Source organism: Sabethes cyaneus, chromosome 3, assembly GCF_943734655.1.
Source record: "Sabethes cyaneus chromosome 3, idSabCyanKW18_F2, whole genome shotgun sequence".
Lineage (NCBI taxonomy): Eukaryota > Metazoa > Arthropoda > Insecta > Diptera > Culicidae > Sabethes > Sabethes cyaneus.
Window position 1 is genome coordinate 190219501 of NC_071355.1, and position 122256 is coordinate 190341756.

The 122256-nt window shown below is 39.8% G+C and overlaps 6 protein-coding genes across 6 annotated transcripts; 5 read left to right on the forward strand and 1 right to left on the reverse strand.

Annotated features, from left to right (window-relative positions):
- The first annotated feature begins 1362 nt into the window (after positions 1 to 1362).
- LOC128742713 (probable cytosolic Fe-S cluster assembly factor CPIJ010948) lies at positions 1363 to 3334 on the forward strand. The gene is made up of 6 exons (XM_053839154.1): positions 1363 to 1494; positions 1564 to 1659; positions 1716 to 1983; positions 2047 to 2254; positions 2440 to 2624; positions 2681 to 3334. Exons 1-6 carry the CDS (start codon positions 1432 to 1434, stop codon positions 3295 to 3297), a joined length of 1437 nt encoding a protein of 478 aa, XP_053695129.1. The 5' UTR covers positions 1363 to 1431; the 3' UTR covers positions 3298 to 3334.
- An 8939-nt stretch (positions 3335 to 12273) lies between these two features.
- Positions 12274 to 29472, forward strand: LOC128744168 (probable chitinase 10). The gene is made up of 10 exons (XM_053840979.1): positions 12274 to 12348; positions 21541 to 21588; positions 21658 to 21866; positions 21921 to 22450; positions 22506 to 25516; positions 25584 to 25769; positions 25933 to 26212; positions 26276 to 27282; positions 27354 to 27970; positions 28044 to 29472. Exons 2-10 carry the CDS (start codon positions 21562 to 21564, stop codon positions 29470 to 29472), a joined length of 7296 nt encoding a protein of 2431 aa, XP_053696954.1. The 5' UTR covers positions 12274 to 12348; positions 21541 to 21561.
- Positions 29473 to 32175: 2703 nt separating this feature from the next.
- On the forward strand, positions 32176 to 95507 carry LOC128744169 (transmembrane protein 65). The gene is made up of 6 exons (XM_053840980.1): positions 32176 to 32925; positions 36068 to 36196; positions 61284 to 61325; positions 83755 to 83822; positions 92792 to 92995; positions 93081 to 95507. Exons 1-6 carry the CDS (start codon positions 32496 to 32498, stop codon positions 93201 to 93203), a joined length of 996 nt encoding a protein of 331 aa, XP_053696955.1. The 5' UTR covers positions 32176 to 32495; the 3' UTR covers positions 93204 to 95507.
- Positions 95508 to 102569: 7062 nt separating this feature from the next.
- On the forward strand, positions 102570 to 105949 carry LOC128740520 (uncharacterized). Its single transcript, XM_053836064.1, has 5 exons — positions 102570 to 102638; positions 102698 to 102862; positions 102923 to 103165; positions 105379 to 105543; positions 105617 to 105949. The coding sequence occupies exons 1-5, from the start codon at positions 102570 to 102572 to the stop codon at positions 105947 to 105949; spliced, it is 975 nt and encodes a 324-aa protein (XP_053692039.1).
- Positions 105950 to 106445: 496 nt separating this feature from the next.
- Positions 106446 to 107324, reverse strand: LOC128743148 (ATP-dependent Clp protease proteolytic subunit, mitochondrial). Its single transcript, XM_053839672.1, has 2 exons — positions 107210 to 107324; positions 106446 to 107151 (listed from the first exon to the last, which is right to left on the reverse strand). The coding sequence occupies exons 1-2, from the start codon at positions 107249 to 107251 to the stop codon at positions 106513 to 106515; spliced, it is 681 nt and encodes a 226-aa protein (XP_053695647.1). The 5' UTR covers positions 107252 to 107324; the 3' UTR covers positions 106446 to 106512.
- Positions 107325 to 110152: 2828 nt separating this feature from the next.
- On the forward strand, positions 110153 to 112648 carry LOC128742651 (protein CNPPD1). Its single transcript, XM_053839076.1, has 4 exons — positions 110153 to 110365; positions 110464 to 110754; positions 111379 to 111501; positions 111563 to 112648. Exons 1-4 carry the CDS (start codon positions 110321 to 110323, stop codon positions 112388 to 112390), a joined length of 1287 nt encoding a protein of 428 aa, XP_053695051.1. The 5' UTR covers positions 110153 to 110320; the 3' UTR covers positions 112391 to 112648.
- Positions 112649 to 122256: the final 9608 nt, after the last annotated feature.

Sequence of the window (122256 nt, forward strand, 5' to 3'; positions counted from 1 at the left end):
GATTTTTTGACATTAGCTGGGGCCCTCGCTGAGACTGTTTGCACTTTGCAGTAGGAATAATATCAAAAACATGAAATATCAAACTCCCGGATCCTCTCCTCCACTCTTCGCTCCCCTCTCAGTCCTACATAAACGATCCGCAGATAATGTCATTCTCGTTAGTGACGAAACCACAAATTACTTCATACAATTTGTTTCGTAATTTAATATAATGGGACATTGTTAAATGTTACAGTTCAGTCCATCGCTTAAGCTGTATGTTCAGCTATCGCTGGAGACGGTTGAATGACGGCTGTTCAAAAACGAAAATGATGAAGAATCTTAATACTTTAGACGCAGGTTTGATTGCGGACTATCGACTATCGCCATGAAAGTAAATAGTATTTGGGACATTGTAATTTGTTCATAATTTAAAAGTTTCTTCAATATGATACTATTGGTGCAACTAATTTTGCATTTCGTGTCATCAGTTTAGAATAATTTGTTAAAGAAAGCTATTTATTTAAACATTCAATTTTATTAACCTTTTGCGGCAGAGGCGTACTAATCTTAATGATTATGTTGACGTTGTAGTCTACTGGATACCTAAACTAAACCTAATAATTGTTATGTATATTCACATTTTAATTATTTTAGAATTGAGAACATATGTTTAGAAACCTATTGGATGTAACATGTAATGAAACCGCAGGTATGATTCGGGAAGATACTGCAAACTTCAAAATCAAAATACAATATATTTACATAACGCATTTGTTACATTTGTCTGATTTGCGGTGTCCGGTCTCCGGTGTCTGTCAGACTACCACCTCCAGCCGCAGAACGTTAAAGAAAACATTCAAAACCCGCATCCAAGTTCGCAATGCACACGCGACTTTTCGTTATCCTGTATTATTCGTATTAGGTATTGTTTTCAGTGTATTTATATTACTGATGGCTCTGCAGTGGTGAATTCAAGTGTCATTTTCATTTTCGTGATGGTGGTGAGCTTTCTAAACCACCGGACTAGGGATGAACGATATACTTAAAAGAGGGTCGATAATTTCGTATCGTTCCTACTTTTAAGTGACGATTATAATTTGGTTTCACAATATATGTCTTTTTATCGAATATTAAAGCATTTTAAACGATTTTCACTCATAGAAACACTCATATAGACACAATATAGACATCCGTTCGTTGGAGGAAACAATGATATTGTTAATTCAAATATTAATATCGAAAAGTATTATTGCTATGAATGTACATCCCTATCGTGCAGTCACAAAATTTTGGTTTGTTTATTTTGTTTTGCGATTGCGTCTTCGACGGCGAAGCAAAAGTAATCAGTAATTACAAAGAAAGACGTGTGTAGTGAGGAGTGTTTATCATTAGTCATTTCACTGTATCTAGTAGATCTACAATAATTTACGTGATTATTTCAACCGAACCATGTCACGCTTTAGCGGAGCACTTCAACTTACGGATTTGGATGATTTTATAACACCATCTCAGGTATGTATTAAATTTTAATTATGGTGATATACCCAGTGTTACAAGTCAATGCATAATATTTACCCACAGGAATGTATCAAACCTGTTGAAATAAAGACAAATAAAACCAAAACGGGATCAAAAATTACCATCCAGGAAGATGGGTCGTACATGCAGGCCACGAGTGTAAGTAAAAGTTGCTTATCAATTTCAATAAAACTGACTTAGTATCTATCATCTAGAGTGGTTTCCAAAAGCTAGAAAAGGTTGAAATAACCTTGGCTGATTGCCTCGCGTGTTCTGGCTGTATCACATCAGCGGAAGGAGTTCTGGTTACACAGCAAAGCCAGGAAGAGTTGTTGAGAGTGATGAACGAAAATAATTTAGCAAAATTAGAGAATCGCTTAGAAGCTGTCAAGTTTATAGTATTCACTATTGCGCAACAGCCAATTCTATCTCTCGCTAAGAGATATAATCTTTCACCTGAGGAAACGTTGGAACGCATTGCAGGTAGCTACTGATATACAAGAGCCTTATCAAAGTAATATAATTTGGACACTGGGCTTCTTTCAGGATACTTCAGAAGACTAGGAGCAGATATGATCGTAGATACTAAAATAGCGGACGACTTGGCACTGATAGAAAGCCGAAATGAGTTTATTGAACGTTATAATACAAACAGACAAACGTTACCGATGCTGGCGTCGGCTTGTCCCGGGTGGGTATGTTACGCAGAGAAAACGCATGGTAACTTCATTCTGCCGTACATAGCAAGTACAAGGTGAGTAAAGTATTTACGAAATAGTTTTCATATAGACACATTTTGTTAATATTAAACAATGAATGTTTGGTTCGTTGGTAAATTCATGGTTTTAAAAAATGGTTTTCGCTGCAAGATTTTGAAATTTTATAATAGTGCGTAAGCATTACGCACATTACTCAAGAAGCGGATTTAATAAATTTCAGATCGCCACAACAAATCATGGGAGTCCTCATTAAAAAGTACCTTGCCCGATTGTTAGGTATTGGCAGCGATCGCATCTATCACGTGACTGTCATGCCATGCTATGACAAGAAATTGGAGGCATCGCGTGAGGATTTTTTCTCAGAAGTTGATAACTGTCGTGATGTTGATTGTGTTATTACCTCGAGTAGGTTTGTTTTCTTTTACAATTTTGGTCAAATAACTATGTTTTCTTCCATTTAGTTGAAATCGAACAAATGTTGGATAACTCTGGTATTCCTGCGCTTGAAATAGTCGAGAAACAACCTGTGGATTGGCCTTGGCCAACGGGACGGCCTCCCGCATTTGTTTGGGCTCACGAAAGTTCTGGATCCGGTGGGTACTGTGAATACATCTTTAAATATGCCGCGCGGAAACTATTCAATATCGCTATCGATAAAGTGGAATTTAAAAGTCTGCGCAACAGTGATTTACGCGAGGCAGTTCTCGAGCATGACGGGGAGGTGGTGCTCAGGTTTGCCATCGCTAACGGATTCCGAAATATTCAAAACATTGTGCAAAAAATGAAACGTGGTAAATGCAATTATCATTATATTGAAATAATGGCCTGTCCATCGGGTTGTCTGAATGGCGGAGCTCAGATTCGTCCCGTTCATGGAGAGACGCAGCGTGAGCTAACAGCCGACTTAGAGGCTATGTACAGAATGTTACCACAGTCGAATCCGGAAACCGAAACGATTGAAATGGTATACACAACCTTTCTGGACAATTCGGGAGACAACAATAAACGGAAGGAGTTTCTTCACACCAGTTATCATGCTATAGAGAAACTAAACACGGCGCTGAATATTAAGTGGTAAATCTGTGGTAATTTTTTAGCGTTTACATATTTTATTACACGTTGATTTTGATGAATGCATCAAAAAATTCTTAGGACATTGAACCAAAATGTTTGAAGATTCCGTTTTGTGCAATATTGTGCAAAAGATACTGTTGAGTTGTTAGACATCATCCAGCTCGTTTATGTTTCCAGTACATTTTGTATCAAGTGATTTACAGAATACGTTCCAGTCTTGCCAAGAAGTTTTTGACTTAGATTTACTTCTTTTGGTAACATATTGGGGTGCAATTTTAAAATGAAAAATTGGGATGTGTGACGAAAAATGATCAACTTGTGAACGTTCATAACTCAAGATTCAAAAAAGGTTCATAAGCCTTATAACTAAAGAATCCCAGATTTCATTCAAGATTAAAGAAAATTTTACAAGAAGGTAGTAGTGTTCATTAGTAGTAGGAAAGGACAGAATGTCGTTGTCGTTTCTGGCAGATGAAGATGCGAACGAACGTATTTAGTGGACGAAGACATCTCAACGCGGCATTTGCGAGCAGCAGAGAAAAGGTTCTCTTCCATGTTGAGGGTTGAGGGGCTTAATGCTTTTGTGATTACTATCTAGGCTTCCGACATACAGAACAGGTGCTCTGGTCCAGTCTGACTAATTTTATCAATTGATCCGATGTCAGATTTGAATGGATTCTGATTCGGCGTCAGGATTTTACTTTCATAATAAATAAATTAGTAAACAAATTAAAACACCCAACGTTCAACAGAAAAAATTTGGGGGATGGAAATCGCAGGTAGTGGCTATTCAAAATTGGAAGTCGAATGTACAAACTACAATTTCTTCAAATTCTCTCACAAGAACTGTCGCAAAGGAGATGAAGTTGAATGTTGATGACTGTAGAATGATTGAGTATTGGTGTGAATTCTTGATTTTGTTCTGTGTTAATACTACTCTGTCTCCTGCGGATTCAGTGGTCCTTGAGACAAATAGGGCTCGCTTTCTATTAAGGCGCCGAGAGTTTTCAGTAGAGGTTTTCGGTGGTGTCAATTTCATATATGACATAACAAATACTTATCAAATGTTTAGGACGGTCTGGGGAAAGCTAAACTCCTCTATCATTTCTTTCAGCTCATCACTTTATCCATTATCATTAACAACAGCGGAAAAAATAAAGCGGTTCTTTGAATATTTGTTGTTGTTGTTGTTGTTATTAGTTTATTAGGGCTTTTTAAACGCAAGGCGTACATTCGAACCCTATTGATTATCTGTTTGATAGGCAAACTGAGAAAATGCCATCATGCATGTATTGTAGTGTGAATGCAATTGAAATAGGTATGTATGTATGTATGTATGGGGGTTCCCCATTGTATGCAAGTAGAATTACCTACTGCGGAATCGAATTTATCTACCCAGCAACTTTTATGTCAATGCTGTTCGTGAAGGACCAAAAGGGGTTGGGTGGATATGTAAGCAATGTCGCTTACATGATTCCACACGGGAATATAAGGCACAAACTTATCTTGCGTGATGATTTGGGTGCTAGAAGGGCGCGTCAGAATCCTGTCCGACCTTATATGACTTGGGCAGGTTACCACATTCCTCATCCTGATGCTCCCTCCCATATACTATAATGATGGTATAGCAATGTAATAAAATATGTGTTATATGAATATACAGTATATGAAGATTACTAAATATAGCAACAATAATCTTTCCATTAAGATGAAATACAAAAATAGAACAATCTCATCAGCAGTCCTTCGAATAGAGTTGCATCATTGAAGTTTTCCATGCTTCCATTATAATGGAATAATTATTAATTTAATAATTATAATTTAATAATTATTAATTTAGTTTTTTTCTCTGGTACCCACAAGCATTAATTAAACTATTTTCGGCCTGTTAGTGACCAGGTGCGTAATGAGCTAAAACCAAACAAATAATTAAAATGACTAATAAAAAAATTGAAATAAAATTAAATTAAAATAAATAAAATGACTAATATTAAGCCCACCTAGTAACAAGGTTGTGTGGCTCATTCATCACCCAAACCGGCAATTTTGAGATCAGGCAACCAGGAACCACCCAGCATCACACCTCCTAGCTTGGCTACTCAATTGAGCATTACCGGGTGAGGCTAGGTGGAGGCGCTAGGTAGGGGCTTGGGATGGCTGGAGGTATGTTGGACGCTTCCTCATTTACCTTCCCCATTTCATACACATGAAATTGAAATAGGAAATACATTACCAGATACAGCATGACCGGGCATAACCGGTATGAAGAAGTTGTTTAACGTTAATAGACATTTATATAATACAGCCCATGGTATTCTTACGTTAACCTTGCGGTCGTATTTCGGCTACAATCAAGAGTTAATCAAGAGTTATTTTTGAGCGTCTTAGTAAAATCTTCTGATTTATTCGTATTGTGCAATTCGTTACTCAGCAGACAATCCGATAGATGCAGACCACGAACCCCCTGGGTGCCTGATAAGGATGCTCGAACAACGGGAGTTAGAGATGATTGGAGGATGGCAGCCATGGAATTTTTATTCATTTGACAATACCGTCTCAGTCACGCAAAATTTGACAAAGTTCTATATGGGACATTTGTAGAACTAGATTGATCTACAATGCTGAATAAAGTTTTGCTGTATCTTTTGTATTTATACAATGCTACAATGATGGTAGCTAATTAATAACTAAGTGAGCTGGAGTTTTTGGAGCGTCTTAGTAGAATACGAAACCTGAAAGTTAAATAAAAAGAAAACTTATCCAATTTAATTTTACTAGGTATGTATATTTTATTCTTGACAGATACGTATTTCGTCTACGACTTGCAAGCTTCCTCGGTGTCTGGTTCGAAAACAGACATTGAGGAAGCCTGCAAGTCGTAGGCGAAATACGTATCTATCAAGAATAATATATACATAGTAGAAATAAATTGGATAAGTTTTCTTTTTATTTAATTTCCAGGGAACTAAGTGAGCGTTCACTGAGCTACTAATGAGCTTCAGTGGCTCTTTCATGGTCTGGGGTGGTTTTAGTTTCGATGGACTTGAAGATCTGATAAAAATCGATGGAAAAATAGATCGAAAGAACTACCAACGCTTGCTTCAGTGCCACATCATCAAATCTGGTTTTCGCTTGCTCGGCAAAAGATTTCAACAGGATAATGACTCAAGACATACGTCCAAACTGTGCAAAAACTATGTTTTATCGAAATAATCCCAATAAGTGCTAATGGAATAGTCACCGCAATCACAGTATTTAAACCCCATCAAACTTCTATGAGACGAATTAGACTGAGTAGAGTGACTATATACAGAGTGGCGACAATGTCAAAATTGGAATGATAATTATCTGTCAGTGTCATTCCAATCGAGCAGACGACCTATCCAATGCGTATGCAGGAAAGAGAAAGAAAACCTTTGGAAAAACTGCATTGCATACATTTGGGATGACTTGTCGCCACTCTGTATATAGTCACTCTAAGACTGAGAAGTTCGCCAAATGCATATTACAGGTGAAAAAACCTCGTGGGAGTGCCTAAATCGCGCTTGGAACGCTGTTCAATCGGAAACGCTACAAAAACTAGTTCGTAGAATGCCCCGAATCTGCACAGCAATCGTTGACGAGCATTACTTTAACGAAAAAATTAAATTAGGTTTTTTCTTTTTGTGCCAAATAACAAAAACAATTTATGTCTTTCGTTCAAATTAAAAATTTATACCGTAAACGCTTCTAATTCTGCGCACCGCATATTTCACTTAAAAATCATAGCATTGTCAAATGAATAGCTCTCACGTATTTTTCCAGATGTGTTATTTAAGACACAAATTTGCAGAAATTTAGAAGTTTTGACTGAATCGTGAGTTGCGCAGTACTAGGTGCGTTAACGGTATTTTGAATTTATCAAAAGTGATAGAATAAGGGCGTTTACTACACAAAAAGATTTGCAATTGAACAAATACGCATTATTTCAAGTGGATCCAAACTTTTGCATAGTAATGTATTTAACGGACAGTTGAAATATGTTCCGAAGACGTGACCATTTGTAACTTAAATGATAAATGTGTTGTTACAACAAAGGTTCGTTCTACTATTAATTTGATTCAATCAGGTTTTATCTTGAATAGAGGGTAAAAATTGAATTTAAGTGTTTGATGACATACCCCAAACTATGTGAGTCAATGTATGTACAGCTGGTCGTAGTTTCTGGAACCGTGACTAATTGGTGAACTTTATCGTATGTTTGAGTTCAGACAGATTTGTCTGAAATCGTCCTGTGCATTTCAAATAATATAAATCTGTCTTAAAATCAGAGCAGATTAGAAAAAAGAATGCACTGCGGTGTGGGTTGAAAGCAGAATGTATCCCATCTTCTTCCGCGCATTGACCTCATGTTTATGATCGCAATATCAAATTTCGTTTCTGAATCTCATTAGCATTAATCGGTCAATAGTACGATGATTCATAGGGTAACGACTTATATTGTCAGTTTAAGCAAGTTTTATTATAAGTCCAAATTTTAATCCGCCATCTAAAAAAGAGCATAACCTTGCATAATGGAAAAATGGAAGAAAACAATGTGCAGTTACTCTACCCTCACTCTGTGGTATACGAATTTGCAGAGGAAATATAACGGAATATTGCTCCTGCCGAGAGTTTTATTAATGTCCCTGTTCCCAGACGCTGATGCTAACTTTCCAAAAATGTATTTTTTTGTTCTCTGCTATTCAGACACTTATCAACTCATCAATATGTATATATACTTGCAAAAGTGTGCTGTTTCCGCGGTCACATGATTGTACAGTTGCGGACGTAAAAAGGCACCATGGTTGAGTTTTGCGTTTACAACCAAAAAAGCCTTGGGCTTGAAAATGCTTTCTTAATCGACAGACTTCACAGTCGGCTATTAGAGTACAGCACAGTTACGGGGCTACAGTTACGGGGCTACAGTTACGGGGCTACGAATATACGTTATATACGGGGGAGGGTCTCGTAACTCACAAACTTTGTGGTTTTTCGTTTAATTGATCATACATTCGAATAGAGCATACAAATATCAACTATATAACATAAGAAATTACATGTTTACTCCAAAAATAAAAACATGCGAGATTTTAGAATTTCGGAATTAGGGGTTCGTTATGAGTCAGGTAACACAGTAGTGCAACAATCCTACTGACTAGCGAGCAGCACCGCCAAACCGAGATTCGAACATGCGACGACTGGCTTGTTAGACAAGCATCGTACCTCGAAACCAACTAAGCGGTCACAACTATTTGCGTTTACAACCATTTGATTTGAATTTTCCTAGAAAAATCCTGACAAACATTGACATTTTCAGTGGAAAAGTTTAATGTAATGCACGTTAACACTGTGTGAGATCTTTCAACAGGGGCGCCAAAAATCAGAAAATGGCGTCGAACAGCTCGTTTGTGAAAAAATTCTACACGAGTATATAGAAAATAAGAATCTATCACATCGTGCTATCGGAAAATAGTAGGGAGTCGAGCCGAGTTCTGCGGCTCTTCGTCTCATAAAACGGATCGAAGGAGAACATCTGACTGCCGATCGTAAGCCAAGATCCGTAGAAAAAAGTCGTCAGTGTTCCAAAATAACGATAGCGAAGTACAAAAAACTTTGCAAAATATTTTAAACTTTGCCAGTAAATTTTAAATTACGCTAAATCACATTAATTTTCTTCCATGTTTCTTTCTGATAGTTGTTGGTTCCCTAGAAATCATTTCCGTTGGCCTCATCTGTATGCGATTCTATCTATAAACATAGACGGTGGTGTTTTGTTCGCCTCCCCTTCAAACAATGTACGATCATATTTCCTATGGAACCATAAACATCGTCACTATCGTACCAAACAATCTATCCATTAACTCTAACTTGCTTATTCGGCAAAATAAGTCATTCAACGACATTAGGTAACTTTTTGCAAACGGGCTGATTATTTTGAATTTCAAAATGGCATTCGATATCTATTTTTAGTTCTACCATTATCAATCAGTTCGTAAACTTAGACTAATTTTGAATCCCAAGCAAGATTAAATAGTTAACTAGTCTTTGTATATTTACAAAAACGTATGAGATTTTGTAATGCCACATGGTTAAACCATGATGGAAAAATAATAAAAGGTATAGAGTAGATGCTCCAGTAGAAAAATTGAAATAGGGTATGTTGCTGTTTCGTCGTAATTGCCTATTCCCGTCCTATCCAACACAAATTATTAAAAATAGCAGCATTTTTATGACACACAATGCAAAACTAGTTATTCCCTAATATTTTAGTTTGTTGTAAACTAAACATTGTAAACATTGTTGTGATTTTTAGTTCGGACGATGAAAAATTTTGATGGACGGATTTTAAAACGGTACGACAAATTTAAGAAATAAAGTCAGTTGCGTAATTTCAATACTTTTTCTTCTTCAGCAGCATAGCGCCGGGGTGGCTCGTGCTATTTCAAGCACTCGTCTCCATTCAACTCGGTCTTGGGCCACTCGTCGCCAATTTCCTAGTCGTCTCAGAAGTCGCAAATCGCTTTCGACCTGGTCGAGCCATCGTGCACGTTGGGCCCCCTGTTCCTGGTGCCGGTGGGGTTGTTGAAGAGGACTATTTTCGTCACACTGTCGTCCGGCATCCTTACGACGTGTCCGGCCCGCCGTAGCCTGCTAACTTTCGCTAGATGTACGATGGGAGTCTCCCCAAGCAGTGCCTGTAGCTCGTGATTCATACGCCTCCGCCACTCTCCGCTTTCAGTTTGTACTCCGCCAAATATCGTCCGCAGCACTTTCCGCTCAAACACGGCAAGGGCGCGTATGTCCTCCGTAAGCAGCGTCACGGCTTCAAGTCCATAAAGAACTACCGGTCTAATAATGGTTTTGTACATTGTTAGCTTCGTGCGGCGGCGTATGCTTCCTGATCGTAGCGTTTTACGAAGGGCAATGTAGGCCCGATTTCCCGCTTGGATGCGCCGCTGGATCTCCTTACTAGTGTTGTTGTCCGCGGTCACCAGCGATCCCAAATACACGAGCTCCTCTACCACTTCTAGTTCGTCGCCGTCAACGGTTACCGTCCGTGGGAGGCGCGCATTTGTTTCCTTTGAGCCTCTTCCTTTCATGTATTTGGTCTTCGACGCATTTATTTTTAGCCCAATTCTCCTAGACTCCGCTTTCAGTCTGGCGTAGATTGCCTCCGCCGTCGCAAAGTTCCTGGCAATGATATCGAAGTCATCTGCAAAGCCTAGAAGTTGGCTACTCTTGGTAAAAGTCGATCGAAGCGTAATTTCAATAATATGCTTTAATAATCGCTTTTCAGTGATTTCAAAGTTCACGGATCGGAAAGTAAATGTGTTTTAATCAAATCAGCACAAGAGCTTTTGGAGTATTCATTAAATCCATTCAACAAATGATGAAAATTAGAACGGCTTTATTTACTACGACGGGAATTAGAAATAAACCCTATTTTATTATTTTTGCAGATTTTGGTACAACTTTGATAAGTATCAAACTACCAGTACTAGTATCACTTGATAAGTATCAAACTTGTACCAAAATTTGCAAAAAATAATGGAATATTTCGATTTTCCACCACAACACAACTACTGGAGCATCTACTCTACCAATAAAACATAGTCTTAAATTACAATTGGTAGTGAACACCTAAAAAAAGAAAAAGCTTTTTCTAAAATAAATTCCACCATTTTCTTTTCTTTGATTTCAGGTTTCGTATTCTACTAAGACGCACCAAAAACTTCAGTCAATCAAGGTAGTGAACAATTAAACCGGTTAATAAAACTCGTCGAAACCAGCTTTGGAAAAGTCTCGGAAAATTAGCAAATTCGAGTATAAAAATTTAGCCGACAATCAATTCGATTCATTTCAAAATTGAAATGTGTGGGAATGGAAATAATGTGGCTTTAGTTGAAATTTTACTAAAATAAATTAGAAGAAAAAGCTCGAATTGGTGCATATTTTCTGCCCGCCACTGTACATCGAAATACTTTCTCGAGGGGTGCACAGCATTTTTGGCCAAGACCCACAGGAGACGCAAGAGACTTTTTATAAGGTACAAATGAAGCACCAGCAGCAAACTGGTCGACTTGTGTGTCGTGCCGTAAAGATTAGACTTTGTGGGTGAATAAATCCTGTTTAAAGCCAATAATTGAAGATCAAGGGCGAACAACACACCTTTTCCTGTTTTTTTTTGTTTCAGATCAGACTCTGTTCGAAAGTCGCGTCGGAGTGGATCTAACGATTGCAAACGGTTGTTTACCTTTGGATACTTTTTTTCAGGAATTGGGATGACAGTCAAAGTATGAACATGTGACCGAGAATCATATTGGTTTCACAGTTATTGAAAGTTATTGCCTCATGGATAGTCGCACCCTGCAATTGAAGGACTACACAGGAAGCAACAGATATCCTCGTACTATGTCACTGCAGGAGAACGTGAGTTAGTTTGTAATGAGGCACTTTTCTGCGAGTGTACTTCCAAGATGATGGTCTCAACCCAACGCACATCGTATATGCATATGGTATGATATAGACCTGATAAACCTTTTCCGATTAGTGAACGTGCTCAACACAGCTGTGGTGTCATCAATCAAGGCAGGGCAAGTAATAGGTAGGTATCGCATTGAATCAAATAAAACAAACATCCTTCATTCTAGACGACACCCTACATTTCGGTTCATGGAGAGAAATATTTTACCCCTGGAACATGGATCAATCCGAAGATTATTATTTCCAAAAGTGTGTTCCGATAAAAAAAAATGGTCCGTTTGTCACAGAACGAGTTTAGTCTCCCAACCTGGTCACCCTGCACACCCGTACGATGTCCGGCGCGGTTGTGGTCTGGAGCATCGGGTATAAAAAGCGTGTGTCTGGAATAAAGGAGAATTAGTCTTTCGCTGTTCGCCGTGGTAATCGTCTTTCATCGTCGGTGTTGTTTGTGTTAATATCGTCTTTTACTCTCATGCAATCAGAAGAAATTGCGGGTTGTGACTTGTGAAGGCCAATGAACGTCATCTTTGGATTAAAGTGATATAAACATGTTAGTATCTTGTGGTCGGAAATGGGCGAGAACGTTATTGATGATATTAATAAAATGTGATTGAACCGAAGGAAGAAGGTTGTACTGCGGTCAGGTGGATATCATATGAAACGTGTGTTGGATTGTACGTGTACCTAATTTTCTGTTCCAAATTTGAAAACCTATAGTTTTACGTAGAAATTAGCATTCAGATGGCATAGATATTATTATAATTAACTGGGTTCGACTGCAGTACTACCTACCTTGTGACCGCGAAAGTTTTGTTTGCAATACAAAGTAAAATCACGTGCTTCACTGACAGAGGTGCGCGGGAAACGTAGAAAAAGTGTCGCTAACAGCATATAAATGATGCACCTTAAGTATGTGCCTTGAGGAGAATTTATGTGTGATTAGTTATTGTACTTGAACGGAAAAATACAGCGGAAGTTATTGTGTTTTATCGATCGTCGCAACTCTGAAATTTTAAGTGTAAAGAATTATATTACTTACATGAAATATACCGTTAGGCTTTTGCGGAAAGTGTGCCAATTTGTGACTATGTTTCGTTTGTTGGTGACAGAATCATTGATTTGTTGATACCGAAGGCGGCACGATACGCTACTGAGTTAAGATAATACCGTTATAAACCGCGGGTGACACAGTTTTTTGAGCCACTACTCGCGGTACTGAGTTGAAGAATAAGAATAGCTCTAGCGAAAATAACACGAGACGAGGGCTTTCCAGAGAAAAGGAAGACATCGAGAAATGGGTGTGAGATTATAAATGTAAATTAAAATATTTCTGTCGTCTTGTTTCGCGAACTCGTCCGTCCTCTCGACAACAACGAGGCGATCGACTGCACGGGGATAAAAACAGGTTCCCAGTCTGCGAATGCTGCGAATAAATAACAAAGTGCGTTGACATCGAATGTGAAGCTACGTGCGAATATCGCAGTCAACATGTTCCAGGTTCAAGTGATAAATTGCTTAAAAATGAGTATTTTGTGACATGGTACAATAAGTTTTACAAAAAGTGTAATTTACCGTCGTACCGGATATTTTTGTAACCTATGATCAGACTGGGTAACCGAACAGAACGGTTTTCTCATTTACACCTAGACCACTTAGACATAACATAGATCCTATCCTAAATAAAGTCTTGGTTGTCGCCTCTGAACAGGCTAAAGGGCCAAACAGAATGCTGCATCAACGCGTCCGTCAGCGTTATTCTACAGTTTTTACATGGGTTTACTGTCAAATTGACGCTGAAAGATGCGTTGACGCAGAATTCTGTTTGGCACTTAACTCTCCCATTCCATGGACTTTCAGTAACAGGACAATTGGGTGGTTAGCCGCTGATTATATTTTAAATTTAACCCTAATTTTGGACTTCCCCACGCCACGAAACGCCACGAAACGACACAAGAAAATAAGAAACTTTTTTATCGAGTATGTAAAAATTATGTGCAGAACAGTTGATTTCAACATAGGGAAGTAAACTTACAGTCCTTAGTTACCTCCTTTTCAAAAGGTACCCAAGAATTGTCTGTATATGATAAACGAAGTGAAGTGACCGCATCCGTACGATGAACTACCGCTGGAATCTGGAAACTTGATCTTAGGCCACTCGTCGCAAATTTCTCAGGCATCTTGGAAGTTACAAATCGCTTTTGACCTAGTCGAACAATCTCTCACGTTGGGCCCCTATGTTCCTGGTACTCGGTGCCAAATATCTTGCTGGTATTCGCTCATGGTTCCTGTTGTCTGGAATACTTATGGACTGTCCGGATCACAACAACGCGCGAGGCCCTGTTCAGAATAAGCAGCGAAGCTTTTTTGTATGCCACAAGGGCATTGGGATTGGGTTAAAAGGCCACTGTGACAATCGTTTGCGACAGGCTCCGATTGCTCTATCACAGTTTATGGACTGCTCATACCCATTGAGCTAGATGGAGTTGAGCTAGACAGTTTAAATCTTATTCCCTAATTCGGAACAATATGGTTAATAAAATCAATGACCTTTTGGGATTCGAGCTCTAGCAAAGAAACTTCCAAAGAAGTTAAGCCTAGAAGAAGCAAGAGCTTCTAATTGCAGAGCAGATTCGCTGAACTTTCAAGTCCAGAGTTAAAAATGCGGCAGATTTCGGTATCATCCGATATTCTTTAAATGATAAAGAGCGAGGCAGTATCCAGTTAGGAATCCCGTGATTGTGCGTAGTTTACCACGAGTTGAGTAGTTTTCTAGACACTGTGGGATTTGGGTAGGTAAACTGTTTAACTGTTTAGTTTACAACCCTTTATTTGATTCCAACAGGATGCTTTCTTAACAGTTTTTTGATGAGTTTGACTTCATTGCTGAAGCTAAGCCTGCATCAATCAGTATAGGGGAAGTAATAGTATGTTTTCTTCACTCAGTGGATGATATAACGGCTGTTTTTATGGGGTTTATATTAAGCCCGTCTTGTAAACACCTTAGCATGGTGGTGTTTGAGCTCCTAGTAAACAACTTAATAGTACTGCGTTCAACTTCCTCTGATGATAAGTTCTAAGCAATAGTCTCATAACCTAGCTGCGATATTTTGTGAAGAAGTGTGTTGGGCACAAGTGTCCAAAGCATGGGGGAGAGAACTCCTTGTGGACATCCTTTTTCCCGACCGCCCTATTTCTTCCAATGATGCTGTGCTCCCTCTACTCGAAAGCATTACCTGAATCTAGCTCATTGTAGTGTACTCGATTCCGTTTTGACAGAGAGCCGTAATAATTAAAACGAAGATTATAATCGAAAGCTGCTTCTATATCAAGGTGCCGTCTCCTGATATATAAAGGATTTCTCAATTAACAGCACTACATAGTGCAGTGAGGTTTCCGCAGATTGGCCGAGAGCTCTTTAAAAACTTGTGGATATAGTTATCTGTGATTCTATCCATCAACCTAAGGAGCGTTGATATCAGCCTTATTGGTCTGAAAGCCTTACGATTACGACAGTTTATCCGGAAAACCGTGTTTGTGCATTATCTGCATATAAATAGCTGGTCTCGATCGACTGTATCGTATGCTGCTTTGAAATCAATAAAGATGCCATACGGGGCACGTTGTACTTTCGACGTTTCTGCAAGATCTGTCGGATGGTCAAAATTTGACCGATATTTGTGCGAGCCCGCTTGCTTCCTCCCTATGAAACCTTGTGCTATTGGTGACAGTCAGCGTCACAGGATCTGGGAGAGTACCTTGTAGGCGGCCTTTACCGTCGTTATGACCTATAGTTGCAGCAGTCGAGCCAAACAACATTTTTATACATGAGACAAACCACTCCTTCCATCCATTCCTCCAGTAGCTTCTCCTCCTCACAAATCTTGGAAATAATCCAGTATAGAGCCGTTGCCAACGTTTCTCGGCCACCGGTATAACGCTGGCCCGGTAGGCGATTCTTAACCGCAGCTTTATTGGTCTTCAGCAACCTGATTTCTCGTTTGAATTCTTGGAGATCAGGTGCCGGGACGTTACTATCTTCCATGGGCACTCCGAGGTTCATTTCCATTCCGCCCTGTTCTGCAATTTCGTCATTGCCATCAAAGAACTCCCAAGAAACATTTTTGTTGTATAGTAGCTTATGAAACGCTCATTCAATTGATGTTAGCTATACAAAAGTAGAATTAGCTATTCTTAAACAAAAATGTTTATTGGGCTGCTTTCACCTGTCGACCACCTGGCGGTCGTTTGTGATTATATTCCCTTCCTCGTCCCTAAAGCTTTGGACTTAAATGTCTTTCTAAAACTTGACTCTTCATTATCGACAAGCTTCGCAGCCGCCTGCTAGAATACAGGACAATTGTGGGGCTAGTGCAATGATCCTACCCAAGCAATCAGAAGTTCGAATATTACTTGACACGCGAACTCGAAAGTTCACAATTAGTTCAAATTCAGTTCCGTGAAACTTTCTTGCTGATTAGTAGTGTATATCAAGTATACGTGGAACTAAATGCTTTAAGAAGTGATGTGAGTACTTCATAGATACGTCAAAGCTATTAGGATGCTACATGAAGTTCTGAAGTAACTAATGTGTATCACACAAAGGGTTGGTGATAAGGTAACTAAAATACGTCTGTATCCTTCGAAGTGTAACAAGAGATAAACTTTATTAATATCGTTACATAATGATTAACCCGTTGGTAACTCATTTAATCGATCGCGTTTCGTACCCGAACCTAACAGTGTCGTTAAAAGGTATTTGGACACGACAGTCCTCCATCCTTTAAGCTGTTTGATTGTAGACAAATTTATTCATTTTTTCCTGAATTTATAAAATATTTTTTTATCAAATAAAAACTCGAGACCTAATCATTATCAATAGGCGAAAACCTTAAAATTCCTTCGAAATGTATATGCTAATGATATTTAATATAATATACAAATTACCGTGCATTTTTATGATAATTCTAACAGGTAAGGAATCATTATCAATTAGAGAATTCGAAAGTATGTACTTCATACTAATAAAATAATACGATGGTATATGTCTAAACTAGTAAATCATTATTATGCCGGTATTTACGTCGACGATCTATTTGAACTGGGACCATTTTGCAGTCGTTTCCTCCTCAAGCGCTCGGACCTTCTAATGCCTTAATTCCAGCGGTAATCGTCATGCATTCCAGATCATCCTCAGAGTCACTTGTCTGGGCTCGGTCAGTACGCTTAAAGTTTGAACTCGTTGACGGAGATTCCACAGAATCGTCCAAGAACCGAACCGACTGCCGTCATCGCTGCAGCTTAAAACAATTCTTACGTACATGTCCACGCATCTTACAAAAACTGCATAGCACGTTTCCATTCCGCCAACTCTGTCTGGATGATGAACGACTACGATTCCGTTGTGGATACGGGTATTCATCACGTTGCCATCTGTCAGGAAAATTGTCCCTTTTATCTCCTCTATATTCTCGTGATCTATGCTGGAACTGATCTCGCCGACTACGTTCTCCTAATCTATCAATTGCACTAACTCTTTCGGTTGGTTGATCCAATAGCAGAGATCTCTTTGCCAATTGTTCTCTTGCAATTAAAACGCGCTCAGTTTCTTGCAAACTGGGTTCATCTTCTTCCATTAACCTGTCTCGTGACTTTTTGTCACACGTTCCAAATACTAAACGATCTCTAACTAACATGTCCTTCAGTTCGCCAAAACCACAGTTTTCTGCAAGCAATTTTACATCCAAGATGAAATCCTCAGCATTTTCATCTTTTCGCTGACTCCGTTCGTAGAACATTGCTTTCCGAATCATCATTCCGTCCGTTTTATCGAATCTCGTTTTTAGTCGTAGAATAATATCATTGTACTGCAGTGTATCTAAGTTGGTTCCCGGATAAAGTTTTTTTAACTCAGCGAATACAGCTGCACCACTAACCGTTATAAAAAGCGATTTGCGATTGGCAACTGGGACGTTATTATAGTTGAATACATACTGTAAACGCTCTGCGTAATCGCTGAAAGACGTTCCTGGCACGTACGGTTCAACCGATCCAATGAAAGTAGTCATACTGTTGAGTATTAACTATTTTTTCCAAAACGAGTCAATTTTTCCTACGTTCTTCGTGTTTGAACTAGCGCGCTCAAAGGGTATCCTGCAGCGGCTCAGAAACCTATCAGAAACACACGTGTCCAACGATTTACAGTTTCAATCCTTAGCAAACCAATCGGCTTAGCGAAATAGCACACTTTAAAACAAAATCTAAACCACTATTAAAAAGAACTTGACTTAATCTTTACTTCGCGGGTTCTTAAAATTCTCGTCGCCACTAATGTGTATCACACAAAGGGTTGGTGATAAGGTAACTAAAATACGTCTGTATCCTTCGAAGTGTAACAAGAGATAAACTTTATTAATATCGTTACATAATGATTAACCCGATGGTAACTCATTTAATCGATCGCGTTTCGTACCCGAACCTAACAGTGTCGTTAAAAGGTATTTGGACACGACAGTAGCTTTATAGTTGCTAACAAGTTCTGCGTGCTGCGATTTGTTTACATTTCTTATTATCAAACCAACCAAATTTAATCCCCGCACAGTTCTAATTAAAAATATAAATTAGAATGGAGTGCTCTTCATTATTGTGTTGTGTTGTGTAGCATATGCTGTCGGTATCTCACTACTAGTTAATTACCTGGCTCCAAACTTTATGTTCTATAATTAACTCGCGCTGCATAAAGCTGCTGCAAGTTCTAAAACGAACTTTCATTTAAGAACAAGTCATTGGCAAAATTCACATCGCTTGTATACGACAAAGGTGACGCGGTGGATCGGGATAGGTTTACAACGCGGAACACCTGGGTTCAAACCCAACAGCAGGCAAATGCAACGAATATAGAAGTTAGGTAAAAGTATAAAAATAGAACATACAAGTACTGCTAAATTTTAGTTTTTTCTTAGTTTTTGACAGTTTATTTCGAAGCTGCTTAGCGTTCTATGCAGCGAACCCAAGACAGCTTGAACGTTCGGTTAATTACTTAAAGGTGACGCTGCTTAGCAAGTTATAGATTAATATACATAAAGCTGTTTAACTTGGTTACTTGGGTACTGACTCTATCTAGCCGAGATTCGAACGTACGACGACTGGCTTGTCAAACCAACATTGTACCTCAAAGCTAACTAATGAGCAGTTATCCCTTGTCCCTACACATGTCAAATTTCGGTGTATAGCCCTTACGGGTTTGGCTCACCTTCTCGTAAAGCTTTAGCTCGGAATAGTTGTTCTAATATCTCATGATCTCTGTCCTTTTGGCGTTTTTTATTGCTCAGGATCGTAGTCAACTGAAAATTTTTCCAAGCAATTTTTTTCTCGTCACCGCATGTTGGCATTCCCCATCAAACTAATCTTTTTGTATACTTTGGGGCTCTTCACATCTCCGATGACCGAGCGTATTCTGCCCCTACCGTCTTCGAGGTTTAAAGCATCTAACTTCTCGAAAGTAGGCAGTGCCTCGTTCAGTATTCGCGCGAAGTTCTGAACAGATTACGGGTTATCTAGCTGCCTTATATTTAGCCGAGGATGATGGGTTTGACGTGTCTGGTATACGGTTGACAGTTATGAGCGCACATATACTGCTATTAGGTGAAGGTCAGAGTCAATATCGGCACCACGCGGAGCCCCGTATGGAATGTATATTTGTGATGTTGGACAAGAACCTCCTATCTATAAAAACGTGTTCAAGCTGGTTCATTGTACGTAGGTCAGGTGATCTCCAGGGGGCTTTGTGGATATCTTTGCGCGAGGAAAAGATACTTTGGATCACTAGGCTTCGGGAAGCTGCGAAGTTTATACAACGTTGGCCGTTATCGTTCATATCGGTGTGCAGGTTATGGGGTCCTATCATTGGTCTATATGGGGTCCTATCACCGGTTTGATGTTCCGTGGCGAGCAGCTGTCGTGCATTGCCTTCAGCGTCACATAGAACACTTCCTTCTGATCGTCGGGTCGTAGCTTTGTGCGGATAGTGCATGTTGATGATGCTGCAATTGAAGAAACGGCCCCTTATCCTCACTAGATACATTCTCTTGTTGTTCGCCTTCCAATCGCGCGATCCTGCATTCTGCCGAATACTACAAAACCCGTTCCCAGTTCATATTGGTAGTGCCACCGCTCGGAAAAAACTGGGTCTGGGCGGATCTTCCAAACCTTCTCTCCTTTGCAACAGATTTCCTGCTGATCTACAATGTCGAGTTTAAGCAGCACCTGGTCGTCATCTGCGAAATTTAGGTTGCCTTACTAGGGCCACGCTACCGAGTCTCGTGATGAGGCTACCAACTTAGGCGCAAAGACAACACAGTAATACATATCCATCTTTGATTTTATTGATGTCATCAAATTATCTATAATCCATAGTTAACAAGTACATGCTAAATTGATCCCGGTTAACTTAAAAAATGGAAATCAGTCACACCGGGTTTTGTTACATACCATTTTAAAATCTATTTATCGCGTCAAATAAACAAGGTCAAATAAAAAAACGAATAATTATTATTAATAATGAGTATATAATTAATGATTATAATTTCCACTTTAATGCACACGCGCATTCCAGTGGGTCTATGATTTTCCATTTAACAAACGTCTCCAGTAAATCAACAAGGGATAAAGTCTATCATAATATCTACTTTCATTACACTAAAAGTAATCTAGAACAAAACAAGTGCACCATTGGACGGACGTTAGAAAGTTTTGATCAAAGGCACGATCGTGTTTTTTCTTGTTCCTGAAATCATGTGTCATCGACAGAACAGCACACGGCGCACAAAACAAGCCCGAAGAAGTATGAATGAATTCGCAGGGAGGTGTGTCTGTTTTCGTTTGCTGTTTTTTTTCTCCCGTAGATGACTAAACATAGCGGTATCGGTTGTGGTGCTCTCGTCAGGAGAGCTGCCTTCTTCTATTCCCAGGTTGGTAACATGTTGCTTATGTGTATCGCGCATTCAACGCAAACGACTGCAAAGATCAAGCACGTGCTTTTTAAAACTGGTTTTGTGCATACCACCTTTTCCCTTCGACCCATCGCCGGTTGAGCGGCGTCTCCGGTCCGGTGTTGATTTCACGGTCAATAAGTAGATTATCATCTAGACGCGATCATAGCGGTAGATGTGGATGGAAGATGAAAACAAGGAAAGCGCAGTTAACCCTCTATGGTCTTGCGCGATTTTCAGTTCGCATTTCATTTTCGTGTTATTATTTATTCATTATTTCAATAAAAGAATTACATTTATTATAACAGATATTTTTTGTTAATTACGCATTAATTTGGTATTGCGTATTTTATATTACATTTTTGGAAAATATCAAAGAAGGTTAGTTCGATCATCGGGGGGTATGCTGTCCTTACTCACTATCGCTTCGTTTCGGTAACCCTAGGAACCTGGTAGATTGATTGCACGACCGACTCGAACGTCGATCACAACGGCGGTTTAGAGCTACCACGGTGATGCGTCTTCGCCGCATGATTCTTATTTGTACTTTAAATTAATAATAATAGTTATCATTATGGGAGCAATTTTAGTTGCTTTTAGTACTCTTAATGTAAAGAAGAAATTTTAGGCTGCCTAAGTACAACCAATACTTTGAAATGATTCTTATATTCAAATAGCTACCTAGGAATATTAGAGTGCAGTTACTGCCAACTTATTTAACTTTGAATCATCCTCTATTTGTTTTTTTTTTTCAGTTCCGATGAACTTCACACAAGATGACTAAGTGGAAATACTCCAAACTGGTAAGTGCTTTGTTCTTTACTTTCACTACCGTTTGCCGCTCACGTACAACGCATAAATATTCTTTGCAGACCACGTTTGTCCTTGTGGTTCTCTGGACAACGGTGGGCATCGATGCATACAGAAATGTACAACCGGATGTCGGAACATTCCAACGAGACAGTGTGGAAGCAATTCCAGTACGAGCGTTAGAAAAAACAGCGGCCTACACCGAGGAAGAAGTTTTCGGAACCAAGTCGCTACCTTTGAGGAGTGCCGTTGAAAGTACCCCTGCGGAATTGTAAATTTTTGTTTAATTGATCACAAACTGAAAATTAATTATTTTGTTTTCAAGAGTTGACGAACACCTACCGCTCAGAGATGCTGTGGAGTTTCGCATTCTGGACCCAATGCAATTGAACGATGCAGTTGAGGACATCGTCAGCGATGTGAAGTCATTATTCACACAGCAAAATCAAGAATTGAATTCCGGTGAAATAACTAGCTTCAAAGCTCCACCCGATTCAATCCCTCATAATAGATATGGAGCGTTTTCATTCCCCACCCAGTATGACACTAAAAATCCTCAACCATTTCGATTCGGTTCTCCGTACCAACAGTTGATAGATGCAAGTTCCTTGGACAAATTACCCGTAGTAGAGTATAATCAGGCTCCGGCAATTTCGCGCCTCAAGGTGGCTCCAGAGGATCAAAAAGTGGTATGCCACATGACCAATTGGGCTTACTACAGGAAAGATAAAGCACAATTTGTACCGGAGCATATCGACAATCAGCTCTGTACGCACATTGTGTATGCCTTTGCAACACTAGATCCAGAAAGTTTGCTTATGAGGGAATTTGACCCCTGGGCGGATATCGATAATGGTGAGTAATATGATTCTAACTTCGATCATGTTTAAATTCAATTTTCCTTTTTCAGATATGTATCGGCGTGCTGTTCGTGCCGGTGGGTCGGATGTTCCCGTACTGTTGGGTATTGGCGGATGGACCGATTCGGTTGGTGATAAGTATACTTCAATGGTTGGTTCTTCTCAGAGACGCAAAACCTTCATTCAAAATGCAATAATTTTCCTTAAAACTTATGGATTTTCCGGGTTGCATTTTGATTGGAACTATCCAGTTTGTTGGCAGAGTGATTGTTCTAAGGGACCGTCCAGTGATAAACCGAATCTTACTAAGTTTATGATGGAATTGCAAAAGGAACTGTCGCGTGAAGGACTACTAGTAAGCATGAGCGTATCCGGCTATAAAGAAGTTATTACGGAGGCCTATGAGATTGCTAAACTATCCAATTATGTAGAGTTCATAACTGTCATGTCTTATGACTATCATGGATCATGGGAAACACAGACTGGCCATGTTAGTCCTCTATACGGAAACTCTGGAGATAAATATCCTCAGTATAACGTCGACTACACAATGCAGCTATTAGCCAAAATGGGTGCACAGAAAGATAAATTACTTATGGGAGTTCCATTGTATGGCCAGAGCTTCACCTTAACGCGAAGTAGGGATCGGAATGAAATAGCCGGATTCGGAACGCCTTCATCAGGTCCGGGTAATGCTGGTGAAGATACCAAACAGCCAGGTATGCTAGCATATTTCGAAATATGTCAAAGAGTTCGGAAACAGAAATGGCAGGTTGGTAGAGATTCTGAAAAGAAAGTCGGGCCTTACGCTACGTATAAGGATCAATGGGTCGGATACGATGATCCAGTCTCTGTAGCTACCAAAGCAAATTACGTGATGAAAGGTGGATACGGAGGCATTTCGGTTTGGACGATAGATCTTGACGATTTCCAAAATCTTTGTTGTGAAGAGAGATACCCTGTGCTAAGTGCCATCAACCGAGTGTTTGGTAGACTTAGAACTCCACAACCGACAGTGGGCGATTGTACACGGCCACCAACACCAGTAACTCCTCCGCCAGCTGAACTAACAACTGGCGTTGATAGCGGAGGTGCTCCAACAACATCGGCCACTACATGGCCGTCATGGCAAGAACCAACTACTACTAAACGAAGTACTACCACTACTCAAACTACTACCACCACCACGACTACTACCACCTCTACCACTGAAAGACCGACCACAACAACTCGCCGAACGACTACACAGAGACCAACGACACCAACAACCACGAGAAGAACTACTACTACGACAACTACCACCTTTGTTCCTCCGACTTCGACGGTTGGAACAACTATTCCAGCTCCAGGATTGGTTCAACCTGATTTATCCGAGGGAGAACCGTGTGAACCACACCAGTACAAAGCGCATCCGCACAGCTGCAATTCATACTATCGTTGTGTTTATGGAGAACTACGCCAGCAGTATTGCGCCGGAGGTCTTCACTGGAATGAGGCAGCCATGTTGTGTGACTGGCCAGCATCGGCAAAATGTACTAGAGATACGACTGCCGCGTCACCACCAGAAGTCACAACGACTACTCGAGCCCCAACAACTACTCGACCTCCAACAACTACGCGAGCCCCAACAACTACCAGAGCTCCTACAACTACTCGAGCCCCAACCACAACAACTCGCCGTAGAGCAACCCGGCCTACGACAACCGCAACTAGGTGGACAACAATGCGACCGCAAGCAACTTCTACGCCTCCCACGAAAAAGCCATCTTTTACTACTCAACCAACGAAAAAACCAACCACAAAGAAGCCTTTGCAAAAGCCTACCGAGAAATGTATCAATGGCGAATATTATCCGCACAAAAGTTGCGATAGTTTTTACATTTGTGTTAATGAGAAAAAGATAGCGCAACAATGTGGTCCCGGTTTGTTCTGGAATCAGGATGACAAGAGCTGCGATTGGGAAGAAAATGTTAATTGCGTTAGTCGTTCGCAATACTACAAACTGCTTGCAATGTTTACCAAATCTGCAGCACTCAAAGTGCTCTCTGAGAATGATCCATGCGATGATAATGCATTTGTACCTTATCCAGGAGACTGCACGCAATACCTGATATGCAATTGGGGACGGCTTGAACCGGCAAGTTGCGCTGAGGGCCTGCATTGGAACCAAGAACGGATGATTTGTGATTGGCCCATAAATGCTAAATGTAATGAAAATCCAACTGGTCAGAGTACCGAGAATAGCTCAGAGGAAGAAGGGGAAAGTCTACAGGAAATCGATCAAGAGATCATCCGGCCGTCTAAGAAGCCAACCACCACAAAGACTACTACCACTACTACAACCACTACGACGACTACGACCGAGATGCCCATACTGAAGCCATTCTCCGGTCACTACAAAATGGTTTGTTACTTCACCAATTGGGCTTGGTATCGCAAGGGATACGGCAGGTATACTCCGGATCACATAAGAACCGATTTGTGTACGCATATAGTGTATGGATTTGCGGTTTTGAATTATTCAGGGTTAACTATCAAAACGCATGACTCTTGGGCTGATATTGATAACAAGTTCTACACTAGGGTTGTTGCAGCCAAAGAGAAAGGTGTGAAGGTAACACTGGCTATCGGTGGGTGGAACGACTCAGCTGGGGACAAATACAGTCGCCTAGTGCGGAGTGCAGATGCACGAGCCAAGTTCATCGAACACGTCATAGCCTTCCTGGAGAAGTACGGTTTCGAAGGCTTAGATCTTGACTGGGAGTATCCCGTTTGCTGGCAGGTGGACTGCAAAAAGGGGTTTGCCGACGAAAAGGAGGGCTTCGCAAGTCTGGTGCGCGAACTTTCCGAAGCATTCAAACCAAGAGGATTGTTACTGTCGGCCGCTGTGTCCCCCAGTAAGACCGTCATTGATGCTGGCTATGACGTACCGAAGCTGGCAAAATACTTCGACTGGATTGCTGTTATGACCTACGATTTCCACGGTCAGTGGGACAAGAAAACCGGACATGTTGCCCCTCTGTACTACCATCCGCAGGATGAAATCGATTTCTTCAATTCGGTAAAGTTGTTTATAATAATTTCATACTAAGGGCACAGTGATTAACTTATGCGTTTTTTTGCAACAGAACTTTTCCATTAACTATTGGATTCAAAAGGGAGCACCCCCGAGAAAGTTAGTAATGGGAATGCCTCTCTATGGGCAATCTTTTGCCTTGGCTGATACGAAGAACAATGGCTTGAATTCGAAGGCTCCTGGCCCTGGACAAGCTGGAGAATTTACGCGAGCAGCAGGTTTCCTGGCCTACTATGAGGTATAAAAGTTGTGAATAGAGTACGAAATTTTTAATAGACAAGACAAGTTATAATAAGAAATTACTAATATTTTAGGAGTGAATTTATTATTGTTTGCTTCTTCGCTGGTTTTTTCGCGAATTATCAAATCAAAACATTCTAATTTCTTTTATTTTCATCCAGATATGCGATCGCATTCAAAACAAAGAATGGACGGTGGTGCAAGACGACTTGAAACGAATGGGACCGTATGCTTTCAAGGGCAATCAATGGGTGTCGTTCGACGATAAGGAATCTTTACTCCGAAAGGTAAGCTTCATTCGTGCAATGGATCTTGGCGGCGGTATGATCTGGGCGTTGGATCTGGACGATTTCAAAAATCGTTGTGGACAAGGACACCACCCATTGTTGACTGCCATTCGCGAGGGGCTTCGCGATCCTCCGAGCAACCATGAAGCGATGCGTATGTACTTCTAATTCTTTCAAATGCAAGTTCATTATACAGGTTTTTCTTCCTTTATATCAGCACCTATCGTGACCGAACCAGTCACTCCGGAAGAAACACATGAAACGGCAAATCCAAATAGTATACAGATCAGTAGCAGCTCGGGCCACGATCACCACCACGGATCAACAAACTCGGTGGATCAGGATGAGAATGCAATTGAGCTTGATTATGACTACAAAGTTGTATGCTACTTTACCAACTGGGCCTGGTACCGTCAGGGTAATGGAAAGTTTGTCCCGGAAGATATTGACCCAGAGTTGTGTACACATATCGTGTATGGCTTCGCCGTATTGGATCGTGAGAACCTTGTTATCAAACCGCACGATTCCTGGGCCGATATTGACAATCGATTCTATGAACGAGTCGTAGCATGGAAAAAGAAAGGCAAGAAGGTAACAGTGGCTATCGGAGGGTGGAATGATTCGGCTGGAGATAAATACAGTCGGTTGGTACGGAATCCTACTGCGAGGAAGAAATTCATTACCAATGTTATGGCGTTCATAGAGAAATACGGATTCGATGGCTTAGATCTAGATTGGGAATATCCTGTTTGCTGGCAAGTTGATTGCACGAAAGGTTTTCCGGAAGAAAAGGAGGACTTTGCCAGTTTGGTAATGGAGCTCTCCGCAATGTTCAAGTCTAAGGGATTGCTTCTCTCTTCTGCTGTATCGCCTAGTAAAAAAGTCATCGACGCAGGTTACCAGGTGGCCACACTTTCTGAGTACATGGACTGGGTAGCGGTAATGGCCTATGATTATCATGGTCAGTGGGATAAACAAACTGGACATGTTGCACCAATGTACGAACATCCTGACGATTTCGACAAAACATTTAATGCAAATTTTACCATTCACTACTGGATACAACAAGGAGCGGATCCTCGCAAACTAGTAATGGGAATGCCTATGTATGGGCAGTCGTTTTCTCTGGCTGATAAAAAGGATCACGGGCTCAACGCAAAGACTTATGGAGGAGGAGAAGCTGGACCGTACACCAGAGCTAGAGGATTCCTTGCATACTACGAGGTAAGTAGGAGATTGTGATCTTCAAGATTATGTGACATTGAACAAATTCTTTGTAATTTATTTTTTAACAGATTTGTGCTAATATTATTGACAAGAAGTGGACAGTAGTACGCGATCGCAAAGGTCGGATGGGTCCATACGCCTACAAAGGCGATCAGTGGGTGTCGTTCGATGACCAATTCATGATTCGTCATAAAAGTGAATACGTTAAAGCTATGGGTCTTGGCGGTGCGATGATATGGGCTCTTGATCTCGACGATTTCCGAAATACTTGTAATTGTGAAGAATATACTTTACTGCGAACAATTAATAGAGTGCTACGAAATTATCCTGGACCTGGTCCTAGATGTATTCTCGATTCAGAATCGCGGCCGTCGCATGATACTGCGAAACCAACTACCACCACTAGAACTACTACCACTAGAACGACCACTACTACCAGGAAACCTACGACAACAACTACGCAACGCACAACTTCCACGACTACTTCGAGAAGACCCACAAGTACTTCGAGGCGAAAAACTTCACCAAAACCAATTTCCACAACCACTGAGTCTTCCGATTACGATGAAGAACAGAACGAAGTTAGTGACCCTCAGACGTGTACAGCCGATCGACTCTTCGTACCACACGAAAGCGACTGCCAGAAATACTATATTTGCCAGTATGGAAAACTATATGAACAAACGTAAGTGAAATATGAACTAAATTTGTTTATTTCGAATTATCATGAAATTAAAAAAAAATCCTTTTCATTTTAGTTGCCCTGGTGGACTTTACTGGAGTGGCGATTTTTGCGATTGGCCACAGAACACCAAGTGTCAAAGTAAGCAACCCGAATCAGCTCCCACCACGAAAAAACCCAGCTATACGACTACGCAGCGATCTACTTCTACAACAAGAGCACCTACAAGACGAACGACGACAACGACCATGGCACCAAAACGAACGACACCGAGAACAAGTACAGTCTGGTGGTCTCCAGAAACGACAACCACTAAACGACCCACTAGACCCCCGACGGAATCAGAACTAACCGGTAGGAATGACTACAAAGTAGTGTGTTACTTTACGAACTGGGCCTGGTATCGACAAGGAGATGGAAAGTACACACCGGATGACATCGATGATAATCTGTGTACTCACATTGTTTACGGGTTCGCTGTTTTAGATCGGGAAAGCTTGACTATCAAGACGCATGACTCATGGGCTGATATTGATAATCGGTTCTATGAACGGGTGGTTGAGCATAAGCGTAATGGACTAAAGGTAACGCTTGCTCTAGGTGGATGGAATGACTCTCTCGGTGATAAATACAGTAAGCTTGTTCGAAATCCATCGGCCCGGGCGAGGTTCGTGAAACAGGCGGTTGAATTTATAGAAAAGTATGATTTCGACGGACTTGATTTGGACTGGGAATATCCAGTCTGCTGGCAGGTTGATTGTAAGAAAGGATTTGCGGATGAGAAGGAAGGATTTGCGGATTTGGTAAAGGAACTGGCAGTTGAGTTTAGGCCAAGGAAGTGGCTTCTCTCGGCAGCTGTATCACCCAGTAAAATGGTTATCGACGCAGGTTATGACGTTCCTGTTTTGGCAGAATATTTTGATTGGATTGCCGTAATGACATATGATTTCCATGGAAACTGGGATAAACAGACCGGTCATGTTGCGCCATTGTACTACTATCCGGGCGATACTAACGAATATTTCAATGCGAACTATACCATCAACTATTGGATTGAGAACGGGGCTCCGCCGGGGAAATTGGTTATGGGCATGCCGTTATATGGCCAATCATTTTCATTAGCGGATACTTCTCGAAACGGTTTGAACGAAAAATCGTACGGTCCAGGTGAAGCTGGCCAATTCACTCGTGCCGGTGGATTCCTCGCATATTACGAAATCTGCGATAAGGTTAACCGAGATGGATGGACTGTGCAACGGGATGAAAAAGGAAGAATTGGCCCGTATGCCTATCGTGGAAGTCAATGGGTCTCCTACGATGATGTAGAGGAGATCCGAAGAAAGACTCAATATCTGAAACGTATGAATCTCGGCGGTGGAATGATTTGGGCCTTGGATTTGGACGACTTTAGAGGTCGCTGTGGGTGCGGCAGACATCCGTTGCTTAGGACCATGAACCAAGAACTGGGTCGAATTACTACTAAACGCCCGGAAAATTGTACCTAAGTTGACGCTACGTTTTTGGTTCGTCTAGGGAAAGAGATACCATTCTAATGATACGAAAAGAACTGATTTGAATAAAATAATGAAATATTTTATCTCGTTTTTCTTATTAATATTTCAAATGCTCCTTATTTCCAAAGAGATGAATTACGCAGAGGTTTCGTGAACTGGAGGTAATAGCTAAACAAAAGTGTTAGATTTCTGGTATTTTTCTGAAATCTTCTAGAATGCGAGTCAGCTCACAAATGTAATTAGGGCACGGGAGGGTATTTTCAGCCCATTAAACGATTGCATCTATTTTTCGGTCTATGGTCTAGATCTAGTGGAAGAACAGGTGGTTTTGACGTTCTTTCAATAAAAAAAGCAGATTACTTACAGTCGTGAGAAAATAGTTTATAACATATTAAAATTGTATGTTGCCAAAGTATTTTTATTGGTGGAAGAAAAGGCAAATAGGTTGAATTTAGAAGCATGCTGGAAATACCCTCCCGGACCCTATAATTATATTCAACTTGTAATTATCCTACAATAATGTCACGTGAATTTTCCGCGATAGCTAAACAGAAAACCAAATTGACCATATCTGCAGTCGAAAGTGTAGGAGTCTTTTTGATGTATGCAATAAGCGCAGCGCCGATATTGTATCCGACTATCAGTGCGACCAGTATGGTTTAATCTATTGTGATATCGCCCTGGTGTTTGTTGTATAATCCGCACTGCATTCATTTTGGCTATAATCGCTATTGAGTGTACGATATGCTTATTGAATTTTATGCGTGCTTGTGTGTAATTGAGTACCCTTCCTTCAATGCTTTTTTTCTACTTTATCCACCTCGTTCCACCATGACAGCGCCAGGCCAGGCCATATCGGGATAACATAGAATTCAGCACGAAGGAAGGGTGTGGTGAGGGGCCTGAGAATAAACCCATGCTAAAGTCACTATGCCATCGAATGGCCTGATTCCACTTAAGATTCGAACCCATGACAATTCGCTTGTCAAAGCAGACTCGGTAGCCTTGAGGCTACAGAGCCCTCTATCACCTTATTATGGCTGAGATACGTTTACCAACGTAGGTGTCCAACGATGGGAGGAGAAAGTTGGATTCCGTTACGATTTTCGCCAATTGGAGAATCCTGAGGCGAAATGGGCTTTTGGTGAACAAGTTGAATTCCGAGCTTTGGACCTGCCGCACGGTGGAACTGTCAAATGGTAATGGATAGGCATCAAGAAAGAACGCTTTCATCACGACGAACATCTGATGAAATTCCCTGCAAAGTGTGCAGCGGGCGAAGAAAGTGGATTTCGGATTTCACTTGGAGGAAGTTCGACAAGCGGAGAGAAGCGAAAGTCGGCATTAAGCGAGCGTGAACCAGAGCGACTAAGACAGCTGGCCGTCAAAAATACACCGAACTGGGCTGTTAAGCGAACTTGTACGCAGGACAAAAGAGCTTAGACTAACTCTCTAGCCGAATATATAGGAAACTGCAAATTTCCGGTGGCCCTTAAAAAAGGAGACCCAACTGAATGCGGTAACAGGTTTGGCATCACATTGCTCTTTATTACTCTGGAAGATAATTTGCAGATCGAGCAGTAACTCAACGCTATTTTCCGACGGCAGCCAACTGGATTCCGAACTAGTCAATCATGTGTAGACCATATCACAACACTCCGCATCATATTAGAACCAGATCAATGGATTCCAGGACTCTCTTATGCTGAGGTTCATTAATATTGAAAAAAGCATTTGACCAACCCAACCACGGAAACATCTGGGGTGCATTTAGTCGTATAGGTTAATCCCATATAAGCGGAACAGAGGAACGAGCTGCTCGAGCGATAGATGCTGACACCTGATACCTAGATAGGATCGAACACTATACGTCGAACTAAAATCGCAACGATACGACTACTTTCGCAGGCCAACAACGAGAAAAATCGTACTATTTCTCTCCGCTTCGTGTCGAAAACGTCCTACCTTTCTGGATGTCAGCCAAGAAGAAGGAACCCAGGGGCTTGCGATGGGTGCCATGTTTTTGTTGCCAACATCTCAGCACATCTCGACAAAGGTTGGCAGCAAATCTACCTGTCAGACGGGCGCTATTTCTTGCATTTTTTGAAATAGCGCCCTTCGTTAAGTGGACTGTCAAACACCGTTCGTTAAGATACGGATAGCACCCCGCTGAAGGAACCGGATTAAAATAATGATCAAATTAATAGCCAACACTACCAATTTTCAACGTACTTATTTCCGTGCACAAGCATTTAGTATGGCTAGTTCTCGCTAGGGAGACTTTGAAAACAGCTTCTGACAGTTGAGTGGCTGCGTGCTGCTCGTTTTGGAAATGTCAAGGATAGTGTTGCCAATATCCCAGTTTTTTAAATTGTACTCAATCACTTATCATCCTTATCATTTTTCAAATGCTGGGAAATTTGCCAGAGTTTTTCGAAATTCCGTTTCCATTACTCTGCGAAAACATCGTCACGATAAATTTTGATCACTTTACAACCAAGGTGACCAATAGCTATTTAGTTTTTCACCAAAAACGCCTGTTTACTATTTTTAATGGTAATTTAAAGAATGGAAAATTTATTGGCAATGCTGGACGTGCTGGTCGTAGAGCAAAACAAAAAATTAGCGAAAACAAGGCCAGATCTGCCAGTTCCATCAAAACAAAGTCCGATACTTGGGTGGAAAATCCGAGAGGAAAATTCAAGTTTTCTGTTAGTAGCGTTCTTGTTCTCGCAGCGCGGAGTCGATTCTCTTCGTTGTCGTGGAGTGTGAGTGTTACGTACGACGTCAGGTGCGTTATCAGAAGAGCCTGCCGTGTGCTGTGATAAGGAAAAGCTGGATCGGTGCGTCACTGTGGCTCGAGAGCTGTGAACGGACGGAGAGTAGCAGCAGTAGCAGGTGCAAAAACAAGCGTTCTGTTGCTTAAAGAGTGGTGCAATTGTTCCGAAAAACTGTGCCTCTGCTAGTGGCGAAAAAATTCGAGTGATTTGTGTACAGGATAAAGAAATAATCGAATGAAAATGAGTGCGAATGTGTCGTCATTGTCGCGAGTATCTGCATTCGTGTTCCAACAGTGTACTCGAAATACTTCTGGGGCTGCAGTACCGATTGCAGCTGCAGCCACAAAGTGTGAACAGCAGCTAAAAGAGTCAGTTTTCTGTAATTCGTCACCTCCGAGAAGGAATAGTCACACAGTGGCATGCAGAAGTGCCAGCAGAACCACTTGTAGGAGTAAGCTTAGTCTCAAACCGAACAGCATCAGCTTGAGCAGGATGTTTCTGCCCTTATCCATGGCAAGTAGGCGACCTTACACGCAGGCAGCATCCACATTAACAAGGGAGCAACTGCACGACCTGGTGTACCGCCTCAACGAAGATGAAAGGGAATTGCTGATGAATACGCTAAAGCAATTCGAATCGAACAAGCAGAAAGCCCAATTTGAAGGTGAAATGGCTACTCATACCCTCTGCTCTGTCGCATACTATATGTCCGCCCTCTAAAAGTGCTACTCTAAGAGCTCTCGTATAAGTTAATTTCTAGTGTTACTCTTTGTCACATGTTTGTAGTAATTTGGGTTAAACTGCGATGTTTTAGAGTTTGATATGACGGCTACGTTTAGTATTGCGTGGAATGGGATAGAAAAAAACGAATAGCATAACTTTTTTGGAACCATTTGCTAAGCATAATTTGTTGTTTGATGTTTTTTTTTCTCGCGACGATTATAATGCAAAGCAATTTATAGGCGTATTGCGTTCTCTGCAGACAAACAAATAATCGTGAGTAGAAGGTCAATTTTTTGTCTTGACTTTGCAGCTACTTATTCTGGTTTAATCCGGATACTTCGACTATATTTTACCCCGCGTTTCCTAGTGCTTTAATCGTAACCAGCAAATTCTGGTGTAATCCAGAGTCATTACTTCTTCACAGTACCTGGTCTGCTTTTTTTTTATTTATTTTATGATAACTGGAAAGTAGGGCTTATAAAGAGGATTACGGTTTGTTTGCTTTATTCCACGCGTGATGCGGATAATTAGCTTCAAATTTTATGATATACTGTAATGCTGAAAAACCTTGCTGAAAAGATACACAATACGCGGGGGCCAAACTTGAAATCATTTTTCTTTTTGTCGTGATTTTGCCTCATGTGAACCGCTTTCATCGACAGCATAATCATTCCAAGCTAGCAGCACTGGGTTTCACCCACTAGGGAGGAAAATGCGCGGGCAATACAGAAAGGTTAACCATACGTGTAGTTGTATGAGCGAAATTATCGGATTGTTGCTATAAATAGCTGTTTGCTGTACGTTTTGTGAATTACTTTATTCGCCTTTTAGAACTGAAATATCATGGTCGCCCGAACACTTTGTTTATAAACTATTTTGGCCTTGGCAAAAGCAACCAATTTCTCAGGGCGAATACAAATTTCACTGAGTATTATTAATCCTGTGTGATTTTTGGAAAACAAGCCGGCATAAATCTGAAACATCGTAGCCTAAGTTTGCCCCTTCTCCTAAGTTTGCCCCAATCGCCACCCGCCAGATACACTTACCTAGTCACCCTGCTTATAAATGCCTCAGTAACAAATTGTTGTATTTCAGAAAACATCCAACCAATACTGAATACCTCAATATGTTGTGTATCTATGCGTTATCTCTTTGCAACCGCAAACAATAAATCTCCTCCATGTCGCATTGTAGCTTTTGCACGTTTCGCTATCTCTATCAAATGTACTACGCTATCTACAGCATCAGCCCACTCAATGTCAGTCAGTCAATGGGCTTATACTGAGTAATCGTTGTAGTCTGGCACATACCTAATTGTAGCCTTATCGTCGAATCTATTATGCCATTGCTATGTCTCCTGTAGTAAAAGCTACTTTACATCCAGCTACAATGACATCCTCGTATCCATGTCATGAGTACTGCTTTCACCCGGAAGCTAGCATATGTTTTGCAAGGAAGTAAATTTCGGTCGGCGAAAAACGTAATCTCTCCTCTGCGGTTAGGCTATCTTCGTTAATTAATCACCTCTCCTAATAGCAATCATTCTTGATTACCTTTATCCCAAGAAATGTATCTAATTACGTAGCTCATTTTGTGCTACATCTTGGCAGGATATTCCTGCTGCCGCCGTCGGTAGACAGTGGAAAAAGCAACGAATTTCCGTAACACTGTTGGTGTACAGGGGAGGCGCATTTCGCACAGAAAAGAACATGGTGGTGGTGCCTTGATTAGTGATTTATTTATTCATAAACTTGTTGCGCGTTTTATATTCGTTCGTTTAGGCGATGATTTTACAGGACAGGAATGGAAATTTGGATAGGTTTTCAGCAGGCTTAACTTGAAATGAGTTTAAAGTTAGTCTCGCTCCGATTAATCCTACGCGATGTATTACTCAGCAATGCATTTCTGTGGTACCTTGGTTTAAAGAGATGTCAGAAATATACAAGCTTATAATCTTATTAGTTAATTATAATAGTTTCTGCATATAAATATGTTCTGCCAGAATTTTACTCGGTTCGTCTATTCCTCACACTTACAGAAACGGAATGTAGGTAAAGCTTTTACAACTGGTACACTAAATGGCACACCAATGCTTGCTGAATATTCATGATTTCTTTTGGTTCTTGGTTTACAAGACATCTGTAACGTTTCCCATAGACGCTATATAAGGCACCACAGCGATTAATTATCATCTCAAGAGACTAGTTGCGAGCAAGATAGAGAAAGCAAGTAAAAACTTTTTAACGAAATGTTGTAGGTAGTCATGTTGTAGGTACATATGTGCAATGACGAGCACGCTTTAAATTTGAGAACCGACGTCATAATTTTTACTAGTCAGGTTAGTTCAAAGTTGGTGTTTGTTCGTTCAGAACAGAATGCTTCTGAAAGTAGTAAAAAGGACACAAAGAGGTTTTAGCGAATGTGATTTTCGTTTAACCTTTGCCATCTTGATTTGTTCTATCCTGCTTCAACGAGCACAGAATCAGCAAAAAGAAAATGAATGCTCCCTCCGCAATCGGGAGCAGAACAAAATGAAACAAATCTCTAGCAGATGCTGCTGTTATGCCGGAAGTCGGATACCTAGATTAATAAATGCTAGCATTTTGCTTCAAAAGATTAAACCAACCCGGGGAACAATATCTAGATTCCCTGTATTCTGCTGTAAGTCACTGGAATGATAAAGAAAAAATATTGGCCGTTGGCCACAAATAAATAATCGGAAATTGCATCTCTAATGGAAATACGTTGCTTTGCTGTCTACTGCTATGCTGGAAGCCAAACAGCATACATTATTGATTGACTCGCATGTCGATTTTATGAGCGTTCTTCATTTGTCTATTTTAGCGTTGTTTTGAGGGTTTTCAATAGCTTAGAGGAAACACGAATTAATTAGATGTCAATATCCGTATCACATCGTCATCACTTTCAAGATGTCTTCCACCCAAAATATGTACAATAGAATGTAGTTAATATGTTTTATGGAGAAAACTTTCTAATATCTCGTTGTTTGCACGCATGGATGGCACATTCTTTCATCAAATCGTATCTCTATGTATCGACGACCGTCTTGACGTACTACACAGGACAGCTGGCAGCAACGGCTTGGCGAAGTAGGTTCGGTCGGCCAGCGAAACTGAAACCGGCTCTAGGGGACGTAGATCCTACCGGTTCCTACTGTGCGGTACCGGAAGATTGGCTGCAGAAAAAGTTTGGTACGGAATGTTGCTTTATTTTTCTCGTTTCTAACATTGTAACGTTGGCTAATTCGGTATGCATAATTCCCATAGTCGCGCGTGTAGCCATCCGGTCCTAACTAACACAAAACTTTGGTTTGGTGCTCATTATAATTGAATATCATAGCTTGTTGTGTGACATTAATATAGAATTACTATTTTATTAACATTAGCATGGTCAAAAAGTAGGTAATAAATCAATATTATTCTGCCATTTCGCCTAACGGTGTGATTTCCGGCTACTGCATTGTTTTCTGTAGTTAAGAATATAAAAAAGATCCACTATTTAAGATAGGTTACTAAGAAAATATTTTTACATTTAAAGGCTCCTACATAAGCGAAGAAATAAAGTCCGGATTACCGATTTTTGTGGAAACTATATTTTCTACGAAAATTTAAAAACTATAATTTTTTACTCAAAAATGTACGGCTGAGAATAAGTCAAACGAAAAATTGGTTAAACTATTATCTATTTTAATTTACTAAATCCGAATTTTTGTATGTTAAAAGACCTAAATAATCTTCTTTTGTTCAAAAAACGGTATGATTCTAGAAGTTTTCGTTAAGTTTTTCGCAAATAATTAAAAAAATTAGATTTTATCAAGCTCTTTTCCTTTTATTCAATTTTTACGCTCATATCTTAAACTTACTTCGAGTCCGCACGGATCCTCCCAAACCACTAATTTTCAGAAAATCGATATTTGCAATCAAACAGTAACTAGTTGTTTATTGCCCACAATTCATTACATTTAGAACTTAACGCTTTGAAGTTAAACAACTTAGAAATAAAAGTGAAACCTGTGGCGCACATGATTGTTAACTTGTTCAAATTGGTTCAATTTCATGGTTTCATCAATTTCATCATTTCATTATCTAAGCTTATACTAAAGTCTGGCATTATTCGAATAACGGCGAATTTTTTTAATGACAGTGCTGCTTTAATGCCCTTCTCGTTATATAACTTTCCATTTCCCTTCATGTCTTGTCACGCCTTTGAGATACTATAAAACACCTTCGTTCTTTTTACCATTCCCTACGTACCTATATTGAAAACCTAAAACTAAACTGACAGGCAGGAGCTATATTTCATCAAAAATTTGAACGAGCGATAGCAGTCAGTACCGCCTTGTATAGCTGTATAGTAAAATTTGCGCAAAACTTTTCTGCAGTTTACAAAAGAAGAACACTGATAATAAAGCATTTACAAGCTGCAGACATTTTGGAAGTGGCAGAAAATGTCACCCGTGACCAGAAAACTTATTCCCGCCATATGTTGGTCGTCCGCAACAGTGAAAAGTTCAACTTTTCCCTCGTTGCCTGTGTTATTATGGTATTAACTGGGCAAGAAAATATAATAAACTCTTCAATCTTTGTGTGATCCTCAAAAGGACCGATTGTTTGAATATCATAACTCTAGCTTGCAATAAATTTGCCGCACCTAACGTAATTCTCTTTTCGGTCAATTGGAGTACCGATAACCGCAAACCAGGCACCGCTTGTTGCAACGGACCAGCCGGAAAGCCTCAGCAGCTATGCGATCGACGAAGCCGTTCGTGTATGGTCATGCGTCACGATGAAATACCAGTCTGGGTGGCCTACTGCAAGTGACGTGGCATAATTCTGGTCGTTTTGTTGTCGCGAGCAGCATATTTCCTGCCAATTCCAGAACTTCAGCAGCTAGATATTCCGTCACGGTAGCAAGACGAGTGCTCCAGCTCCAACACGCTTAGCATACTTTCCTTTCCTCAGCAGCCGATGAACACGACCAACTGACGATGATATGCACCGTTAGGTAAACAATGTTTTAAATACAACCTTTAAAATTATGCCACGGATGTGACTCGAAAGCGGCCTGTCCGATGTGTCGCAAGTTAGCTGCTTGCCGATGTGTCACCAACGAAAGCCGCTGACCGACTGACTATGCGCAGGAAAAGGCATAGCGGCCAAAACCATATCGTTCACTGGCGGATGAGTCGATGGATTCTTCGGTTTGTTGGCGTCTCGCTTGGTGAATTTGGATGTCTTCGTTGCCTTATCCGGGCAAGCATCAACAGCCGAAGCTCAACAATTTTCGATCGGACTCCATAGGGCGTAAATTAAATACAATCATAAGGAAGCTTAGCTCATATCGTACATATTTCTGTCATCCGCGCTAGGGAAGCACTGGCGTGGGAACGCAAAAAATAAAAATAATTCAATTTTTCAATGACGCGCATTAAAAATCAACAGTTTTCTATATTTTCCAAATCGATTTTCCGATCAATTGGTGTAAATATCTTGGAAATCTATTGAAAATTGACTGAATTATAAGCCGATGCGTGAAAACGCATTTCCTCTTTGATGACGTCATTTCCAACAACCAATCACGAAGCGAGAATTCTGATAAAACATAGGTTCATTATTCTCAATTTTGTGGACCAATTCTTAGAATCTTCTCCATGTGGGCCAATTCTTAGAAGATTTTCCAATCGATTGGTGTAAGAATATTGAAAATCGATCGGGAAACCACTAAGCCACTTTTCGAGAAAGATTTTTTGGAATTACCCCCTATACCAGCTACCTTCCTGAAAGACGTAGTCCTACGTCAAAACAGATGCCAGCACGCCGTTGGTCTACTCGCGATAAACGCATCACCGATAGAGTGCATCACCGGATGATGATCGTAAAACTGCAGCTGTAGCCTCGCGTTGGTTTTTCGTGGTTCTATTTTGGATAAGCCATAAAGAGCAATAGTTTATTTAGGATAACTATTGCTCGCCTATGGTCCTTCATCTTCCTGCGGTCGAGGCGGCATAGATGGAAAATCTGCAGCGATAAGTTGATTTCGCCTTTGGAGTTTATCTCGTGCATGCTTAATGCATTTTTCCTGGGAAACGTTCATTCAAAACGAACCTTCATCCAAATGGTAGGCGATAAGAAAATAGCAGGGATGAGTGGCTTTGTACGAAAACCACTGTGGCAGACAATGCACGAGTACGGGTTTCCGGAGAAACTGACGCGGCTGATCAAAGCTACTCTGGAGCGAGTGATGTGCTATTTCGGGGTCACGCTCGAGTCTTTTTGAATCGCGCAGAGGGTTGTGGCAAGGGATGGACTGTTCTGTATGTTATTCAACATCGCTATTGATGGTATAATCCGGCAAGCGAGTATCGAAACGAGAGGATCGATCTTCAGCAAGAGTAACCATCCCCTAACCTTCGCAGACAACCTTCACATTATTACTAGAAACCTTGGGACGACGGAGGCAATCTACGCCAGACTAAAAACGGAAGGTATGAGATTGGGTTGCAAATCAATACAAATCAATCTATTTTTGAAATACTCCCGATAATCACCTGTGTTGGAAAATCTGTCCGCTAGTGATTACAAAACTCCGAATATTTAAGAATAAAGCCAGAAATTATACGCGAATTTCCGATCAGTCGTCATTCTTAACGATTGGGCGGTGTTGCTTGACCACATGAAAAATTTGACGCAATGATCTTGGTGTAAAATCGCATAACCGCATAGGTCGTTCAAGAACTGAAACCGAATGACCTGTCTCAGCGTCAAATTTTTACTGAGTGAACTTTGAAGAAAACCAGCAGTGACGTAGTACTGTGTATTGCCGCAAGGTTCTATTCTAGAATTTAAATTTAATTTAATTTAATATAATTTAAATTAAATTTAGTTTAAGTTAGCGTAACAAAAGAATGACAGATTTTGAACGCTAATATCTCAGCCAGTTCTGAACAAATTTACGAATTTCGGAGAATTGCATCCTAAAATAGGTTATAAGCATTTCATTTGGCCCGTCGCACTAGTTAGCTCCGGGGAATCTTTTAAACATTCGTTTCCGGAGGAAATTTCAAAACTCTTCAACTGTTTCAAAATTAATTTAAAATCAGTTGAAATGCGCGGTATTATGAAAATTTACTAGGTGCAACTGGTGATAATCAACTGGCTACATTTTTGCAAATTGGCTGCATGTGAAGATCAAATTTTCCCCAAATTGTACTGTGGCAGTAGATGGTATTTATTCTTCTAAATTTCAAAATAAAGAATTATTTCTGTCAAATAATCAACATGAGAAGCAATGACAAATATTTACAGACTCGTTTTGCATGCTCCTTATGCCAGTTAGTGAGTGTCGTTCTTTAACTGGCATGCAGTCACTAAACACAAGAGGATGTATAATTGCAATGGATGAATCAACTCAGAAGACAGTTCAAAGAGAAAAAAGCATTGCACGCGAATAATAATTCGTTCAATGGCATACGTAAAATTTCTGGTCCACACGGATAAACCAACAATGATTGAGGTCTTGGGAGAAAAAAAAATAGTGCATGGGTTGTATCTGTAAGTAAACTGGACCGCATGAACCACCTTAACCGTAGTCACAGCCGGCATTTGAACGAAATTCTTTTCCAAAAGTACATGGTAATAATGTTGAAATATTTATCCTTATCAGAGCATACATCACCACACAGTTGGTCATTCCGTATGATATTTATTACCTGAATTTGATTTGCAGACTCCGGAAGGCTTGATTGTTTCTTTATCAAAGGTTCTTGTTTCATTTACAACCGGTCCAATAAACTTATAAAACGTTTTGGTCGTCGTAGCCCTGCGAAAGGATTCCATTTATTATTTCTCTCCACTCTTTAAACTGTGATTTAAGTACACGTGAGGATAACTGCACAAAGTGGTTCTGGGCAATAAAGTTTTCTGGATGATCCCCGCCTAGTTTAGCTATCGACTTTTTCATTTCTCTTTACTTCGCATTAGTCCAGGACTGAGGAAGAACTGGCTGGTTTCTTTATGCCGTCTGCTTTAGTAGAAGAATGTACTCCCATGTTAGTTTTAAACTACTGGCAAAGCCGTTAAGTGGTTTAAACGCTGCTTGGCTATTAGAAACGGAGGAAGCAAGGATTTGTTCAATTAATTACCTAGTAGTATTAGTAGTTGTATTAAATAGGAAAATCTGTTCGTTGAAATTATTATGTTGAAAGGTATTGCGCAATTTATTTTCATTTTCCTCTAATCCTTGCTACGTGATATAAATTTGCACCGCGGAATACAATTAAGTGTTCCTAGCCGGCTTCTATTTTTTGATTCAATTTGAATTATGTCATGAATATTGAATATATCAGCACTAGAAAGTTGACAAAAGTGGGGATCCCTAACAAGGGGGAAGAGATCTAAATAAGTAATGCGACATCCGCAAATCCGTCACGCAAATTTTGACCAAAATCAACCCCCCCCCCCCCCCTTCCTTTGTCACATTTTGTCACACATTCATAACCCCCCTGGAAAACTACGCCACGTCACTCTCTGAGAAACTACGTCACATTTTGAAGATGATACCCAATTGCTGCGATCGGATACGCTTCAGACGTCACTGATGTGTCGTCGATTTATGTTTCACGCATATCCGCGTCCTTCACATCCATCCACTCAAATTCGTCTGACCTAGTTGAAAGAATCTGGACTTCCTGCTGACGTCTTGCACCAACACGTCTTGGAAGAACTTTTCTGACGACTCCTTCAAGGAGTGTCCTGAAATGAGTCCTGTTCACATATATATTTAAAAAAAGATATCCTTCAAAAAATTGTTCTATTTGTTTTAAAATCCATCAGTACGTGAAGGGACGATTCAAATATGACGTCCACCAAATTTCTACTTTTTTAGACCCCCCTCCCTCCACTGTCCGATTGTGTCACAAAACTCAACCTCCCCCCCCCCCCCCTTTGGACATCACACAAACTCAAAATAAAAATGAAAAGCGTGTTGAAAGTAAAAAGTGGTTTGTAAAAATAGCTTAACCTTTTAAGAGTTAGTGTATGATTAAAAAAAAATATAGAAAATAACAATTAATAACAAATAATAACTGCGAAGAAGGTCTCTTACAAGATTCAATTGCAAATTGTTACAAATCAATGACGAAACGAAACTTTGGTTTCAATTGAAGTAGCACGGCTCCGCTTCAAAACAAGCTTCAATCTGCGTCGGCGAAGCAGGTTTCACTACATCGTGACGATAGTTTTTATAGTTTCTTATACTTTTCTATCCAATATTTAGTAAAAAGCTAGAAACTTTGATTGCAAATGAACTGAAATTGATTTACATATATCCTTCAATATAACGCGTGGTCTATCTAGTTAACATTGATAAAATGTGCATGACTTTCAAGCGCCGTCAGCTGGAACAATAATTTCGAAAATGGAAATAAATCAATGAGTGATGAATGACTGAGAAACATATTTTTGCTGCCTTTTGATGAAAATGCGATTTTTTTCGACGGATGTCACATTTGCCTAGACCCCCTCCCCCCCTTTGTCACAACCTGTCACAAAATTGACACCCCCTCCCCCCATAAGCAATAAACGTCATTATTGAATGATCCCTAATGTTATAGAAGCCTTCAATAATTGTAATTTAAAATCAAGGCTAAATTATAAATCCCCGAAAAAAATTTCCGTTTGAAACTTTTTTCATGTAACGTCACATAACTTCATACCCCCCTCTTCCCTACGGCACAAATCGTCACGGTTAGTTCGATTAGTTTAGTTCGACCCCCGCCCCCCCCCCCCTATAAGCGTGACGTACTTTGTGGATGGCCCCTTAAGAGGGGCTGCGTTTCTCTTGCATTTAAACCGATTGCAGTTGTGCAACTGACTTTGAGAAAAGAGGGGGTTCCATCGGGGAGCAATATATGGTAAATAAACCTTTATTTCGTTTCCATTATCGCGATTTTCATTGAGCAAACCGATGCATAATTAGCTACGTGACCGAAGGGGGAGTTGACTGGGAAGAAACCGACATGTAGGGGGACGAGGCACGGAAGTATGAATGCATGTTCCGCCATAACTCCGGAACTTCTGGACCGTTCATCAAACGTCGTTTGTCAAATACATGTTTTTTGGTACAAAAGAATCAGCACCGGGGTGTTGACAAAAGAGGGAGATGGTCCCTTACAAGGGAAGAGAAAGGTTCAAATGGGTAAACGGATGCGTTTCTCTTACACTTGGAACTATAGCAGTTGTATAAGTTATTTTATTTCTGAAAGGGGAATAGGGTGGCCATTAAAAAGGGGGAGGTTCAAACACGTAAAAAAGGCTTTGTGACGGTTTATAGGGAATACCGAGAAGAAAATAGATTTAGGCTGTGAACCATTTCGCGAAATTTTTAACTTTTTAGTTAAAATTTGATAGTTTGATGGTTATTTCTCCTCGAGTGGTTAAAATCAGTTCAGAATGCGAACCATTTCATATTTGACAGATTGATAGTTATTTTACTCAATGAGAGCATGCATAAGGTGAGGATGAAGATATGTTTCTATAACAGCGAGTTTATTTATTCAGTCCAGGTTGGAATTGGATGAATTTTTGGTGTTCATTTGCTCCTATTTGATAGATAAAATTTATCTCATTTTATTTCGGGTTGAATAAACAAATTTGTTATATGTTAAACATCCATACATTGGACAACAACAAACAAAAAAACAACAATTCAAGGAAAAATTCGTGAATGTGAAACACATCGAAGCTCTTTTGTCACCTGTGACATATCTCATTGGCTCTCAGAAGCGAACCATCGAGCTGTCAAAACTAACCATGCTCCCGAGCAGGGTTATTTTCGAAAAACCATCGAACTGTCAAATTTTAACAAAAAAGTTAAAAATTTCGCGAAATGGTTCACAGCCTTATAAGTGGTTGGGGGATAACGTGAGAGGAACTGACAGGGGAGTAGACATATTCAATTGAAAAAAGGGTTTTGTTTCTTGTATTATGAGACTTTTTGTTACAAAAACATATGTACAAGTGACTGAGTGATAAAGGGGCCCCGAGTGAGATCGGGCAATCAGCTAGTTATTTTTTATTTAAGAGGTTTTCAGTCTGCTGCTGGTTCGCCTCTTTCTGAAAAGTTGCATATCGAGCAGGTTTTCTTGAATTCTCCGATGCCGGTTGGATTGTGCGTTACTCTTGTGTGTCCGATTCTTAGCCTCGATAATACTTTTCTTTCTTTCCAGTTTTTTATTTCAGTCCAGGTGATACTTGTGTTTTCTATTTTTCGTAAGAAAATATTTTTACAGCCGTGCCATCTTTCTTCCGATGCGTGTCTCATTTTGCTTTCCAGCTACTTTTTGTCGTCTATGTAACCCACTTTTTTGGCGCGATTTTCGGAATTTACGGTTGTTCTTTACGCGTCTATTTTTACGTTTAGAATTCACGACAATCCTCGTGTTTTGGTGTTTTGGAATTTATGCGAATTTCGAAATTTACGCGTTTTTTATTTACGCGGAAGGTCTCCTACGCCTAAAAAGCAAATTGAGTGTATTCGTTACAAACCTACTGAATCATATGCCACCTAATTGTTCTTTTAAATACGTTACAATATGGTATCTACACCCAAAATAAGAAAATAGAAACACAATCTAAATAATACCGAAGCGAATGTTGATGCGGAATTGAATTCATCGAGAAAGAATTTAGATAATTGACAATTGCAACGACAAAAAATCATTCGTTACCGCATTAAAAGCCAAAATAGATTTTTATTTATTGCTGATTGCAAGGAAAATTGTACCATCCAAAGTGCGATATCGCTCATAAAAGTGCTATTTTACTTTAAATCGTTTCGGTATCTTCGGTGCACTTTTCCGTTACATTCCAAGCAATAAGTGCGCCGAAGAGACCGAAACGATTTAAGCTAAAATAGCACTTTTAAGAGCGATTTCGCACTTATTGATTTTTCTTGCAATTAGCAATACAATTTTTTCTTGCAATTAGCAATATTTATTAACTTTTTTTTATTGGGTTGGTTCGCCCCAAGCCAAAATAGATGAAACTACCAAAAAATGGAATTTGGACTACGATAATGCCTCGATATAAAGCAACTTTTGTTTTTATATACGTCATATTGAAGCTAAAACAAAATTTATTTATATAAAATAAGAAGCAGAAAAAACAATTGTGCACCATGTTTTTATTAAAGAATAAATAGTTTAGTTATAAATAGAAACATGAATCATTTTTACTGACTGATTCGTCAACATCGCTTAAACACAACGGTTATGAAATCGGTAATGTAAACTTTGAATAGGAGAGGCCAATCGTTCTCCTCTGCATACCTGATGACTACATCAAAACCATTCAGCGCTGACTCACCTGAAATGTATAGCACATAGCTATACTAGCAACTAGCGTTGCTTGCGTATAATCTCCTCTTGCATATAAATTGTCTTCATCTTGTTTGCTCGTCATTCTCGTCATTCTTTGATATAACGTAAATCAGCATTTTCCTCATTAATTTCTTCTGTCAATGCAGTCACGAAAAGAAAACAAACATATTTGGATTATTATTTTTATACACATAAGGCTCTGATGTTGAACATCTCAATGAATAATTGGTTCAAAATTGTTCCAAAAAAAACAGAAAAGGTCAAGAAAAATTAAAATTTTGTTTGTGACGTCATGCGGGCTTAAAGGGCATAGAATTCGGAAATGAATAAATAATAATAATAATAATGAATCGACAATAAAATTTCAAATCGATGACACAGAAGCGTTTTGAAAAATTTCACAAACATTTTACAGAATAAAGATCTAACACAGCCATTTGTGCCAAAGACCCATAGAATCTATTCTGGATTTAAAGATTTAAACAGTGTGTGATTTTTTCCCTTAAGTCTCTTCAAAATTTCTAGACATGAGATGTTACTACCTACTTGGCTACGTTTTGATGTCATTTCTTAATTGTACTTTTTCTCCCAAACCAAACTCCCCTACTTTTGCCTTCACTCCTTTCATAAAATGTTGGGCAGTTGGGAGCAAACTGGCTTAGTCACTTTAGTCACAATTTCTCCGAAGAAATTCCGAAGCGCTTGGAGGATTATTCTCTTTTGGTACGAAAACAACACTGTTATGTTTGTACCAGTCTACGAGGGGCCGGTCATTTAAACGTATAAGGCGCAATATCTCTGCATATTAGTGTTGGTAAAGAAGAAATGCTTATCAACTTATGGACTATTTTCAGATATCATGAACTCAAATTTATCGCATAGTTTTCGAGTCACTGTAAGTCTGGCATGTACATATTAGTGGAATAGTATTTTCCGATAAAAATTAACGAATTATAGCTGTTTATGTGGACCATTACCCTTATATTATATTATATTATATTATATTATATTATATTATATTATATTATATTATATTATATTATATTATATTATATTATATTATATTATATTATATTATATTATATTATATTATATTATATTATATTATATTAAAAAAAACAAAGCTTAGGTGCTACATTCCGTTATCGAAACTTTACCTTCTATTTTTATACGACGACTGCAGCCAGCTGTTAGAGTACAGGACAATTGCGGGGCCAGTGCAATGATCCAATTGACTCTAACAGCCTCTCCCAGCCGATATTCGAATATACGACAACTGGCTTACTAGATCAGCATTGTACCTCGAGGCCAACTTATATATTAAACTAGCTGACCCGACAAACTTCGTATTGCCACAAATTAACCTGTGTTGTACATAAATCATGAATCTCGGATGATCTTTGTCACAATCTCGAGATTTGCAAGCCCCCCAGTGGGCGGCGCTTCCGACGGCGGGTCACCGGCAACACTCGCGGCCGTCTCGTCCTGAATGATCTAGTGTTACTATAGATAGTTTTTGTGGTCTTGTATTGACTAATGTTTTATGGAAGAGTCTCGAATTTCTCGAGTTTGATTAGTTTTTGAGTTTCGCAAAAATTTCTGTTTTATTTGTATGAGAGTCCATATCCCCCTACCACAGGGGTGAGAGGTCTCTAACTATCGTAAAATAAATTCAAGACTCCAAAATCTCCCACATGCCAAATTTGGTTCCATTTTCTTGGTTAGTTCTCAAGTTATAAGGAAATTTGAATTTCATTTGTATGGGAGCTCCCCTCTTAAAAGGGGAAGGGGTCGTAATTCACCATAGAAAAAATTTCTGCCATCTAAAACTCCCACATGCCAAATTTGGTTCCATTTGATTGATTAGTTCTCGAGTTATGAGGAAATTTGAATTTCATTTGTATAGGAGCCCCCCCTTCTAAAGTGGGTAGGGGTCCCAATTCATCATAGAAAAAATTTTTGTCTCCAAAAACACCCACGTGCCAAATTTGGTTCCATTTGCTTGATTAGTTCTCGAGTTATGAGGAAATTTGTATTTCGTTTGTATAGCAACCCCCCCTCTTAAAGTTGGGAGGGGTTCTAATTCACTATAGAAAATATTCTTCCCCTCGAAAACTTTCACATGCCGAATTTGGTTTCATTTGCTTGATTAGCTCTCGAGTTATGAGGAAATTTGTATTTCATTTGTATAGGAGCCCCCCCATCCTAAAGTGAGGAGGCCTCCCAGTTCATCATAGAAAAAATTGTTGTCTCCAAAAACACCCACGTGTCAAATTTGGTTCCATTTGCTTGATTAGTTCTCGAGTTATGAGGAAATTTGTATTTCGTTTGTATAGGAGCCCCCCCTCTTAAAGTGGGGAGGGGTTCTAATTCACCATATAAAATATTCATGCCCTAGAAAACTTTCACATGCCAAATTTGGTTCCATTTGCTTGATTAATTCTCGAGTTATGAGGAAATTTGCATTTCATTTGTATGGGAGCCCCCCTTCCTAAAGTGGGGAGGGGTCCCAATTCATCATAGAAAAAAATTTTGTCTCCAAAAACACCCACGTGCCAAATTTTGTTCCATTTGCTTGATTAGTTCTCGAGTTATGAGGAAATTCGTATTTCGTTTGTATAGGAGCCCCCCCTCTTAAAGTGGGGAGGGGTCCTTATTCACCATAGAAAATATTCTTGCCCTCGAAAACTTTTACGTGCCAAATTTTGTTCCATTTGCTTGATTAGTTCTTCAGTTATGAGGAAATTTGTATTTCATGTGTATAGGATCCCCCCCTCCTAAAACGGGGAGGGGTCCCAATTCATCATAGAAAAAATTTTTGTCTCCAAAAACACCCACATGCCAAATTTGGTTCCATTTGCTTAATTACTTCTCGAGTTATGAGCAAATTGTGTTTCTTTGGTACAGGAGCCCCCCCTCTTAAAGTGGGGAGGGGTCATAATTTACTATAGAAAATATTCTTGCCCTCGAAAACCTTCACATGCCAAATTTGGTTCCATTTGCTTGATTAGTTCTCGAGTTATGAGGAAATTTGTATGGAAGCCCCCCCTTTTAAAGAGGAGAGGAGTTATAATTCCCCTAATAAAGAGGGGAGGGGTCTCAATTTACCATAGAATAAATTTTTGTCACCGAAAACACCCACATGCCAAATTTTGTTCTATTTGCTTGATTAGTTGTCGAGTTATGCAGAAATTTGTGTTTCATTTGTATGGGAGCCCCCCCTCATAGTGGGGGGAGGGGTTTCTAACCATCACTAAAACCTTTCCTGGCCCCAAAAAACCTCTACATGCATATTTTCATGCCGATTGGTTCAGTAGTTTTCGATTCTATAAGGAACATACGGACAGACAGACAGACAGACAGACAGAAATCCTTCTTTATAGGTATAGATTTCTTAAAAAAATAGGTACTTATAAAAAAATAGGTAAATGTATGATACCCCTTTTATTTACTTCGGATGCTTCGGATTTCCATTACTTATTTCGTGATGGCCACGCAGCCAGACATGTGCTCAAGTCGTAGGCGAGTTCGATTAACTGATCGAACGACCACCTCGGTGGGTCCAGATTCCAGATTAATTCCTCTGCACTAACAATAATGCCTTCCTGTGACACTTGTGGATGCTGCAGAGGAATCCTTGGTTTCTATTAGCAGCAAATATCGGACTAACATTCCTTTCCCTGCTAAATGGACCTATATTGGACGTGTCCAGCTTTGTTATTGATCATCACAATGAATTGGGCCATCAGCAAATGTACACCCGAGAATGATCTGCTACTTCCAAGCATCATTTAGACAGTTCTATGTGCAATTTGAGCTGATCTAGATCAATCGTAGGCAATTCACGAACGGACAAATTATGCTGCAGTCTAAGAAGGACCGGCCAACGCGACAGGATGCCTAATCCGGCTAAATCGGTGTTGGGCCTTTGAGAGATATCACGAAGCGAAAAAGTCAATTTTGGAGATTTTATTCATACTTGTAGATTTCTCCGTAGATGGTCACTGCTGTGATCTCTTCGCCACCTACGCAGAATCTCGAGAGCTTTTTCTTCCGTGCACTCTCGGAAAATGCAAGCTTAGAAGTGGCAATGAGGAATCCTTATTGCAAGCATTTGGTTAGTGTCAGCCTTGATATAGATTTCATCATTCCCTACAATGCAGAACGGTGTGAACCACTTCTTGTACAGCTTCCTTGCGCGAGTTTTGGCCACCGTAATCTGTTACGGTTCGGCTTCGACACCTTCGGAACTTTGTACCATGTGGTGTCCATAAAAATGGAAGGTGTCACTGTTTTTTTTCACAAAATAAACCGAAGCTTTCGCCTTTTCTGTCACCTCCCAAACGTGGGATTGATTGACTCTTGAATGGTTTATTACCATCCCGGCATTCTTCGGATCTACGGTGCCGCGTTTCCTACCGCTTGGTAGTCTAATGCTTTTTGACCGCGTTGGTCACATACTGAATATACGTTTCTGAGCAGTTTACAGAAAGACCGATGAGAAACATTGGATTTTTGTGGTGATTGCTAAGTCTATTTTTACTCACAAGCAAAAATAGTGACAAACAATTGAGTATGTTCTTTTTTTTGCATTTTGATTGACATTTTTTTCATTTCGTCAATCAATTAATTTTTTCCGAGCAGTTTTATAGCAATCAGCTTTGCTCAGTGTGTCCTATTTTAGGCACACTGGTGATGACTCACGTAGATTAGTACTCTTGTCAGTTATGTTTCATCTGTCCACATGTGATGCTATAATTCTTGTTATATAGCGTATTCTAATGAAACTAAATGGACCAAACCAATTTGGTCCAATGATTTAGGCAAAAAATAATCAAATAAGTCAATTAGTAAATCGAAAAATCCAAGTTATCATACTTTCCAACTGTGAATGATTAAATCGAATCACATGACATCTCATAACGTTTCTACACTGCGCTGACACTGATGGAGATTGGAACTCTGTTAGCTCTGTGGCACCCTGGGGAGCAGGTAGAGCAAAAATCGTCGATATATCCCTTTTGAAACGTCGCCCGGTCGGTATCGTACCTGATATTCGTCACACATGGAGCGAAATTGACTATTTGATTCATATGATTCAGCACGTTTTCCCAGATCGATACCGGTGCGTAAGCAAACCCGCAAAAAATAGTTAGTCTTATAACATCAAGGCGTTTTTACATAAAAAAATACATACATATCATATTAGTCGCGTTTATTGAGGCTGGCCGAGGTGGAGAACCCCTTTCTTGCTAAAGATGACCTAATTGATTTTTTGCTGTGCAATCCTGTCGAACATATTTGTAGGATTGGATTGCAGCACAATGTTCAAAGTCTTTTCCTGATCCATCTCGTATGACTATATTTTTCCAACGGTTCAATTGATTCGGATCACAGATGCGGATGAAAAGCAATCCATGTTCATGTTATCATATGACAACGGCATATGAATCGTGATATTTACGCCCTCACACGCTTTCATCCGGGGGTACAGATCAACAATTTGTTTCCGTTGTATTCATGCATAAAATATTTTGTTCAATCAGACGAATCAGATTATTCCAACGATTTCTGTCATCAGGCTTAGTGATTTTTCTTTCTTTCGTGATGTTACGCATTAGCACGTCACGGTGCTAACAGGTCAACCGTAATCTGGTCTCAGAGTGTATGCATAATTCGCTTGTAATTTGCGCTCATAATGGGATTTCTAATTACTTTAATAGATATGCACCATGTTCGTACAGCTGTGGGCAGGTTATGGGATAACTCTGAATGGACTAATTCATCCCTTGTTACAAATTTCCACATTGGATAGCTTGACTGCGAGCAAACGGATGTTGAATACTCGTTTGTTCTACTTCGACATCCTCTTTTACAGTTGTATGTTGTACTGTGACTCGTGCTCTAGCTGTATACTCATGTCGAGTAGGATGTGCTGTGAATATGCATGTCACTTTCAAGAGCTAGAAATGTTCAGTTGTTCAATTCTGTTACCGAGCACTTTCATTTCCGTCTTATAATAGTAATAAAGCTGCACAAAATGTATCCATAGGCGCCTAAAAAATCAATGTTTATTGCTGAATTATACCCAGCTGCCACACTAAAAGTGGTTTGCCACTGCTGTATGCCGTTGAGATTAGTTTGCCGATAGCTGTGGGAAATGTGGCAAAGGAGCAAATGCCGCTGCTTGTGCGAATATTGATTTTACCTTCGAAAGTTACGAAACGAAAGCACGTGTTTAGCTCGGAATGATGCTCATCATTGTCGTTATCTTTTGATTCAGAAAGTAAAGAGCGTTTACTGCTAGATTTCCAGCTGAGACGACCGTAATTCTTGGTTTAATAGAACATTTCACTAATCTAAGTAGTTTAACAAATAAAAGGGCATAGACTACAAATTTTATTAGATTTCGGTTGTTTGAGTGTTGTTTCATATTTCCCAAACACGAATCCGACATATTTCAACATTTCACACTTAAACTCAACCCGAACCCGAGTGTGGCTCTTGGTTTGGGTTTAGAGTTTTTAAATTTGACAAACAATGTTCCGTGAGTTGTGCTTAGACGATGGAACACAACTTAGAGATGGATTTCCTTCTACCTAAACCCGACCCGAACCCGGATATTTTTTGTCGATCTTTTTGATGCCTGGCCAGACAAACAGACAAAGCAAAACATTGTCCAGATTTTTGGCAATGTACTAGATTTCCGATCCCGCACCTCGCAAAAAGGATGTCAACTCTTATTTCAAGTAAAATTTTACACCAGTGGTGAGTGAAACCTTCAAGGAGTTTTGCTCACTGTTAGCCAATAACTTCCTTTCTATCAGACCAGATGACTGCCAGATTTCTGTCAGACATTCTCGATTGCCAGATTTTTGCCAGAAAATAGAAACCAGTTGGCAACCCGGTAATAAATCTTTGATTTCCCCGAACACGATTAAATATTGCTTCCGAAAGGGTTGTGTCAATCACTGTACTATTTCTTGATATTTTGTTTTATTGCGTGTATAATACTTCTGGTGTTTCTTTATTGTTTCAGTCGAGACGTGCCTGAATTCACATACGGCAACTAGCTTGACGATATCAGCACTAGCTTAGACTGGCACTGCAAATTTATTGTTCTTCTGTTCGCTTCTATTGCATCTCCGACAGCATGTATTTTTGTGATTACCCTGTGCGATTGAAGGTGTCGCAAAATTGCATGATACGCGCCAAGTCCGTTTTTCTTTCATCAAAGCAGCTATATTTATTTTTTCTTCTAAAATCCCTATAGTGAACCAAAAAACAAAGCTTTTTTTCAGACTCTACTTTTGTTTCTCAGCCACTTATAACGGGTGACAACTAAAATTTTGGAATTTTTTTCTCGAGTTGTCAAAAAAAGACAAAGATACATGGAGAAGATCTGATCTACCGAAATTAAAGATACATTATCCATTGTTGAAAAAAATTAGTGTACATTTGAAAACGGTCCGTAATCGGCTATTCGGCGAAGCTCTCGTTTGACGTCGAAACAGGAGCGTTGTACGGCCGTCATGCCAACTTTGCGGTTCTCTTTTGCAATTCGTGGTTCCCCAGTTATTTTTGTACACCAAGGAACTCAAAACCCGGAAAAAAATTTCGATTGGGTGCACTGAGAAAGATTTTTTGGGTCGTGGTTTGTGGGAAAAAATGGGATCAAATGGGTATTCAGGACCGATTGTGATTTTTTGGCGTAATGCGATGATGCTCTATCCGGCCAAAACACGTATTGTCCATCTGTATGATGTTTTTGTAGAAATGGGGTCAATATTTTCTACAAGCATTCGTCTGCTGCATCTTAATTGATAGCCAAACCAGAGGGCGTGTTGTTGAAGAAACGAGAAAGAGAACGATGTCCTTCTGCGTCCATAATTTTGGCTAGTCTTCCACTACTTTTCTTGCGAATAGTTGGATATGGTAAACAGTCGAAGCCGCAACATATCCGCTCTTTAAATGATAAATATACTTTTTGCCGAGATTTCTGTGGCGGTTTGTAGAATTGTACAACGTGCTCTCGAAATGCTTCTTATTTCGACATCATTTTAAGCAAAACAAGGCAAGCATAAATAAAACAAAAAATAGAGAGCTAACACACACACTCTCTTTTCTCTCGAAGCACGTTTGTTGTGGAGTATAGGGGCCTCAAAAAAATTCCAAAATTTTAGTAGTCACCCGTTACATCTGTTATCGGTCTGAATGAAGAAAAACTCCACCAGTTTTACTTATTTACTCACCTCACCTTGACAGGGGTCGTTCCCCTTTTTATCAATAACCCTATGACCACCCTCTCATGCCAAGGAACATGTATGTTAAGTTTAATGGAGAACGGTTCTGGTGTTCTGGAATGGCGGAACATACATACAGAGCAGGCACTCAGCAGTTGGGTAGCTCCCCTCCTTTAGTCGCGCAGCCACTTATGCATCTGTTTTCCTTCATAAAATTCCTATAATGGAAGAAGAACAAATCCTTTTTCGTTATCCATCATAGTATCTACCATTGTCTTCTAGCCACTTGTACAACAGCTGCTGGTGCAAATGCAACGGAAATGTTGCTAATTTTACTTATTTAGAACACCCTTCATTTTTTTGTTAGATTATAGTCACTTTAACCAGCTTGGGTCATTCGTGACTTCTGTGGGGTTGGGATTTGAGCCCGGGTTCTCGGCGTGAGAGGCGTGAATGCTAACCACTACGCCTGGACTGACCCCTCCCCTTCGTTGTGCCGGAGACCCCCTCTTATATTTTTGTGAGCCCTCCATTGCTGGTTCTCCTATGTCTAAGAACATTTATACCAAGTATGGAAAACGGTCCCGGTGTTCCGACGTTATGGCGGAACATATACGCATACACGCATACATACAAACATGCACATGTTTCATATATTTAGAAGATAGATGAAGTATAACAAAAGTAAAACGAAACGATTAGAACCTTGTGGGTGTGTTGCACTCGCAGGTGTTAAAAAGCGGACTCGGTCTGTGAACTCACGGGAACTGGCCGCGACTGTTTTTCACCGGATTTCTTCGGATCGAATATAAGGAAGGAATGCAAAATCAGAAATGTGTTGTAAGTAACCCCATGTACAGGGTAACATACAACTCCCTATTTTAGGTTCTTTCTACAGATATGTTTAGTTGCTATTTTTTCTCACAATCATAATTCAAAAGTACTAACCACTACACCAGTTTTGGCAACTTACACTTGAACCTAAACGGTAAACTTCGAAAGCTAAACAAGTCAAAGTTTAGAAGTGTTGCAAGTATCTCCGGATGACGGTACCTGGCAATATCTAATCTTTCAGGGAATTTGACGATAGCGTTTTTTGTTGTTCGGTTCCTGAAAATTCAAAAAATCTCATGATTCAAACATCTTAGAGTCAATGCACACCTAATTGGATGTTTCTAATAGCATTTCTTTTCAACTCTCCAACGGTGGTCTTAAAATGAAAATCAGTTGGGGGGCCCATGGAAAAAACGGCGATTTTAGGATAAAATCCAATGTGGCGACCAAATCCAAGATGGCCGCCAAACTTTTTTTTACTCCATTTGAATGCCCTGTTCTTCTTTACAGAACCATGCCACTTATTAGTTGTTTCATTGCAGATTTCGAGAATATAGATAATATAGACCTCATAGCTTGATTATAATTCAACCTTTTTTAAAACTTTCGGGCCCCTTAGCCAACGAGGGGTATACTGTTTCGATGTATTTTCTACCAATCGAGTGCAAAAGTTCCAATATTTGAAGACCTTGTGTCAGTAGTGGCCCCCTTACAGCGAGAATTACTACCCTACGGACTTTATAATAAATTGTTTGACTGAAAACTGTGAAAAAACATTAGTAATTTGGATAAAATTTGTTATCACTGTCGATGTCTTTCCAACGACGTGAATGTTTGCAAATGAGAGAAGTTTAAATTTAGAATTTTTATCGTCGATGCGCCTTGCTCTAATGTAAATATTTGCTGTAAACTCGATTTTTCGCTGTCGCTGTCATGACGGGGTGGAAATCGAGATTGATGGACGTTTGCTCAAGCGAAGGCTCAGTCTCGTAAGTTTTTTAGAAGGGTTTTGCGAAACTATACAACTGATTATTTTCTTTCGTGATACCTAGTTGCACTACGCACAGGTTTTGACGTAGGACTACGTCTTACGGCAAGTTTTGAGATAGGGTGTCATTCCAAAAAATCAAAAAACTGCGAGCGTCACGAAAAATGAAAGGTTTTGAGCGCTAATAGCTCAGCGGTTTTCCGATCACTTTACAATATTCTTACACCAATCGATCGGAAAATCTTCTAAGAATTGACCCAAATGAAGAAAAGTATGGATTCTTGATGTTAAACTATTGAAAAATTGAAAATAATTAACCTATGTTTTATCAGGAAGATATCATCGTCTTCTACCAAAACGCCGGTGGAATGAATTCTCATGTTGAAGAGTACCGACTAGCTGTCTCAGATCGCTGCTATGATGTCATTGCCCTTTGCGAAACATGGCTCGATTCCCGAACAGTCTCCAGTCAAGTGTTTGGATCCGATTACGAGGTCTTTCGTTGCGATCGGAACCCGAATAATAGCCGCAAAGCTATCGGCGGTGGTGTTTTGATAGCTGTCCGACGCGGGTTAGAAGCCAGGGCTATCGAGAACAATGCATGGAACTGTGTAGAGCAAATTTGGACGGCCATCAAGCTAAGTGATCGCACACTTTTTCTTTGCGCTTTATACATCGCACCTGATCGTGTCCGCGACAACGATCTTATTGATGTCCACTGTCAATCGGTGTACTCTATTATGAGAGGGGCGACTCCTCTAGATGAGATCATCATTCTGGGCGACTTTAACCTGCCAGGTATATCATGGAAACCTGTCCATAGCGGATTTCTCTTCCCGGATCCTGAAAACTCGACGATTCACGCTGCTGCAGTAAACCTTCTCGACAATTATAGTGCTGCAATGCTCCATCAAGTTAACCATGTAGTTAACGAAAACAACCGTTGCTTGGATCTCTGTTTCGTGAGCTCATTAGAAAAGCCCCCCTTCATCACCGCAGCTCCATGTCCGCTAATTAAGCCAGTTCTGCACCACCCACCCCTGATAGTCTGTATTGAGGATAAGCCCCTTCGCGACTTCATTGAATTTCCCGCGGCTATATCCTACAACTTCCGTAAAGCTGATATGCATAGTATTAATGGCGTATTGTCCAGTATTGACTGGGCAGAGATACTTGACCCAGAGGACGTTGAAGCTGCGGCGCAAACCTTTTCACATGTTCTGTTATATGTTATAGATCGACACGTCCCGAAAAGAAGTCACCGCAACACTTCTCACCCCTCTTGGTACACGAATGAGTTGCGCAAACTGAAGTCATTCAAAAGAGCAGCATTGTGGAGATTCACGAAGCATCGCACGCTTTCGCTAAAACGTCATTATGCGAGAGTGAGCCACTTATATAGGCGAGCCAGTAGGCAATGCTTTTCACGGCATCAACAGAGCATTCAACGGAAACTAAAGCGTCACCCGAAGTGCTTCTGGAACTATGTAAACGATCAACGCAGAGAGTCCGGCCTCCCGTCTTCTATGGAGTATAACGGGGAAATCGCTGCCGCACCTCAGGATATATGCCGTTCCTTTTCCAGCAAATTTGCAAGTGTTTTCACTAACGAGGTATTGAGCGTCGACCATGTTGCCCTAGCAGCATGCAATGTTCCAATTTATGGTCAAACACTAGGTGCCATTGATGTCAACGTCGAGAAAATCTCAAAAGCCGCTTCCATGCTTAAGTCGTCCTTCAACCCTGGACCTGATGGAGTACCTTCTGCATTCCTGAAGAGACACATATCCTGTTTGTTGACGCCATTGCTTTACCTATTCCGAATGTCTATCTCTAGCGGCGTATTCCCATCATGTTGGAAATTTGCGCATATGTTTCCTGTGCATAAAAAAGGTAGTAAACGAGATGTGAACAACTATAGAGGAATCACATCGCTCAGTGCAGTTTCAAAACTATTTGAGTTGGTAATCATGGAACCTCTATTGTCACACTGCAAACAATATCTAAGTGCCGATCAACATGGCTTCATTTCCCAGCGCTCTACCACCACTAACCTGCTGTGTCTAACATCATACATAACGGGAAGTATGGACCACCGTGCTCAAACCGATGTCTTATACACAGACTTGTCGGCCGCTTTTGATAAGATAAACCATGACATCGCAATTGCAAAATTGCATAGACTGGGTGTTAGCGACAACCTTTTGCGCTGGTTTCGCTCATATCTGACCAATCGACAGTTGGTGGTTGCCATTGGAGATTGTAGGTCCGATAGCTATCTAGCCTCTTCAGGTATACCTCAGGGAAGCCATCTTGGACCTTTGATCTTTCTGCTCTACTTCAACGACGTTAATTTGGCTATCAAATGCCCTCGACTCTCGTATGCAGATGACCTGAAAATGTTTTCCCAGATCCGTTCGACAGACGATTGTCACTTTCTCCAAAATCAGTTGGAGGCCTTTGCCGCTTGGTGCGATGTGAACCGCATGTTAGTGAACCCGGGGAAGTGTTCAATAATCACTTTCTCCAGAAAAAAAGACCCGATCCTGTTTTGTTATGAGCTCAATGGCACACCCATCGAACCTGTTTCGTATATAAAAGACCTAGGAGTTATCTTGGATCCGCAGTTAACGTACAAGGAGCATATCTCGTACATTATCGCTAAAGCTTCGAGGTCATTAGGCTTCATTTTCAGGATCGCGAAAAAGTTCTCTGATATATATTGCCTTAAGTCACTATATTGTTCGCTGGTGCGGTCCATCCTGGAATACTGTTCGCCCGTTTGGAATCCTAACTACAACAACAGTACAGAGAGAATTGAATCAGTTCAGCGCCGATTTCTTCGATTCGCCTTGCGTAGGTTGCCATGGAGAGACCCGTTCCGTCTACCTAGTTATGTAAGCCGCTGTCAGCTGATTGACTTGGAACCTCTCTATGTTCGTAGAGCTGCCTCTAGAGCTTTGTTTATTGCGGATTGCCTGCAGGGTAGAATAGACAGCCCTGTGCTTATGGAGCAGATTAACATAAATGTACAACCACGAGCACTGCGTAATAGCGCCATGCTGAGACTACCAGTTCGTCGCACTAATTACTCTATGAATGGCGCTTTCGGTGGCTTGCAGAGAGTTTTTAATCAAGTGTCATCATTATTCGATATTCATCTGTCGCGTCGAATACTTGGCAGAAGATTTGCAAGCTTTTTTCGGGAGCAATAATCCGCGAGTGATGAAGACTTATATTTTAACTGTTTTTGTATTTGTATTTTACTCACTTGACTGTATTTTTATGTAGCTATCGACAATCATTGGGGCTATCTCGAGCCCGTTGATTTAATAATAAATTAATAAATAAATCAGAATTCTCGCTTCGTGATTGGTTGGAAGATTCTTTACGATGATCTAAACCTATACCAATTTGATATCTGTGCTTGGGAAGTAAGCCAAAACAAGCGACAAAGTTTCCTCATTTCAACAAGATTTCTTAACACCGCGGTTCAACCTAGACCATTTTGATGTCCTTGCTTGGGAAGTATGCCAGAGAGAGTGACAAAGCCCCCTCGTGCCAACAGATTTCTTACGAACGCGATTAAATCTAGTCCAATCTGATGTCTGTGTTAGGGAAGTGTGCCAGAAAAAATGACACAAGTTCGTTGTCCCAACAGATCGCAAATTCTTTACTGCGTGACGATTAAACCTCGGCGAATTTGATATCTGTGTTGGAAAAACGTGCTGTAGTGTTCGGTTATAATACGGCTCTGTATGAATACGCATGCTTGCCGTTCCATTAGAAATGTAGTGAAAAGATGTGCTGTTGATAAAATAGGATTGAATTGGTAAAATCCTTTCAACGTGGGAAACCATGGATAATAAAAACAATCTTTAATTTCAGTAAGGTAGCAGGAAAGTAATAGTTTGTGTTCTTGATTTTGTTAAATTGTTTTCAAATGCACAATCTTTTAAGAATTGAACGTATGCAATATACTACTTTGATAAATGTTACATACAACGCATATAGAATGTATATATGTTGCATATAGCATGTATACATGAAGAATCGAATGATTACAAGCATGAATACATGCTACTATCACTACAAAGAGACTTACGTAGTCCTGCGTCACCTATATATGCGGTCGTGTCTTGTACACAACCCCTCTGATTTTTTTGCTTTTAATTAATATGACAATTGCTTGAACTGAAATTCATTACTATAAATGGAAAGTGTCAAGGTTAGACCAAGTGGGGTTGGCGCTTTGTTGTTGTGGGGAAAAGTAAATTCAATTATGGTTACAGTGGTTATTGCGGTTTCGGTCAGCCATCGGATTAATGATTGGGTCGAGAATTTTTCTGGGCTATAAATTTCATCGGTTTTCATGGCGTATGGTTGCGTATAACCCACAACATTCAAAGTGTGTCACAACATTATGCCGCATCGCAATTCACACGTGACGTTGTTTTTATGCTTTCTCTGTCAACGATATTGTTTCTTTGATTGAATCGAAATTACTAAAATTTAAAAGCCAGTGTTTTATGCTTATCAACGATTTCTCTGGGATTTTTAGAAAGGTATTTTTTGTTAGTATAGTTATCAGAAATTGATACATTCATTGTTGCATAACAACAAGAAAGATTTTCGGCACCACTAAATACGTTTCTATCGCATGTAACTTTGAGTTTTTATTTCATTCCTCCTCATTTTCTCAAGGGCGATTTACATTTTGGCTAGATTCCCAGACTCAGCGCAGATAAACAGATGATTTTATGCATATTTATGTGCATGTTAATTTTAATATAGGAAACGGTTTTAAATTTCAAACAAGGATATCCACAATATTTCTTCCTTGTTGGACTTTCAGTACGCGACCATCGCCTACCCAGCAGTTTTAAATGGATTTTAAATTTGGAAGGGTGTTACACAAACAATTTTTATTCTTCCACTCTCAGTCAAATTAGTGCATTATATCGCTTTTTGGCGGTAGGAAAAGTTGTAAATGGTGTAATCATTCCCATTGTTCCACGAGCGTACAGTTTATTGGATGGTTTTGTTTCGGATTGTACCCTACGGATGGCATTGTCTTTTCGCTGAATGAGAAACGTAAACTTATTTCTGGGCCACTGGTTAAGTGTGAATCTACAAGCTAAATCCTATTTCGGCTAATTGCTAAGTTAGTGCTATGGTTTACCAATATGGCCAGCACAATAACAAACAACGAAGCATTTAAAAAAAACATTCATGGGGCGAAAGGATTGTGTGTTATTTTTTATTGCTTCGACTATGACAGGAGATTGCGAAGAAAATCTTTAATTGTCGGACGCTTGTGCATTTAAACGTAGTTCGAAGAAGTTTTTCGTTGTTGAATTTTAATTATTTTGGTGAAAAAATTGTTTTTTTTTTCATTTTAATTACGCTCTTAAATATTTATTTTGGGAAATCATGTATCATGCAGGAATGTGCAATTACAATAAACAATTGCTAGTAGGTTCAAAGTGATTTCTTTGAAAAAGCAGATATCGATAATTTTCTGCAATGAATAATTTGGCATGAAAGCAGTTCACACCGTTTGGTAAATTAAAAAAAATCTTGCGCTTACTTTCGTATATTCCAACTAGACATTGTCAATCAACCAGGTATGTTACAGTTTTAATTTTTTAATTATGCATGCTTTTAAGTGTTGTACTAACAAACCGTCGTAGTTCGCTAATTGCATGCTTTCGCAGCGTTATATAAACGTGACAGAAAAGTCTATCGAAAGAAAGAAAGTGTATAAAACAAAAATAATTAATTTTGCTTTTGCTGTTTTTTTTACTTTTTCTTCTCATGCATACGCATTTGTGCAGCGGAAACGGTACCACCACCACCTCCGAGAGACTTGTTTCAATGTAAGTATGTTTCATATCATTTCCTCTAGTGTTGTTCTGAATTGTTGACAGTACATACCGTGAATGCAGGTAATTCCGGTCACGGATTTCGATTCGTTCTTTTAAAAAGTGACTACTTTATTCAGTTTTCAATTGAGTGATCGGAATTAGAACGTTCTAGCTCTAGATAACGACTGTCTTTATTCAAACTAAATTTACAAACCGGAAACTTAAGTCTAGGTAATAAATCTGCTGTCGGTAGGCATCGTTGAAAATTCCATGGTTGTGAGCATCGGTCCGCCTATTTTGATGCTTCGTCCAGACGGTGTGAAAACAGGCAAACGTCCTGCCTATGGAATGCTGATATGACGATGATGGGCAAAGCGAGTTGGGCGGCAATTCGTGGCAGACAATAACATATCCCTTTAGTTTATTTGGCGCGTAAGTAGCAAGCGCCGTTAAACAAAACCAAATTAAACCTTATGTTGTGAATGGGGTTTTCCCCGCCAGAAGGCCGATCCTTCAATCAGCTTGTTGTAATGCATCTGGGGAATTCATATCACACCGTATATACTTTAAAATATAGGAAGGCAAATTAAGGGACAGTGGCGCTGCTCATGAATTTAAGAAAGAGGCTACCTACCTAAATTATTTGTGCATCCTAAGCGATCGAGTTAGAAGTAAAATCCGTTTGCAATTTTTTAGAGTGTAGTTTTTCACATCAATTCCGGTGGAATATAGATGCTTGTTTTCTAAAATGTCGTGTTCCAAATTACAACAGCAGATATATTAATTGCTGTGTTCTTCGCAATCCACAGCTACACTAAAGATGATTTCAACTTTACAAGTAGTAATAGAAATACGCGTAACTGTAAAAACCAACGTAATTACTTTTATTAAATTAGAGGAGCGTTTGGTGAGAAGAATGGTAGACTGGATGAAACTGCAAAACTTCGATATGAGGCCAAAAATATATTGCGTCACCATTTTGGTAGGTAATCGCCAAAGAAGGATTCCGGTAACGGTCTCAGGCTACATTTATTCTTTCTCCTAGAATGATCCCGACAATGATCCGATGAATTGCTTCGTATAGCCGCGTAACTATAAAAACAAACGTAATTTAGTGTAGCACAATTAAATGGAACATTTTCATGAATTCAGAAATTCTACTACCTAGAAAGCATGACTATCGCTCCAGTGGATCGCTTCGCACAGCTGCTCGCTCCCAGCTTTTAGAAGTTCAGCCCGGGTAACGTTCTTCTCAGCTACTTTACCATTTTTCACCTCACTAATTACCTTCTTAACCTTCTCCTGTGTTGGTGGCTCTACAGCTTGACCATCGCTCACAATTCTTGTCCTGTTCCTGCTGATCTCGATGTTTCCTTCTTAATTCAACAGCGTCTGGAGCTGCTCCTTCCACCTGGCTGCAACCGCCATTTTGTCAGTAAGCAGATTGCCAGCACTATCATTGCTCATCACAGGCATGACAAAACTCGTGCTCCTCAAAAAAGCAAAGCAAAATCTAGGTGCTACATTCCGCTATCGAAACTTGACCTTCTGTTTTTATATGACAGACTTCGCAGCCAGCTGTCAGAGTGCAGGGCAATTGCAGGGTCAGTTGCTACGATCCTATTGACCATAACGGCCTCTCCCAGTCGAGATTCGAACATACGACGACTGGCTTATTAGACCAGCATCATACCTCGAAGCCAACTGGGAGGCAACTCGTGCTCCTTACTGTTTTGTAAAAACTCCATGTGTCGTTGCTGGAGAAACGTTCCTCTGCGCCGGTGAGCACATGCTCTTCGTAACCCGGTTTTTAGACGGTGTTTTTTCCGCAGCTTTAATCTCTCTATAGCTTTTTCTGTTCTGACCTGTAACCACAGTGAGCATGTGACTCTTGGCGTGGTTCTTCTCATCTGTCACTCTCTGGCATTCGGCATCGACCCAGCTGTTAAGCTGTCTTCCACGTGTCATGCCACCTCTCTTTTTGGTTCCCGCAGTTGTTTCAATAGCACCATGGAGGCTGCCATTTGCCGTCAACAGCTGGATGTTGAAACGCAGTGTCCTCTCAGCACGAGCCTTCGTCACGTTCGACAACCTTCCGCGAATCGTAGACACGAAATGATAGTGGTCACTGGTCAGAGTCGATATTTGACCCCGAAAAGACCGTACATTAACGACATCCGAAAAGTGTCGACCGTCAATCAGAACATGATTGATCTAAAAGCCAGAGTCTCCATTTGGATGCCTCCAGGTGTCTTATTCGGGAACACAGGTTCAGAAAGTAGGTGCTACAGATGGACATTTCTCTTGTCGTGGCAAAATTTATGATCCTCAGACCGTTTTCATTGGTCGACAGGTGAAGGCTATGTCTTACTCTATTAATGACCGGACGAAAGAAATCCTTCCCGAACTCCGATGATGATTTTCCAGACATGTTTCAGACACTCTCCATTTGTTTTCTCGAACCTTGCGTAGAACTCGTCCTTAGCATCAACGGATTTATCATGTTTCGGTGTGTATACATTGATTAGGGTGTAGTTGAAGAGTTTGCCCATCTACGGGTCTCCACCGGATAACTTATTGTTGCCACTTTCCCAGCACTACCGACTCCATGTTCTGCCTTTCTACCACCATTGTAGTAGATGTGGTACTTGAAAGGAGTGCCTACAGTAGCGTAGGGACTTTCTCCGGCCGCCGCACATCCTGAATAGTAAAGGGTGTCCCACATCAAATTACATCACGGAAAAACGTTACAGAAAATTACCTAGTTGACCGTCCTTTTTCAAACTTTCAGAAATAAAATATAACCCATTAGTAAGCTTTTGACATATTTATTTCATTCAACTTCAATACCATAACCAGTGTTGAAAAAATCATAGCAGCAAAAAACTCAATGAGATTTCAAGCACCATGAAATTTCAACCTTGATCAGAAGCGCCGAACTCACATATGAATTTCTCTCGCTATTATACGCGATGTCTCTGTTGCTATGCGATGTGAACCAAATTCAGCTGTGAGCATTTTGCTTAATTCTTTGCTAATTTTGCTTAAGCCTTATAAGAATTAGATAAACATACAGTTTAAATGTGTGTTTTAGTTTAACTTTACGATTTATTTAGAGATTCATTCTCTCACTCTTACTCACAGTTACGTATCGCACGAGAGAATGCCTATGCTGTTCAACAACGAATTTGTATGTATATGTATATAGCTCCGGGTAGCAGTTGAAGCAAACAGAATATGATCAAGTGGGAAGAAATATGTGCGAGTTTTGTGCTTCTTGCTATGAAAGCAGCAAAACTCACGCGTGAGTTTTTTCTGCATAGGATCAAGTTGACTTGATTCACAGTTGAATTTGATTTTTGATGAGTTTTGAGATTTTGAGTTTTTAACATCACTGACCATAACCGTATGCTCCCACCACAGAACAGAAGTGGAAGTTAAAATCAAAACTCGTAACTCTAACCTTTTACAGATACTAGCGAACCTGGCGGTGGAAAGTGGCTTTTTACACGGAAAATTTACTACACAGTTTTCCAACTTTAGACTAGCTGACCCAAAGCAAAGTTGCCAGAACCATTTTATGAAATTCTTGTACGGAAATGGCAAAAAGGTGTTAATAATCTTTATGCTCACGCGACCAAACCAACAAAAACTCAATCATGCATGTATCAATTTAGTTATATAGAAGTGAAGAATTTTCTAGGAATCTCAAAAACAGTGCATTGGTAACAATAATTTACATTCGTCTTACATAAAACTTCACTTTTCGGGCCAGAAACAGATGATGCCGCTACAAAAGTTAAGTTTGCTGCTACGGAAATATCGTATTGATCGTTCTTTTACAAGCACACTAGCCGCACACTAGCATAAAAGTGATCCAGATGTGTTGACTTCACCTATTTTGTTCGAAAACGTCAAAGTTGCCACCGTGTGGTCAAAATTAGCATAGGTGTTATTTCATCTCTCAAACATGCTAATGTAGTTGCCGCTAGCCGCAGGTGATCAATAATAAAAATCAAAATCTATACCAACGCAACTTTTGATTTTACTCCTGTTTTATACGTTACACCAGTTACGCATATCGTTGGAAGTTTAGCATAGAGATTACTGATTAGAATATTACGCACACATCGCCGCGTATACGTATACGCGATTTGTTTGCATCTGGAGTTTTTTTTCGTTGCAAAATGTTTCCCGATGCATACAAACCACCAATACAGTCGCACATCAACAATTCTTATATAAAATTTGTTTAACATCACAAGCCGCATGTTGATCTCGATTCTCGTCTCGATGATACATTTCGAAAATACATAACACTTTTCTTTCTGGCATCCTTGCCAACTCGTCTAAATGCTCCAGTCTCGTCACCAGGGACTGGTGAGGCTATCCAATTCTACATATTGTCCGTATAGCATTTATCAGTTTTGGTTTTGTTACCCACTTGCTGGTTGGGAGTATTAAACAGGAAGCAATTAAACACTGTATTTTTATTACAATTCTACTATTATTAGCTGTTGTCTCCGTTATGAAATTCAACTAGTCGAACCAACTGAATCTGTCAGTTCGCTCAGTCAAACCAAAACAAAAACAAAAGTTGGGTATTTTAATCCCCCTGTGTCTCGTCTAATCTGCCTGGACAGTGGGTAAAGTGATGAAATATGTAGTTATGAATTTTTTTTTTACGATATTCCTAATTTAAAAAGTTTTTGCATAGTTGTCTTCTGTAAGTTATTTCAATTTATTGCTTCTTATAAATTCAAATGATTTGCTCCCGTTGTACAATGCATGTCGTTTGATTCCCAAATTAATTTGTATTATCGGTCCATCTAAACGAAAGCATCATCAAAAACGACCCAAATTTTGAGCTTGCTCTTTTTCATCCATTTTCAATCCGAACTTCATTTTCTTTGCCTCGCTTGAAAGTTATGACCCAAAACTGACACCCAAGGTAAATTTCGGAGTATTTTGTTGACCAATGGCCGCTTCAGCGTCGGCTGCGGAACATCAACCACTTGTCTCCAGGGACATTTTTGTATTTTGAGATAATTCATTTTGCAGCACATCAAATCACATCGGCTTGGCAAAATAACAATAATGGAACTACCCGGTACTTGGGGGCAATTTTGAATTTTAGAATGATTCATCTTGCGGAACGTCAAATCACATCACCTTGATACCATAAGACTACCCAGCTAGCATTTTCATATGTACAAAAAAGGTAAAAATCAGCATTACGTACAGATATACGTACTAAAAAAAATCGTATTTCAGGCGCAAAATTGGCATATCCGTACTATTTCGGAGGCGATATACGTGATTACGAATAACTTTGAGCGTTACGACTATATAAGTATTTATGTACGATAATATCCGATTGTCAAATCCGATGTGCTGATATTCGTATGTATGTCAGTCATTATCATTATATACGACAGCAAATCAACTTGATCCCACTTTATCCAGCTTTAGTTACGATTTTGAGTTTGTTAGGAGATATTTACGATAGTTTTCGTACATTGATATACGAGTTGGTGCTAGCTGGGTATTGAAAGTATAATAAAGACATTTTGAAGGCAAATGGTCACATAAGCATGGGTTCTGGGAATATCCGGTACCTGGTTCGGCGGACATTTTTTGTGCCTTTTGTTAGGCTCAGGCTTCATGCGGAACATCGAATCACATCGCTTTGATAAAATGAAATTGATGGAAGTACAATGGTGTCAAATAGCCACTCCAGTGTCAGTCGCATAAAATCCGGTACCCGGATTTAGTGGCCCATTGATGATTTTAGGGTACATAAGGTAGTTAATTTATAATGAACCGTAAAACGGGATGATTCAGCACAAAGCAAAGCAAAGCCATGGGTATAAACGTCGTCTTGAGAACTTGACCCTTCTTTATCGACAGACTTCGCAGCCGGTTATTAGAGTACAGGATAATTACGGGGCTAGTGCAACGATCCTACTGACTCTATAGCAGCACCTCCCAGCCGAGATTCGAATATACGACGACTGGCTTGTTAGGTTAGCATCATAAGATGGTTTTTATTCCAATGGTAATGGTTGCTTCTAGAACGCATTATTAGTTTGATATATGTATTGTAGTTTTCAGAGCCATACGATTTTGTTTGGATTTGGTTCCAAAATGTCTCCATTGTACTTCCATCAATGTCTTTTGATCAAAGCGATATGATTTGATGTTCCTCATGATGCATTATCCCAAAATCCAAAGAATTCCCCTGAACCAGGTACTGGATGTTCCGGATCCGATAGTGATGTGGTCATTTGCTTTCAAAATGTCTTTATTATACTTTCAATAGTTTCATTTTATCAAGATGATGTGATTTGATGTGCCGTAAGATGAATTATCCTAAAATTTAAACAATGTGTCGCGAATCAGGTACCAGTGTTCTTCCGGCACCGATGTTGAAGTGGCCATGTTGGTCCAAAATGTCTCCATTACTTCTATTAGTCTTATTTCATCAAGTTGATGTGATTCGAAGTCTGCGGTACATCAATTGATGCCGTTGATTGATGATGAATGAATTATTTCAAAATACAAAACGAAATCTAATTAAAAAGAGAATGAGAGCAAGCTCAAATATTTTTTAATGCATTAGGAAGGTTAAGAGGTTATACTATACACAGTTGAGAGGACTAAACCTTTTAACTGATTAACGTGGAAATTTGAATACATGTTACGGCAACAGACCAAAAAAAATAATTTTAACCTTCGATTAATCACTAGAAAATATTTCCAGAAAACCTGTATTAAATCAACAAATCGTAAATATAACCTGTTTAAAAGTTTCAACTAGATCGGTTTAGGTTTTTTCGAGAAATCATGCTTATCGACTTTGGAAACACAGTTTTGAGAAACTCGCTTTCGCGATTTGCGCTCTGACACGAAACAATCAGCCAAAAAAGTATTCGGACAACAGTGCACAATTTTTTCTCTTGATAATATTGTTCAGTATTTTTGCAAAGAATCTGTTCCAATCTGTTTGGGATAAAATTAACGTATTTCCAAATATTTCTGTGTGAATTGCTGGCCATTTTTTACAAGACTTCGATTTTAGTCATTTTGATTAAAAATCAAATGATTTCTTATTTTAGTTTTGAAATAATCTAAAGAGATGTTCAAACGGGTTCAAAGCTGGACTAAGTGCTGATGTTTTGATAATGCTAAGACAATTGTAATTATGGTACCGACCGCTTACAATGTATATTTAGATTGTTTAAATTCATCATCCCGGTACAATATTAATGTAGCATACAACTATAAGTTTACTTTAATATGTTATCACGGAACAGAAGTGGAAGTGGAAATCCAAACACGCACATGCTACTTTCTACAGATACTAGCGAACCTGGCGGTAGCGAGTCACTTTTATCCACGAAAACACACGAACGTATACGAATGCACACAAAAGCATGTGAAAGCTGCTATGCGATTGACAGCGAGCGTTCTGCTTATATTGCTATTATTCGCTTCTATACGAAACCTTCCCAAAAGAAAAATAAACACAAAAAAGACTTTGTTACCAGTTTTGATCGCCGAATCGTTCGGACTTCCACTTCTGTTCTGTGATGTTATTCTTGTTGACTTTTTCGGTGAGAAAAAGTTTATTTCAGTTTCGCTTAAGGTTGTTCAGATAATCGAATTTACACTTAGTTCTATCCAAAAATATATAAACTTGTTACCTGAGAGCTTTTAATAAAATTTATTGCGGTCGAATCTGTTGAATCTAAATTGGTTTGTGTAAAAAGCCAAAGCCATGGATTTATACCGTCTCTAGACATTGCCCTTCTTTATCGACAGACTTCGCAGTCGGCTGTTAGAATACAGGAAAATTGCGTGGCCAGTGCAACGATCCTACTGACTCTAACTAGCAAGCCCCGCCAAGCCGAGATGGCTTGTTAGACCAGCATCGTACCTCGAAGCTAACTAGGCGATGCTAACTGGTTTGTGTATGTGACATAAAATTGGTTTGTGTGTGTGACGCCTATGCTTGTATATGCATATGTACATGCGTGTATACATATATACGCAAACATAGTGACAAATATATTTTGTTCTTGTCGAACTGAGTCGAATGACAGTCGCCATTATGGCTCGAAGAAGCTGGATACATAAATGCATATCCAGCTTTTTACATGCCATAATGGCGGACGGCGTTCGTAATATTTGGATAGCATTTTTGACATTTCCTAAATACATCGCACGTTTTCTTTCCGCACGTTCCTTTAGTTTTAACGGGAACGTGCGGAAAGAAAATGTGCGATGTAATTACGAAATGTCAAAAATGCTGTCCAAATATTACGAACACACTAACACAGATTATACGGTTCGCCATTACGGCTCGTAAAAAGCTGGATAAAATTATTGAAAAATATTCTTCTTTACGAAGAAAATGCTCACTTATGTTAAACAAATAATATTTCATTCAGATTTTCATGTTTCTATACCCAGCGATAGGATGCTTCTTGAAAACTGCTATCCAAAATAACAGCATACCCTGTGAAAAAAAATATCAATCAATCCGGCAAGAGAACAACTCACGTGACTTGTGCTCTATTGTGATAATAGAAACGATATTTAGATAAAATCATGCATTTTCCATTTTGGACTTATGGCCAACATTTTGCATCAAATACTCCTATGTGCGAAGTAAAGCTGAAATATTTAGACGAGTTGAGGAATTTCGTTTAGACGAGATTTTGAATGACAAGTGCACTCAAAACAAGAAGTCGTCAAAGTTCTTACTTATTGGTAGAGTTTTAGACCAGAGCGTAGATGCCAGGTTTTGCTCGAACGATTGTTCGAACTTCCACTTCTGTTCTGTGCCAATTTGGTATCTGTGCTTAGGAAGTACGCCAGAAAGAGTGACAAACCCTCCTCGTCCCAAAAAAATTCCCTACGAATGCGATTACACCTAGTCAAATTTGATATCTGTGCTTGGGAAGTACGCAAGAGTGCAAAACCACCCCTCTTCTTCAACCGATGTTATCGTTTGAACATTTAACCTAGCCCAATTTGATGTCCTGAAAGTGAAACGTCATAGAACAGTGAGCGATAATCCTTTCTTTTTGTTAGATTGTATCCATATTTAGGTACTGCAAGAATTTGTTCGGAACTGTTGTCTTACAAGGAAACAGGGTTGAAGGAATATTTGTGCATGTGACGTAACACAGCAATTCTCAAAGCGAGGAAAATCAGCGACTCTTTTATCGGAAAATAGTTTTGAATGTTTCATTTGCTGCTTTGCGTCAGTTAGTTGCCTGCAATTCTTTACATAGTTTCAATAGTCAAGCATTAGGTTTAGATTACATTGCTTCGAAAGTGATGGACAAGACTAGGCAGGAGGGATCTGTAGTGATGTCAATGTTTATTTTACCGTCAACTTAGTTTGAGGCAGTCAGGTACAAAACATTTGCAAACAACTTTAACTTACTTATACCGTGGACCTCCGTTCGTTTGACCGTTTTTAATCTGAACACTTTTTAATTTGAACCCCGTTGGTTTGCACGACGTGCAAATTAAAAATGGTTCAAATGTCATTCTCAACATGGCATCATTTGCCTTCGCAGACAATGCACATAAACACGATTTGTTTGTACTGATCTAGCGTGTTTAATCCTAGTTTAATCAGTTTCACATTTCGTTTCCCAACGATTACGATAGGAATCCGATCGGAGAATAACATATTCGCTGCTTGCAACTACCAACTAAACGAGACTAAATCATACCACCAAAACTATAACAAAGAGCAGCGCGGCCAGTTCATACAAGTTTCAGCATATTTAGGGTTGCTAGTTGTTCAAATTAAAAACGAACCCCGTTAGTTTGCATAAGGAATCGTTCTAACGAACGGGGGTCCACTGTACTAGTAGCTTTCAATCATGAAAATGAATAAAACCATATAATTTTTTTTGCTTTTTAATGGGGCTTTCAACCGGTGCACAATGGGGAAAAACGAGCTCTTATTCCCAAGAATTAGAAGCCGCTAGTTTATAATCTTACAAGATACCTATTCCCATGTAAAAAATTGCAGAAAATCGATTGGTGATGGTTTCATCCTGCGCAGACTTCGGGAAGTGGTCCATTTTGCTCTATTATCCCCAAAAATCACGATAAATGCTAATCTATACCTATAAAGAAGGATTTCTGTCTGTCTGTCTGTCTGTCTGTCTGTCTGTCTGTCTGTCTGTCCGTATGTTCCTTATAGAATCGAAAACTACTGAACCAATCGGCATGAAAATATGCATGTAGAGGTTTTTTGGGGCCAGGAAAGGTTTTAGTGATGGTTAGAAACCCCTCCCCCCACTAAGAGGGGGGGCCCCATACAAATGAAACACAAATTTCTGCATAACTCGAAAACTAATCAAGCAAATAGAATAAAATTTGGCATGTGGGTGTTTTCCGTGACAAGAATTTATTCTATGGTAATTGGAGACCCCTCCCCTCTTTATAAGGGGAATTATAACTCCTCTCCTCTTTAAAAGGGGGGGCTTCCATACAAATTTCCTCATAACTCGAGAACTAATCAAGCAAATGGAACCAAATTTGGCATGTGAAGGTTTTTGAGGGCAAGAATATTTTATATAGTAAATTAGGACCCCTTCCCACTTTAAGAGGGGGGGCGCCTGTACCAAAGAAACACAATGTTCTTCATAACTCGAGAAGTAATTAAGCAAATGGAAATAAAATTTGGCATGTGGGTGTTTTTGGAGACAAAAATCTTTTCTATGATGAATTGGGACCCCTCCCCGTTTTAAGAGAAGGGGATCCTATACACATGAAATACAAATTTCCTCATTACTGAAGAACTAATCAAGCAAATGGAACAAAATTTGGCATGTGAAAGTTTTCGAGGGCAAGAATATTTTTTATGGTGAATAAGGACCCCTCCCCACTTTAAGAGGGGGGGCTCCTATACAAACGAAATACAAATTTCCTCATAACTCGAGAACTAATCAAGCAAATGGATCAAAATTTGGCATGTGAAAGTTTTCGAGGGCAAGAATATTTTTTATGGTGAATAAGGACCCCTCCCCACTTTAAGAGGGGGGGCTCCTATACAAATGAAAAACAAATTTCCTCATAACTCGAGAACTAATCAAGCAAATGGAACCAAATTTGACATGTAAGTGGTTTTGGACGCAAGATTTTTTTCTATGGTGAATTGAGACCCCTCTCTTCTTTAGAAAGCGAGTTATGGCCCATCTCCCCTTTAAGAGGGTGGGCTTCCATACAAATGAAATGCAAATTTTCTCTTATCTCGAGAACTAATCAATCAAATGGTACCAAATTTGGCATGTGGGAGTTTTAGATGGCAGAAATTTTTTCTATGGTGAATTACGACCCCTTCCCCTTTTAAGAGGGGAGCTCCTCTCCCCTTCAAATTTCCTTATAACTTGAGAACTAATCAAGCAAATGGAACCAAATTTGGCATGTGGGAGATTTTGGAGTCTTGAATTTATACTACGATAGTTTTAGACCTCTCACCCCTGTGGTAGGGGGATATGGACTCTCATACAAATAAAACAGAAATTTTTGCGAAACTCAAAAACTAATCGAACTCGAGAAATTCGAGACTCTTCCACAAAATATTAGTCAATACAAGACCACAAAAACTATCTATAGTAACACTAGATCATTCAGGACGAGACGGTCGCGAGTGTTGCCGGTGACCCGCCGTCGGAAGCGCCGCCCACTGGGGGGCTTGCAAAACTCGAGATTGTGACAAAGATCATCCGAGATTCATGATTTATGTACAATACAGGTTAATTTGTGGCAATACGAAGTTTGTCGGGTCAGCTAAAAATCAGTTAAATAATAAAGAAACTTCTTTGCCGCCCGTAAAATGAACTCAAATAGCTTCCAAATGTTGTCAAAACGTCAGAAAAATCAAATCCCATCCTTTCGATACTGTGCGAAATGCAATTGGAATTTGCCCACTGTGCGCTGGTTGGTTCGCCGCAATGTAAAAAAATTATCGCAAAAATTTGGATTGCTCAACTTGCAGCACAGTCAAGCGATTTTAACATAATAATTGTTTGATGTCATCAAAATACATATGAGATTTGAGGCGCTATTAACATTTATTAAAAAATAATTGAATTTTCTCAACCTGCAGTTAGTTTCAACAAATGATGCATGTAGCATGTACGTGTGGCGGTACGATTCCCAATTCTTTGCCCATCGTGTGAAGAACTAGAAACCTTTCCCAGTAAATTTAAACATACGTCGCATTCGCAAGTAAACCCAAAAATCCAATAATTGATTATTGTTTTTCAATTCGATCTGCTCGCTTCTGCTCTTGTACTAAAAACAACCAATTTACCGGTGGGTGAATCTGATTCGTGTTTGTTTGATCACCATTGATGTCGTCTCGTGTGCTTTGTGAAGCGTAGGACTTTTCTGCCTGGTTTCCTCTGAATGGATGATTACAGTCAGAATGAGTCCGTTTGCCGTTTGCTCAAATACGTGTGTATGTAGTCATTTTAGTTTTTAGCGGTTTAGAGTTTCACTTAATTATTTGTCGTTGATTCTATAATAAAACGCACTAAAGTATATTGATGAAATTAGGACAAAAATTATGGGAACTGCTGAAAATATAAGAAACGAAAAATAAATTAAAACAGTTCATATCAAACAATAACAAATGGTAATGAACTAATTGATTTAATGCAATGCAGCACGTGCACATTTCGTATAACCAATTGCAATGCACGGCTAGATGTTTCCAGATTAGTGAATCGTCTATCTAGTATGACAGGTTTCACGGGAATCTCTAAGGATAGGGTGCACACCAAAGTAAAACAGTTCAACGAACCGTGAATCGTACGTCATCAGGTGAATGAAACACACATGTTCGTGTGCTAAATTGGAGCACTATGCTTTCCCTTCTATTTCAACTCGAGTCGCGTACAACTCACTAGTAGTGAGCCTGAAAAGAGGTGAATTTTTGCATTTACCTTCATTTGCAATGGGTTTTCAATTTGTTCACCTTCCATAATCCTCTTCGAGCGTCAAGTGGATACGGAAAAGTGGCGGCAGACAGATCAATAGAAGCACAGTAGATGATGGTTCAATCGAATAACGGAACTTTTCATTCCTGGCTCTGATTCATAAAAAGGCGAAATTGACTTTAGATTTTTCATTTAAAAAAATTTGACTTGCGAAGCCATCGTTCCAAAGCTCAAAAACCCATCATATTGGATTGAAAAGGTTTTTTTTATAATTTCCAATAGCAATGCAAATTTGGCATAAAAATCTCCCTGATATTTCTTCTTCAGCTGCGCTTTAGTATGATGCTTCAACTGGAGGACTGGTTGCAAAATTTTTCATAATTTTGTAATTTGTGCAAAAATCCTGCAGCCAGCTACGGTAAAATTCCAAAAATAGTTTTTACGATGAGACTGCATCAAATGAGTGTGGGCATAACAATCGCTTAAATGCTCGCCCTAGTTAGGTACACATAGCTGGCGCCTCGATGTCCAGCGGGCAATTAACTTCACGAAGCTTCTATCATGGTTGAAATGTCGAAACGGGACTATTCGTGTCATTGCAGGTACCGTTTTTTTAATACTCCTGGTCTCCCGTTTATTTTATTATCGAATATTTGGTAAAATATTGTTTTCAATTTTGTTCTTTACGGCGTGGCATTTACGGTTCGAGTACGTGCTTTGTAAGGATATTAAACAGCACATCGAGTAAGATAATAGATATCACACGAATGATCGGAAAATATTGACGGTTAGATAGGATGGCAGCTGGCAGTCTCCTTCCTATTTTTTCGATATCATGCGAAAAGACGAAGCAGAATTTCACTTTAACATTCCAACCTGCACACCAAAAGTTACTGAGCGTCCCAAGGGGCGAAAGATTGAAACAGAGAAGTTACAAGAAAATTCACTTTCCTACTTTGTAAAATTACTTGGTGATGTTGGTACATATTGCGAAATTCTAGTTGATAGATAATCTATGTGTGCGGTCTAGCCAAGTTGGCAATGCCAATTTTTAATCATTCTCATTTCATGTTGCGCTGAACCAACTAAACAACTTTGCGATGGTGTAGTGATAGGATGAAATTTCATCACATTAATTACGTTTGATTTTGCGTGTTTGCGAGTTTCTACGAAAGTTAGGTACCACCATTAATTAAGTTTGCTTGGCTTTAGTAAGCAAAAGTTTTCTATGGGACGGTTCTTAACGTATCTAACGTTCAAAGGATTCCCTATAGAGAAACGAGGAACATGAACAAGTGTCGAATTAGCCAATTTGTGTGAAAGTTTGCTGTGCTTGTTTAGCAAGCATGTATCGCTATAGTTGCTGCAGGGCTGCAGGTACCAGCTTGTAAGCACATAATCACGTTTTTATCTAGGCAGCAATAAATCAAAATTGATTTTGTGTTTATTATTGGAGCTAAAATAATAGGTGCAGCAACCTGCTAGAAAGGTCACAAAAAGTATGATAAAAAAAATTATGGACCACAACCATATAATGCTTTGGAATAAAAATGCAAAACACTTGTTCAAAACAATTTACGGTGCAGAATGAATGGGAAATTTCAACGTAAATGAAAGAAGAATGAAAGAACACGGCAAACACAACAACTCTTCATGACGACAGAGTATGTAGGTCCTAATGACATCTTGGTGTGCACTTTCCTATACACCAAGGTTTTTTTTGCGATGTTCTGAAAATATACGTATATTTTAAGCGAGTAATCCATACCTGCCTTGATCCGTTCATCCTGACGGTACTCTGACATCGTTTGCGCTTTGCATCGTGTGCAGCATGAAATGGTATGTTTGGTTCACTTCTATAGCACTTGCTTCCGACAACTGCCGGCGTGGTAGATAGAGCTTATGCATGCTTAAAGCTAAATTGCGTTATGCAGAAACATCAAGCTTCTATTCTGTCACCGTCATACTCATCAGTGGGCACTACTTCGCTGGGTTGCGCTTTAAATTGAACATCTCTGAAGCTGATATAAAATGGTGCTGCTTGAATTGAAAATTGACTTGTGAATATTAAGAGCACCGCTTGTGGCGATTGAATGTGCTATTGCTTGCTGTCGTAGATTGCTGTTTTCAATCAGACGAAAATGGAGCGAAAATTCGACCTAGAACTTGCAGAAGAATATTGGGAAATAACAATCTACTGTGCATAAGTTGGGACATCAGCTGGAAGCCATATTATTGTTAACGTTTTGTGTGCTTAATAAACTATCAAATATGCATTTACGTCAAAACCAGCTGGTTTAACAAAAATCATTTGACATGTACGTTAGGCATAATGGACAATTATAGGCGTAATAGACGTTAGGCATAATTTTCAATATTTCGCTTTTTTACAAATACGCACTTGACTCAATCATCGCTGCATCATAATACTATGAGAACCTGGGCCGCCCGTTTAACATAAATGCATTTGGCATAACGTCATTCGTCATAAAAACATCGGCATAAACATAAGGGACCATTTGACAGAAAAGCATATGGCATAACGACTTTTTGGCACAATTTCTAGAGAAATGTTTTATGACTTTACTCAGACCAGTCAGAGCTAGACGAGAGCAGAAGGTCGGCAAGCCGCCATTGGAAATACCCACTTCAGGTGCAGCCCCCCTACAGAAATCACATCTGTCTAGGTTTTTTTTTCGATTTCTTAGGTCTACTGACTTTTGTTAGTGTTCCCTAACCCTCTCCGCATCCACTCACCGAGTTTGTACCGAATGGTCGAATAACAAATAACCGAAATGGTGGTTCAAACCTCCCCCAAGAGAAAAATTGTTCTACACTTTCAAGCTTGAAATTTCACAGCCATCAGCTTAGAGCAGGGCTCAATAACACTCCACAATGAAGCAATGAAGCTTCGGTTTGAACTGAAGCCGGTTTCAATCTGCGTCATTAAAACAAGTTTCATGTCACCATGACTATCGGTTTGAAAGCTTCATTTTCACTTTCCAATCAAACATTCAGTAGTAGGTCAGTAACATTTAACGCAAATGAATTGATTTTGAGTAACGTTTCCTACAATATAACGTATGTAATATTTAACCTAGTCAACATCGGCAAATCGTGTTCGTGCCTGACTTTCAGTTGTCGTCACTTAAAACAGTCACAATTTCAACTGGCGCTTGCTTGAAACATTCTGTTCAACAAATGAGACCAGTCTCTTCATGTATGATGCGAAGGTAAAAGCGCATTAGCGTCTTTTATCTGTTTTGACTATTCCGGGTCCTGGTTTAGAACACAAGAAAATTTGCGGGGCTGGTTGTATGATCTTCGTCCTCGTCATCAGCAGCTTAGAGCCGGGGTGGTTCGTGCTATTTTAAGCTTCATTCAACTCGATCTTGGGTTATTCGTCGCCCATTTCCCTGGCGTTTCTGAAGTTGTTGCCCACCGTCCACAAGGGCGCGTATGACCTCAGTGCGCATTGTCAAATCCCGAAAAACTATCAGTCCAGAAGGGGGTTTATACATTGTCAACTTCGTACAGCGGCTTATTCCTCTTGATCGTGCCGTTTTACGAAGTTGGCTTGATGTCCTGCTTGAATACGTTGCTAGATCTCCTCATTTGTGTTGCTATGCGTGGCCACCAACGATCCCACATACACGAGCTCATCTACCACTTCTGGTTCGTCGCTGCCAACAATTGCCGTCCGCGAAAAGCGCACGTTGCTCTCGTTTGAGCGATATTGAAAAGCGTGCAGGATAAATTGTTAGCTTGTTTCGACCCTGGCCGCGTCTCGAAGAGGCTCGACCCTATAGGCTTTTACATTTTATTTACTGGATATACTCAGCAATAGTTAAACCCAGAATTACTTATGCATCGCTTATCTGGTGGTCGAAAACAAAACAAAAAACGGCTCAAATTAAGTTGAACAAGTTACAAAGGCTTGCTACCACCTCCATAACAGGAGCTATGAGTAGCACTCCCTCTAAAGCCTTAGAAACTAAACCCTTGCACAGAAATGCAGTGCAGAATACAGCATACACCCGGGCAATATTACAATAGATCAATAATGTTGTGGTCAAAGTGATAAGCCCATACAAAAAAAAGCCTTAGAAGCTCTACTCAATCTGCTTCCTCTACATCAATTCATCCAATTGGATGCTATGAAAAGTGCTTTGAGGCTCAAGCGACCCATGAGGTTCTTCGATGGTGATCTCGTTGGACATTTGAGTATTCTCAAAGAGTTTTCCATAAATCCCTTAATACAAATGAACGAAGACCATATACCTAAGCGTAACTACTTCGATCACAAATTTCGTGTTCTTGATTTTACTCGTTCTGATTGGAATGCCAGAGAACCTAACTTTCGCTCAGGATCACTGGTGTTCTACACAGACGGATCAAGACAAAATGACATGGCAGCTGCTGGTATAACAGGCCCAGGGATTAACGTTTCAGTTTCAATGGGAAAACATCCCACTGTATTTCAAGCAGAAATATATGCAATACTAGAGTGTGTATCATTCTGCATAAAAAGAAACTACAAAAATGCAAATATCTGTATTTGCTCGGATAGTCAAGCAGCATTGAATGCTTTAAAATCAAAAACTCACACTTCTTAACTGGTGTGGGAATGCATAAAACTGTTGGAAAAACTTTCCTGTCGCCATATGGTCAACCTCTATTGGGTCCCTGGTTACTGCGGAATCAAAGGGAACGAAACTGCTGATCAATTGGCAAAGAAGGGGTCATCCATGCAGTTCATAGGACCCGAACCCTTTTTTGGACTATCTTCATGTGCCCTTAAAATGGAACTTAGGAATTGGGAAAAAACTAAAGGTACCGTCTAACTGGAATATTACCTCGAATGCCCGGCAATCGAAACGTTTTATAGAGCCAAATGCTCTTCAATCACAAAAACTATTAAACTTAAACTATCAAAATCCGACTTGTGCACATACACCGGTTTGATAACAGGACATTGTCCTTGTAAGTACCACCTGAAACTCATTAGTAAACTTAATGAAGCTAACTGTCGCTTTTGTAATCATAAGATTGAAAGCTCCGAACATTTGTTGTGCGGCTGTGTTGCGCTATATCATAAACGACGTAGATATCTTGATAAGGGGCTGACTCAGCCCTGCGATATTTGGAATGCTGCTCCTAATCAGGTGATAAATTTCATATGGAATGCATCCCCTGATTGGGATAAATGCCGACAGTAGTTGAGGTGGCTCATCAAATTTTGATATCTCACTGATACGACACGGCATAAATTAAAAGAGGACACACCACAATAGATCAAAATAATGGTCGCGGTGGTAAGCCCAACACGGGAAGAAAATGGACTTTTACAGCCTCTCCCAGCCGAGATTCGAACACACAACATACCTCGATGCCAACTGAGAGGCAAAATTTTAACATTGGTCTGATTTTATTTCAATTCGATTTTTTTTTGTCAAATGAAGAACACTCAATTTCAACCTAAATAACTTTTAACTGAAAATAATTTCCCATTTCTCAATATTTAGTGAACGGGACATAACACTAATAGTTCTTACAAACGGATAGTTCACTAAATATTGAGTTATCGGTTCTTACGTTGGCATAAAAATAGTTTTTGTAGTGAAATTTCCCATTTCTTGAATAAACTGCTTAAGGTTAGGCTGTCCGATTTTTTTTTTGGAAACCCCCCCCCCCCCTAAGAAAATTTTCTGGCTACGCCCCTGCCCAACATCCATTATGCCTATCGTCCATTATGCCTAACGTATGTATGCCTAATGGGGTACTCTCCATCGAACCTTCGTCGAACCCAGCAGTCTCATTAACATCACTCGGTCCTGGGTTGCCATTCGCCAATCGCCTAAACACTTGCTACGCAAGCATCGTCGGACAGTTTACGTCCAGCAGCTGCGAGATCTGCTATGTAGTCGTCTGCCCCTTTCGGATTTCTTGCGAAATATTGTCTTTACTAACAGTTTTTTCCGCTTTCTCGCTACGTGGCCACCCATGTACTTTTCGCTTGAACCGGGTGAATCGGCATCTTGTAGATTGTGAATTTTGTTTCAATTGTCAGATTGTATGACTTTAACTGGTTACGCGCAGTGTTGCGAAGCCCACACTCATGTGGTCTATTTTTCTCACACACGCGTACTCATTCTAACAAACATGCCGGCTTGAGCATCCCTTTAAAACTACCGCTCTTATTTCGTCATGCAGTGCAACAAGTTTTTACGCGTATGTGTTTACCTAACAGCTACAGTTGTCGCTCGTCGTTGCAGCCCGATTTGCTGATGCCGATTACATGCGAGGGCTCGCGCTCCCGTCTGCGAGTAGAATCGTGGGCGAAGCTGATGAAGAAGACGAAAAAGTAATGCAAAATTTGTATGCCAGTGCGCCACCAGCCTCACGGGCATTTGATTCCCCGAAAGTTTCTTGCCTCGGGAATAAACCATGTAGGAAGACGATGTGAGAATGAGCGTGCGCGAGTGTGTGGGTAACAAAATATTTCACACAGCACCGGTCACACAGCTTTTTCTTTTACGCCTGCGTGTACGGCGTAATTGTTGAATGCTATTTTTCTCATACTCTTTCGCGTGTGAGTAGGCATGGTTGACTTCTCGCTCGATTTGCAACATTGGTTACGCGTTTCATAAAACTTTCTGTATTCAACGGCTATCCATCTCTTTAGTTCACGGCTAATTCGTAGATCACTTCAAAAGTATCTCCATTTTGATGACACCATCATAGGACCGGCACCTGAGGGATCGCACTTCCAGCACACTCCCTGCAAGCCAGCAAATTTCGTTTCATGAGAGTGTGTGATGACTGATGAGCCTAGTTCTCGAAGCTCCCTTTTTGAAACGCCTTACAAAAGCCTCTGTCACAGTTGCACAGTTAATGCCGATAATATCGATGACACAGATGACTTTGCAAAATATGAGGATGCCTCTTTGCACGCCTGTCCATCCATCCATCCATCACATCTTCTTGTGCTATGTTGATTAGTAGATTCAACTATTTGTCCCCTTGCTTCAAACCATCCAAAGTCACAAATAAGTCCGAGAGCCTATGGTTAGAAAACCATGTTCATTATATTCCTTCCTAACTCATTTGGCTTTACTGAATCGTACGCTGGCCTAAAATCTATAAACATGGATGGTGTATCTGCAAGTTGAGTTCTCGAACTTTGTCGACTATCCGGCGCAATGTGGAACTTTGGCCCGTTGTGGACCAAGTCTCAGCCTCTGGAATAAGACGCGAGAACTGATTCTACGGAAAAGTTGAGAAGGGTTATATCTCGATAATTGCTGCAATCGAGTCGATGGTCCTTACGGTAGGGCATGTGACATGAAACATGAACATGACATGATTTGAAATCCTTTCCGTGCTTCAATGAGAAAGGAAACTTGTTGATCTGAAACTTGAGGTCTGAAACTAGCTGTATGATCTCTGAGAGACATGAGATGGTCACTATTCGCTGCTATTTCGAAAGCTGAGGTTTTATGATATGCGATATGATGGTGCTGTTGTTATGCGATATAAATAAATCCTCGGGCACCAATCCATGGTATCGCATTTTATATTTTTTAGAATAATCATCTTCATGGGGTCGTACGGGACGGGGGAAGATGTCCCCATAATGTAAAGATTAAATACAATGAGAAAAGAAACGGCCCAAAATTTGTTCCTTGTGAAATACCAGATTTTCTTTAATAATTTCGACATTCAACTTCACAAAAAACAACTGTCTGATCAGAACGTCTCAAACCAACGATGTCGTTTCCAAAGGCTGGTTCACTTGCGCACTACAGGGTTTAAAATCAGAAAAATATAAAAAATAGTCAGATTCCGTTGTTGACCAGGGCAAAGTATCCATGCTGATCTCGATCTGTAGAAATATAGTTAGTGTAGGACAGTGTGCTGTGAAAAATCTCCGATAAGAATTCCCCTGAAGTTTCAAACTTAGCTTTTACCCTCTTTCTTAATCACCGGGCAGACGTATGATTTTTTCCAATTGTATGAAAATTTCTCCTGAATGAATGCCGGTCGAAGCCGGGTCGAATTGTTTCAACATAAACAGTACACTCAAGTCGCTTTTTACACGAAGGCACGAAGGATACGTTCTACGTAAATCAAAACCGAGTAAATTCCGAAATTCGCGTAAATTGCTAAATTTGCCGAAAAACCACGTAAATACCAAAATTCGCGTAAAAAAACTACCTAAAAAATCACGCGAATTGCAATACTACTTGTAAATATAGACTCCTAGAGCTAAACCACATGAATTCCAAAATTCACGTAAAAAGCCGAGTAGATACTGAAATTCGCGTTAAAATAGTCGCGTAAAAAACAAACCACGTGAAAAGTGACATCAGTGTATTCCGTTAGGGCCGAGCGGTGCTGATGATTTTAGCTTCTTTATTGCCGACATCATCGCGCTCTCAGTGATGCTGCTAAGGGTTCATGTCACAAACGTTTTCATGAACGAACGTCAAGGATTCCAAAATCTGATGACCTAAAATTCTATTATCCAACACTCTTTGACATTATGTACTCGGCAAAAAGATTGCATCTAATTTCGGGTGAACTAGAGGAGGAATTTTCGAGAAACGAGTTTTCATGCTGTTAAACCATTTTCATTCCGTTTTTCGTTCACGAATGTCTAAAACTTCTGCACGTGGTAAAAGTAGGCAGCACATGGTAACGGTTATAACTTCTATACCGGTTGATGGCATTAATAATGTCACGCTTGCTAGATCCACCCGGAGCTTGGTTGTGCTTTTTCGCAGCCCTCTTGTGTTAAGACGAGGATTACAGCGGGATAAAATGAATAAATGGTACAATTTTTCGCGTGTCTGAATTTTTTCGTGTTCAACCCTATACAAATGGGGTTACCTACCCCTAAATTAGTCATCGGTGCGCATAGGTTGCCAACGTCAGCTTCGGCTAAAAGTCATCGTTCCAGGATGAAACAGCGAGTTTTACAATTCAGCAAATTTAAAAATAGGTGTTTCCACTTTACTTTGAAGCTCACTACCATCGGCATCAGGATGCTATTTTATTCTCATCTTGACGATCCTTTTTTCTCTTTAGCTGGACGAGACGTGGAATGAAAATTAATTAAAATTATACAACAAATTGCTAAACAGTAGCGCATGTCCTGATTTTGTTCACGGCAGCTGTCTTTTAAATGTATGTTAAAGCTGACAAGAACTGACACTTTTATTTCATTAACTGGTTCGAAATTCTACGGAGAAAGTCAAGACAAAAAATCTCATTTTCATGCTGTCCGTTTGCGCAATACACATACCTGAAAGCTACGCTACTGCAACATTTTAATCGAATCCATTTATTCTCGGGAAACACACGAGTGCGATACAACCGGAAGAATTGTTTAACAGGATAAATTATATGTTGTGTATATTCCAAGCTTTATCCGTTTGCCTCTTCTCTTGTTTTGCTTTCAGTGGGACTTGTGAATGCTCTACCATTCATCGGATTCGGTTTCCTGGATAATTTCACCATGATTATAGCGGTAAGTATGCACTGCACATGTTATGTATAACATACGGGTTTACCATTTAGTGGCGAAATCCCAGAAATCCCTTCATGTACACCTGTTGGATTAGCTACCCAGTTAGGTGGCTGTAAATAATTAATGATTGTTTCGTTTCCGGTGCATTACCATTCCATTTCGCAATACCGTGTGTTGCAATGTTTATGCAAGCGTTAGAATCGATGTCGATGAGAAATTTTACAGCTTTTTCAAATGAATTGTCACGTATTTCGAGGTTGTTGTGCATTTTATAACCGTACGTAGTTTTCGTTAGCTCTTGGTCTCGTTCGTGCAGACAAAACTTAAACTTCTTCCTCAGTAAGTGTGTTTTCCAAAATGTGTTAAGATTACGTGCTCTAAAATTATTACCATGTTGAAGATTCACTGAGGGGGCTGCTAACGGCCATTTCTGACGCTGGACGATAAACAAAAACAAATAGTCACGCTGCAAGAATAGTCTCTTCCGTGTATACTATTTTTGTTGGTGACAAGAAAACGTGCTATTTTTTATTTGGATGAAAATTCACTGGAAAAAAGCAACAAATATGAATTTTTGGAATAAGGAACGTTGGACATCATTTGATTGTTAGAATTCGAAAATCGATGTTTGGCACCAAATACATTATGGTGAACTGTTATTTAATATGGATAATTTAGTATAGATTTTTTTAAAGCGGAGGCGGCTATCTGAAGTCGCCAGTCGTTATTTTTGGCTTTGCGAACTCCAAAATGGCGGAAGGTTATTTAATATATTGCATGAAAAGGCGTATCAATATGTTTTATAATAGAATGATTTTACTAATTGGTTTTATTGTTGGCGTTTTAGTTATCAGGTTTCTAGAAAACTTATCAAACTTACAAACACGTTTTAAAATTTGTGTGAATTTTGAAAAATTTGATAGTTTTATTCCTATTTTCTACATTTTCACCTAAATATTTGTTCTTTTTTCTGCTTTTAATCTTTCTCGGCCGTGTCTAAATTATATCGACAGAAAAAAAAAATAAGCTATCGATCCAAATCTGTGATTGGTTGATATACCCGAAACAAAACTTTACTACCACCTATGTAACCTACTACCTGAGTGCTCTTTCTCACCCGGGGTCCTTTTGTGTTCTCATCTTTTTGTCCCACAGTAACTTGTACATCTGTCATCGATGCGGAAATTCGCATAATACAATACAAATAAAACTTTTTTCTCTAAGTTAGACCTCCCCTCCTTCTCCTTTATTAGGGGCCATCCCTCGTTTTGGCAAGTCCCATATGCCGATTCCCTCACATTAAGGAACACATGCTAAATTTGGTGATGAATCGTTCAGGCGTTCCGAAATTATGGCGGTGGAAACAAAACGTACATACACAGTAACTTTTCTGTCAAACCGTCATCTTTCTGTGAATCTTGGCTCTACTGAGACTCGAAGTTTTCAAAGCATATCTGATGTCCCACAAGGAGGCAATTTTGGACCGCTCCTCTCCTCATTGTACTTTAACAATGTATGTTCAACACTTCTTTCCGGATGTAAAATTGTGCATGCAAATGATCTTATGCTACTTAATGTTATCCGCTCAGCTGCTGATTACGAAGACTTGTAAAAGCTCATAAAAAAAATTTCGAGTTGGTGTGCTAAAAACAGGCTAAATAACAGTGTTGCAAAGTGTTCGGTACTAAGTTTCACCAGACAGAAATCTCCAATTGAGTATTGTTATCTGATAAACAGTCAACCAATTCAACGGGAGTATCTTGTGAAGGTTCTGGTTGTTTTTTAGATTTCAGGTGCATTATAGCCACGCAATCACTAAAACATAGCCAAACTTCGGTTTCATTATCGAGTTACTAAAGAGTTTCGTGATCCTCATTGCTTGATAGCTCTATACTATACGTTAGTGAGCTCGATACTTGAAACAGCTGCAGTAGCTTCGAGCCTTTACACCGAAATCTGGTCCACACGAATTGAGGCAATACAACGAAAATTTATACGGTATGCCTTAAGAGGTTTGCCGTTGGTCAATCCACTCGAACTTCCGCCATACGAGGACCGTTGCAAGCTTCTGGAAATGAAAACTTTGGCGATAAGGAGAAGAGACTTGCGAGCGGTATTCATCGTGAAGTTGCTTTGTGGTGTAATTGATCCTCCGAACATCTGGCGAAGTTAAACATAACTTCACGCTACAGACTTTCTACGCCTACACTTTTCATCGGACGATGTATGGAGAAAACGAACCTATTCGTGCAATGTGTGTTTCTTGAGCCTACTTTTTTCTCCGCAAGACGCTTCGACCAAGGAGCATTCGCCGCCGCACAAATCTGACGATGTACATAACGCTAATCACAAACGGATAGCGGAGAGTGGCGTAGGCGTATGAACCACGAGTTGCAGGCACTACTTGGAGAGATTCCCATCGTACACCTGGCGAAAGTTGGGAGGCAACGGTAGGCCGGCAACGTCGCAAGGATACCGGACGACTGTACAGTGAAATCCGTTATCTTCAAGAACCCCACCAAGCACCAGGAATAGAGGAGCCCACCGTCCTCGGCTCGACCAGGTTGAAGCCGATTTGCGAAGTATTTAAGTATCGTTTGCGTAATTTAATGTAATGTGAATTTTATCATGTAGACTGACTAAGTAGTCAGATGATGTTAGCAAATAAAATAATGCAATAATCTTTTGGTTTGGGCTTCCCCTCTTGTCTCTTGAACTGGAAAAACTCATAGTAAAGCTCGTAGGGCTTTCACAGCTCTAACTTTATAGAGAGGGCATTCTTCGATTTGATTTATAAATTCAAGCATACGCAAGTTTACAAGCATGTGGTACCAGTAAACATCAAATCAAAAAGTCTTGGCGCTATAGTCCAACGGAATTTGGCTTTCAGATTTTTTGTTTGATTAACTTTGCAGCCAACTGTTAGCGTACACGACAATTGCAGGGCTAGAGCTGCAATTCTATTGACTCTAACTAACAGACCATCCCAGTTGAGATGTAAACATACGACGACTGGCTTGTTAGACCAGCGTTGTACCTCAATGCTAACTGGGACGATGGCAAGGAGATAGATATCATTAAAAAAGATTGAGAATAATAAAGGTCCTAGGTTGCTTCCCTGAGATACTCCAGAACTGTTAATAAAGCTGTACGACTGTCATGAATCACGTTTAATATGCGATTTGCGAAGAGCTGCGTTATATGTTGGCTCATTTGTAAATTTTGTCTCTTTGGTAGCTGTCTTTAATAGTATTGATACTGGGCTATGAGATCAACAGCTTCTCTCTACTGTTTTCTGTCCTAGGTTATTCGTCGCCAATTCGTAAGGCGTCTTGTCACTCGCAAGTCGGCTTGATTCTGGTTGAGCTATCTAGCACGTTGGGCTCCTCTATTTCCTGGGATGCCTGGAGGGAACAGATTTCGCTACAGTATCGCCCGGTATCTTTGCGACAGGTTCGGTTCACCGTAGCAACCATCTGTGCGATTCGAAAGGACCTGAGAGTATCGTCGAAACATGCTTCTTCTTCTTCATCATAGAGCCGGGGTGGCTCGTGCTGTTTCAAGCACTCGTCTCCATTCAACTCGGTCTTGGGCCACTCGTCGCCAATTTCCTAGTCGTCTCAGAAGTTGCAAATCGCTTTTGACCTGGTCGCGCCATCGTGCACGTTGGGCTCCCCTGTTCCTGGTGCCGGTGGGGTTGTTGAAGAGGACTATTTTCGTCGCACTGTCGTCCGGCATCCTTACGACGTATCCGACCCACCGTAGCCTACTAAATTTCGCTAGATGTACGATGGTAGTCTCCCCAAGCAGTGCTTGTAGCTCGTGATTCATACGCCTTCGCCACTCTCCGCTTTCAGTTTGTACTCCGCTAAATATCGTCCGCAGCACTTTGCGCTCAAACTCGACAAGGGCGCGTATGTCCTCCGTGAGCAGCGTCACGGCTTCAAGTCCATAAAGAACTAGCGGTCTAATAAAGGTTTTGTACATTGTTAGCTTTGTGCGGCGGCGTATTCCTGATCGTAGCGTTATACGAAGGGCAAAGTAGGCCCGATTTACCGCTTAGAAGCGCCGCTGGATCTCCTTACTAGTGTTGTTGACCGCAGTCACCAGCGATCCCAAATACAAGAACTCCTCTACCACTTCTAGTTCGTCGCCGTCAACGGTTACCGTTCGTGGGAGACGCGCGTTTGTTTCCTTTGAGCCTTTTCCTTCCATGTATTTGGTCTTCGACGCATTTATTTTTAGCCCAATTCTCCTAGACTCCGCTTTCAGTCTGGCGAAGATTGACTCCGCTGTCGTAAAGTTCCTGGCAATGATATCGAAGTCATCTGCAAAGCCTAGATGTTGGCTACTCTTGGTAAAAATCGTGCCTCTCGTTTCGATGCCCGCTCGTCGGATCACCCCCTCATGAGCCATGTGGAACAGCATGTAGGATAAACCGTCACCTTGTCTCAACCCTCGCCGCATCTCGAAGGGACTCGAGAGTGTCCCAGAGTTGCGTACGAAATACATCACTCGATCCAATGTAGCTCTGATCAGTCGCGTCAGTTTGTCCGGAAAAACGTGTTCGTGCATTATCTGCCATAGCTTGTCTCGATCGACTGTATCGTATGCTGCTTTGAAATCAATAAAGATGTGATGCGAGAGCACGTTGTACTCCCGACATTTCTGCAAGATCTGTCGGATAGTAAAAATTTGGTCCGTAGTTGCGCGAGCCCCCATGAAACCCGCCTGATAATTCCCTACGAAACCTTGTGCTATCGGTGACAACCGGCGTAACAGGATCTGGGAGAGTACCTTGTAGGCGGCATTTACCAGCGTAATACCGCGATAGTTGCAGCAGTCTCGCCGATCACCCTTTTTGTAGATGGGACAAACCACTCCTTCCATCCATTCCTCCGGTAGCTTTTCCTCCTCCCAAATTCTCGAAATAACCCAGTGTAGAGCATTTGCTAGCGTTCTCCGCCATGTTCATAAAGCTCTGCCGGTAGGCGGTCCTTCCCAGCGGCTTTATTGGTCTTCAGCAGCCCGATTTCTCGTATGACTTCTTGGAGATCAGGTGCTAGGACATTACTATAGAAACATGCACTTAGCATATCACTCGCTACAGGCGCGTCAGTTTATCCAGAAAATTGTTATAGTGAGTTATAGTGAAATTGTTAACTCCTCGCGCTCGATTGTATCGTATGCTTTCCTGAAATCCACGAAAATATGATGCCAAAACATCTCTGTACATTAATTTCCAGTTGATTCCAGCAACATCAATTTTCAAACAGTTTCACTAACCGGTGCAATTCCTTACGTTCTTCCATTGATTTCACGACGATAAAGACGGTAAATGCAAGTTTACAAGCAAGTGATATTAGCAAGTAGTTATCATTAAAAAAGATTGAGAATAGTAAAGGTCCTAGGCTGCTTCCCTGAGGTGCTCCAGAATTTTTAGTAATGCTGTACGACTGTCACGAAGTAAGTTTGATATTTCATTCGTGGTTAATCAGGAGTGAGCACCAAGTACCGTGACTGCTGGTAATTCCACGCACTGAAGGCACAGACATTGTTATGATTTGTGTAAGAAATTCAAATGGTAAGTTAGAATAACCATAACTTCACCATCGGATAGGATTTTTAGTCCTTTTTATGAGAAAAATATGAAAGTTGGTGTAAAGTTCCAATAAACAAGACCAAAATACTTCAACCGGTTTCGTGTCAGTGCACATGATTCTGCGCACTAGTTTATGACTTGATTATAATTCCGCTCACACGCGTACATAATTCCGCGCACTATATTTTTTTCGTAATAATCACATCCTTCATCAATTGTAGAATCATCGTTTCAAAAAAAAAGAGAGAAGATTACTATCTTCTAAAAATTTCTTATAATAATATGCTCTAAAACTTCGTAGAATACATCAATGCGTTATACTGAAACTGAAGAAAAATAAGTTTTATATTTCACTTGTAGATGGATTAATTAAAAGTTGATTTCCATCAAACGATAGATCTAAAAGATCTAAAAAATCTAAAAGATTACAAGAAACTTTTGCAAAGATTCCACAAACCTAAAAGTTTTTCTACTCAAAACTCTATAGTGCGTGCTTTTCATTCCGTAAGGTACTGACCGGAATCCTGAAAATTTAGCAGATTTCCGTACTGAACAACCTTATTTGATTTTCTTCAACGTGTCTTCAAAATATTCTAACAATGATGCTTACTCTGCTGCCGTTTTTTCCCCGATATGATCCTGCTGCATCCGCGCGGAATTATAAACAACATTAATTTATCTGCTCTTAATTCCGCTCACAACAAATCTTTAAACAAAACAAACAGAAAAATGAGTTATTCATTACTATTTCCATAAAACAGTTAAATGTACATCTATTTACCTGTTTATACGAATTCATCATAAAAAATACTTTTTCGAGCGAAAGAGCCTTCTGATAATTTAGACCTCCGCTTAGAACAATTGTTAATAAAACATTCGGAAATCACGTTTTGGTCAGGGTGCAATGAAACAGCCTTTGGTTTGGCCAGACTAACGAAGCAAAAGTTGTCAGTTTTTAACAAAAACATTAAAGGAACATGGAACATGGTATTCCATAATAGTATACTTTTTACTGATGTTTTAGTGAAATTTACTGTTGAAAAATTCATTCTTAGGATGAGTGCACGGAATAAAATGTTGCGCGGAATTACTCGCAAGCACAGTAATTGATTTCAACCAGCAAGAATTCATTATCAATCGATCCGGTTGAAAGAAGTTTTAATGTCAGGATAATTGTGTCTATCTGGTATCCGTGTTCAATAGTATTGGTGAACAGCTTCTAGCAAAAAGAACATTTCCTACTAAAATCTCCAACAGTTTGGATCCGACACGGTAGTCAGTCACGTCTGTTTCTTTTTTTATGTACGGGAAATATTACAACTGTTTTTATAGCTTTAGACTGAGTAGCTTTTCAGAGTTTTTTCGGCCTTGCAGTCACGAATTAGCTATTCAAAATTTTTTTCTTCTATTTTCTATCTTTAGATTTATATTAAATCTTTTCAAGAATTCTGTAATATAAATGTAACGTTACAAAATCATTTAAGAGTTTATTGATCGTTCAACTGAAAAGAGTCGCAGTTGACGATTCGACCAAGCCGGTTTTCTCTGAGGATGTAAAATGAAATGAGAGAAACACAATAGCTGGGAGGTTTATGTGTCTACAGCATTGAAATTAATTCAAACTCGCAATAACACGGCTAGGTTCAGCAAAATTGGCTTTGTGAAAGTTAAACTTATTGTCGTCAGTGAAGCTAAGAAGTAGTTTTCCGTATAATTGAATTTGCAGGCTAGTGACAGGGGTTGGAAAGGGAGGGAAAATGTCAGTCTGAAATAGAGGTTACCCATACCAAACCTGGTTGATTGTTGATTGTAGACGACTACTTCGTATACGAAGCAGTGGCCACTACAGCAAATTTTCAATCTTGGTTTGAAACTCCCACTAACATTTTGGTAGTATACCGTATGGAATTGGTATCAAATATCGATTTTTGGCTTCTTAGAATCAAGCCAATGGTACCATTTGAAAAAATGTCGTTATTATAGGAGTTTTCATACAACATTCTTATATAATAATTATAACGAATAGCATTCATCATCGTGAATTGCAAAAAGACAAAGTTATGTTGGTCAATTATTATTTTACTAATTTTACTAACAAGCCAGGCTGATGCTGTAAGAGTTAATAGGGTTGTAGCTTTGGCTGCGAAGGCTATCGCATAAAAATCGAAGGTCAAGTTTCGATATCGAAATCGATATCGTAGCACCTAAGCTTTGCGTAACTTGCAAAAAGTGACTTCAGTTTATACAGGTTTTGATCATCGACGAGTGTCTAATAGATCTAAGATAAAAAGTACGGTCCAATACATTTTGCGTTACTACTTCGACAGAATTTCGAAAACAAGAATTCAAGAAATTGCGTGAATATTCCCTTTTTTACTTTTGGAAAAAAGATATATAGAACAAAACGATTGACCTAACTTTATTTCAATTTTATAATATATCAGAATTAAAAAAATGGATTTTTCATTAGACATGAAAAACGAAAAAGGGAAATTAGACTATTTTTTACCTGGCGCTCCTCCAGTTCATTACTTTTGCATGTAAATCAAAACTTGACATTCTTTTGAGTATATTTTCATGAACTGATTGGTTGATCGCATCATTTTTACGATGTGGCCCGTTAGAGTGTTACATTGTCTCTACAGTGATGGAAGACTGCCCTGGATTTACTATTTACCATCTGATACGTAGAGATTAGTCTATGATCATGATTTCGCTCAGTAAAGATAAACCATCGGAAACAACAACTGAAATTGCCTAAATTATTGACCAAATTTAGAAGGTTAGGTAGGTTAGATAGTTGGATAGCTATTGTTTGAAAATTGGGTATGATTCATTTGCTTTGTTTAACTATTTATCAACGGACAATGCGATTCCATGAAACTAAAATTAATGGGGACGCACGATCATTCAATCGTCGCACAATATTATCATTACCTACAACATGTTTTAACTGACGTTTCTTTTTTTGCGTGAATTTTATTGGATGAACCCACACTAACCTGAGCACGTCTGCTTCGTAGGTCGCGTGACATGTAGCTAATAATTTGATAATTTCTTCCATAATGGTATAAATATGCTCTTCCATTTTGAAAAGCAATTTTCTATACAGCAAAAACCAATTAGATTATTCGATGCATCCTCGCAGTGTTTATCGTTCAATGGACAAAACATGGTTTTCTATTAGTGTAGTAAAAAAGACTAAATTGGGTTATCTGTATTATGCAAAAAAAAATTATTTGGCAATTTTCATCACATCGTTCCTGACGCCAGTGCACTTTGCTGTTAATAGCTTTGCTAGCGGATAAACTTCGATGCAGCACGGTTCGACTAAATTAAATTTCGGTACCGTTTTATTCCCCGACAGGGAGACTACATCGAACATACGCTCGGTTTGTTTATGTGCATTTCCACTATGGCAGCGGCCGCTTTGGGTAACACAATCAGCGACGTAATTGGCATCGGTTCGGCATTCTACGTGGAGAAGCTAGCGGAAATGAGTGGCGTTAATCCGCCGAAGCTGTCTCCCATTCAGCTCGAGATGAAATCGAGCCGGCAGGCGGCTAACATGGTAAGGCTTTCGTAGACCACGGACATCATTGTACCGTTCGGCAAACAATATTGTCACAGTTTATTAATTACTTTAATTTTATTAGGGACGTGTCATAGGCATAACCATTGGCTGCTTGCTGGGAATGTGTCCGCTGCTGTTCAAAAGCGACGAAGATAAGGATGGAAAACCCAATGAAGACAAAAGTGTCAAGGCGGATAAAAAATAAGAAGTCAAGGATTGTGAAAAGGCACTTCTCCTACGCCGTTGAGTACCGAGAAGGGAACGTCGAATTTAGTCATTTATTCTAGCACAGCCGATTTAATGTTTTATGCGAAAAAGAAAACACTTTCGACAATGGCCACTTGTTACGTTAACCTGTAATGTAGCTGGTACTTAGTTACAGTATGCGATAATCGAATTTTGTAAATAATTTGTTCTATCTAAATAGTATTTAAATATAGTTACCTCTATATAACAAATGACACATTTAAAATTCGGGTTCTAATTAGATATCGTTATTTATTTGATTTGTGCGTTACCAAAAGGTGATTGTACATATTATAAAAATGGTTTTAAGTACTAAAAGATGAGCGAATAAATCTTTTCCATTATTAACGAATGCTCAAATTAGCTATTTTTCTACAAATTGATATTAGAATCATAAGCCACTGTTACTATGTACTTGTTGATAACAAAACAGAGCGCCTCCATTAATCCTAGTGCGCTTCTTCCGTAGACCTAAAGCTGTTTAATTATTTTTTTCAATCCGTTATTCGCATCGAAGACGTCTGTTGCACTGTTTAGCCGATATTATTGAAAGTAACAAGAATACTATGGAAATTGTAGAAAGCCGACCATTATATTAGACAAAACACCAAAACAAGTGATTTTTCATATCACTTATCTATTCCTTTAATTTGTGATCAACACAAAACCAAACTAAATCAAGCGGTAAAAATGACTAACAGTAGATGTGACCATTATATCGAGAATATTATATAAAAAACTCTAATTGTAGCAAGTAACCACCAAATTGAATGAGACAAGATAACACCTAGTATACATGCCAACCGGGACCGAACTCTTTATCAAAAAGCGCAATCTTTTTGATTTAATGTAATGACAAACCGTGGAGTGTATATTACTTTCTCGGGGATCAAAACAAATCCATTCTCACGAAATGAAAAACAAAAAAAAACATATTGAGCTTTTTTGTGCACCAAACAACAACAAAGAGAGTTGATCACCAAAACAATATATTATAGTAGAAAATCGTAGATATCACAATCTCACAATTGAATTAGATGAAGTAAACAAAGGAGTTATTTTTTCTGCTGTCTCATTGTCTTATTATGCTGAATTGTAATTTTTTGGTTATTTTTCCCTTATCGTGGTTATTCAGAACCGTCGGGAAAGTTTGTCATTTCTGTCAAATGAAAATTGACAACAAAACACTTTCTAACCCCTTCTATTTTTTCTTCTTAGAAAGAGAATTACTTAAAACATGTCATTACACAAGTTTTTCTGCGATCATAGCGAAACCTCTCTTCCAACTAAAAGTGCTTGAGTGAACAACTGAATTGTTCACTACATACCTGTGGTGTGATTTTAACCAACGTTTGTTATGGTTCCTTTTCGTAGTATTTTTTAGCATAGATTTGTCTGTTTGATACGTATCTTAACTTTCTTTTTCATCAACTGCAATAAATCGACTAACTAATCCTACAAACACCCCGTTCTTATATCACCCTGCCTTACAAATAACAAACACTATTAGAAGCTAACCTATTGTTAAACCTCGAAAAATAACAACGTAGAGAATAGTAGGTAATGTGAAGCAAAAAAAACGAAGCGAAAAACTATTTCGGAATGTTTGGAACTCTTTGAGAGGACTCTATTTTATATACCACTATTATTATTCATCGTAGTGTTTCCGAAAATTAGAGCTCTAAGAAAACGGATTTCGTGCAGGATCGTTGGTAGCAATCTACAAAATTCCGAAGAATAATTTACCTACTTAAGGAGAACCAGTCGCTTGGAGCAAAACAGTGGTTTTTATCAGTCATAGAGTTTACTTCGATGAACTATAAATGCGTGTGTATTAGGTACATTGTAGCGTACAAGAGTAGCGTTAATTGACTGTATGCGGTTCTTCCATGACAATGTAAAACATTCACCGTTCAACGGAAAAGCAACAGATTAGATGCAGGAATTTTAATATTTATGCGGGCTTTGTTAGAGCATTGATCGAACCTAGCAACATTATTTAGTATTAACAGATCGTACCGTGTGTTCATTTAGCAAAAATAAAATGAAAAGCAACAACTATTCAAAGGCATTTGTCAGTAATTACGGTGGCTGCAAACAGCCAACAGGCAATATTTAACTCAAGACACAAAGCAAACTAATAATATTTTAAAACCGATGATACAAACACAAAATCAAACTAATAGATTTTGGAAATTAGTGAAAAGGACGTGGCATACTAAACTTGAGATAATGTAATAATAGACGTGAACATTAAAATTCTTACTAGTGTGAAAAGTGATTGTTTTATTATTCCCTAATAAATCAGGGTCCTGTTAAAGCTGCCTAACTGACTGTAAGATGATCTCCTGACGGAAAAGAAAGGAACCGAAATAGCTGCGTTGTAGAGCCAAAAACGAAGACGAAACATAATTACCTTACTTGGTGAACACATTCTGCACTGTGTCCCAATGTCACGATTGCCAATGCGACTTCGTAATTGATTTAATAAAATGCAACCGACAAGTCTGTATAAGTAACATCTACTTGTGATCCTCCTGTATATTGCGAATGACGAAACAAGTAAAAACCGCAAGTTTGGGTTGGTGGCTTGGAACGTAACTGGGTTGATCTGGTAAAATATATGGCGAGACACAGAAACCCGAAATCCATATATGTGCAGCTTGCAAGCTTGAAAAAGCTTGCAAGGGGTAAACCAGCCACTGACCAGTTGAAAGTATCTGAAATCAAGATTCTAATTTTATTTCTATTTCAAAATACTTTGTGAAGGCGGCAGCAATTCCTCTATAATTGGAAACTGAACGCTAGCATCCTTTTTGTGAGCAGAAAAAACGAGTGCGGTTTTATAGTAGCTATCAGAAAACATCATCATTGGCCAATGAAGCGGTAAAAATCGATGCTAATGAAAATACTATAGTAAGATATAGATGTAGTTCATAAGGGCAATGGCTGGAGCGCCTTCAAACGGTTTTTACTCGCTACCGAATGATGAGAACGAATAGCATGTAAGGACAGAAAGATTGCATTAGCATCGACATCTTCTCGCTTAGCCGGTGCATTAAAGAAAACGTTGTTAAACCATTCCAGAAAAACTTGTTAAAGCTATTTTATCTCTTGCTTCCAAAGCTTTTCGGTGTTTTCGCCGAAGAAGGCTGTAGGAAAACTCGTCTCTTTTTGTTTATCATCAATATAACACCAAAAACCTTTCGGTTTAGATTTGAAACTCCGTTACAAACGATTTAAGTAAGCATAAAAAGCTGCTTTTTTTGCTATAGCATAAAGGTACCATATTCTGCGCAGCTGGGATTTGTTTTCACAATAATGAGAATTGCATAATTTAAAACGTGTCATGATCTGTGAAAAACCGTTTGAATTGATTAAATTTTTTTTCAGTTTAAAGTTACCGCCCGAGCAGTTATTACCGATTGCTCGCACTCGAAGGTCTCGCACTCTTATCCACGGATGTAATCGAGGGCGTGAGATGAAGAAGAAAAGAAAAAGTAATGCAAAATCTGTAACCCAGTGTGTCGTTAGCCATGGGCTGTGACTGCTCGCGAGTTGTTAGCCTCGTGAGCGGTCTGTGCAGAAAGATTCTACGAGGCTGTGCGTTCGCGAATGTGTAAGTAGCCAAATGTAAGCACACAGCACCAACTGTTGTTTGTTGTACGTTTGCGGCAGTGGCGTAAGTGTTGGATGCTATGCTTCTCATACTCGCTCGCGTGAGAGTACCCAATAGCACACGTACGATACTTATAGTTTTATCAACTTATTTATTACTAAAACGAGTCAAATAACAGTCAGCTTTCCTGTTATATAACATGTGTGTTACTAGGGTAGGCATCGCTTGCTTCTCGCTCAATTTACAACATTGATTTATGCTCCCGGTTGCATTGAAAATATTGTTTTTCAAGTCACAGGCACAGTTAACACGTCAAACATGATATTTCTTAATGAATTTTGACAATGTCATATGCTTGAAAAAGTCTGCCACTATTCTCCTTATGGTTAAGGTATAAACCCAGGAAGCTATTTGAAGTCTGCCGTAATGTAGATTACGACGACCATCACCGCGTGTTTTGGCCGTCTTGAGTTCGAAAACAGACACTGATGAAACCTGCAAGTCGTAGGCGAAATACGTATCTGTCGAGAATAAATATACATAGAAAAATTTATTTGGAAAGTTTTCTTTTATATTTTACTAGCTGTAACCCCCGCGCGTCGCCTCGCGTTCAATTGAGAGCAAATTGGTGGTACGCTATGTAACGCTAACGCTATGTAACTCTATGAGGTGCAACTACGTTACTATTGCTCATCTTGAATGTAATCTGGTATGGTTGGTTTGAGTCTTTGCTTAATGTGGGCGATTATTAACACGAAAATACATATCGCGCCCCTCGTTTTGGTGACAGACGTATGCCTCTTATATTTATGATGTTACGTCCTGTTTTGTTCATCCGATTGCCGCGATTTGGAATCACTACCTTTGGACCGATGCACAGTTGAAAGTGCTGGCCACTCTTTATCGTCGTTGCGGCTTCCAGTTTCTATTTGTTCCCAATCCAGGTGTCCAGTGAACAAAACAACAAAAGTGAATACTTTTATTACGTTGGTCACAATTGATTTGACCACTTTGAACAATTTCGCTAATTAGTCGTGCGAGTAGTTCGTATTTGTACAAAGTGGGGATGTTTAGGTTTGAAAGAATAGCTTCAAATTCAAGTCGACCAAATTTTAATCGCAGCACCCTTCAAACATATATGCGTGATATAACAAAATACAAAACCGCTTCATCAAACAACAATGCACAACAGTAGTGTCTCATACCGTCTAAAAAACGCGAGTACGAGGACACATGCAGTTTCTATATAACGGTAAGGTGCAAGAATTTTGCCATGCCTGTAATGTGCAATGATCGCGCTGGCCACCTATTTACTGACAAAACAGCGGTAGCAGTCAGGTGGAAGCAGTATTTCGATGAGCTCCTCAACGGCGATATAGCAGCAGGAGACGCAACGGGAGTAAACCTCGGAGTGCCTACAAACGACAACAGCGTGCCGGCTCCCTCTCCCGCGAAGAGATCCGGCGAGAAATTCATCAGCTGAAGAATAATAGAGTCGCCAGAAAGGACAGACTCCCGGCAGAACTTTATTGGACTTTACACTTTATTTACACTTTTTTAGTATTAGGGATTAGGATTAGGGAAGAGGAGAAACTACCGGAGGAGTGGATGGAAGGTGTAGTCTGTTCCATCTGCAAAAAGGGCGATCGACTAGATTGCTATAATTACCGCGGCATCACGTTGGTCAACGCCGCCTTCAATGTGCTCTCCCAGATCTTGTTGCGTCGTCCATCTCCAATAGCAAGAGAATTCGTAGGACAGTATCAGACGGGTTTTATGTCGGGAGTACAACGTGTCCACGTATCATATTTTCGTGGATTTCAGAGCAGAATACGATACAGTTGAACGAGAATAGCTATGGCAGATAATGAACGAGAACGGTTTTTCGAATAAACTGACGCGACTGACCAAGTTCAAAGCTACTCTGGAGCGTGTGATATGCTACATTCGCGTTTCGGGGACACTTTCGAGTCCTTTTTTTCGCGCAGAGGGTTGCAGCAAGGCGATGGACTGTTTGTCTCCCACGGACAGTGACTATTGACGGCGATGAACTGGAAGTGATTGATGAGTTCGTATATTTTGGATCTCTGGTCGCCGCCGACAATAATACGAGTAAGCAAATCGAACGACGCATTCAAGCTGGAAATTGAGCCTGCTTTTCCCTCCGCAAGACGCTTCGATCAAGGAGCATACGCCGCCGCACAAAGCTGACGATGTACAAAACGCTAATCAGACCGGTAGTCCTCTACGAAGTTGAGACAGTAACTTTGCTTACGGAAGACATACGTGCACTAGCCGTAATTGAATGAAAGGTGTTGCGGACTATTTGTGGCGGAGTACAAACGAAAAGCGGAGGGTGGCGGAAGCATATAAATCACGAGCTACAGGCACTACTTGGAGAGACTCCCATCGTATACCTGGCGAAAGTTGGGAGACAACGGTGGGTCGGCCACGTCGCAAGGATGCCGCACGACTATGCAGCGAAATCTCTTCAAGAACCTGGCCGGTATCAGGAATAGAGGGGCCCAACGGGCTAGATGGCTCGACCGACTTGCGTGTGTCGAGACGTGCAATGAATTGGCGACGACTAGTCCAGGACCGAGTACAATGGAAAGGAATTTTTGATACGGCAAAAGCCACTCCGGCTGTCGGCTGCTAAAGTAAGCAGTAGCCAGGTGGATGGAGCCCTTCCAGATGTTGTTGAATGGAGAGGTAAACACGGGGATCAGCAGAAACAGGATAAGAATTATGAGCGATGGCCAAGCTGTAGATCCACCAACACAGGAAGAGGTTAAGAAGGCAATCAGTGAGCTGAAAAACGGTGAGGCTGCTGGGAAGGACGGTATCCCGGCTGAACTTCCAAAAGCGAAATGCGAGCGGCTGTACAAAGTAATCCCCCAGATCATTGTCAGCATCTGGGGGAAGAACAAATGGCGGAGGAGTGCTTGAATGGCCTCATTTGCCCTTTAAAAAAGGACATAGACTCGGGTGTAAAAACTATAAAGGCATTACATCGTTCAATTCTGCCTATAAGGTGCTTTCCCGTATCCTGTTCTGTGCTCTGAGACCGTTAGCGGAAACCTTATCGTCGGCGAGTACCAAGCTGGGTTTCGTGAGATTCGCTCCACGAAGGTTCAGATGTCAGATTTCCTGCATCCGTTACTAGACGAGTTCCGGGAGTACAATTTACAGACTTATCATCTGTTTGTGGGCTTCAAGGCGGCGTACGATTCAGTCAATCGAAATGAGCTGTGGTAGATAATGCTAGAGCATGGTTTTCCGACGAAACCAATTATGCTGATTCGTGCGACGTCATAATCATGACTCAAAATAGCGCTTCACATGCTTCTTGGTTTTGCGGATAACGTCGATATCATCGGAATCAACCGTAGAGCAGTATAAAAGGCCTTTAGGCTTGCATTGTAATTTACAATAATATTTGACTCAGGTGAAAGGCCGAAGTCGCAGATATTAATAAAATTTTTATATGTGACGGTTTGTAAACAAATTAGAACGCGTGATTTTGATGACCACTTCGATATCTTTATCTTGATTTGCAAGAAACCTCATCCTCATCTAACAAGACAGATGTAATATTATTCGCCCACACAGTGGATTCGCGCGGGATTGGTTTATGTTTTGCTTACGGAAATAAATATCCAAGGCATAATATTCATATCATCGAAACAAATTCAGGCCCAAATATATCGCACACGTTTTCTAGACGACTATTTGTTTACAATGGTGATCGCGAAAAGTTGAGAGGAAATGTAATCGCTGACGCGTTGTTTCGTTGGATCATATCATCTACCAAGATGAACCCTGATCTGTACCTTACTAACATAAATCCTGTCCCGTGATACTTGTGGAGATGCAGTGGTACCTGCGGTCCCTAGCAATTTTCAAATTCAAAGTAAAGGTTTGGTACATAGTTGCCAATATAAGCTGAAATGTTCGAGTCTCGGTTAGACGGTGCTGCTAGATAGAGTCAGTAGGATTGTTGCACTAACCCCGAAACAGCCGGCTGCGAAGTCTGCCGATAAAGAAAGGTCAAGTCTTAGAAAGATGCTTAAGCTCAAGACTATGTTTTATGGGACCAAAATTGGTCATGAAAATCGCCATAAGAGTACAATAAAACTCACATTGTTGCTTGGGCAGTATCTGCAAGCAAACGAATATAACATTGCCTGCTGTTCCCCCCATCGCAGTTGGAAAGATTGTGAATCGCAGAAAAGGTTAATTTTCTGAGCAAAAATCTGCAAAATCAGAATGTTAAGACAACTGTTATTTAGAACGTATATTTGATTAATTTACTATTTAGGAATTGTTTTTAATTTTTAAATAATGGTTTTTACATAACAGAAATAACTGATATTATTCAAAAATTTAGAATTATTGAATACGTTTTTGCTTGTATTGACTCATAAATATTCATAAAAAAGTTTCTGCTTTATATAGAAAATAAAAAAATATCGTTGCTGGAAAATGTACGTACTATCGAGGCAAAATGTACGTATTATGGAGGGTACGTATTATCGAGGGTACGTACTAACGAGGGTACGTACTATGGAGGTATACCTGTAATTGAGGAATTCATATACCCTGGTACGCTCGTGACATGTGACGCTGTAAGCCGCGATTCACTCTGACACCACTAAAGCGGCGAAAAATATCGCTTTGGTAGGAAGCTAGTCTAGGTCTAGGCTATCCTGTTTCGTCTACAAGCTGGTTTGACAGTTGTTTTAAGTTCGGCGTATCGCTAACGGGCAGCTGTCTTGGCCGCTCTGGTTCAATGCGCATTCAATGCTTCTTTTCGCCGCCCTCAACTTGACGACTTGACTTGAACAACGTTTCATCAAAAATCCAATAACTCCTCTCGCAACGCACTTTGCCGAGGGTATCGTCACTCTTCGTGACAAGGGCGTTCTTGATTGCAATTGACTATTTTTCGACACTTCTACCAAGTGGTAGCCTCAAAGCCTTTTGCACATTAGGATACTCCAGCCGGCGGACGTCGCATCGACATCCAACTTTCTTCTTCCGTCGCTGGACATGTGCGACGCGTGAGCGTGTCTCAGTGATAACAAGGTGATGGTCGGATGCAATATCATTCTTCAGTGATGCACTGATTCAAATATAGTCTATTGGTTTTCTCTTCGATTATCACGGGAAAAACCATATAACCTTATGCGCTAAACGATGGAGGAAGAGTGATTCACCGATCACCACTTTAACACAGTGGATAACCTTCCTTTTTCTCTCATCTTTCTGAAGAAAAAAAAAACACTCAACCGTGACGGTCTAACGAAATTCAATTCCAGGAACGTGCAATGCACGGCAGACTGTTATCAAGTGAATACTACGCGACCATGCAGATATATCCCCAACGTTTGATGTGGTCAACATAAAACACTTTTCTTCTACGAAAACATGAAATCGCTGGAAAGTGGATGAATATTGTACCTGACCAATCGCTTGCACAATACAAATTCTAGTCTCTCGTCCAGCACACTATAAAGTAGAACAAAACACGAATCTGCGTTGATGATTATTAATAGTCCATGTCGTTGTTGGTTGCGGATGGAATTCGCAATTAATAGACCCATCAGTGTATTTACGCTTCGGCAGCTTTCCGAACCGATAAAAGCGTGTTCTTCATATGCGCGTCACGTTTTCAGTTTTTGGCAGTGACAAAATTTCCCAATCATGCTTAGGTGTGCCGCATATGTTGTTATAGGTTTAGTTTTTCTTTTCATAAAACCTTACTCTTGTGCGGTAAGTCTGTTTAGTAAATCAATAAAAATAATAAATAATTGCATTTACTTATACGTTAGCGTGTTCGAGAGTATGTTGGAGAGAAAGTGGCGACCTGTGCCACGCCAAATACTGACAAATATCTTTTGGAATCACCCGGCGGTTGGAACTTCTCCGTAGATGGCCACAAGTTTCACTTCAAGGGCAGCTTTGTCGTTAAAGAAACTATTCAGGATCCTTTAGAGGTAAAACATGAAGCTCTGTTGTACTGCAAAAATTTGTTAATCCATTTGACTAATTTACAGCTTATACTTGCCGCTAATCGCTGTTCACTGGACATGAAAAACTGCGAACCTTTCAACAAGCTGACGCTTAATCGGATCTGCCATCACATCAACGGGAGGGAGTATCTGGCTACGTTTCTGGATGGCATACAGCCCAGTTTTCGATGTCCGATCAAACCTGGTGTTTATGAGTTCAAAAATTCCACCATGGGTTTGAGCTTTATATCGAACCTGCCCATCGAAGGATATCGTTGGACGGCCAGCGTTAAATTGATTTCAGCGGCAAAACCTAAGAGGGAAATATATTGTCTAAACGCTCAGATTTATGTGCGATGGGCGAAAAAGTCTTGAATTAAAACAATTTTTATGTTCAAAAAACTATCGTAATATATTGCGTTTTAGGAACTATTCCATCGTTCAATCGTTCTTATGGATAATTTCAGCACGATGACAATTAGGATCATTGGTTTGTAAAGTGTCCAATTTTTTGCCCAGTTGTAGTATGCTCAAGAAAGGCTCCGTAGCCGCAATGTTACCGAGCCTGCTTTGACAAGTGAGTGTTCGTGACCTCGAAACTTAGTAGAATCAGGGCTATTTGATGTCTATTTACTTTAGCATGGGTTTATACTCAGGTTCATTATTACCCTCCCTTCACGCTGAATTCTACATTACCCCGATGAAGCCTCTTAACAGTGTAAAATGCACTCTTACAGTTAAATGTACTGGTCAGAGGAACGCAATGAGTCCTCACCAGGGGCGGCAATTAAATGCAGTGCAGGTTTTACAGCAAACACCCGGGCAATATCAACGATACTGGTCAAAGTGATGTGTCCACACATGGAAAACAATATTCCCAAGTATAAATGTTGTCCTCCCAACAAACATTTTTGTGGATTAGTAGCTTATTCAATCATTGTATAGCTAATTACCGGGTAACAAGCGTTATCAAGCTGTTATTCATCAAGAATGTTGGTTGGGCTGTATATTGTGCCAAATATGGACTATTTTCATTAATACTAATATATGTGACGGAACCAAATAGCAACATTGTGGTTGTTGCTCTTTTTCTTTCTTACTACAGTGATTTCACTTTGTCGCAGTTTGATCGCAGTTTAGTGCACTCGCATTTTCCAACTGCAGAGTCCACTTTCGTGGGAATTGCCTTATATTAAAAAAATGTTTTACGAAGTTTATGACGACATCCCATTAGACATACGTACGAATGCAATAGAAACGAATATTTATTTATTGTTCAGAGGCTATTGATAGAATGCATAGAATAGTTTTCTTTTCCGCCATGGCACACTCATGATCTACTCTGCTATATCTTCCCTTAAAAAGATATCGTATGGGACTAACCAGGATGATTTGAATCCGCAGCGACTTTCGTGGTATTTTCGGAGAAAAGTACAAAATTGGTATTGGTTTTCCACAATATCTTCGACGACAAATTAACCCGTCAAGGAAATCAATGAGTTCATTATGTTCGCAAGGTCCAAGAATAGGAATCACGTCTTCATGAATAAGTTTGGCATTTTCATCTGGAACCGGCGGAGGAGTTATTTGCATCTTGGGATCATTTACTACTAGCTGGACTATCGCTACTACGGTGTCAAATTCTTTAGTCAGGTTCTTCTATGATAAATGAATCGCACAGTCATGAAAGCACCTACAAGTTGGAATACTTCATAGTGCTTATTGACCATTGCAGCATAGGACATAAAATCGTCCACTTCATTCTTGAAATACTGAAGACATTGCTGCCGGATGAGAAAAGTGGATTTGTCTGTCGACAAGTTTTCTGAGATTGGGAACAATCTCGTCGACCTTGGAGTCACGGGGATACTTGGGAAGTACACGTTACTGTATTTTTAGTGCACTGAAAGACTCAGCTTCTGTAGGAGTATCCAAACTGTAGCAGCTGCGTCGGGATGCTTATCCACCTTAAAAAAGCCATTAATCCCTTTCGTACAAGTCGTTAAAAAACTGAATCGTACTCCTATTTTTCCGTATTTGGCAAAGACCTGATGATTTCCTCGGGGCTATCAGCCGTTTCGTTTGTCCGTTGAAGGACAGAAATCTAAATACTTTACTACCAAGCGTTACCAGGGAATGTTGCATGCCGTCGAAAAAAAGCTTCACATTATTGTTTTAGTGCCACCGGACATTACAAATTGACCTTTTAATTATTGTTGCACTGTATCAATGGAGTACCACTGGAGAAAATAATGTGTAATTAAAACACTCATTTTTACGCACCACAAAGCTTGATACGGTATAAAAACGAACGCTTCAACGCAATCGCCCGAATAGCTTTACGTTCCATCAGCGGTCTTTATCCAGAATCATGTTGAATAATACAACTCCAATTACGATAATTCTATTAATCCTTCTCATTGAATCTGACTACTGTGCGGTAACATTTAATTACTAATTACTAATATTTCAATTTTCAATGCTAAAATTCCTTGCACCAGCGTATCAAAGAGTTTCTCGGAGAGAAGGTAGCCACATGCGTAACACCGAACACCAAAGATTATCTTCTCGAGTTTCCTACCGGCTGGAATTATTCAATAGGTAGCAACAAAGTGCACTTCTATGGCAGCTTCGTCATCAAGGAAACCATCCAAGCGCCAATTGATGTAAACTAATCAAAACGATCGAGGAGACTAAATAGTTGAAACCAGATTAAACCGTTTTTTACCTATCCCACAGCTTATAATCGCCTCCAATCGTTGTACACTGGATATGAAAACCTGCGAGCCGTTCAACAAGTTTACACTGCCGCGGATTTGCACCTACGTCAACGACGAGAACGGTGTGTTTGCTTCGTTTTTCAACAGCTTGGAACCAAATTTTCACTGTCCGCTTAAGCCGGGCGTGTACGAGTTTAAAAATTCAACCATCGATTTACGCTTTTTTACAAACTTTCCCCTAGAGGGGTATCGCTGGACGGCAAGTCTCAAGCTGATTTCAAAAGATAAACTCAAAAAGGAGATATTTTGCCTGTATGCGCAGGTTTATGTTAGATGGATAAGAAAATCTTAATTCAAATGTAAGGTATCTAATAAATTTGTGCTTGATTTATTCATTTTTCTTTCGAATTACATTCCGCGCTCGACTAGTGGTGTGCCAGTGGTGGCCTCACTATAAGCATAATGCGGGCTAAATCAGATATCAATGGATCCGCGGCGCGGAATGACTTCTGACATTAATAAATTCAACCTATTATAGTTACCGTTCACCATCCATCAAACCAGTCCGCGGGCCGCAAGGACCAAATGCAAGATCCGCAAGCGGCCCGCTATTTGGCCATCACTGAGGTAGACCAACACCAAGTAATATTAGGGTAACCAACCTATTTTGGACCCCATCAGCAGCTGTACATAATTTTGACACCTAAAGCAAAATGAAATGGAAGTGTCCAAATTATGTACAACTGCTGAAGATGGAGTCCAAAATACGTTGGTTACCCTAAAGGTTGTGATAAACTTAGTTGGTGACGAAAACCCGTAAAGAGTGTACTTTACAAACAAATCTATTATATTCTGGAATCGTTTATGAACTTATTAAGGTCAAATAATGCTACTACCTTCAAAGTAGCCAGTGCATCACGAGGACTCTTCCGTGGAGGACGGCGGATGTTCCAGTACCTTATCGATGATTCCCAGCTGTTGAGCTTCTTCCGGGCTGAGAAAAGTGTCACGTTCCATCTTGGCGTATAAAATGTTCTCGGCCGTGTTTGTATGTTTGGCATATATTCCCGTCAGTTGTCGTTTTAGTTTGAGAATTTCTTCGGCCTGAATTTGAATATCAGTTGCCTGGCCTTGCGCTCCGCCGGACGGTTGATGAATCATGATTCTTGAGTTTGGCAATGAATGGCGCAGGCCGGGCGATCCTGCAGCAAGTAACAATGAACCCATGGAGCATGCCTGTCCGACGCACCAGGTAGCAACGGGAGGTTTTACATATTGCATGGTGTCATATATAGCCAGGCCAGCCGTCACGCTTCCTCCCGGTGAATTGATGTACATGTGAATTGTTTTATTTGCATTTTCCGACTGAAGGAAAAGTAGTTGTGCCACTATTAGAGAACTAAGATCATCATGAATTGGACCCATCAGGCATATAATGCGTTCTTTTAACAATCTGGAAAATATATCATAGGCTCGTTCACCCCTGCCGGTTTGTTCCACAACGATGGGAACTAAATTGATCAGGCTGGTGCTTGTTGTATGCAGTGATCGTTTCTGAATCGAGGGCACTACATGAAAATTTTTAAAGAGGACAGCAATATATTATACTTACAGCTTTGTAAATATTGCTGAAGACATTGGTGATTCGCATCATTTTGTGCCGGAGTTTAAAAGTTACACAAAAAGCTATATAGATTGCATGCACGATTTAGCACGAAATACTTTTATTTATGTTTACAGTTTATACATCAATTATTGTGACTTTGACAATTTGCACTGCCAACTAAAGGCCTTTTGAGTTTTTCCCCTCGCTCTTGTTTAAATATTGCGTAACGCAGCAGGAGTTGAGGCTAGAGAGCCTTAGAGAGTCGCCATCTGAAACAAATAATCTAGCAACAATGCTGCTGCGTCTGTCAGTGTTGCCGCACGCACAGATTATTCTGTGATCAACAGACATTTGGAATAAATAATTTTTATAAAATCTGAATATGAAATTCCTTTTCATGATAATTTTACCATAATTAATGGTCGTACCGTAAATAGCTATGCTGCTGTTGTCTGTTATTGCTCATACTTTTGAGAACAAGCGATTGCAATTAAAGATGCTACATATAATAATAACATACTCAAGGAAGCTTTCTCTGAAACTTTTATGTTGAATAATTCATAAAAGGCTGCTAAAAATTCAGAAAAATCTGTTCAAAAAATGTTCTTGATTTGAGATGGCGTCTCTCTATATCTTTAACAGGCTCTCCAGTCGTTACTCTTTTTAAGACTCTAAGCGGTGTTTTGACAAGTCTCCTGTTCGATTGGACTTACTTTTGACAACTGGTTCTGTTCGATTGGAATTTTCGGTTTAAGATGGCGACTCTCTAAGGCTCTCTAGCGGAGATGCCAGGTGATTTTTTGAAGTCTTGAGGAAGTCTTCACAAATCAAGGAAAAATGTCTTCATTTGTCTTCCTTCGGTTTTCCGCCCATTTAAACTGCATGGTGAAGACATGTCTTCACATGTCTTCAAGTGAAGACATTTCATTTTTTTGTAACAAAAATGTCTTCAAAATGAAGACATGTCTTCACTTCTGGCATCTCTGCTCTCTAGTTGAGGCTTGAGGGTTTGTAGAATTTCTATCTTGATCAGGGACGCCAGGTGATTTTTTGAAAAGCCTACACAAATCAAGGAACAGTGTCTTCGTTTGTCTTCCTTCGGCTTTCCGCCCATTTAAACTGCATGGAGAAGACATGTCTTCAAGTGAAGAGATTTCATTTTTTTGTAACAAAAATGTCTTCAAAATGAAGACATGTCTTCACTTCTGGCTTCTCTGTTCTTGATTTCTGTTAACCCGCATTTTGCACCCTACACACTTAACAAAAAGCGCCGAATTCGGTAAAATTTTACCGAAATTTAAAGAACTGAACGTCCGGTAAATTTTTTTTATTACCAAACGTTACTAAAGATCCGCAAACGTCGATATGCCCGACCGAAATTTTTACCGAACGTTCACCTGTTTAGATTTCGGTAAACTTTACCGGATTGTTTAAGTGTGTACAGGACTAAAGTGAAGTCTAAAAGTGCGAGTGGCACAAAAGTGCGACACTATGAAATTACTTTAATAAAAAAGAGACAGAGCGACAACGGCAATATTGACCTTTACGTCCCCGACATAAAAATGATGGTACTTGCAATTACACTTAGCTCTATCTCCACTTATTTCCATTCGATTTTTATGCAACTAGTCTTAAAACAACCACATTAGATTGGCCTTTAATGAAAAAACAAGTTGGTAAATTATGGTTCTATTTTCCCGGAGTTATTCCAGATTGCAGTGGGATTTTTTTGTGACGTCGTAAGTACCCAGGTAACCAATAAGCATTTCCAATGTGAAAAGAAACTCAACATTCTTGCAATTTGCATTGTTTAAAAAATCGTAGTTTATTCTAGAGTCAACGAAAAAAATATATTTTTGCACCATTGTCACTCGTATTGGGAGTACTTTGGAGAAAAAAAATAAGAAAAGGAGGGGTATGATTTGACGGAAATCCTATATTGTCCTGTACTCTAATAGCCGGCTGCGAAGCCTGTGGATTAAGAAGGGTCCAATTCTCAATGTAGTATAGAAGACCAGAACCAGACCAAATAAATTACACCCGTGCCGATTACTCTCTGCTACACTAATGCAGTATATTTTCCTGTTTATTGTATTATAACCATCGCATAGCGACGCTAGAATAGTTGCTGCGATAGTTACGATACTACAAGTGTTGCTGCGATGGTTACGATACTACACTCAACAAAACGTTTATATACCCATGGCTTTGCTTTTTGGGTCCCAAATTTAGGCATGCACAAATGTCGACCAACATTAGAAAAGGGCGAATAAGCCAAACGTCAAACAGACCGAGCGAGAGTTGTTTTTTGCTGCAACAGCATAGGAAAATGAACTCTCACACGTTCTGTTTGACATTTGGCTCATTCGCCCTTTTCAAATGTTGGTCGACAAATATCTATGTCACAAACAATGACGTGGTTTAAACGTGTTAATTTTTTTGAGTGTATAATGTCGAAATCCGTTTTTCAAAAGGCTCATAAAAGCCTTCATCTTTTCTGTTTTTTGCTTGGTTTTTTGAGTTGTCTAATTTCTATTCACTATACAGACGGTACCGTCTGTACTATTCACCACTTATATTGTCACTTTTATTCACCACGAATAAAGTGCTGGAAAGTCGATGACAACCCTGGATAGCCTGTTACGGCATAGCTGCCGGTTGTACGGATTCATCTAAAACTGCAATTTCCTTTCAATAGCAGGTAAATGTAAATGCTGCATTTCTATAAAAAGTTATGTTGATTGTATTTACAGCTTCTTTTTTTTTGACACATTAAATTTTTTTAAAATAATTACTAGTTGTTCTTAAGTCAATGTTCATATTTCGGATGATATAGCCAATATTTTTATATGCGCTCTTTCACATTTCATTGATATTTGCAATTAAAATCTGGGAGCTCGGTCTATCAGAGTACTTCAGATAACACAGCGGAAGAGTGGTTACGTCTTTATTATAGCGAAAAACACGAGCTGCGAAGTGGAGTGGCGTATTTTTATTTGATAAAAGTTTCTTTTCACGAATCACGACGATCAGCATTAAATATTAGTTTATGTAATACGAATATTGTGTTGGTGGAAATTTGTCGCTGATGAGCCAGCAGTGACCGCATCTGAAGAAATGATCGAATTCGAGCAATCTGCTTTAAACCTTTCCGATAATAAGGTCAGTGTGAACTGTGAATGGGATACCTTAAAAGGAAATTACGTAGCAAATCATCGTGAATTTAATGTATGTTTATTTTAATGTACTTGCTCCTGCAGGCAATAGACCATGGAGAATTTTTAAATCGCATTAAGAAAACGCTCTACTACGGCTCGTCCACGGTAAAATGTACAAAAATCAGTCGACCCTTAGCGGACTATGCGGCAGACATTTTCTCCGAATCGCATCGTGGCCATTCGCTGAGTCGGCTCAATTTTGTTACCGTCGGTAATTTGACCGTCACACCATGCTCGCTCATTTTGGCAATGATCTACCTTGATCGGCTTAATACTATCGATCCGGCATACGCACGACGAATTACGCCTTCCGAACTGTTCATGGTGTCAATGGTAAGTTGAACTTTGTAATCACCGTGTGTGTATTATTCAACATCATACATCTAATCTGCCCAACGTGCACATGTTTAAAGTTCAAATTTAACGATGTCTGTCTAAACATTTGATTATAAATGATAATTATACTACATGAACGTAAATGCTCCGCTGATCAGAACTGGAAGAAGAATGCAATGTTCAATATGTTGCTTGGAGGTTTAGCAGTTTTTGTTTATAATTAGCGTAGAACATAAAAAAATAGAATCACAATGCAGCTTAACAAAAACTATGTGTTGAAGTTTATTCATTGGTACGTATCAATGGTTTTGTTTGACTTGCTTTTCAAATCCATTGCTCTTATACTTTCTCTAGTGAAAGTTGCTTCAAACCGTGCAAGTGTATAACTCTAGTAACATCAGCTATCGAATAAATTATTATCTATCGGTCTACTATTTATGATGGCAATTATTTATGGTTGACATCAAACAACAAGTGAAAAACTTACGGCTTTTATTCGAAGAAAATAGAGAAATTAACGTGAAGATATTATACTATTAAGACTAAAACATTGTTAATAGATAGCAACTTTAAATTAGGTAATTAAAAAAATTATGTTTTACTTCACCTATTATATTTCAGATGGTCTCAACCAAATTCTATTGTGGCTATGATGAGGATGTCTATCTAAGCGTATGGGCCGATTCGGGAAACATATCCGTGGATCATATGAAAGAACTGGAATTAGAATTTCTTGATGCAATAGTAAGCTTTCCAAAAATGTATATTTTAACATTACATTAAAGGTAATAATTCCTTTTTGCAGGGTTGGAATATATACGTCTCAAATCATGAGTTTTTCGAGAAGCTTAAATCAGTAGAAAGAGTTCTCGCCAAACGGCAGGGTCTTACCAGAGGCTGGCTAACATATACCGAGCTGATCAATTTTCTTCCAACGCTAGCATTAGCCAAGCAGATTCTGAATTACAGTACTGTTATTGCTTTTAGTTACACCGCAAGTGTGATGACGATTGCCGGGGCCTTTTTTCTAGCTAGTAACATAAACGTACCTGGAAACGTTCTTTTCCGCGGCGATTCAACAAAGACTGTATCCTCTTCGGAATGTATACCAGTTGGAACAGATCCGTCTTTATTAGATGGCCGTAATTGCACTATGCTACAAACGGAATCACAAACGGTACCTTTATCCCTAGAAGACTGTCAATGCTCATTACAGATGGTAATCGAAGCCGCCTACAATTTCGGCAATGCTTACGCCAACGATAATGCAAATTACGAATCTCATAGCTATAAACCGGATTATTCTTCAGTTTCGATAGACCAGTTTCCTTCACCTGCTGTGAAGATGGGTTCTACGGTTAATCGGAAGCACTATCGGTTTATGTATCCAGCAACCTTCGGCACTGACGAAGATGATGAGAATCTCGAATCTGATGCAAATTCTGGCAAAAATAATTCAAATGAGCACGACCCGGAAAACCATAATTGCACCTATGACAGACTTATTTTTTCGTTATTATATGGAAGCGTCGCGCCTAACCCAGTTGAGACTAGCTATCAGTCAAAAAATGCTGTTTACTCTAACTACAAACGAACCTTCGAGATATTTAGCTCGTTCCTTAAATTTTTATAAACATATTGTTTATTTTGCGGTACTCTAATTATTAGATTTGCAGTGAAACTTTTTAGATTATGTATACAAATTAACCCATTATTTAAATAACATTCTTATTACATTAATGATTATTTCTTGTATACGTGAGCAGGTTTCTTTCAGTTCGAAGCAATATAAAAAATATGTATTATCAATTTGTACCTTTCGAAGAACTAAAATTCCACATTAACGGCGAGCTTAATTTTAAGCTATTCCAGTAAATTTCAAATAAAAACAAAATTGTGATTTCTACCGTTAATCTGAACTGAAAAAATAAAATATGTTATATTTTATAATATTGTCCAATTTTTTTCAATTATTATCTATCAAAAAGTATTCAATTATTAGGATTATTGGGTACATTTAGGCTGCATTTTGCGAAGAGGAAGATATAGGTCGTCTAAATGTTTCTAGCTTTCGATTACCTACATCTGAACGATACATTCTGATTGAATTTAATCAGTAATTCTGATCAGAATGGGGTCGGTCAAGAATGTAGACGCGAAGCGAATATGAGATTTATTAGGAAAGTATCCGTCCTTTAACCGGAAAAAGAAAACTGGTATTAAGTATGAGGAATTGAAAACCTTATCACCATCAAGTCTCGCTAAAGTAGTTCACATGCCTCTTTCAGGAAGTCTTCCGAGAAAGCCCTTATGGAGTTTAAGTTTACCATCGTCATTGTAGGCATGCCTTTTCTGAAAATTCTGAAAACGTGTTCTTTACAACGACCTCTTGGGAGCAACCAAATGCCGCAGGAAACCATGTCAGAAGAATAAGGAACCTGTTGCACCATAGGAGTTTAGTAGTTTTTCGCCGAAAATGTCTAATAGCGAATTCCTGGCTCAGCTCTATCAGCAGTCAGTTTCACCGAGATAGACCGAGATTGCATCCCGGTTAAACTGAAAGCATTCTGCCTGGAAAGCATTCAGATTGGTTTCGTATTCTACTAAGACGAATATATGAATACGTGGTACTACCACCTGCCTTAGCAGAACATCCGTTCATAGCAATGAGCCTATCATGTCAAAAAGAGTTGAACATATTCAACGATTGGTCAGGCTTCCCAACTCTTGTATGAATACCTGATACCTGAACATCACTTACACGTACCAGGGATTTAGAGAATCTTCTTCCAAGGGCTAAGGCACCTGAGTCAATCGTTGAATAAACCGTCTTAATGCAGAATGACTCCAGCAGGTGGGGAGAAGAGCCCGCTCATTATCCACGATGTGTTGTTAATCGGGCCAAGAATAACCCTAGAAAGTTGACTGTTTCACTCTCCCTAGGCCCACCGCTTCAAACAAGTGCTCTGATGATCCCTCCCTCTTCCCGATTCTAGTTTATTTATGAAACGTGGTATATATGGGTAAAAATAGAACAATCTCACCAACAGTCCTTCGAATGGAATAGAGTTGCGTCCTTTTAGTTTCCATAAATGCTTCTAATAATTAATTTAATTTTTCTTCTGGTATCCAATATCCATGTGCAGTATTAACACTCGTATTGGCCAAAGTTTTCACTATAACGCAGTAAATGCTTCATAAGCTAAAACGAAAAAAATAATTAAAATAACTTATATTATGCTTACCAGATCGTGTGGCTACACCGTCTGCCCAAAACCTCGATTATGAGATCAGGCAGCCGGGAACCACACAGTATCGCGCCTCCTAGCTTGGCTACTCCCCAGGAAGCTCATCAAACTGATTAAATCTACGATGGATGGTACGCAGTGCTGTGTTCGGATTTCGGGTGGATTGTCAAGTTCATTCGAATCACACAGAGGGCTTCGTCAAGGTGATGGTCTTTCATGCCTGCTGTTCAACATAGCGCTACAAGGTGTTATGAACCGAGCGGACATCAACACGCGGGGCACGATATTCAACAAATCTAGTCAATTCGTCTGCTTTGCCGATGACATGGATATTATCGGCAGAACATCTGTGGCGGTGGCTGAACAGTACACCAGGCTAAAGCGCGAAGCAGAAAAGATTGGGTTAAAGGTAAATACGTCTAAAACAAAGTACATGCTGGCCAGCGGAACCGAGGCCGAACGACACCGCTTGGGCAGTAGTATATTGATCGACGGCGATGAGTTTGAGGTAGTCGATGAATTTGTCTACCTTGGCTCACTGGTAACGGCGGACAATGATACCAGCCGTGAGATTCGGAGGCGTATTATCAGCGGAAGTCGTGCTTACTATGGGCTCCACAAGCAATTGCGGTCGAGCAGACTAAGTCCCTGTACAAAGTGCACCCTGTACAAGACGCTTATTAGACCGGTTGTTCTCTACGGGCATGAAACATGGACAATGCTCGAGGAGGACCTGCGAGTGCTCGGAGTTTTCGAACGACGAGTGCTAAGAACGATCTTCGGCGGCGTACAGGAGAACGGAGTATGGAGGCGGAGGATGAACCATGAACTCGCACAGCTCTATGGCGAACCCAGTATCCAGAAGGTGGCTAAAGCTGGACGGATGCGATGGGCAGGGCATGTTGCAAGAATGCCGGACAACTGCCCTGCAAAGATGGTGTTTGCCTCAAATCCGGTAGGAACAAGACGACCAGGAGCGCAGCGAGCAAGATGGTTAGACCAGGTGGAGCGAGATCTGGCGGAGAGTACTCGGTGTCCGAGGAATTGGAGAGCGGTAGCCCTCAACCGAGTTACATGTAGAAATTTTGTTCAACAGGCTTTGTCTTAGGACGGCAAGCCACCTAAGTAAGTAAGTAAGTAAGCTTGGCTACTCAATAGAGCATTACCGGGTATGGCCACGTGGAGGCGCTAGGTAGGGGCTTGGGATAGCTAGAGCTATATTGGACGCTCCTCATTTGCCTTCCCCATTTCATACCCAGGTTTCGTATTCTACTAAGACGCTCCAAAAACTTCAGTCAAAGCATTCAGTGTGAAGCGCAGGTTAAAACTGTCTAGCATTACGGTTTACGGGTCGATCTGTCAAACTGCGCGTAAAATAAACGTTTACCCGCCGAGAGCCGGGGTGGCTCTTGAATCAAGAATATCTCTCCACTATAATAGTGCTTGGTCCTAGGCCACCCGTCGCCAAATCGTTGAACGTCTCGACACATGCAAGTCGGCTTCGACCTGGTCGAGCCATCTAGCACGCTGGACCCCTCTATTCCTGTTGCGGTGCGGTTCTTGAAGAGAACGGATTTCACTGCACAGTCGTCCGGCATCCTTGCGACGTGGCCGGCCCACCGTAGTCTGCCAACTTTCACCAGGTGTACGATGGAAATCTCTCCAAGTAGTGCCTGCAACTCGTGGTTCATATGCCACTCCCTAATATCTGTTTGTACTCCATCAAATATAGTCCGCAACACCTTTCGTTCAAATACGGTAAGTGCACGTATGTCTTCCGTAAGCAAAGTTACTTTCTCAAGTCCGTAGAGGACTACCGGATTGATTAGCGTTTTGTACATTGTCAGCTTTGTGCGGCGGCGTATCCTTCTCGATCGAAGCGTCTTGTGGAGGGAAAAGTACGCTTCCAGCTTGGATGTGTCGTTGAATCTCCTTACTCGTATTATTATCGGCGGTGACCAGAGACCCCAATTATACTAATTCGTCAACCACTTCCAGTTTATCGTCGTCAATAGTCGCTGTTCGTGGGAGGTAAGCATTGTTTTCTCTGAGCCTCTTCCTACCATATATTTGGCTTTTGACGCATTGATTTGTAACCATACGTTACGCTCTTCGAAGATTGCCCTGAAACGACTTCTTTCAGCTGCCTTGCTATGAACAACGTTGCATACTCATCGATCTCGACCTTTTGAACACTCGTCGCGATGTGATCAGAGCATTTGCTGTTGCCGATTTGCTGACATCGAGAGTCCCGAAACGCGCACGTAGCACATCACTCGCTCCAGGGTAGCTTTGATAAGCCGCGTCAGTTTGTCCGGGGAACCATACTCGTGCATTATCTTCCGTAGCTGTTTGCGTCCACCCTTATGGCATGCTGCCCTGAAATCTGCGAAAATATGTGTGGCCACTTTGTAGTCCCAACATTTCTGAAGGAGTTGTCGGAGAGTAAAAATTTGATGCGTAGTAGCACGGGTCCCCATAAAACCCGTCTGATACTGCCCTACGAATTCTGCTATTGCTATTGCTATTGCTGCTATTGAACTGCTATTGAAGATAGACGACGTAACAAAATCTAGGAGAGCACCTTGTAGGTAACGTTGACCAGCGTAATGCCGCAGTAATTACAGCAATCTAGCCTATTGCTTTTTTGTATATGGGACAGACACTACTCCCAAATCCTTGAAATTATCCAGTGAAGTGCCGTTGCTAGCGGTTCTTGGCCCTTTTCGAAGAGTTCTGTCAGGAGTTGGGCCTTTTCGGCGGCTCTAATATTCTCTAGCTGACCGATTTAGTAGTCGGATCGGGAGCCGGCACGCTGTTATCGTTTGTAGGTACTCTTAGGCCCCGTACAGAGTAAACGCGACAGCGACGCGACACGACTTCGCTCTCATGTTGCTAAATGAACAGTCCTGCTTCGGGCGAAAAAGGGCTGCGCGTATAACTACAGCAAGAAATGTCGCGTCGCGTCGTGTGTCGCTTGCACTCTGGCGGTACCCTTAGGCTAACTTCTGTTGCGTCTCCTTCTGTTATATCGCCGGTGAGATGCTCATCGAAGAACAGCAAAAATAGATACGTGCTTTTACGTTTCATAATTGTTCATAACAGATTATTACCTACTACTAGCAATCCTTTTCTGCCATAGCATAAACAAAACGATAGTGGCAACAAGTACTGAAATCAGTAAAAAAGCAGCTGGACTCTGACGACCTTCACCTTGAAGCTTCGCTCGATCAGTGAACCCCCGATTGGGTAAAGAGGAACGATAGGGGAATTGTGTATAACGTGCTCTCCCTGGCCAATTTGTCCCCCCCTTAGTTTTTCCCTAAACAAGCGAAATTAAAATGCAAAACCGCCCAGAAATGGTTTGATGGAACCAGCCTACTATGCAAGTATGACAGTTGTCACATGATGTAAAAACAAAACAGAAATAAATTTGCTTTTGAGCAGCTTCCGATGGAACTATTTGCGTTTTTTCCATAAGCTATTTTCTTGTCAAAATCTGTAAACAACCGGCTGTTGCGATTCGATTGCATGAAATGACCTTCAAAAAGACATTCCTGCCAAAAAAGACGGTATGAAACGCTTGATTTGCTTTAGCGTTTAATATTTTTTCAAATCAGTGAAAGCAGGCCAATATTCCCCACATGAAGTGGTGCAATTTGCACCAGACAAATGTGGCTATATACATAATGAAATAGATCTAAGTTGAAATCAATTGCCAATTTTCAACTCAATTAGCATTGTAGGTAGATTAACCGTGGTGGGAATAATTTATTACCAACGTCTAAATTCCAGGTAATTCAACTACCAGGTGCAAAATGCCACAGCTGCGGTATAATGTGCCCCATGCAGAAAAGAAAAAATGCACCAGAAGGCCGAAACTAGGTTTATTTTATATAAAAATACGATATTTTGAAAGCAGCGGAAATAGTTTTACTTTCTACAAAATAGACGTCTATCACTGGTAGAAATACTCAAATTACCGCATTGGGCATATTATACTGCAGGTGGGGCATTTTACCCTGCGCAGACGAGAAACACAACATTTAGGTGCTTTTATTAAATAATTCCTAGCATATTTATTCCACAATATAAAATGAAATAAACAATTGCAATTGATTTTCAGCTCAAATACCAACATATACTAGTAGTTATAACGTTAATTTGGGGAAGCATAACATATATATCAATTTCTCCATAGGGGGGAACATTATACACCTTTCCCCTACAGGGTCATTTGAAGCGTTGCTGCAATGACCTTAGCTTATATAATTTTAACCTCTTTTCACTTCACACCTTGTCCCATTCTGTTTCGACATTATCAACACCTTTTTCATTACTTTCTCCTACCGTCCTCTCTGCGATTGTTAAAACTACAATTATAAAAAAAATAAAGACTACTTTTGCATAAGCAGTTTTCATATCAGAGAGAATTTTCTTTTGTTAAGTTCTAAAAAATAAATTATCAATGCAGTAAGAAGTGGATATCATTTATCACAGCAAAGTTACTGAATATATTTCCAAAATTCCTACTAATGAGTTATGGAAGCTAATTTACAAGTAAACTCAGAGCAATCAATTCGAACTGAATACTTACATGAAATGATACCGTTCTAACAATGGACCCCGTTAAAAATGAAATGTGCCAAAATCGAACATAAGCTCCTACTTTGCATGAATTTTTCGATTTGTAAAGCATGGTTGCATGCTGCACTTTTCACTGCACGATGATGCTAATGATAAGAAGATCAAACTGCCCATTTGTGACAAAACAGATGCGGTGTGAATTTTTATACAGATTCGTTTAAAAACACGTTCTTCACGGTTAATTACTAAGAAAGTGCCATCAAAGTATTCATTAAGATGCAAGCAGCAAAAGAGAAAGATATCAGTTGGATTTTTTTTAAATATTTGTTAAATACCTAACTTTACAAAATAGAAAACAAAAACTACAAGATTTTCTTTGTCTGCACAAAACGTATCTAATGTGATATATATTATCACAATTAAGCATTCAAAACGATCTATCTAAGTGTTTCAGTAGAGTGATTCAATTATTAACCATTACGTATCAATTATCATCTCATATTGATTTTCGTCTTATATTGAAATGCTTGTATGAGAGGTTTTCTGCGAGGTATCTGTAAATATTTATAACTAAATCTAGTATTTATGAACGACCTTTGAAAGAAACTGATGTAAATATAATGATGATAAATACTCCTTCATATCTTGTACAATTTTGGTTGTAATACGGCGTTTGAAATCTCGATTATTTGGCTTGGAAGAGTGAGAAAATTTGCCAAATACAAATAAATTATTTTGGCTAACACCTGTTGCAGAAAACTTCGAAAGGTTAATGTAAAGCAAAACGACATGTTCTGCCCTTACAGTTTGAACGATGTTGGAATCAAAAACGAGAATTCCATCGGGTTCGCGCTTGCTGGTTAGTGTTTAATAATGCAAACGGAAAACAATTTGATCACGAAAGTTACAAATATGTCGGTACAGGTTTGTTCAAAACCCTTTACGTCAACAAATGTGTATAATGATGGAAAGGTTTTTGCTACTTGAAATATTAATGATGACTTTTCCCACAGATCATTCACCGACACGGCAGGAGTCCATTGCACTCCATTTCTCGTAATTTAAGAAGGAATCCTGACCATTCCACATTGTGTTTTCAAACCCGCTCTTTGCCGATGCTGTTGCTGCTGCGCTTGTTTGGTCTTCTGCTTAATTTTCCTAAAAAAGCACTAAAAGACGTTCCTCTACATTGGGAATATCACACACAATTGGACAATTGCTCTCGTTTTGTCTTATCTTTTTGCTTTTTTGTTGGTATGTTCTGCAGAAATCTCCTGCCATTTATTTCATCAGCACGTCAACCCATTTGATGTATTGCTCTCGGAAATAAAAGGACTCTGAAATTGGCTGCAGCAGGTTTCATACCCAACTTATCGCGATGGAGCGCAGGAAAGCGGCTACGAAAAGGGGATGGAAAATTTCTTCTTTCCAAAATGAAGAGTCGCCATAATTAAAAGCATTCATTCGCTCGACTTAAAGCGATCTTCCGAAGCTAGTCTTTGAGCATTGCAAGGGAAGGAAATCGAAGTAAAGCAATTTGGCCTTTTTTTCTCAATTACGGTGTCCTTTTTGCGGTTACACTGTAGCTTTGCACCAGACTGCCAATATTGAAACGCGCAGAATAAAAATTAAAATTTTAAATTGCGAGAAAACGTTTTTCTTTCGAATTACAATTTTCCCCTTCCCCCTTTCTGTTGGTCGTTATGGTTGCAACGCACGTGTTGTGGCGAAAGGAGGAAAAGAATGCCTTGTACATTTGCCGAAAGTCTCTTGCGCTACATGTTGCCAACCGAGCAAGCAAAAAGGCACATTTCTGTTTAAATAAAATAGAGTTCAACGTATGAGAAATTAAGGAAAAATAAGCTGCTTTGGACGTGTTGGCCTGGATGCACTTTTGCTGCGAATCAACTTTTTGTCATCTTCATTCATCATGTATGCGTTGTGCTGCAAACTTGCAATTTGGTCATTCGCATTGATGTGAATCTAGAGATAATGATTGCACTTGAACTCCGTTGTTTTTTTTTTGAAGACAATAGCTACGGTGAACGAACTTCAAAAATAGAGCTGCCCAAGTGCTGAGGCAGGCGGAGCATGACCGGCTGCCTGCGGTGTCGTTTTAATTATATTTGCAGCTGTCATACCGTCGATGGGTCCACCAGACCGCCGAACTTGTTCGGGAGAATTTGGTGAATATTGCGGTGAATACTGAAACTGAAGCATCAAATCAGGTAGACCGTACATTATACAGCAATAGAAATAACAAAGTTTGGAGAATAAGTTGGTAATAAATATTACTATCTTTCTCTCACACTAAGGTAGGTACTAAGGTTCTTAGAAGCATCCTGAAAAACGACGATTACATGAATTTAACCTGTTTTTTGTTAACCTGGCCTGACCATCCACGCAATATGTACTGCAGAGAGAATTCCAAGGAATTAAATGGAAGCAGAAGCGATTCCTAATTCCTTTCAAATCCCTGAAATCAAGGGGAAGGCAGAAAGCATGGACCTCCCGTACCACATGCTTCCCATATAGAAAATGATTTATTTACAGTCGTTGAGAGTATCTATGCTAATAAAGGTTAGGTCCCTGGTGGATGACCCAGCTTGCACCAACTCGTATATCAATGTACATAAATTATCGTAAATATCTCCTAACAAATTCGAAATCGTAACTAAAGCTGGATAAAGTGGGACCAAGTTGATTTTCTATCGTATATAATGATAATAACTGACATACATACGATTTTCAGCACAAAATCGTATAGTAGTACGGAGCGACTCGCGCTTAATCGGATATTATCGTATTTAAATACTTATATAGTCGTAACGCTCAAAATTATTTGTAATCACGTACATCGCCTCCAAAATAGTACGGATATGCCAATTTAGCGCATCAAATACGATTTATTAGCATGTATATCTGTACGTAATGCCGATTTTTATCTTTTTTATACATATGAAAATGCTACTGTGTTACCTGACTCACTGCGCATAGCGTTGTATTCGCGGTATCTTGTTGGTTCGAAAGGTTTCGAAAAATATCGCCCTTGTATCGAAAATATCGTTGATTTTGATCACTAAAAATAACGTACTTAAACGTTATATTGCAAGTGCTAGTAGTACGCAATAATTGTATTGTGAAACTGAATTGTTAATTGTGCAACTTTTTACAAGTTAAATGCAATAACAAAAGCATAACTTATAAAAAATCGTTTGTTATCGATATTAGCTGCATATGCGTTATAAACGAATAAAGCGCATGGTGACGTTTTATTTCAATAACACGCATATTCGCAGTGAGTCAGGTAAAACAGTAGCTGGGGAGCTAACGGCATTTATACCAGTAGCCAGCCTGCAATTGGCCGAGGATATAGGACCTTACTTCGTCGTCTGAAAATAAATTAAAAACACTAGCCACCACAAATATTACTTGAAATTAACATGCGGATAATATTTGAAAATAAAGCCGTGTGGTTCAATGGTTTCCTTAAAACTATAGTTATAAGATTAGAAGTCGAAACCACCAATCCCGCACCTCCTAGCTCGACGACTTAATTAGAAATTGTAGTGTTTCCGCGTAAATTGTAGTTTGCCTGGTAAACGGCTGGATAATGCGGAATATAGACCTGATAGTGGTCGTTAGCCTCTTATCCAGTAACTCC

What these genes read in the sequence shown, in the direction of transcription:
- LOC128742713 (XM_053839154.1), top strand. Translation starts at nt 1,432, where the DNA reads ATGTCACGCTTTAGCGGAGCACTTCAACTTACGGATTTGGATGATTTT. An exon ending in CGTACATGCAGGCCACGAGT is followed by an intron (nt 1,660 to 1,715) that starts GTAAGTAAAAGT and finishes TCTATCATCTAG; the next exon opens with AGTGGTTTCCAAAAGCTAGA. An exon ending in AACGTTGGAACGCATTGCAG is followed by an intron (nt 1,984 to 2,046) that starts GTAGCTACTGAT and finishes GGCTTCTTTCAG; the next exon opens with GATACTTCAGAAGACTAGGA.
- LOC128744168 (XM_053840979.1), top strand. Translation starts at nt 21,562, where the DNA reads ATGACTAAGTGGAAATACTCCAAACTG. An exon ending in GAAAGTACCCCTGCGGAATT is followed by an intron (nt 21,867 to 21,920) that starts GTAAATTTTTGT and finishes TTTGTTTTCAAG; the next exon opens with AGTTGACGAACACCTACCGC. An exon ending in GTTTCCTGGCCTACTATGAG is followed by an intron (nt 25,770 to 25,932) that starts GTATAAAAGTTG and finishes ATTTTCATCCAG; the next exon opens with ATATGCGATCGCATTCAAAA.
- LOC128744169 (XM_053840980.1), top strand. Translation starts at nt 32,496, where the DNA reads ATGAAAATGAGTGCGAATGTGTCGTCATTGTCGCGAGTATCTGCATTC. An exon ending in TTGGCTGCAGAAAAAGTTTG is followed by an intron (nt 36,197 to 61,283) that starts GTACGGAATGTT and finishes GCATTTGTGCAG; the next exon opens with CGGAAACGGTACCACCACCA. An exon ending in TCCGAGAGACTTGTTTCAAT is followed by an intron (nt 61,326 to 83,754) that starts GTAAGTATGTTT and finishes TTTTGCTTTCAG; the next exon opens with TGGGACTTGTGAATGCTCTA.
- LOC128740520 (XM_053836064.1), top strand. Translation starts at nt 102,570, where the DNA reads ATGCTTAGGTGTGCCGCATATGTTGTTATAGGTTTAGTTTTTCTTTTC. An exon ending in TAAAACCTTACTCTTGTGCG is followed by an intron (nt 102,639 to 102,697) that starts GTAAGTCTGTTT and finishes CTTATACGTTAG; the next exon opens with CGTGTTCGAGAGTATGTTGG. An exon ending in CCATCCAAGCGCCAATTGAT is followed by an intron (nt 105,544 to 105,616) that starts GTAAACTAATCA and finishes CCTATCCCACAG; the next exon opens with CTTATAATCGCCTCCAATCG.
- LOC128743148 (XM_053839672.1), bottom strand. Translation starts at nt 107,251, where the DNA reads ATGATGCGAATCACCAATGTCTTCAGCAATATTTACAAAGCT. An exon ending in TCAGCAATATTTACAAAGCT is followed by an intron (nt 107,152 to 107,209) that starts GTAAGTATAATA and finishes CCCTCGATTCAG; the next exon opens with AAACGATCACTGCATACAAC.
- LOC128742651 (XM_053839076.1), top strand. Translation starts at nt 110,321, where the DNA reads ATGATCGAATTCGAGCAATCTGCTTTAAACCTTTCCGATAATAAG. An exon ending in TAAACCTTTCCGATAATAAG is followed by an intron (nt 110,366 to 110,463) that starts GTCAGTGTGAAC and finishes TTGCTCCTGCAG; the next exon opens with GCAATAGACCATGGAGAATT. An exon ending in AACTGTTCATGGTGTCAATG is followed by an intron (nt 110,755 to 111,378) that starts GTAAGTTGAACT and finishes ATTATATTTCAG; the next exon opens with ATGGTCTCAACCAAATTCTA.